Here is a 144,179-nt window from a genome sequence, read left to right as displayed (position 1 = left end):
AGTCGGCATTGTGCTTTTTGTATTTAATTCCGATGCAATTTCTGTCTTTCATCGTCAATAAGAAGGTCCAAGGGATACAGTAAACCTGAAGTGAAGCATCGTAATCTAAAAATGGTCTCACAGGAAAAGTTCAAATCATAGTCAGTAAGAAGAAACAATCTCGTTGTACATAAGTCGGCATTTGTGCCTTTTGAATTTAATTCGGATGCAATTACTGTGTTTCATCGTCAAAAAGAAGGTCCAAGGGATACAGTAAACCTGAAGTGAAGCTTCGGAAACTAGAACTGGTCTCACAGGAAAGTTTCAAATCATAGAATGTAAGAAGAGTCAGTCCTCTTGTACTTAAGTCGGCATTGTGCCTTTTGTATTTAATTCCGATGCCATTTCTGTGTTTTGTCGTGAATAAGAATGTCCAAGGGATACAGTAAAAATGAAGTAAAGCATCGGAATGTAAAACTGGTCTCACAGGAAAGATTCAAAGCATAGACAGTAAGAAGACTCAGTCTTCTTGTACTTAAGTCGGCATTGTGCCTTTTGTATTTAATTCCGATGCAATTCCTGTGTTTCATCGTCAATAAGAAGGTCCAAGGGATACAGTAAACCTGAAATGAAGCATCGGAATCTAAAACTGGTCTCACAGGAAAGGTTCAAAACATAGACAGTAAGAAGAGTCAGTCTTCATGTACTGAAGTCGGCATTCTGCCTTTTGTATTTAATTCCGATGCAAAATCTGTGTTTCATCGTCAATAAGAAGGTCCAAGGGATACAGTAAACCTGAAAGGAAACCTAGGAATCTGAGGCTGGTCTAACAGGAAAGGTTAAAATAATTGACAGTAAGAAGAGTCAGTCTCCTTGTACTTAAGTCGGCATTGTGGCTTTTGTATTTAATTCCGATGTAATGTTTGTGTTTCACGTCAATAAGAAGGTCCAAGGGATACAGTAAACCTGAAGTAAAGCATCGGAATCTAAAACTGATCTCACAGGAAAGGTTCAAAACATAGACAGTAATTGGAGTCAGTCTTCTTGTTTTTGAGTCAGCATTGTGCATTTTGTATTTAATACCGACGCAATTTCTGTGTTTCATCGTCAATAAGAAGGTCCAACGGATACAGTAAACCTGAAGTGAAGCATCGGAATCTAAAACTGGTCTCACTTAAAGATTCAAAACATAGACAGTAAGAAGAGTCAGTCTTCTTGTACTTAAGTCGGCTTTTTGACTCTTGTATTTAATTCCGATGCAATTTCTGTGTTTCATCGTCAATAAGAAGGTCCAAGGGATACAGTAAACCTGAACTGAAGCATCGGAATCTAAAACTGGTGTCACAGGAAAGGTTCAAATCATGGAATGTAAGAAGAGTCAGTCCTCTTGTACTTAAGTCGGCATTGTGCCATTTGTATTTAATTCAGATGCACTCTCTGTGTTTTATCGTCAACAAGATGGTCCAAGGCATACAGTAAACCTGAAGTAAAGCATCGGAATTTAAAACTGTTCACACAGGAAAGGTTCATAACATAGACAGTAAGGAGAGTCGGTCTTCTTGTCTTGAAGTCGGCATTGTGCCTTTTGTATTTAATTTCGATGCAAATTCTGTGTTTCATCGTCACTACGAAGGTCCAACGGGTACAGTAAACCTGAAGTGAAGCACCGGAATCAAAACAGGTCTCACTGGAAAGGTTCATAACATAGACAGTAAGAAGAGTCAGTCTTCTGGTTTTTAAGTCGGCATTTTGACTTTTGTATTTAATTCCGATGCTATTTCTGTGTTTCATCGTCAGTAAGAGGGTCGGAGGGATACAGTAACCCTGAAGTGAAGCATCGGAAATTAAAACTGGTCTCACAGGCGAGGTTAAAAACATAGACAGTAAGGAGTGTCAGTCTTTTTGTACTTAAGTCGGCATTGTGCTTTTTGTATTTAATTCCGATGCAATTTCTGTATTTCATCGTCAATAAGAAGGTCCAAGGGATACAGTAAACCTGAAGTAAAGCATCTGAATCTAAAACTGGTCTCATGGGAAAGGTTCAAACCATAGACATTAAGAAGAGTCAGTCGTCTTGTTTTTATGTGGGCATTGTGCCTTTTGTATTTAATTCCGATGCCATTTCTGTGTTTCATCGTCAATAAGAAGGTCCAAGGGACACAGTAAACCTGAAATGAAACATCAGAATGTAAAACTGGTCTCACAGGAAAGGTTCAAAACATAGACAGTAAGAAGAGTCAGTCATCTTGTACTTAAGTCGGCATTGTGCCTTTTGTATTTAACTCCGACGCTATATCTGTGTTTCATCGTCAATAAGAAGGTCCAAGGGATACAGTATACCTGAAATGAAGCATAAGAATCTAAAACTGGTCTCACAGGAAAGGTTCAAATCATAGACAGTAAGAAGATTTAGTCATCTTGTACTTAAGTCGGCATTGTGCTTTTTGTATTTAGTTCCGATGCAATTTGTGTGGTGTCACCGCCAGACACCACACTTGCTAGGTGGTAGCTTAAATCGGCCGCGGTCCTTTTAGTACATGTCGGACCCGCGTGTCGCCACTGTGTGATCGCAGACCTAGCGCCACCACAAGGCAGGTCTCGATATACGATAGAGCACTCGCCCCAGTTGTACGACGACATTGCTAGCGACAATACGGACGAGGCCTTCCTCTCATTTGCCGAGAGACAGTTAGAATAGCCTTCTGCTAAGTCCATGGCTACGACCTAGCAAGCCGCCAATTGTAACAGTGCATGTATCTTACGAGTCGCATTAGTATAGTCGAGAGAGATGTATCACCAGGAGTGAATAAAGTTAAGTATATTCCAGCTACGTACTTTTCTTGCTACCATTCAATAGTCATCCTGTTCCAGACTTCACACCCGTCTGCGATAGATAGCGTGCCTATCGGCCCCCTCAAAATAACACTGTGTCGGCACTTCTGTCGACACATCAATTTGTGTGTTTCATCGTCAACATGAAGGTCCAAGGGATACAGTAAATCTGAAGTGAAGCATCGGAAGCTAAAACTGGTCTCACAGGAGAGGTGTAACTTATTGACAGTAAGAAGAGTTTGTCTTCTTGTACTTAAGTCGGCATTGTGCTTTTTGTATCTAATTCCGATGCAATTTCTGTCTTTCATCGTCAATAAGAAGGTCCAAGGGATACAGTAAACCTGAAGTGAAGCATCGTAATCTAAAAATGGTCTCACAGGAAAAGTTCAAATCATAGTCAGTAAGAAGAAACAATCTCGTTGTACATAAGTCGGCATTTGTGCCTTTTGAATTTAATTCGGATGCAATTACTGTGTTTCATCGTCAAAAAGAAGGTCCAAGGGATACAGTAAACCTGAAGTGAAGCTTCGGAAACTAGAACTGGTCTCACAGGAAAGGTTCAAATCATAGAATGTAAGAAGAGTCAGTCCTCTTGTACTTAAGTCGGCATTGTGCCTTTTGTATTTAATTCCGATGCCATTTCTGTGTTTTGTCGTGAATAAGAATGTCCAAGGGATACGGTAAAAATGAAGTAAAGCATCGGAATGTAAAACTGGTCTCACAGGAAAGATTCAAAGCATAGACAGTAAGAAGACTCAGTCTTCTTGTACTTAAGTCGGCATTGTGCCTTTTGTATTTAATTCCGATGCAATTCCTGTGTTTCATCGTCAATAAGAAGGTCCAAGGGATACAGTAAACCTGAAATGAAGCATCGGAATCTAAAACTGGTCTCACAGGAAAGGTTCAAAACATAGACAGTAAGAAGAGTCAGTCTTCATGTACTGAAGTCGGCATTCTGCCTTTTGTATTTAATTCCGATGCAAAATCTGTGTTTCATCGTCAATAAGAAGGTCCAAGGGATACAGTAAACCTGAACTGAAGCATCGGAATCTAAAACTGGTGTCACAGGAAAGGTTCAAATCATGGAATGTAAGAAGAGTCAGTCCTCTTGTACTTAAGTCGGCATTGTGCCATTTGAATTTAATTCCGATGCACTCTCTGTGTTTTATCGTCAATATGATGGTCCAAGGCATACAGTAAACCTGAAGTAAAGCATCGGAATTTAAAACTGTTCACACAGGAAAGGTTCATAACATAGACAGTAAGGAGAGTCGGTCTTCTTGTCTTTAAGTCGGCATTGTGCCTTTTGTATTTAATTTCGATGCAAATTCTGTGTTTCATCGTCAATAAGAAGGTCCAACGGATACAGTAAACCTGAAGTGAAGCATCGGAATCTAAAACTGGTCTCACAGTAAAGGTTCAAAACATAGACGGTAAGAAGAGTCAGTCTTCTTGTACTTAAGTCGGCATTGTGCCTTTTTTTTAATTCCGATGCAATTTCTACGTTTCATCGTCAATACGAAAGTCCAAGGGATACAGTAAACCTTAAATGAAGCATAGGAATCTAAAACAGGTCTCATAGGGAAGGTTCAAAACATAGACTGTAAGATGAGTCAGACATCATGTACTTAATTCGGCATGGTGCCTTTTGTATTTAGTTCCGATCGAAATTCTGTGTTTCATCGTCAATTTGAAGCTCCAAGGGATACAGTATACCTGAAGTGAAGCATCGGATTCTAAAATTGGTCTCAGAGGAACGGTTCAAAGTATAGACCGTAAGAAGAGTCAGTCCTCTTGTACTTAAGTAGGCATTGTGCGTTTTGTAATTAATTCCGATGCAATTTCTGTGTTTCATCGTCAATAAGAAGGTCCAACGGATACAGTAAACCTGAAGTGAAGCATAGGAATCTGAAACTGGTCTCACAGGAAAGGTTCAAATCATAGACAGTAAGAAGAGCCAGTCTTCTTGTACTTATGTCGGCATTGTGCCCTTTGTATATATATCCGATGCAATTTCTGTGTTTCATCGTCAATAAGAAGGTCCAAGGGATACAGTAAACCTGAAGTAAAGCATCGGAATCTAAAACTGATCTCACAGGAATGGTTCAAAACATAGACAGTAAGTGGAGTCAGTCTTCTTGTTTTTGAGTCAGCATTGTGCATTTTGTATTTAATACCGACGCAATTTCTGTGTTTCATCGTCAATAAGAAGGTCCAAGGGATACAGTAAACCTGAAGTGAGGCATCAGAATCTAAACTGGTCTCACAAGAAATGTTCAAAATATAGACAGTAAGAAGAGTCAGTCTTCTTGTAATTAAGTCGGCATTGTGCCTTTTGTATTTAATTCCGATGCAATTTCTGTGTTTCACCGTCAATAAGAAGGTCTAAGGCATACATTAAACCTGAAATGAAACATCGGAATCTAAAACTGGTCTCACAGGAAAGGTTCAAACATAGACCGTAAGAAGAGTCAGTCTTCTTGTACTTATGTCGGCATTGTGCCTTTTTTATATAACTACGATGCAATTTCTGAGTTTCATCGTCAATGTGCAGGTCCAAGGGACATAGCAAACATGAAGTGAAGCATCGGAATCTAAACTGGTCTCACAGGAAGGGTAAAAAACATAGACAGTAAGGAGAGTCAGTCTTCTTGTACTTAAGTCGGCATTGTTTGTATTGTATTTAATTCCGATGCAATTTCTGTGTTTCATCGTCAATAAGAAGGTCCAAGGCATACACTAAATCTGAAGTGAAGCATCGGAATCAAAACTGGTCTCACAGGAAAGGTTCAAATCATGGAATGTAAGAAGAGTCAGTCCTCTTGTACTTAAGTCGGCATTGTGCCTTTTGTATTTAATTCCGATGCAATTTCTGTGTTTCATCGTCAATAAGAAGGTACAAGGGACACAGTAAACCTGAAATGAAACATCGTAATGTAAAACTGGTCTCACAGGAAAGGTTCAAAACATAGACAGTAAGAAGAGTCAGTCATCTTGTACTTAAGTCGGCATTGTGCCTTTTGTATTTAACTCCGACGCTATATCTGTGTTTCATCGTCAATAAGAAGGTCCAAGGGATACAGTATACCTGAAATGAAGCATAAGAATCTAAAACTGGTCTCACAGGAAAGGTTCAAATCATAGACAGTAAGAAGATTTAGTCATCTTGTACTTAAGTCGGCATTGTGCTTTTTGTATTTAGTTCCGATGCAATTTGTGTGGTGTCACCGCCAGACACCACACTTGCTAGGTGGTAGCTTAAATCGGCCGCGGTCCTTTTAGTACATGTCGGACCCGCGTGTCGCCACTGTGTGATCGCAGACCTAGCGCCACCACAAGGCAGGTCTCGATATACGATAGAGCACTCGCCCCAGTTGTACGACGACATTGCTAGCGACAATACGGACGAGGCCTTCCTCTCATTTGCCGAGAGACAGTTAGAATAGCCTTCTGCTAAGTCCATGGCTACGACCTAGCAAGCCGCCAATTGTAACAGTGCATGTATCTTACGAGTCGCATTAGTATAGTCGAGAGAGATGTATCACCAGGAGTGAATAAAGTTAAGTATATTCCAGCTACGTACTTTTCTTGCTACCATTCAATAGTCATCCTGTTCCAGACTTCACGCCCGTCTGCGATAGATAGCGTGCCTATCGGCCCCCTCAAAATAACACTGTGTCGGCACTTCTGTCGACACATCAATTTGTGTGTTTCATCGTCAACATGAAGGTCCAAGGGATACAGTAAATCTGAAGTGAAGCATCGGAAGCTAAAACTGGTCTCACAGGAGAGGTTCAACTTATTGACAGTAAGAAGAGTTTGTCTTCTTGTACTTGAGTCGGCATTGTGCTTTTTGTATTTAATTCCGATGCAATTTCTGTCTTTCATCGTCAATAAGAAGGTCCAAGGGATACAGTAAACCTGAAGTGAAGCATCGTAATCTAAAAATGGTCTCACAGGAAAAGTTCAAATCATAGTCAGTAAGAAGAAACAATCTCGTTGTACATAAGTCGGCATTTGTGCCTTTTGAATTTAATTCGGATGCAATTACTGTGTTTCATCGTCAAAAAGAAGGTCCAAGGGATACAGTAAACCTGAAGTGAAGCTTCGGAAACTAGAACTGGTCTCACAGGAAAGTTTCAAATCATAGAATGTAAGAAGAGTCAGTCCTCTTGTACTTAAGTCGGCATTGTGCCTTTTGCATTTAATTCCGATGCCATTTCTGTGTTTTGTCGTGAATAAGAATGTCCAAGGGATACAGTAAAAATGAAGTAAAGCATCGGAATGTAAAACTGGTCTCACAGGAAAGATTCAAAGCATAGACAGTAAGAAGACTCAGTCTTCTTGTACTTAAGTCGGCATTGTGCCTTTTGTATTTAATTCCGATGCAATTCCTGTGTTTCATCGTCAATAAGAAGGTCCAAGGGATACAGTAAACCTGAAATGAAGCATCGGAATCTAAAACTGGTCTCACAGGAAAGGTTCAAAACATAGACAGTAAGAAGAGTCAGTCTTCATGTACTGAAGTCGGCATTCTGCCTTTTGTATTTAATTCCGATGCAAAATCTGTGTTTCATCGTCAATAAGAAGGTCCAAGGGATACAGTAAACCTGAAAGGAAACCTAGGAATCTGAGGCTGGTCTAACAGGAAAGGTTAAAATAATTGACAGTAAGAAGAGTCAGTCTCCTTGTACTTAAGTCGGCATTGTGGCTTTTGTATTTAATTCCGATGTAATGTTTGTGTTTCACGTCAATAAGAAGGTCCAAGGGATACAGTAAACCTGAAGTAAAGCATCGGAATCTAAAACTGATCTCACAGGAAAGGTTCAAAACATAGACAGTAATTGGAGTCAGTCTTCTTGTTTTTGAGTCAGCATTGTGCATTTTGTATTTAATACCGACGCAATTTCTGTGTTTCATCGTCAATAAGAAGGTCCAACGGATACAGTAAACCTGAAGTGAAGCATCGGAATCTAAAACTGGTCTCACTTAAAGATTCAAAACATAGACAGTAAGAAGAGTCAGTCTTCTTGTACTTAAGTCGGCTTTTTGACTCTTGTATTTAATTCCGATGCAATTTCTGTGTTTCATCGTCAATAAGAAGGTCCAAGGGATACAGTAAACCTGAACTGAAGCATCGGAATCTAAAACTGGTGTCACAGGAAAGGTTCAAATCATGGAATGTAAGAAGAGTCAGTCCTCTTGTACTTAAGTCGGCATTGTGCCATTTGTATTTAATTCAGATGCACTCTCTGTGTTTTATCGTCAACAAGATGGTCCAAGGCATACAGTAAACCTGAAGTAAAGCATCGGAATTTAAAACTGTTCACACAGGAAAGGTTCATAACATAGACAGTAAGGAGAGTCGGTCTTCTTGTCTTGAAGTCGGCATTGTGCCTTTTGTATTTAATTTCGATGCAAATTCTGTGTTTCATCGTCACTACGAAGGTCCAACGGGTACAGTAAACCTGAAGTGAAGCACCGGAATCAAAACAGGTCTCACTGGAAAGGTTCATAACATAGACAGTAAGAAGAGTCAGTCTTCTGGTTTTTAAGTCGGCATTTTGACTTTTGTATTTAATTCCGATGCTATTTCTGTGTTTCATCGTCAGTAAGAGGGTCGGAGGGATACAGTAACCCTGACGTGAAGCATCGGAAACTAAAACGGGTCTCACAGTAAAGATTCAAAACATAGACGGTAAGAAGAGTCAGTCTTCTTGTACTTAAGTCGGCATTGTGCCTTTTGTATTTAATTCCGATGCACTTTCTGTGTTTCATCGTCAATAAGAAGGTCCAAGGCATACAGTAAACCTGAAGTAAAGCGTCGGAATCTAAAACTGGTCGCACAGGAAAGGTTCAAAACAATGACAGTGAGAAGAGTCAGTGTTCTTGTCTTTAAGTCGGCATTGTGCCATTTGTATTTATTTCCGATGCAATTTCTGTGTTTCAACGCCAATTAGAAGGTGCAAGGGATACAGTAAACCTGAAGTGAACCATAGGAATCTAAAACCGGTCTCACAGGAAAGGATCAAAACATTGACAGTAAGAAGAGTCGGTATTAATGTCTTTAAGTCGGCATTTTGACTTTTGTATTCAATTCCGATCCAATTTCTGTGTTTCATCGTCAATAAGAAGGTCCAACGGATACAGTAAACCTGAAGTGAAGCATCGGAATCGAAAACTGGTCTCACAGTAAAGGTTCAAAACATAGACGGTAAGAAGAGTCAGGCTTCTTGTACTTAAGTCGGCATTGTGCCTTTTTTTTAATTCCGATGCAATTTCTATGTTTCATCGTCAATACGAAAGTCCAAGGGATACAGTAAACCTTAAATGAAGCATACGAATCTAAAACAGGTCTCATAGGGAAGGTTCAAAACATAGACAGTAAGATGAGTCAGACAACATGTACTTAATTCGGCATGGTGCCTTTTGTATTTAGTTCCGATCGAAATTCTGTGTTTCATCGTCAATTTGAAGCTCCAAGGGATACAGTATACCTGAAGTGAAGCATCGGATTCTAAAATTGGTCTCAGAGGAACGGTTCAAAGTATAGACCGTAAGAAGAGTCAGTCCTCTTGTACGTAAGTAGGCATTGTGCGTTTTGTAATTAATTCCGATGCAATTTCTGTGTTTCATCGTCAATAAGAAGGTCCAACGGATACAGTAAACCTGAAGTGAAGCATAGGAATCTGAAACTGGTCTCACAGGAAAGGTTCAAATCATAGACAGTAAGAAGAGCCAGTCTTCTTGTACTTATGTCGGCATTGTACCCTTTGTATATATTTCCGATGCAATTTCTGTGTATCATCGTCAATAAGAAGGTCCATGGGATACAGTAAACCTGAAGTAAAGCATCGGAATCTAAAACTGATCTCACAGGAAAGGTTCAAAACATAGACAGTAAGTGGAGTCAGTCTTCTTGTTTTTGAGTCAGCATTGTGCATTTTGTATTTAATACCGACGCAATTTCTGTGTTTCATCGTCAATAAGAAGGTCCAAGGGATACAGTAAACCTGAAGTGAGGCCTCAAAATCTAAACTGGTCTCACAAGAAATGTTCAAAATATAGACAGTTGGAAGAGTAAGTCTTCTTGTAATTAAGTCGGCATTGTGCCTTTTGTATTTAATTCCGATGCAATTTCTGTGATTCACCGTCAATAAGAAGGTCTAAGGCATACATTAAACCTGAAATGAAACATCGGAATCTAAAACTGGTCTCACAGGAAAGGTTCAAACATAGACCGTAAGAAGAGTCAGTCTTCTTGTACTTATGTCGGCATTGTGCCTTTTTTATATAACTACGATGCAATTTCTGAGTTTCATCGTCAATGTGCAGGTCCAAGGGACACAGCAAACATGAAGTGAAGCATCGGAATCTAAACTGGTCTCACAGGAAGGGTAAAAAACATAGACAGTAAGGAGAGTCAGTCTTCTTGTACTTAAGTCGGCATTGTTTGTATTGTATTTAATTCCGATGCAATTTCTGTGTTTCATCGTCAATAAGATGGTCCAAGGGACACAGTAAACCTGAAATGAAACATCGGAATGTAAAACTGGTCTCACAGGAAAGGTTCAAAACATAGACAGTAAGAAGAGTCAGTCATCTTGTACTTAAGTCGGCATTGTGCCTTTTGTATTTAACTCCGACGCTATATCTGTGTTTCATCGTCAATAAGAAGGTCCAAGGGATACAGTATACCTGAAATGAAGCATAAGAATCTAAAACTGGTCTCACAGGAAAGGTTCAAATCATAGACAGTAAGAAGATTTAGTCATCTTGTACTTAAGTCGGCATTGTGCTTTTTGTATTTAGTTCCGATGCAATTTGTGTGGTGTCACCGCCAGACACCACACTTGCTAGGTGGTAGCTTAAATCGGCCGCGGTCCTTTTAGTACATGTCGGACCCGCGTGTCGCCACTGTGTGATCGCAGACCTAGCGCCACCACAAGGCAGGTCTCGATATACGATAGAGCACTCGCCCCAGTTGTACGACGACATTGCTAGCGACAATACGGACGAGGCCTTCCTCTCATTTGCCGAGAGACAGTTAGAATAGCCTTCTGCTAAGTCCATGGCTACGACCTAGCAAGCCGCCAATTGTAACAGTGCATGTATCTTACGAGTCGCATTAGTATAGTCGAGAGAGATGTATCACCAGGAGTGAATAAAGTTAAGTATATTCCAGCTACGTACTTTTCTTGCTACCATTCAATAGTCATCCTGTTCCAGACTTCACGCCCGTCTGCGATAGATAGCGTGCCTATCGGCCCCCTCAAAATAACACTGTGTCGGCACTTCTGTCGACACATCAATTTGTGTGTTTCATCGTCAACATGAAGGTCCAAGGGATACAGTAAATCTGAAGTGAAGCATCGGAAGCTAAAACTGGTCTCACAGGAGAGGTTCAACTTCTTGACAGTAAGAAGAGTTTGTCTTCTTGTACTTAAGTCGGCATTGTGCTTTTTGTATTTAATTCCGATACAATTTCTGTCTTTCATCGTCAATAAGAAGGTCCAAGGGATACAGTAAACCTGAAGTGAAGCATCGTAATCTAAAAATGGTCTCACAGGAAAAGTTCAAATCATAGTCAGTAAGAAGAAACAATCTCGTTGTACATAAGTCGGCATTTGTGCCTTTTGAATTTAATTCGGATGCAATTACTGTGTTTCATCGTCAAAAAGAAGGTCCAAGGGATACAGTAAACCTGAAAGGAAACCTAGGAATCTGAGGCTGGTCTCACAGGAAAGGTTAAAATAATTGACAGTAAGAAGAGTCAGTCTCCTTGTACTTAAGTCGGCATTGTGGCTTTTGTATTTAATTCCGATGTAATGTTTGTGTTTCACGTCAATAAGAAGGTCCAAGGGATACAGTAAACTTGACGTGAAGCACCGGAATCGAAACTGGTCTCACAGGAAATCTTCAAAACATAGACAGTAAGAGGAGTCAGTCTTCTTGTACTTAAGTCGGAATTGTGCATTTTGTATTTAATTCCGATGCAAAATCTGTGTTTCATCGTCAATAAGAAGGTCCAACGGATACAGTAAACCTGAAGTGAAGCATCGGAATCTAAAACTGGTCTCACTTAAAGATTCAAAACATAGACAGTAAGAAGAGTCAGTCTTCTTGTACTTAAGTCGGCTTTTTGATTCTTGTATTTAATTCCGATGCAATTTCTGTGTTTCATCGTCAATAAGAAGGTCCAAGGGATACAGTAAACCTGAACTGAACCATCGGAATCTAAAACTGGTGTCACAGGAAAGGTTCAAATCATGGAATGTAAGAAGAGTCAGTCCTCTTGTACTTAAGTCGGCATTGTGCCATTTGTATTTAATTCAGATGCACTCTCTGTGTTTTATCGTCAACAAGATGGTCCAAGGCATACAGTAAACCTGAAGTAAAGCATCGGAATTTAAAACTGTTCACACAGGAAAGGTTCATAACATAGACAGTAAGGAGAGTCGGTCTTCTTGTCTTGAAGTCGGCATTGTGCCTTTTGTATTTAATTTCGATGCAAATTTTGTGTTTCATCGTCACTACGAAGGTCCAACGGGTACAGTAAACCTGAAGTGAAGCACCGGAATCAAAACAGGTCTCACTGGAAAGGTTCATAACATAGACAGTAAGAAGAGTCAGTCTTCTGGTTTTTAAGTCGGCATTTTGACTTTTGTATTTAATTCCGATGCTATTTCTGTGTTTCATCGTCAGTAAGAGGGTCGGAGGGATACAGTAACCCTGACGTGAAACTAAAACGGGTCTCACAGTAAAGATTCAAAACATAGACGGTAAGAAGAGTCACTCTTCTTGTACTAAAGTCGGCATTGTGCCTTTTGTATTTAATTCCGATGCACTTTCTGTGTTTCATCGTCAATAAGAAGGTCCAAAGCATACAGTAAACCTGAAGTAAAGCGTCGGAATCTAAAACTGGTCGCACAGGAAAGGTTCAAAGCAATGACAGTGAGAAGAGTCAGTGTTCTTGTCTTTAAGTCGGCATTGTGCCATTTGTATTTATTTCCGATGCAATTTCTGTGTTTCATCGCCAATTAGAAGGTGCAAGGGATACAGTAAACCTGAAGTGAACCATAGGAATCTAAAACCGGTCTCACAGGAAAGGATCAAAACATAGACAGTAAGAAGAGTCGGTATTAATGTCTTTAAGTCGGCATTTTGACTTTTGTATTTAATTCCGATGCAATTTCTGTGTTTCATCGTCAATAAGAAGGTCCAACGGATACAGTAAACCTGAAGTGAAGCATCGGAATCTAAAACTGGTCTCACAGTAAAGGTTCAAAACATAGACGGTAAGAAGAGTCAGGCTTCTTGTACTTAAGTCGGCATTGTGCCTTTTTTTTTAATTCCGATGCAATTTCTATGTTTCATCGTCAATACGAAAGTCCAAGGGATACAGTAAACCTTAAATGAAGCATAGGAATCTAAAACAGGTCTCATAGGGAAGGTTCAAAACATAGACAGTAAGATGAGTCAGACATCATGTACTTAATTCGGCATGGTGCCTTTTGTATTTAGTTCCGATCGAAATTCTGTGTTTCATCGTCAATTTGAAGCTCCGAGGGATACAGTATACCTGAAGTGAAGCATCGGATTCTAAAATTGGTCTCAGAGGAACGGTTCAAAGTATAGACCGTAAGAAGAGTCAGTCCTCTTGTACTTAAGTAGGCATTGTGCGTTTTGTAATTAATTCCGATGCAATTTCTGTGTTTCATCGTCAATAAGAAGGTCCAACGGATACAGTAAACCTGAAGTGAAGCATAGGAATCTGAAACGGGTCTCACAGGAAAGGTTCAAATCATAGACAGTAAGAAGAGCCAGTCTTCTTGTACTTATGTCGGCATTGTGCCCTTTGTATATATTTCCGATGCAATTTCTGTGTATCATCGTCAATAAGAAGGTCCAAGGGATACAGTAAACCTGAAGTAAAGCATCGGAATCTAAAACTGATCTCACAGGAAAGGTTCAAAACATAGACAGTAATTGGAGTCAGTCTTCTTGTTTTTGAGTCAGCATTGTGCATTTTGTATTTAATACCGACGCAATTTCTGTGTTTCATCGTCAATAAGAAGGTAAAAGGGATACAGTAAACCTGAAGTGAAGCATCGGAATCTAAAACTGGTCTCACTTAAAGATTCAAAACATAGACAGTAAGAAGAGTCAGTCTTCTTGTACTTAAGTCGGCTTTTTGACTCTTGTATTTAATTCCGATGCAATTTCTGTGTTTCATCGTCAATAAGAAGGTCCAAGGGATACAGTAAACCTGAACTGAAGCATCGGAATCGAAAACTGGTGTCACAGGAAAGGTTCAAATCATGGAATGTAAGAAGAGTCAGTCCTCTTGTACTTAAGTCGGCATTGTGCCATTTGTATTTAATTCAGATGCACTCTCTGTGTTTTATCGTCAACAAGATGGTCCAAGGCATACAGTAAACCTGAAGTAAAGCATCGGAATTTAAAACTGTTCACACAGGAAAGGTTCATAACATAGACAGTAAGGAGAGTCGGTCTTCTTGGCTTGAAGTCGGCATTGTGCCTTTTGTATTTAATTTCGATGCAAATTCTGTGTTTCATCGTCACTAAGAAGGTCCAACGGGTACAGTAAACCTGAAGTGAAGCACCGGAATCAAAACAGGTCTCACTGGAAAGGTTCATAACATAGACAGTAAGAAGAGTCAGTCTTCTGGTTTTTAAGTCGGCATTTTGACTTTTGTATTTAATTCCGATGCTATTTCTGTGTTTCATCGTCAGTAAGAGGGTCGGAGGGATACAGTAACCCTGACGTGAAGCATCGGAAACTAAAACGGGTCTCACAGTAAAGATTCAAAACATAGACGGTAAGAAGAGTCAGTCTTCTTGTACATAAGTCGGCATTGTGCCTTTTGTATTTAATTCCGATGCACTTTCTGTGTTTCATCGTCAATAAGAAGGTCCAAGGCATACAGTAAACCTGAAGTAAAGCGTCGGAATCTAAAACTGGTCGCACAGGAAAGGTTCAAAACAATGACAGTGAGAAGAGTCAGTGTTCTTGTCTTTAAGTCGGCATTGTGCCATTTGTATTTATTTCCGATGCAATTTCTGTGTTTCATCGCCAATTAGAAGGTGCAAGGGATACAGTAAACATGAAGTGAATCAAAGGAATCTAAAACCGGTCTCACAGGAAAGGATCAAAACATAGACAGTAAGAAGAGTCGGTATTAATGTCTTTAAGTCGGCATTTTGACTTTTGTATTCAATTCCGATGCAATTTCTGTGTTTCATCGTCAATAAGAAGGTCCAACGGATACAGTAAACCTGAAGTGAAGCATCGGAATCTAAAACTGGTCTCACAGTAAAGGTTCAAAACATAGACGGTAAGAAGAGTCAGGCTTCTTGTACTTAAGTCGGCATTGTGCCTTTTTTTTAATTCCGATGCAATTTCTATGTTTCATCGTCAATACGAAAGTCCAAGGGATACAGTAAACCTAAAATGAAGCATAGGAATCTAAAACAGGTCTCATAGGGAAGGTTCAAAACATAGACAGTAAGATGAGTCAGACATCATGTACTTAATTCGGCATGGTGCCTTTTGTATTTAGTTCCGATCGAAATTCTGTGTTTCATCGTCAATTTGAAGCTCCAAAGGATACAGTATACCTGAAGTGAAGCATCGGATTCTAAAATTGGTCTCAGAGGAACGGTTCAAAGTATAGACCGTAAGAAGAGTCAGTCCTCTTGTACTTAAGTAGGCATTGTGCGTTTTGTAATTAATTCCGATGCAATTTCTGTGTTTCATCGTCAATAAGAAGGTCCAACGGATACAGTAAACCTGAAGTGAAGCATTGGAATCTGAAACTGGTCTCACAGGAAAGGTTCAAATCATAGACAGTAAGAAGAGCCAGTCTTCTTGTACTTATGTCGGCATTGTGCCCTTTGTATATATTTCCGATGCAATTTTTGTGTATCATCGTCAATAAGAAGGTCCAAGGGATACAGTAAACCTGAAGTAAAGCATCGGAATCTAAAACTGATCTCACAGGAAAGGTTCAAAACATAGACAGTAAGTGGAGTCAGTCTTCTTGTTTTTGAGTCAGCATTGTGCATTTTGTATTTAATACCGACGCAATTTCTGTGTTTCATCGTCAATAAGAAGGTCCAAGGGATACAGTAAACCTGAAGTGAGGCATCAGAATCTAAACTGGTCTCACAAGAAATGTTCAAAATATAGACAGTAAGAAGAGTAAGTCTTCTTGTAATTAAGTCGGCATTGTGCCTTTTGTATTTAATTCCGATGCAATTCCTGTGTTTCACCGTCAATAAGAAGGTCTAAGGCATACATTAAACCTGAAATGAAACATCGGAATCTAAAACTGGTCTCACAGGAAAGGTTCAAACATAGACCGTAAGAAGAGTCAGTCTTCTTGTACTTATGTCGGCATTGTGCCTTTTTTATATAACTACGATGCAATTTCTGAGTTTCATCGTCAATGTGCAGGTCCAAGGGACACAGCAAACATGAAGTGAAGCATCGGAATCTAAACTGGTCTCACAGGAAGGGTAAAAAACATAGACAGTAAGGAGAGTCAGTCTTCTTGTACTTAAGTCGGCATTGTTTGTATTGTATTTAATTCCGATGCAATTTCTGTGTTTCGTCGTCAATAAGAAGGTCCAAGGGACACAGTAAACCTGAAATGGAACATCGGAATGTAAAACTGGTCTCACAGGAAAGGTTCAAATCATAGACAGTAAGAAGAGTCAGTCATCTTGTACTTAAGTCGGCATTGTGCCTTTTGTATTTAATTCCGATTCAATTTTGTGTTTCATCGTCAATAAGCAGATCCAAGGGATACAGTAAACCTGAAGTAAAGCATCGGAATCTAAAACTGGTCTCACAGGAAACGTTCAAAACATAGACAGTAAGAAGAGTCAGTCTTTATGTACTTAAGTCGGCATTGTGCCTTTTGTATTTAATTCCGATGCAATTTCTGTATTTCATCGTCAATAAGAAGGTCCAAGGGACACAGTAAACCTGAAGTAAAGCATCTGAATCTAAAACTGGTCTCATGGAAAAGGTTCAAACCATAGACATTAAGAAGAGTCAGTCGTCTTGTTTTTATGTGGGCATTGTGCCTTTTGTATTTAATTCCGATGCCATTTCTGTGTTTCATCGTCAATAAGAATGTCCAAGGGACACAGTAAACCTGAAGTGAAGCATCGTAATCTAAAAATGGTCTCACAGGAAAAGTTCAAATCATAGTCAGTAAGAAGAAACAATCTCGTTGTACATAAGTCGGCATTTGTACCTTTTGAATTTAATTCGGATGCAATTACTGTGTTTCATCGTCAAAAAGAAGGTCCAAGGGATACAGTAAACCTGAAGTGAAGCTTCGGAAACTAGAACTGGTCTCACAGGAAAGGTTCAAATCATAGAATGTAAGAAGAGTCAGTCCTCTTGTACTTAAGTCGGCATTGTGCCTTTTGTATTTAATTCCGATGCCATTTCTGTGTTTTGTCGTGAATAAGAATGTCAAAGGGATACAGTAAAAATGAAGTAAAGCATCGGAATGTAAAACTGGTCTCACAGGAAAGATTCAAAGCATAGACAGTAAGAAGACTCAGTCTTCTTGTACTTAAGTCGGCATTGTGCCTTTTGTATTTAATTCCGATGCAATTCCTGTGTTTCATCGTCAATAAGAAGGTCCAAGGGATACAGTAAACCTGAAATGAAGCATCGGAATCTAAAACTGGTCTCACAGGAAAGGTTCAAAACATAGACAGTAAGAAGAGTCAGTCTTCATGTACTGAAGTCGGCATTCTGCCATTTGTATTTAATTCCGATGCAAAATCTGTGTTTCATCGTCAATAAGAAGGTCCAAGGGATACAGTAAACCTGAAAGGAAACCTAGGAATCTGAGGCTGGTCTCACAGGAAAGGTTAAAATAATTGACAGTAAGAAGAGTCAGTCTCCTTGTACTTAAGTCGGCATTGTGGCTTTTGTATTTAATTCCGATGTAATGTTCGTGTTTCACGTCAATAAGAAGATCCAAGGGAAACAGTAAACTTGACGTGAAGCACCGGAATCGAAACTGGTCTCACAGGAAATCTTCAAAACATAGACAGTACGGAGAGTCGGTCTTCTTGTCTTTAAGTCGGCATTGTGCCTTTTGTATTTAATTGCGATGCAAATTCTGTGTTTCATCGTCAATAAGTAAGTCTGTGGGATTCAGTAAACCTGAAGTGAAGCATCGGAATCAAAAATGGTTTCACAGGAAAGTTCAAATCACAGACAGTAAGAACAGTCAGTATTCTTGTTTTTATGTTTTCATTGTGCCTTTTGTATTTCATTCCGACGCAATTTCTGTGTTTCATCGTCACTACGAAGGTCCAAGGGGTACAGTAAACCTGAAGTGAAGCACCGGAATCAAATCTGGTCTCACTGGAAAGGTTCATAACATAGACAGTAAGAAGAGTCAGTCTTCTGGTTTTTAAGTCGGCATTTTGACTTTTGTATTTAATTCCGATGCTATTTCTGTGTTTCGTCGTCAGTAAGAGGGTCGGAGGGATACAGTAACCCTGACGTGAAGCATCGGAAACTAAAACGGGTCTCACAGTAAAGATTCAAAACATAGACGGTAAGAAGAGTCAGTCTTCTTGTACTTAAGTCGGCATTGTGCCTTTTGTATTTAATTCCGATGCACTTTCTGTGTTTCATCGTCAATAAGAAGGTCCAAGGCATACAGTAAACCAGAAGTAAGGCGTCGGAATCTAAAACTGGTCAAACAGGAAAGGTTCAAAACAATGACAGTGAGAAGAGTCAGTGTTCTTGTCTTTAAGTCGGCATTGTGCCATTTGTATTTATTTCCGATGCAATTTCTGTGTTTCATCGCCAATTAGAAGGTGCAAGGGATACAGTAAACCTGAAGTGAACCATAGGAATCTAAAACCGGTCTCACAGGAAAGGATCAAAACATAGACAGTAAGAAAAGTCGGTATTAATGTCTTTAAGTCGGCATTTTGACTTTTGTATTTAATTCCGATGCAATTTCTGTGTTTCATCGTCAATAACAAGGTCCAACGGATACAGTAAACCTGAAGTGAAGCATCGGAATCTAAAACTGGTCTCACAGTAAAGGTTCAAAACATAGGCGGTAAGAAGAGTCAGTCTTCTTTTACTTAGGTCGGTATTGTGCCTTTTTTTTAATTCCGATGCAATTTCTATGTTTCATCGTCAATACGAAAGTCCAAGGGATACAGTAAACCTTAAATGTAGCATAGCAATCTAAAACAGGTCTCATAGGGAAGGTTCAAAACATAGACAGTAAGATGAGTCAGACATCATGTACTTAATTCGGCATGGTGCCTTTTGTATTTAGTTCCGATCGAAATTCTGTGTTTCATCGTCAATTTGAAGCTCCAAGGGATACAGTATACCTGAAGTGAAGCATCGGATTCTAAAATTGGTCTCAAAGGAACGGTTCAAAGTATAGACCGTAAGAAGACTCAGTTCTCTTGTACTTAATTAGGCATTGTGCGTTTTGTAATTAATTCCGATGCAATTTCTGTGTTTCATCGTCAGTAAGAAGGTCCAACGGATACAGTAAACCTGAAGTGAAGCATAGGAATCTGAAACTGGTCTCACAGGAAAGGTTCAAATCATAGACAGTAAGAAGAGCCAGTCTTCTTGTACTTATGTCGGCATTGTGCCCTTTGTATATATTTCCGATGCAATTTCTGTGTTTCATCGTCAATAAGAACGTCCAAGGGATACAGTAAACCTGAAGTAAAGCATCGGAATCTAAAACTGATCTCACAGGAAAGGTTCAAAACATAGACAGTAAGTGGAGTCAGTCTTCTTGTTTTTGAGTCAGCATTGTGCATTTTGTATTTAATACCGACGCAATTTCTGTGTTTCATCGTCAATAAGAAGGTCCAAGGGATACAGTAAACCTGAAGTGAGGCATCAGAATCTAAACTGGTCTCACAAGAAATGTTCAAAATATAGACAGTAAGAAGAGTCAGTTTTCTTGTAATTAAGTCGGCATTGTGCCTTTTGTACTTAATTCCGATGCAATTTCTGTGTTTCACCGTCAATAAGAAGGTCTAAGGCATACATTAAATCTGAAATGAAACATCGGAATCTAAAACTGGTCTCACAGGAAAGGTTCAAACATAGACCGTAAGAAGAGTCAGGCTTCTTGTACTTATGTCGGCATTGTGCCTTTTTTATATAACTACGATGCAATTTCTGAGTTTCATCGTCAATGTGCAGGTCCAAGGGACACAGCAAACATGAAGTGAAGCATCGGAATCTAAACTGGTCTCACAGGAAGGGTAAAAAACATAGACAGTAAGGAGAGTCAGTCATCTTGTACTTAAGTCGGCATTGTTTGTATTGTATTTAATTCCGATGCAATTTCTGTGTTTCATCGTCAATAAGAAGGTCCAAGGCATACACTAAATCTGAAGTGAAGCATCGGAATCAAAACTGGTCTCACAGGAAAGGTTCAAATCATGGAATGTAAGAAGAGTCAGTCCTCTTGTACTTAAGTAGGCATTGTGCCTTTTGTATTTAATTCCGATGCAATTTCTGTGTTTCATCGTCAATAAGAAGGTACAAGGGATACAGTAAACCTGAAATGAAGCATAGGATTCTAAAACTGGCCTCACAGGAAAGGTTTCCATCATAGACAGTAAGAAGACTCAGTCTTCTTGTATTTAGGTCGGCAATGTGCCTTTTGTATTTAATTCCGATGCAATATATGTGTTTCATCGTCAATAAGGAGGTCCAAGGGATACAGTAAACCTGAAGTGAAGCATCGGAATCTAAAACTGGTATCACAGGAAAGGTTCAAAACATAGAGAGTAAGAAGAGTCAGTCTTCATGTTTTTAAGTGGGCATTGTGCCCATTGTATTTACTTCCGACGCAATTTCTGTGATTGATCGTCAATAAGAAAGTCCGAGGGATACAGTAAACCTGAAGTGAAGCATCGGAATCAAAACTGGTCTCACAGGAATGGTTCAAAACATAGACAGTAAGAGGAGTCGGTCCTATTGTACTTATGTCGGCATTGTGCCTTTTCTATTTAATTCCGATGCAATTTCTGTGTTTCATCGTCAATACGAAGGTAAAAGGGATACAGTAAACCTGAAGTAAAGCATTGGAATATAAAACTGGTCTCACGGGTGAGGTGCAAAATATAGACGGTAAGAGGAGTCGGTCTTCTTGTTTTTATGTCGTCACTGTGCCTTTTGTATTTAATTCCGAAGTAATTTCTGTGTCTCATCGTCAATAAGAGAGTCTGAGGGATACAGTAAAACTGAAGTGAAGCATCGGAATCAAACCTGGTCTCACAGGAAGGGTTCAAAACATAGACAGTAAGAAGAGTCAGTCTTCTTGTACTTAAGTCGGCATTGTGCATATTGTATTTAATTCCTATGCAATTTCTGTGTTTCATCGTCAATAAGAAGGTCCAAAGGATACAGTAAATCTGAAGTGAAGCATCGGATCAAAACTGGTCTCACAGGAAAGGTTTAAAACATAGACAGTAAGAGGAGTCAGACTTCTTGTACTCAAGTCGGCATTGTGCCTCTTGTATTTAATACCGATGCAATTTCTGTGTATCATCGTCAATAAGAAGGTACAAGGGATACAGTAAACCTGCAATGAAGCATAGGAATCTACAACTGGTCTCACAAAAAAGGTTCAAAACATAGACTGTAAGAAGAGTCAGTCTTCTTGTACTTAAGTCGGCATTGTGCGTTTTGTATTTATGTCCGATGCTATTTCTGTGTATCATCGTCAATAAGCAGGCCTAAGCGATACAGTAAACGTGAAGTGAAGCATCGGAATCTAAAACTGGTCTCACACGAAAGGTTCAAAGCATAGACAGTAAGAAGAGTCAGTCTTCTTGTTTTTAAGTCGGCATTGTGCCTTTTGTATTTAATTCCGATGCAATTTCTGTGTTTCATCGTCAATAAGAAATTCCTGGGCATACGGTAAACCTGAAGTAAAGCATCGGAATCGGAAACTGGTCTAACAGGAAAGGTTCCAAGCATAGACAGTAAGAAGAGTCAGTCCTCTTGTACTTAAGTGGCTTTGTGCCTTTTGTATTTAATTCCGATGCAGTTTATGTGTTTCATCGTCAATAAGCAGGTCCAAGGGATACAGTAAACTTGAAGTGAAGCATCGGAACCTAAAACTGGTCTAACAGGAAAGGTTCAAAACATAGACAGTAAGAAGAGTCAGTCTTCTTGTCTTTAAGTGGGCATTGTGCCAGTTGTATTTAATTCCGACGCAATTTCTGTGTTTCATCGTCAATAAGAAAGTCCAAGAGATCCAGTAAACCTGCAGTGAAGCATCGGAATCTAAACTGGTCTCACAGGAATGGTTCAAAACAGAGACAGTAAGTGGAGTTAGTCATCTTGTACTTAAGTCGGCATTGTGCCTTTTGTATTTAATTCCGATGCAATTTCTGTGTTTCATCGTCATTAAGAAGGTCCTAGGCATACAGTAAACCTGAAGTAAAGCATCGGAACCTAAAACTGGTCTAACAGGAAAGGTTCCAAGCATAGACAGTAAGAAGAGTCAGTCTTCTTGTACTTAAGTCGGCATTGTGCCTTTTGTATTTAATTCTGATGCAATTTCTGTGTATCGTCGTCAATAAGCAGGTCCAAGGGATACAGTGAACCTGAAGTGAAGCATCGGAATCTAAAACTGGTCTCACAGGAAAGATTTAAATCATGGTATGTAAGAAGAGTCAGTACTCTTGTACTTAAGTCGGCATTGTGCCTTTTGTAATTAATTCCGATGCAATTTCTGTGTTCCATCGTCTATAAGAAGGTCCAAGGGATACAGCAAAACCTGAAATGAAACATCGGATTCTAAAACTGGTCTCACAGGAAGGGTTTAAATCATAGACAGTAAGAAGAGTCAGTCCTCTTGTACTTAGGTCGCAATGTGCATTTGTATTTAATTCCGATGATATTTCTGTGTTTCATCGTCAATAAGAAGGTCCAAGGGATACAGTAAACCTGAAATGAAACATCCGATTCTAAAACTGGTCACACAGGAAAGGTTTAAAACATACACAGTAAGAAGAGTCAGTGTTCTTGTACTTAAGTCGGCATTCTGCCATTTGTATTTATTTCCGATGCAATTTCTGTGTTTCATCGTCAATAAGAAGGTACAAGGGATACAGTAAACCTGAAATGAAACATCTGATTCTAAAACTGGTCACACAGGAAAGGTTTAAAACATACACAGTAAGAAGAGTCAGTGTTCTTGTACTTAAGTCGCCATTCTGCCTTTTGTATTTAATTCCGATGCAATTTCTGTGTTTCATCGTCAATAAGAAGGTACAAGGGATACAGTTAACCTGAAATGAAGCATAGGATTCTGAAACTGGTCTCACAGGAAAGGTTTAAATTATAGACAGTAAGAAGACTTAGTCTTCTTGTACATAAGTCGGCATTGTGCCTTTTGTATGTAATTCCGATGCAATTTCTGTGTTTCATCGACAATATGAAGGTCCAAGGGATACAGTAAACCAAAGTGAAGCATCAGAATCTAAAACAGGTCTCACAGGAAAGGATCAAAATAAAGACAGTAGGATCGGTCAGTCTTCTTGTACTTAAGTTGCCATTTTTGCTTTTGTATTTAATTCCGATGCAATTTCTGTGTTTCATCGTCAATAAGAAGGGCCAAGGGATACAGTAAACCTTAAGTGAGGCATCGGAAACTAAAACTGGTCTCACAGGAAACTTCAAGTCATGGAACGTAAGAAGAGCCAGTCCTCTTGTACTTCAGTCGGCATTGTGCATTTTGTATTTAAATCCGATGCAATTTCTGTTTTTCATCGTCAATAAGAATGTCCAAGGGATACAGTAAATCTGAACTAAAGCATCGGAATCTAAAACTGATCACACAGGAAAGATTCAAACATAGACAGTAAGAGGAGTCAGTCTTCATGTTTTTAAGTCGACATTGTGCCTTTTGTATTTAATACCGACGCAATATCTGTGTTTCATCGTCAATATGAAGATCCAAGGGATACAGTAAACCTGAAGTGAAGCATCGGAATCAAAACTGGTCTCACAGGAAGGGTTCAAAACAAAGACAGTAAAGTGAGTCAGTCTTCTTGTACTTAGGTCGGCATTGTGCATATTGTGTTTAATTCCGGTGCAATTTCTGTGTTTCATCATCAATAAGAAGGTCCAAGGGATACAGTAAACCTGAAGTGAAGAATCGGAATCAAAACTGGTCTCACAGGAAAGGTTCAAATCATGGAATGTAAGAAGAGTCAGTCCCCTTGTACTTAAGTCGGCATTGTGCCTTTTGTATTTAATTCCGATGCAATTTCTGTATTTCATCGTCAATAAGAAGGTACAAGGGATACAGTAAACCTGAAATGAAGCATAGGATTCTAAAACTGGTCTCACAGGATAGGTTTACATCATAGACAGTAAGAAGACTCAGTCTTCTTGTATTTAGGTCGGCAATGTGCCTTTTGTATTTAATTCCGATGCAATTTCTGTGTTTCATCGTCAATAAGAAGGTCCAAGGGATACAGTAAACCTGAAGTAAAGCATCGGCATCTAAAACTGGTCTCACGGGCGAGGATCGAAACATAGACAGTAAGAAGAGTCGGTCTTCTTGTTTTTAAGTGGGCACTGTGCCTTTTGTATTTAATTCCGATGCAATTTCTGTGTTTCACCGTCAATAAGAAAGTCTGATGGATACAGTAAACCTGAAGTGAAGCATCGGAATCAAAACTGGTCTCACAGGAAGGGTTCAAAACAAAGACAGTAAACTGAGTCAGTCTTCTTGTACTTAAGGCGGCATTGTGCATATTGTGTTTAATTCCGATGCAATTTCTGTGTTTCACCATCAATAAGAAAGTCTGATGGATACAGTAAACCTGAAGTGAAGCATCGGAATCAAAACTGGTCTCACAGGAAGGGTTCAAAACAAAGACAGTAAACTGAGTCAGTGTTCTTGTACTTAAGTCGGCATTGTGCATATTGTGTTTAATTCCGATGCAATTTCTGTGTTTCATCGTCAATAAGAAGGTCCAAGGGATACAGTAAACCTGAAGTGAAGAATCGGAATAGAAACTGGTCTCACAGGAAAGGTTCAAAACGTAGACAGTAAGAGGAATCTGTCTTCTTGTACTTAAGTCGGCATTGTGCCTCTTGTATTTATTTCCGATCCAATTTCTGTGTTTCATTGCCAACAGGAAGGTACAAGGGATACAGTAAACCTGAAATGAAGCATAGGAATCTAAAACTGGTCACACAGGAAAGGTTCAAAACATAGACAGTAAAAAGAGTCAGTCTTCTTGTACTTAAGTCGGCATTGTGCCTTTTGTATTTTATTCCGATGATGTTTCTGTGTTTCATTGACAATATAAAGGTCCAAGGGATACAGTAAACCAAAGTGACGCATCGGAATCTAAAACTGATCTTACAGGAAAGGTTCAAAATATAGACAGTAAGATGAGTCACTCTTCCTGTACTTAAGACGGCATTTTGATTTTTGTATGTAATTCCGTTGCAATTTCCGTGTTTCATCGACAATAAGAAGGTCCAAGGGATACAGTAAACCTGAAGTGAAGCATCGGAATCTAAAACTGGTCTCACAGTAAAGATTCAAATATAGACGATAAGAAGAGTCAGTCTTCTTGTACTCAAGTCGGCATTGTTCCTTTTGTATTTAATTCCAATGCAACTTCTGTGATTCATCGTCAGTCAGAAGGTCCAAGGGATACAGTAAACCTGAAGTGAAGCATCGGAAACTAAAACTGGTCTCACAGGAAGGTTCATATCATAGAATGTAAGAAGAGGCAGTCCTCTTGTACTTAAATCGGCATTGTGCCTTATGTATTTAAATCCGATGCAATTTCTTGTTTCATCGTCAATAAGATGGTCCATGGGATACAGTAAACCTGAACTAAAGCATCGGAATCTAAAAATGATCACACAGGAAAGGTTCAAAACATAGACAGTAAGAGGAGTCAGTCTTCATGTTTTTAAGTCCACATTGTGCGTTTTGTATTTAATACCGACGCAATTTCTGTGTTTCATCGTCAATAAAAATGTCCAAGGGATACAGTAAACCTGAAGTTAAGCATCGGTATCTAAACTGGTCTCACAGGAATGGTTCAAAACATAGACAGTAAGAAGAACAGTCTTCTTGTTCTTAAGTCGGAATTGTGCCTTTTGTATTTAATTCCGATGCAATTTCTGTGTTTCATCGTCAATATGAAGATCCAAGGGATGCAGTAAACCTGAAGTGAAGCATCGGAATCAAAACTGGTCTCACAGGAAAGGTTCAAATCGTAGAAAGTATGAAGAGTCAGTCCTCTTGTACTTAAGTCGGCATTGTGCCTTTTGTATTTATTTCCGATGCAGTTTCTGTGTTTCACCGTCAATAAGAAAGTCTGAGGCATACAGTAAACCTGAAGTGAAGCATCGGACCCTAAAACTGGTCACACTGGAAAGGTTAAAAACATAGACGGTAAGAGGAGTCAGTCTTCATATTTTTAAGTCGGCATTGTGCCTTTTGTATTTAATACCGATGCAATTTCTGTGTTTCATCGTCAAGAAGAAGGTCCAATTGATACAGTAAACTTGAACTAAAGCATCGGAATCTAAAACTGGTCTCACGGAAGAGGTTCAAAACATAGACAGTAAGAGGAGTCAGTCTTCATGTTTTTAAGTCGACATTGTGCCTTTTGTATTTAATACCGACGCAATTTCTGTGTTTCATCGTCAATAAAAAGGTCCAAGGGATACAGTAAGCCTGACGTTAAGCATCGGTATCTAAACTGGTCTCACAGGAAAGGTTCAAAACATACACAGTAAGAAGAGTCAGTCTTCATGTTTTTAAGTCGACATTGTGCCTTTTGTATTTAATTCCGATGCAATTTCTGTGTTTCATCGTCTATATGAAGTTCCCAGGGATGCCGTAAACCTGAAGTGAAGCATCGGAATCAAAACTGGCCTCACAGGAAAGGTTCAAATCGTAGAAAGTATGAAGAGTCAGTCCTCTTGTACTTAAGTCGGCATTGTGCCTTTTGTATATAATTCCGATGCAGTTTCTGTGTTTCACCGTCAATAAGAAGGTCTGAGGGATACAGTAAACCTGAAGTGAAGCATCGGAATCTAAAACTGGTCACACTGGAAAGGTTCAAAGCATAGAGAGTAGGAAGAGTCAGTTTTCTTGTATTTAAGTGGGCATTGTGCCTTTTGTATTTAATTCCGACGCAATTTCTGTGTTTCATCCTCAACAAGAAAGGCCAATTGATACAGTAAACCTAAGTGAAGCATCGGAATCAAAACTGGTCCCACAGGAATGGTTCATAACATACATAGTAACACGAGTCAGTCTTCTTGTACTTAAGTCGGCATTGTGCCTTTTGTATGTAATTCCGATGCAATTTCTGTGTTTCATCGTCAATATGAGGGTCCAAGGGATACAGTAAACCAAAGTGAAGCATCGGAACCTAAAACTGGTCTCACGGGAGAGGTTCAAAATATAGACAGTAAGATGAGTCAGTCTTCTTGTACTTAAGTTGGCATTTTGATTTTTGTATTTAATTCCGTTGCAATTTCTGTGTTTCCTCGTTAATAAGAAGGTCCAAGGGATACAGTAAACCTGAAGTGAAGCATCTGAATCTAAAACTGGTTTCACAGTAAAGATTCAAAACATAGACAGTAAGAAGAGTCAGTCTTCTTGCACTTAAGTCGGAATTGTACCTTTTGTATTTAATTCCAATGCAACTTCTGTGGTTCATCGTCAGTCAGGAGGTCCATGGGATACAGTAAACCTGAAGCGATGCATCGTAATTTAAATCAGGTCTCGCAGGAAAGGTTCAAAACATAAACAGTAAGAAGAGTCAGTCTTCTTTTACTTAAGTCGGCATTGTGCCTTTTGTATTTAATTCCGATGCAATTTCTGTGTTTCATCGTCAATAAGAAGGTCCAAGGGATACAGTAAACCTCAACTAAGCATTGGAATCTAAAACTGATCACACAGTAAAGGTTCAAAACATAGACAGTAAGAGGAGTCAGTCTTCATGTTTTTAAGTCGGCATTGTGCCTTTTGTATTTAATACCGATGCTATTTCTGTGTTTCATCGTCAAGAAGAAGGTCCAATTGATACAGTAAACTTGAACTAAAGCATCGGAATCTAAAACTGGTCTCACGGGAGAGGGTCAAAACATAGACAGTAAGAAGAGTCGGTCTTCTTGTTTTTGAGTCGGCACTGTGCCTTTTGTATTTAATTCCGATGCAATTTATGTGTTTCATCGTCAATAAGAAGGTCCAAGGGATACAGTAAACCTGAAGTGAAGCATCGGAATAAAAACTGGTCTCACAGGAAAGGTCAAAACATAGACAGTAAGAGGAGTCAGTCTTCTTGTACTAAACTCGGCATTGTGCCTCTTGCATTATTTCCGATGCAATTTCTGTGTTTCATCGTCAATAAGAAGGTACAAGGGATACAGTAAACCTGAAATGAAGCATAGGAATAAAAACTGGTCTCACAGGAAAGGTCAAAACATAGACAATAAGAGGAGTCAGTCTTCTTGTACTAAACTCGGCATTGTGCCTCTTGTATTTAATTCCGATGCAATTTCTGTGTTTCATCGCCAATAAGAAGGTACAAGGGATACAATAAACCTGAAATGAAGCATAGGAATCTAAAACTGGTCTCACAGGAAAGTTTCAAATCATAGACAGTAAGAAGACTCAGTATTCTTGTACATAAGTCGGCATTGTGATTTTTGTATTTAATGCCGATGCAATTTCTTTGTTTCATCGTCAATAAAAAGGTCCAAGGGATACAGTAAACCTGAAGTGAAGCATCGGAATCTAAAACTTGTCTCACAGGAAAGGTTCAAATGATAGATTGTAAGAAGAGTCAGTCCTCTTGTACTTAAGTCGGCATTGTGCCTTTTGTATTTACTTCCGATACAGTTTCTGTGCTTCATCGTCAATATGAAGATCTAAGGGATACAGTAAACCTGAAGTGAAGCATCGAAATCAAAACTGGTCTCACAGGAAAGGTTCAAATCGTAGAATGTAAGAAGAGTCAGTCTTCTGGTACTTAAGTCGGCATTGTGCCTTTTGTATTTAAGTTCGATGCAATTTCTGTGTTTCATCGTCAATAAGAAGGTCCAAGGGATACAGTAAACCTGACGTGAAGCATCGGAATCTAAAACTGGTCTCACAGGAAGGGTTCAAATCATAGATTGTAAGAAGAATCAGTCCTCTTGTACTTAAGTCGGCGTTGTACCTTTTGTAGTTAATTCCGATGCAATTTCTGTGATTCATCGTCAATATGAAGATCCAAGGGATACAGTAAACCTGAAGTGAAACATCGGAATCAAAACTGGTCTCACAGGAAAGGTTCAAATCGTAAAACGTAAGAAGAGTCTCTTGTACTTAAGTCGGCATTGTGCCTTTTCTATTTTTTTCCGATGCAATTTCTGTGTTTCATCGTCAATAAGAAGTTCCAAGGGATACATTAACCCTGAAGTGAAGCATCGGAAACTAAAACTGGTCTCACAGGAAAGTTTCAATTCATAGAATGTAAGAAGAGTCAGTCTTATTGTACTTAAGTCGGCATTGTGCCTTTTGTATTTAAGTCCGATGCAATTTCTATGTTCCATCGTCAATAAGATGGTCCAAGGGATACAGTAAACGTGAAGTAAAGCATCGGCATCTAAAACTGGTCTCACAGGATAGGTTCAAAACATAGACAGTAAGAAGAGTCAGTCTTCTTGTTTTTAAGTATGCATTGTGGCTTTGTATTTAATTCCGACGCAATTTCTGTGTTTCATCGTCAATAAGTAAGTCCAAGGGAAACAGCAAACCTGAAGTGAAGCATCGGAATCAAAACTGGTCTCACAGAAATGGTTCAAAACATAGACAGTAAGAGGAGTTAGTTTTCTTGTACTTAAGTCGGCATTGTTCCTTTTGTATTTAATTCCAATGCAACTTCTGTGGTTCATCGTCAATAAGATGGTCCAACTGATACAGTAAACCTGAAGTGAAGCATCGGAATCTAAAACTGGTCTCACAGGAAAGGTTCAAATCATAGAATATAAGAAGAGTCAGTCCTCTTGTACTTAAGTCGGCGTTGGGCCTTTTGTATTTAATTCCGATGCAATTTCTGTGTTTGATCGTCATTAAGAAGTTCCAAGGTTCAAATGGTTCAAATGGCTCTGAGCACTATGGGAATCAACTGCTGAGGTCATTAGTCCCCTAGAACATAGAACTAGTTAAACCTAACTAACCTAAGGACATCACAAACAACCATGCCTAAGGCTGGATTCGAACCTGCGACCGTAGCGGTCTAGCGGTTCCAGACTGCAGCGCCTATAACCGCACGGCCACTTCGGCTGGCCAAGGTCCAAGGGATACAGTAAACCGGAAGTGAAGCATCGGTATCAAACCTGGTCTCACAGCAAAGGTTCAAAACATAGACAGTAAGGGGAGTCAGTCTTCTTGTACTTAAGTCGGCATTGTGCCTTTCGTATTTAATTCCGATGCGATTTCTGTAATTTCATCGTCAATAAGATGGTCCAAGGGATACAGTAAACCTGAAGTGAAGCATCGGAATCTAAAACTGGTCTCACAGTAAAGATTCAAAACATAGACAGTAAGAAGAGTCAATCTTCTTGTACTTAAGGCGGCATTGTGCTTTTGTTTTTAATTCCAATGCAATTTCTGTGTTTCGTCGTCAATAAGAAGGTCCAAGGGATACAGTAAACCTGAAGTGAAGCATCGGAAACTAAAACTGGTCTCACAGGAATGGTTCAAAACATAGACAGTAAGAAGAGTCAGTCTTCTTGTACTTAAGTCGGCATTGTGCCTTTTGTATTTAATTCCGATGCAATTTATGTGTTTCATCATCAATAAAATGGTCCAACTGATACAGTAAACCTGAAGTGAAGCATCGGAATCTAAAACTGGTCTCACAGGAAAGGTTCAAATCATAGAATATAAGAAGAGTCAGTCCTCTTGTACTTAAGTCGGCGTTGGGCCTTTTGTATTTAAATCCGATGCAATTTCTGTGATTCATCGTCAATATGCAGATCCAAGGGATACAGTAAACCTGAAGTGAAACATCGGAATCAAAAATCGTCTCACTGGAAAGATTCAAATCGTAGAACGTAAGAAGAGTCTCTTGTACTTAAGTCAGCATTGTGCCTTTTGTATTTAACTCCGATGCAATTTCTGTGTTTCATCGTCAATAAGAAGGTACCAGGGATACAGTAAACCTGAAATGAAGCATAGGAATCTAAAACTGGTCTCACAGGTAAGTTCAAATCATAGACAGTAAGGAGACTCAGTCTTCTTGTACTTAAGTCGGCATTGTGCCTTTTGTATTTAGTTCCGATGCAATTTCTGTGTTTCATCGTCAATATGAAGGTCCAAGGGATACAGTAAACCAAAGTGAAGCATCAGAATATAAAACGGTTCTCACAGGAAAGGTTCAAAATAAAGACAGTAAGATGAGCCAGCCTTCTTGTACTTAAGTCGCCATTTTGATTTTTCTATTTAATTCCGATGCATCTGTGATGAAATGAAGCATAGGAATCTAAAACTGGTCTCACAGGAAAGGTTCAAATGATAGATTGTAAGAAGAGTCAGTCCTCTTGTACTTAAGTCGGCATTGTGCCTTTTGTATTTACTTCCGATACAGTTTCTGTGCTTCATCGTCAATATGAAGATCTAAGGGATACAGTAAACCTGAAGTGAAGCATCGAAATCAAAACTGGTCTCACAGGAAAGGTTCAAATCGTAGAATGTAAGAAGAGTCAGTCTTCTGGTACTTAAGTCGGCATTGTGCCTTTTGTATTTAACTTCGATGCAATTTCTGTGTTTCATCGTCAATAAGAAGGTCCAAGGGATACAGTAAACCTGAAGTAAAGCATCGGAATCAATAACTGGTCTCACAGGAGAGGTTCAAAACATAGTCAGTAAGAAGAGTCGGTCTTCTTGTTTTTATGTCGGCATTGTGCATTTTGTATTTAATTCCGACGCAATATCTGTGTTTCATCGTCAACAAGAAGGTCCAAGGGATACAGTAAACCTGAAGTAAAGCATCGGCATCTAAAACTGGTCTCATAGGAAAGGTTCAAATCATAGACAGTGAGAAGAGTCAGTCTACTTGTTTCTAAGTGGGCATTATGAAATTTGTATTTAATTCCGACGCAATTTCTGTGTTTCATCGTCAATAAGAAGGTCCAAGGGATACATTAACCCTGAAGTGAAGCATCGGAATCTAAAACTGGTCCCACAGTAAAGGTTCAATTCATAGAATGTAAGAAGAGTCAGTCCTCTTGTACTTAAGTCGGCATTGTGCCTTTTGTATTTAGTTCCGATGCAATTTCTATGTTCCATCGTCAATAAGAAGGTCCAAGGGATACAGTAAATTTGAAGTAAAGCATCGGCATCTAAAACTGGTCTCACAGGATAGGTTCAAAACATAGACAGTAAGAAGAGTCAGTCTTGTTGTCTTTAAGTGGACATTATGGCATTTGTATTTAATTCCGACGCATTTTCTGTGATTCATCGTCAATAAGAAAGTCCAAGGGAAACAGTAAATCTGAAGTGAAGCAACGGAATCAAAACTGGTCTCACAGGAATGGTTCAAAACATAGACAGTAAGAGGAGTTAGTTTTCTTGTACTTAAGTCGGCATTGGTCCTTTTGTATTTAATTCCAATGCAACTTCTGTGGTTCTTCGTCAGTCAGAAGGTCCAAGGGGCACAGTAAACCTGACGTGAAGCATCGGAATCTAAAACTGGTCTCACGGGAAGGGTTCAAATCATAGATTGTAAGAAGAGTCAGTCCTCTTGTACTTAAGTCGGCGTTGTACCTTTTGTAGTTAATTCCGATGCAATTTCTGTGATTCATCGTCAATATGAAGATCCAAGGGATACAGTAAACCTGAAGTGAAACATCGGAATCAAAACTTGTCTCACAGGAAAGGTTCAAATCGTAAAACGTAAGAAGAGTCTCTTGTACTTAAGTCGGCATTGTGCCTTTTATATTTTTTTCCGATGCAATTTCTGTGTTTCATCGTGAATAAGAAGTTCCAAGGGATACATTAACCCTGAAGTGAAGCATCGGAAACTAAAACTGGTCTCACAGGTAAGTTTCAATTCATAGAATGTAAGAAGAGTCAGTCTTATTGTACTTAAGTCGGCATTGTGCCTTTTGTATTTAAGTCCGATGCAATTTCTATGTTCCATCGTCAATAAGATGGTCCAAGGGATACAGTAAACGTGAAGTAAAGCATCGGCATCTAAAACTGGTCTCACAGGATAGGTTCAAAACATAGACAGTAAGAAGAGTCAGTCTTCTTGTTTTTAAGTATGCATTGTGGCTTTGTATTTAATTCCGACGCAATTTCTGTGTTTCATCGTCAATAAGTAAGTCCAAGGGAAACAGTAAACCTGAAGTGAAGCATCGGAATCAAAACTGGTCTCTCAGAAATGGTTCAAAACATAGACAGTAAGAGGAGTTAGTTTTCTTGTACTTAAGTCGGCATTGTTCCTTTTGTATTTAATTCCAATGCAACTTCTGTGGTTCATCGTCAATAAGATGGTCCAACTGATACAGTAAACCTGAAGTGAAGCATCGGAATCTAAAACTGGTCTCACAGGAAAGGTTCAAATCATAGAATATAAGAAGAGTCAGTCCTCTTGTACTTAAGTCGGCGTTGGGCCTTTTGTATTTAATTCCGATGCAATTTCTGTGTTTGATCGTCATTAAGAAGTTCCAAGGTTCAAATGGTTCAAATGGCACTGTGCACTATGGGACTCAACTGCTGAGGTCATTAGTCCCCTAGAACATAGAACTAGTTAAACCTAACTAACCTAAGGACATCACAAACAACCATGCCTAAGGCTAAATTCGAACCTGCGACCGTAGCGGTCTAGCGGTTCCAGACTGCAGCGCCTATAACCGCACGGCCACTTCGGCTGGCCAAGGTCCAAGGGATACAGTAAACCGGAAGTGAAGCATCGGTATCAAACCTGGTCTCACAGCAAAGGTTCAAAACATAGACAGTAAGAGGAGTCAGTCTTCTTGTACTTAAGTCGGCATTGTGCCTTTCGTATTTAATTCCGATGCGATTTCTGTGTTTCATCGTCAATAAGATGGTCCAAGGGATACAGTAAACCTGAAGTGAAGCATCGGAATCTAAAACTGGTCTCACAGTAAACATTCAAAACATTGACAGTAAGAAGAGTCAATCTTCTTGTACTTAAGGCGGCATTGTGCTTTTGTTTTTAATTCCAATGCAATTTCTGTGTTTCATCGTCAATAAGAAGGTCCAAGGGATACAGTAAACCTGAAGTGAAGCATCGGAAACTAAAACTGGTCTCACAGGAATGGTTCAAAACATAGGCAGTAAGAAGAGTCAGTCTTCTTGTACTTAAGTCGGCATTGCGCCTTTTGTATTTAATTCCGATGCAATTTCTGTGTTTCATCATCAATAAAATGGTCCAACTGATACAGTAAACCTCAAGTGAAGCATCTGAATCTAAAACTGGTCTCACAGTAAAGGTTCAAAAGCATAGACATCATGAAGAGTCAGTCTTCTTGTTCTTAAGTCGGCACTGTGCCTTTTTTATTTAATACCAATTCAATTTCTGTGTTTCATCGTCAATAAGAATGTTCAAGGGATACAGTAAACCTGAAGTGAAGCACCATAATCTTAAACACGTCTCACAGGAAAGGTTCAAATCATAGACAGTAAGAATAGTTAGTCTTCTTGACTTAAATCGGCATTGTTCATTTTGTATTTAATGCCGATGCAATTTCTGTGTTTCTTCGTCAATAAGAAGGTCCAAGGGATACAGTAAAACTGAAGTGAAGCCTCGGAATCTAAAACTGGTCTCACAGGAAACTTTCAAAACATAGACAATAAGAACAGTCGGTCTACTTGTTTTTAAGTCGGCATTGTGCCTTTTGTATTTACTTCCGATGTAATTTCTGTGTATCATCGTCAACAAGAAAGTCTGAGGGATACAGTAAACCTGAAGTGAAGCATCGGAATCAAAACTGGTCTCACAGGAAAGGTTCAAATCATAGTCAGTAAGAAGAGACAGCCTTCTTGTACTTAAGTCGGCATTCTACCTTTTGTATTTAGTTCCTATGCAATTTCTGTGTTTCATCGTCAATAAGAAAGTCCAAGGGATACAGTAAACCTGTAGTGAAGCATCGGAATCAAAACTGGTCTCACAGCAAAGGTTCAAATCATAGACAAAAAGAAGAGTCAGTCTTCTTGTACTTAAATCGGCATTGTGCCTGTTGTATTTAATTCCAATTCAATTTCTGCGTTTCTTCGTCAATAAGAAGGTCCAAGGGATACAGTAAACCTGAAGTGATGCATCGGAATCTAAAACTGGTCTCACAGGAAAGGTTCAAATCATAGAATGTAAGAAGAGTCAGTCCTCTGGTTCTTAAGTCGGCATTGTGCCTTTTGTATTTAATTCCGATGCAATTTCTGTGTTTCATCGTCAATAAGAAGATCCAAGGGATACATTAAACCTGAAGTAAAGCATCGGAATGTAAAACTGGTCTCACAGGAAAGGTTCAAATCATAGGCAGTGAGAAGAGTCAGTCTTCTTCATTTTAAGTCGGCATTTTGCCTTTTGTATTTAATTCCGATGTAATATCGGTGGCTCATCGTCAATAAGAAGGTCCAAGAGATACAGTAAACTTGTTGTGAAGCATTGTAATCAAAACTGGTCCCACAGGAAAGGTTCAAAACATAGAGAGTAAGGCGAGTCAGTCGTCTTGTTTTTAGGTCGGCACTGTGACTTTTATATTAATTTCCAATAAAATTTCTGTGTTTCATCGTCAATAAGAAGTTCCAAGGGATACAGTAAACCTGAAATGAAGCATAGGAATCTAAAATTGGTCTCACAGGAAAGGTTCAAAATATGGACAGTAAGAAGAGTCAGTCTTCTTGTACCTATGTCGGCATTGTGCGTCTTGTATTTAATTCCGATGCAATATCTGTGTATCATCGTCAATAAGCAGGTCCAAGGGATACAGTGAGCCTGAATTGAAGCATCGGAATCTAAAACTGATCTCACACGAATGGTTCAATTCATGGAATGTAAGAAGAGTCAGTCCTCTTGTACTTAAGTCGGCATTGTGATTTTTGTATTCAATCCCGATGCAATTTCTGTTTCTCTTGGTCAATGTGAAGGTCGAAGGAATACAGTAAACCCTCACTGGTGCATCGGAATCTAATACTGGTCTCCCAGGAGCAGCTCAATGGACAAACTCTTAGAAGTTTAACTCTTCTTGTCCTTAAGTCGGCATTGTGCCTTTTGCATTCAATCCCAATGCGGTTTCTGTGTTTCATGGTCATTGCAAAGATCCAAGGGATACATTAAACCTGCCTGGTGGATCAGAATCTAATATTGGTCTCCCAGGAGCCGCACAAAGCACAAATTCTTAGAAGATTCTTTCTTCTAGTACTAAAGTCAGCATTGTGCCTTTGGTATTCAATCCCGATGCAGTTTTTGAATTTAATGGTAATTGTGAAGGTCCAAGAGATACAGGAAACCTGCACTGGTGTATTGGAATCTAATACTGGACTCCCAGTAGCCGCTGTAAGCACAAATTCTTCGAAGATTCACTCTTCTTGTACTTAAGGCGGCATTGTGCCTTTTGTATTCAATCCCGATGCAATTTCTGTGTCTCATGGTCAATGTGAGTGTCCAAGGGATTTACTAAACCTGTACTGGTGCATCGGAATCTAATACTGGTCTCCCAGGAGCCGGTCAAAGCACAAGCTCTTAGAAGATTCACTCTTCTTGTACTTAAGTTGGCATTGTCCCTTTTGTATTCAATCCCGATGGAATTTCTGTGTTTCATGGTCAATGTGAAGGTCCAAGGGATACAGTAAAACTGCACTGGTGCATCGGAATCTAATACTGGTTTCACAGGAGCCGCCCAAAGCAGAAACTCTTAGATGATTCTTTCTTCTTGTACTTAAGTCGGCATTGTGCCTTTTGTATTCAATCACAATGCAATTTCTGTGTTTCATGGTCAATGTGAAAGTCCATGGGATACAGTAAACCTGCACTGGTGCATCGATATCTAATACTGGTCTCCCAGGTGCCGCTGAAATCAGAAACTCTTAGAAGATTCGTTCTTCTTGTACTTAATTTATTTATTTATTTATTTATTTATTTATTTAACCTGGCAAGATTAGGGCCATCAGGCCCTCTCTTACATCTAACCAGGCATCCTACTTATATTACATTCATATGTTTAAGTAGGCATGTTAAACTACATTTCTCCAAAAAGTGGAATAAACAATTAGAAAGGTACACCTGGAAAAATATATACATATAGAGTTTATATTCGTAGATCATAGGTACTGTTATAATTAGACATTATTGAAGAGACAAATTTTAGATAGGAGTGCTGGCAGCAGGGAGTATGAGGGACACTCATTGTGAACGGAGGAGAAGAATACACATGATGAAACATAATTAAGGAAATATAAAGGAAAAGAAGATTGCCTGGCTAATAGAGATAGATGAATGGGAAGGCATCTCAGGAGCAAGATGGGAGAAGCTAGCTTTGCTATTTGACAGATGAGAGGATTGGCCTGGTACATTAATTTTGTGGAGAACTTTATGAGGATGATAGTACGAAATGCTTCAACTTCTTCTTAAAAGCAGCAGGAGATTGAATTTTGCGCAAGGTAAGGGGCAGTTTGTTCCGGATGCTGACAGCGGCAACTGAGAAGGAGTTTGCAAAAGTTTTTGTTTTGTGAGAGGGCACAGTTAGGATACCAAATAAGAGTGACCTCGTGTTTCGATTATGATGGCACGACAGGTTTTTAATCTCTGAAGCAAGGTACTGGGGTGCTTGCGCGACGAAGAGTTTGTGAAGTAGACATAGAGTGTGGTAGTCACGCAATTTGTCCGGCCGCAGCCACTTTAGCTCGGAGTATGAAGCACTAACATGATCATATCGGCGAATGTTGCAGGTGTAATGCACACAGGCATTCATGGTTATCTCTAGCCGTATTTTCTTTTCACTACCCGTGCCTTGTTGAATCACATCACAATAGTGGAGGTTCGGTAGAAAGAGTGCTTGCACGAGCTGGCGTTTCAAGTCCAGTGGAAATATGTTCTGAAACTTTTTGAGAGCATAGAGACAAGCAGACGTCTTTCGGCACACTGCGACTGTATTCTCCGCCCAGTTGAGATGCTCATCCAAAGTTACACCCAATTTTTCACTGTTTTCTGATATGGTATTGGAGTACCATCGAGCAGAATAGAAGGTAGCCATTCGCGGAGATCTGAACTTATTAATTTCTGATGGGCTATTAAGATTACTTGCGTCTTCTTTGCATTTAGTTTAAGCCCCAGGCTTTTCGCCCATGTCACTACCGAAGACAGATCATCATTCATCTGAGCGTTTGCAGTGTTTACGTTTTCAGGTCTGACGCTTAGGTAGAGCTGGAGGTCGTCGGAATAGAAATGATATTTACAGGACAGAACCGACGAAATATAGTTGACATATAAAGAAAACAAAAGTGGTCCTAAGACTGATCCTTGTGGCAGTCCCGAGGAAAGATGTTTCCAGGAAGATTTTTCATTTACGCAGACAACACATTGCTGTCTGTCTTTTAAGTAGCTTTCAAACCATCTCACTGCACTAACAGAGAAATTAAGCTGTTGCATTTTTTTGAGCAATATGTCAAAGTTACCAGTGTCAAAAGCTTTGCTGAAGTCCAGTAGCGTCAATATTGCTGCCTTTAGATTGTCAATGGCACATTTCAGGTCATCTAATACTTTAATTAGAGCAGTGTTTGTGCTGTGATGTTTACGGAAACCAGATTGAAATTTGTGATACAGGCTGAATTCGTGCAAGTGTTCAGTGATTTGGTCATGAACAATATATTCGAGTGCTTTGGAAACAGCAGGCAGTATGCTAATTGGTTGGTGCCTTTTGTATCCAATCCCGATGCAATTTCTGTGTTTCATGGTCAATGTAAAGGTCCATGGGATACAGCAAACTTGCACTGCTGCATCGGACTCTAATACTGGTGTCCCAGGAGCCGCTCAAATTACAAACTCATAAAATTCACTCTTCTTGTACTTAAGTCGGCATTGTGCCTTTTGTATTCAACCGCGGTGCAATTTCTGTGTTTCATGGTCACTATGAAGGTCAAAGGGATACAGTAAACCTGAACTGGTGCATCGGAATCTAATACTGGTCTCCCAGGAGCCGCTCAAAGCAGAAACTTTTAGAAGTTTCACTCTTCTTGTACTTAAGTCGGCACTGTGCCTTTTACATTCAATCCCGATGCATTTTCTGTGTTTCATGGTCAATATGAAAGTCCAAGCGATACAGTAAATCTGCACTGGTGCATTGGAATCTAATACTGGTCACCCAGGAGCCGCTCAAAACACAAATTCTTACAACATTCACTCTTGTTGTACTTAAGTCGGCATTGTGCATTTTGTATTCAATCCCGATGCATTTTCAGTGCTTCATGGTCAATGTGAAGGTCCAAGGTATACAGTAACCTGCACTGGTGCATCGGAATCTAATACTTGACCCACAGGGGCCGCTCAAAGCACAAACTCTTAGAAGATTAACTCTAATTGCAGTTATGTAGGCATTGTGCCTTTGGTATTCAATCGCGATGCAATTTCTGTGTTTCATGCACAATGTGAAGGTCTGAGGGATACAGTAACCCTGCACTGGTGCATCGGAATATAATACTGGTCTCCCAGGAGCCGCTATAAGCACAACCTCTTAGGAGATTCACTCCTCTTGTACTTCAGTCGGCATTCTGTCTTTTGTATTCTATCCCGATGAAATTTCTGTGTTTCATGGTCAATGTTAAGGTCCAAGGGATACAGTAAAACTGCACTGGTGCATCGGAATCCAATACTGGTCACCCAGGAGCCGCTCAAAGCTCAAATTCTTAGATGATTCACTATTCATGTACTTATGTCGGCATAGTGCAATTTGTTTTCAATCGCGAAGCAATTTGTGTGTTTCATGGTCAATGTGAAGGTCCAAGGGATACATTAAAGCTGGAATAGTGCATCAGAATCTAATACTGGTCTCCCAGGAGCTTCACAAAGCGGGCACTCTTAGAAGATTCACTCTTCTTGTACATAAGTCGGCATTGTGCCTTTTGTATTCAATCCCGATGCAATTTCTGTAGTTCATGGTCAATGTGAAAGTCGAAGGTATACAGTAAACCTGCACTGAAGCATCGGAATCTAATACTGGTCTCCCAGGAGTCGCTCAAAGCTCAAACTCTTAGAAGATTCACTCTTCTTGTACTTAAGTCGGCATTGTGCAATTTGTATTCAATCCCGATGTAATTTCTGTGTCTCATGCTCAATGTGAAGGTCCAAAGGGATACAGTAAAGCTGGAATAGTGAATCGGAATCAAATACTCTTCCCCTAGGAGACGCTCAAAGCACAAACTCTTAGAAGATTCGCTCTTCTTGTACTTAAGTCGGCATTGTGCCATTTGTATTCAATCCCGATGCATTATCTGCACTTCATGGACAATGTGAAGGTCCAAGGTATACAGTATACCTGTACTGCTGCATCGGACTCTAATACTTTACATATCAGGAGTCACTAAAAGCACAAAATCTTAGAAGATTCACTCTTCTTGTACATAAGTCGGCGTTGTGCGTTTTGTTTTGATTCCCGATGCAATTTCTGTGTTCCATGGTCTATGTGAAGGTCCAACGGATACAGTAAAGCTGGAATAGTGAATCGGAATCAAATACTCTTTCCCTAGGAGACGCTCAAATCACAAACTCTTAGAAGATTCGCTCTTCTTGTACTTAAGTCGGCATTGTGTCTTTTGTATTCAATCACGGTGTAATTTCTGTGTTTCATGGTCAATGTGAAAGTCTGAGGGATACAGTAACCCTGCACTGGTGCATCGGAATCTAATACTGGTCTCCCAGGAGCCGCTATAAGCACAACCTCTTAGGAGATTCACTCCTCTTGTACTTCAGTCGGCATTCTGTCTTTTGTATTCTATCCCGATGAAATTTCTGTGTTTCATGGTCAATGTTAAGGTCCAAGGGATACAGTAAAACTGCACTGGTGCATCGGAATCCAATGCTGGTCACCCAGGAGCCGCTCAAAGCTCAAACTCTTAGAAGATTCACTCTTCTTGTACTTAAGTCGGCATTGTGCAATTTGTATTCAATCCCGACGTAATTTCTGTGTCTCATGCTCAATGTGAAGGTCCAAGGGATACAGTAAAGCTGGAATAGTGAATCGGAATCAAATACTCTTCCCCTAGGAGACGCTCAAAGCACAAACTCTTAGAAGATTCGCTCTTCTTGTACTTAAGTCGGCATTGTGCCATTTGTATTCAATCCCGATGCATTATCTGCACTTCATGGACAATGTGAAGGTCCAAGGTATACAGTATACCTGTACTGCTGCATCGGACTCTAATTCTTTACCCATCAGGAGTCACTAAAAGCACAAAATCTTAGAAGATTCACTCTTCTTGTACATAAGTCGGCGTTGTGCGTTTTGTTTTGATTCCCGATGCAATTTCTGTGTTCCATGGTCTATGTGAAGGTCCAACGGATACAGTAAAGCTGGAATAGTGAATCGGAATCAAATACTCTTTCCCTAGGAGACGCTCAAATCACAAACTCTTAGAAGATTCGCTCTTCTTGTACTTAAGTCGGCGTTGTGTCTTTTGTATTCAATCACGGTGCAATTTCTGTGTTTCATGGTCAATGTGAAAGTCCAAGGGATACAGTAAGCCTGCATTGGTGCATTGGAATCTAATACTGGTCTCCCAGCAGCCGTACATGGCAGAAAGTCTTTGAAGATTCACTCGTCTTGTACTTAAATCATTGAGCCTCTTGTATTCAATCCCGATGCATTTTCTGTGCATCATGGTCAATGTGAGGGTCCAAGGGATCCAGTAACCCTGCACTGGTGTATGGGAATCTAAAACTGGTCTCCCAGGAGCCACTCAAAACACATACACTTGGAAGACTCACACTTCTTGTACTTAAGTCGGCATTGTGCTTTATCTATTCAATCCCAATGCAATTTCTGTGTTTCATGGTAAACGCGAAAGTAGAAGGGATACAGTAAACCAGCACTGGTGCATCGGAATCTAATACTGGTCACCAAGGAGGCGCTCAAAGCACAAACTCTTTGAAGATTCACTATTCTTGTATTTAAGTCGGCTTTGTGACTTTGTATTCGATCCCGATGCATTTTCAGTGTTTCATGGTCAATGTTAGGGTCCAAGGGATTCACTAAACCTGCACTGGTGCATCGGAATCTAATACTGGACCCCAGGAGCCGCTCAAAGCACAAACTCTTAGAAGATTCACTCTCCTTGTACATAAGTCGGCATTGTGCCTTTTGTTTTCAATCCCGACGCAATTTCTGTGTTCCATGTTAAATTTGAAGGTCCAAGGGATTCAATAAACCTGCACTGGTGCATCGGAATCTAATACTGGTCTCCCAGCAGCCGCTCAAAGCACAAACTCTTAGAAGATTCACTCTTCTTGTACTTAAGTCGGCATTGAGCCTTTTGTATTCAATCCTGATGCAATTTCGGTGCATCATGGGCAATGTGAAGGTCCAAGGGATTCAGTAAACCTGCACTGATGCATGGGAATCAAATACAGGTCTCCCAGAAGTGTCTCAAAGAAGAAACACTTGGAAGATTCACACTACTTGGACTTAAGTCGGCATTGTGCCTTATGTATTCAATCCCGATACAATTTCTGTGTTTCATGGTCAACGCGAAAGTCGAATGGATACAGTAAACCAGCACTGGTGCATCGAAATCTAATACTGGTCTGCCAGGAGCCGCTCAAAGCAGAAACTTTTAGAAGTTTCAATCTTCTTGTACTTAAATCGGCTTTGTGCCTTTTGTTTTCAATCCCAATGCATTTTCTGTGTTTCATGGGCACTGTGAAGGTCCAAGGGATACAGTAAATCTGCACTGGTGCATTGGAATCTAATACTGGTCTCCAAGGAGCCGCTCAAAGCACAAACTCTTAGAAGATTCACACTTCTTGTACTTAAGTCGGCATTGTGCATATTGTATTCAATCCCGATTCAATTTCTGTGTTTCATGGTCAATGTGAATGTCCAACGAATGCTTTAAACCAGCACTTGTGCTTCGGAATTTCGATCGGGTCTCCCAGTAGCAGCTCAAACCACAGACTCTGAGAAGATTCACTCTTCTTGTACTTAAGTCGGCATTGTGCCTTTTGTATTCAATCCCGATGCATTTTCAGTGCTTCATGGTTAATGTGAAGTTCCAAGGTATACAGTAACATGCACTGGTGAATTGGAATCTAATACTTGCCCCCAGGGGCCGCTCAAAGCACAAACACTTAGAGGATTAACTACAATTGTAGATAAGTCCTCATTGTGCCATTGGTATTCAATCACGATGCAATTTCTGTGTTTCATGCCCAATGTGAAGGTCCAAGACATTCAGTAATCCTGCACTGGTGCATCGGAATCTAATACTGGTCTACCAGGACAAACTCAAAGCACAAACTCTTAGACAATTCACTCTTCATGTACTTAAGTCGGCATTGTGCCTTTTGTATTCAATCCTGATACATTTTCTGTGTTTCATGGTCAATGTGAAGGTCCAAGGTGTACTGTATAGCTGCACAGGTGCATCGGAATCTAATACTTTACCCATCAGGAATCGCTCAAAGCACAAATTCTTAGAAGATTCACTCATCTTGTACACAAGGCGGCATAGAGCCTATTGTATTCAATCCCGATGAAATTTCTGTGTTTCATGGTCAATGTGAAAGTCAAAGGGATACAGTAAACCTGCACTGGTGCATCGGAATTTAATACTGGTCTCCCAGGAGTCGCTTAAAGTAGAAACTCTTTCAAGATTCACTCTTCTTGTACATAAGTCGGCATTGTGCATTTTGTATTCAATCCCGATGTAGTTTCTGTGTCTCATGGTCAATGTGAAGGTCAAAGAGTTACAGTAACCTGCACTAGTGCATCGGAATCTTATACCTGACCCCCATGGTCCGCTCAAAGCACAAACTCTTAGAAGATTATCTCTAATTGTACTAAAGTCGGCATTGTGCCTTTGGTATTCAATCGCGATGCAGTTTCTGTGTTTCATGCACAATGTGAAGGTCCGAGGGATACAGTAAACCTGCATTGGGGCATCGGAATCAAAAACTGGTCTCCCAGGAGCCGCTCAAACCACAAACTCTTAGAAGATTCAATCTTCTTGTACTTACGTCGGCATTGTGCCTTTTGAATTTAATTGCGATGCAATCTCTGTGTTTCATGGTCAATAGGAAGGTCCAACGTATATCGTAAACCTGAACTGGTGCATCGGAATCTAATACTGGTCTCCCAGGAGTTGCTAAAAGCGCAAAATCTTAGAAGATTCACTCTTCTTGTAGTTATGTTGGCATTGTGCCTTTTGTATTCAATCCCGATGCAATTTCTGTGCTTCATGGTCAATGTGAATGTCCAAGGGTTATTGTAAACCTGCACTGGTGCATCAGAATCTAATACTGGTGCCCCAGGAGCCGCTCAAACCACAAACTCTTAGAAGATTCACTCCTCTTGAACTTAAGTCGGCATTGTGCCTTTGTATGCAATCCCGATTAAATTTCTGTGTTTCATGGTCATTGTGAAGGTCCAAAGGATACAGAAAACCTACACTGGGGCATCGGAATGTAATACTGGTCTCCCAGGAGCCGCACAAAGCAGACACTCTTAGAAGCTTCACACTTCTTGTACTTGAGTCGGCATTGTGCCTTTTGTTTTGAATCCCGATGTAATTTATGTGTCTCAAGGTCAATGTCAAGGTCCCAGGGATTCAGTAAACCTGCACTGGTGCATCGGAATCTAATACTGGTCTCCCAGGAGCCGCTGAAATCACAAACTCTTAGAAGATTCACTCTTATTGTAATTAATGCGGCATTGTGTCTTTTGTATTCAATTGCGGTGCAATTTCTGTGTTTCATGGTCATTGTGAAAGTCCAAGGGATACAGTAAGCCTGCATTGGTGCATCGGAATCTAATACTGGTCTCCCAGTAGCTGAACATGGCAGAAACTCTTAGAAGATTCACTATTCTTGTACTTAAGTCGGCATTGAGCCTTCTGTATTCAATCCCGATGCATCTTCTGTGCATCATGGTCAATGTGAAGGTCCAAGGGATTCAGTAACCCTGCAACGGTGCATTGGAATCTAATACTGGTCTCCAAGGAGCCGCTCAAAGCACAAATTCTTAGAAGATTCACTCTTCATGTACATAAGTCGGAATGGGCCTTTTGTATTCAATCCTGATGCATTTTCCGTGTTTCATGATCAATGTGAATGTTTAAGCGCTACAGTAAATCAGCACTGGTGCAATGGAATCTAATACTCGTCTCCCAGGAGGCGCTCAAAGCACAACCTCTTAGAAGATTCACTATTCTTGTAGTTAAGTCGGCATTGTGCCTTTTGTATTCAATCCTGATCCAATTTCTGTGTTCCTCGGTCAATGTGAAGGTCCAAGGGATACAGTAAACCTGTACTGGTGCATCTAAATCTAATACTGGTCTCCCAGGAGCCGCTCAAAGCACAAACACTTAGAAGATTCACTCTTCTTGTACTTAAGTCGGCATTGTGCCTATTGTATTCAATCCCGATTCAATTCCTGTGTTTCATGGTCAATGAGAATGTCCAAGGAATGCTGCAAACCTGCACTTGTGCAACGGAATTTAATTCTGGTCTCCCTGGAGCAGCTCAAAACACAAACCCTTACAAGATTCACTCTTCTTGTACTTAAGTGGGCATTGTGCATTTTGTATTCAATCCCGATGCATTTTCAGTGTCTTATGGTCAATGCGAAGGTCCAAGGTATACAGTAACCTGCACTGGTGCATCGGAATCTAATACTTGACCCCCAGGGTCCGCTCAAAGCACAAACTCTTAGAAGATTAACTCTAATTGTACTAAAGTCGGCATTGTGCCTTTGGTATTCAATCGCGATGCAATTTCTGTGTTTCATGCACAATGTGAAGGTCCGAGGGATACGCTAAACCTGCATTGGTGCATCGGAATCAATAACTGGTCTCCCAGGAGCCGCTCAAACCACAAACTCTTAGAAGATTCACTCTTCTTGTACTTAAGTCGGCATTGTGCCTTCTGTATTTCATCGCGATGCAATTTCAGTGTTTCATGGTCAATAGGAAGCTCCAAAGTATACAGTAAACCTGAACTGGTGCTTCGGAATCTTATACTGGTCTCGCAGGAGTTGCCCATAGCACAAATTGTTAGAAGATTCACTCTTCTTGTACTTAGGTCGGCATTAAGGATTTGGTATTCAATCCCCATGCGATTTCTGTTTTTCATGGTCAATGTGACAGTCGAAGGGATACAGTAAATCTGCACTGGTGCATCGGAAACTAATACTGGTCTCCCAGGAGCAGCTCAAAACACAAGCTCTTAGCAGATTCACTCTTCTTGTACTTGAGTCGGCATTGTGCCTTTTGTATTCAATCCCGATGCATTTTCTGTGTTTCATGGTCAATTTGAAGGTCCAAGGTATACTGTAAACCTGCACTGGTGCACTGCAATCTAACACTGGTCTCCCAGGAGTCGCTTAAAGCAGAAACTCTTAGAAGATTCACTCTTCTTGTACTTAAGTCGGCATTGTGCATTTTGTATTGAATCCCGATGCATTTTCAGTGTCTCATGGTCAATGAGAAGGTCCAAGGAATGCTGCAAACCTGCACTTGTGCATCGGAATTTAATTCTTGTCTCCCAGGAGCAGCTCAAAACACAAGCTCTTAGAAGATTCACTCTTCTTGTACCTAAGTCTGCATTGTGCCTTTTGTATTCAATCCCGATGTCTTTCTGTGTTTCATGGTCAATGTGAAGGTCCAAGGTATACCGTAAACCTGCACTGGCGCATTGGAATCTGACACTGGTCTCCCAAAAGTCGCCTAAAGCAGAAACTCTTAGAAGATTCACTTTTCTTGTACTTAAGTCTGCATTGTGATTTTTGTATTCAATCCCGATGTAGTTTCCGTCTCTCATGGTCAATGTGAAGGTCTAAGGGATTCATTAAACCTGCACTGGTGCATCGGAATCTAATACTGGTCTCCCAGGAGCCGCTCAAATCACAAACTCTTAGAAGATTCACTCTTCTTGTACTTAATACGGCATTGTGTCTTTTGTATCAAATCGCGGTGCAATTTCTGTGTTTTATGGTCAATATGAAGGTCCAAGGGATACTGTAAAGCTAGAATAGTGCATCGGATTCTAATACTGGTCTCCAGGGAGCCGCTCAAAGCACAAAGTCGTAAAAGATTCACTCTTCTTGTACTTAAGTCGGCATTGTGCCTTTAGTATTCAATCCCAATGCAATTTCTGTGCTTCATTGTCAATGTGAGAGTCGGAGGGATACAGCAAACCTGCAGTGGTGCATTGGAATATAATACTGGTCTCCCAGGGAGCGCTCAAACCACAAACTATTAGAAGATTCACTCTTCTTTTACTTAAGTCGGCATTGTGCCTTTTGTATTTAATCGAGATGCAATTTCTGTGTTTCATGGTCAATAGGAAGGTCCAAAGTATACAGTAAACCTGAACTGGTGCATCCGAATCTAATACTGGTCTCCCAGGAGCCGCACAAAGCAGACACTCTTAGAAGCTTCACTCTTCTTGTACTTGAGTCGGCATTGTGCCTTTTGTATTCAATCCCGATGTAATTTACGTCTCTCAAGGTCAATGTGAAGGTCCAAGGGATAAAGTAAACCAGCACTGATGCATCGGAAACTAATACTGGTCTCCCAGGAGCCGCACAAACCACAAACTCTTAAACCATTCTTTCTTCTTGCACTTAAGTCGGCATTTTGCATTTTGAATTCAATCTCGATGCAATTTCTGTGATTCATGATCAATGTGAAGTTCCAAGGGATACAGTAAACCTCAATTGGTGCATTGAAATCTAATACTGGTCACCCAGGAGCCTTTCAAAGCACATACACTTGGAAGATTCACACTTCTTGTACTTAAGTCGGCATTGTGCCTTATGTATTCAATCCCGATGCAATTTCTGTGTTTCATGGTAAACGCGAAAGTCGAAGGGACACAGTAAACCAGCACTGGTGCATAGGAATCTACTACTGTTCACCAAGGAGCCGTTCAAAGCACAAACTATTAGAAGATTCACCATTCTTGTACTTAAGTCAGCATTGTGACTTTTGTATTCAATACCGATGCATTTTCAGTGTTTCATGGTCAATGTTAGGGTCCAAGGGATTCACTAAACCTGCACTGGTACATCGGAATCTAATACAGGACTCCAGGAGATTCTCAAAGCACAAACTCTTAGAAGATTCACTCTCCTTGTACTTAATTCGGCATTGTGCCTTTTGTTCTCAATCCCGAAGCAATTTCTGTGTTTCATGTTCGATTTGAAGGTCCAAGGGATTCAATAAACCTGCACTGCTCCATCGGAATCTAATACTGGTCTCCCAGCAGCCGCTCAAAGCACAAGCTCTTAGATGATTCACTCTTCTTGTATTTAAGTCGGCATTCTGCCTTTTGTATTCAATACCGATGCACTATCTGTGTCTCATGCTTAATTTGAAAGTCCAAGGGATTTAGTTAACCAGCACTGGTGCATCAGAATCTAATACTGGTCTCCCACAAGCCGCTCAAAGCAGAAACTCTTTGAAGCTTCACTCTTCTTGTACTAAAGTCGGCATTTTGCATTTTGTATTCAACCCCGATGCAATTTCTGTGCCTCATGGTCAATGCGAAGGTCCAAGGGATACAGTAAACCTGCATTGGTGCATCAGAATCTAATACTGGTCTCCCAGGAGCCGCTCATGCACAATCTCTTAGAAGTTTCACTCTTCTTGCACTTTAGCCGGTATTGTGCCTTTTGTATTCAATCGCGATGCCATTTGCTCAAATTCATGATCAATGTGAGTGTTCAAGGGATACAGTTAGCCTGAACTGGTGCATCGGAATCTAATACTGGTCTACCAGTTGACGCTCAAAGCTCAAACTCTTAGATGATTCACTCTTCTTGTACTTAAGTCGGCATTGTGCCTTTTGTATTCAATCCCGATGCAATTTCTGTGTCTCATGGTCAATGTGAAGGTCCAAGGGATACAGTAAACCTGCATTGGTGCATCGGAATCTAATACTGGTCTCCAAGGAGCCGCTCATACACAAAATCTTAGAAGAATCACTCTTCTTGTACTTAAGTCGGCATTGTGTGTTTTGTATTCAATCCCGATGTAATTTCTATGTCTCATGATCAATGTGAAAGTCCAAGGGAATCGATAAACCTGCACTGGTGCTTCGGAATCTAATACTGGTCCCCCAGGAGCCGCTCAAATCACAAACTCTTAGAAGATTCACTCTTCTAGTACTTAAGTCGTCATTGTTCCATTTGAATTCAATCCCGATGCAATTTCTGTGTTTCATGGTCAATGTGAAAGTCGAAGGGATACAGTAAACCTGCATTGATGCATTGGAATCTAATTCTGGTCTTCCAGGAGCCGCTCAAAACTCAAATTCTTAGATGATTCACTCTTCTTGTACTTAAGAGGCATTAAGCCGTTTGTATTCAATCCCGATCCAATTTCTGTGTTACATGGTCAATGTGACAGTCCAAGGGATAGAGTAAACCTGCATTGGTGCAGCGGAATCTAATACTGGTCTCCCAGGAGACGCTCTAAGCACAACCTCTTAGGAGATTTACTCCTCTTGTACTTAAGTCGGCATTCGGTGTTTTGTATTCAATTATGATGCAATTTCTGTGTTTCATGGTCAATGTTAAGGTCCAAGGGACACAGTAAAACTGCACTGGTGCATCGGGATCCAATACTGGTCTCCCAGTAGTCGCTCAAAACTCATATTCTTAGATGATTCACTCTTCTTGTACTTATGTCGGCATTAAGCCTTTTGTATTCAATCCCGATGCAATTTCTGTGTTTCATGGTCAATGTGAAGGTCCAAGGTATACAGTATACCTGCACTGTGGCATCGGAATCGAATACTTTACCCATTAGGAGTCGCTCAAACACAAACTCTTAGAAGATTCACTCATCATGTACATAAGGCGGCATAGAGCCTATCGTATTCAATGCAGATGAAATTTCTGTGTTTCGTGGTTAATGTGAAAGTCGAAAGGATACAGTAAACCTGAGCTGGTGCATCGGAATCTAATACTGGTCCCCCAGGAGCCGCTCAAATCACAAACTCTTAGAAGATTCATTCATCTTGTACTTAATTCGGCATTGTGTCTTTTGTATTCAATTGCGGTGCAATTTCTGCGTTTCATGGTCAATATGAAGGTCAAAGGGATACAGTAAACCTGAACTGGTGCATCGGAATGTAATACTGGTCTCCCAGGATACGCTCAAAGCAGAAACGCATGGAAGATACACTCTTCCTGTACTTAAGTCGGCATTGTTCCATTTCAATTCAATCCCGCTGCATTTTCTGTGTATCATGGTCAATGTGAAAGTCGAAGGGATACAGTAAACCTGCATTGATGCATTGGAATCTAATACTGGTCTCCCAGGAGCCGCTCAAAACTCAAATTCTTAGATGATTTACTCTTCTTGTACTTAGGTCGGCATTAAGCCGTTTGTATTCAATCCCGATCCAATTTCTGTGTTACATGGTCAATGTGACAGACCAAGGGATAGAGTAAACCTGCATTGGTGCAGCGGAATCTAATACTGGTCTCCCAGGAGACGCTCTAAGCACAACCACTTAGGAGATTCACTCCTCATGTACTTAAGTCGGCATTGGGTGTTTTGTATTCAATCCCGATGCAATTTCTGTGCATCCTGGCCATGTGAAGGTCCAAAGGATTCAGTAAACCTGCACTGGTGCATGGGAATCTAATACACGTATTACAGGAGCCACTCAAAGCACAAACATTTGGAAGATTCACTCCTCTTGTACTTAAGTCGGCATTGTGCCTTTTGTATTCAATCCTGATGCAATATCTGTGTTTCATGCACATTGTGAAGGTCCAAGACATTCAGTAAACCTGCACTGGTGCATCGGAATCTAATACTGGTCTCCCAGGAGCCGTTCAAAGTTCAAAATCTCAGAAGATTCAGTCTTCTTGTACCTAAGTCGGCATTGTGCCTTTTGTATTCAATCCCGATCCAATTTCTGTGTGTCACGGTCAATGAGAAGGTCCAAGGGATACAGGAAACCTGCACTGCTGCATCGGAATCTAATACTGGTCTCCCAGGAGCCGCTCAAAGAACAAACTCTCAGAAGATTCACTCATCTTGTACTTAAATCGGCATTGTGCCTTTTGTATTCATTCCCGATGCAATTTCTGTGTTTCATGATCAATGTGAGGGTCCAAAGGATTCAGTAAACCTGCACTGGTGAATCGGAGTCTATTACTGGTCTCCCAGGAGACGCTCAAACTACAAACTCATAGACGTTTCACTGTTTCTGTACTTAAGTCGTAAATGTGCCATTAGTATTCAATCCCAATGCAATTTCTGTGTTACACGGTCACTGTGAAAGTCCAAGGGATACAGTAATCCTGCACTGGTGCATTGGAATATAATACTGGTCTGCCACGAGCAGCTCAAAACACAAACTCTTAGAAGTTTCACTCTTCTTGTACTTAAGTCGTCATAGTGCCTATTCTATTCAATCCCGATCCAATTTTTGTGTTTCATGGTCAAAGTGAAGGTACAAGGCATACAGTGAACCTGCACTGGTGCAACGGAATCTAATACTTTACCCCCAGGAGTCGCTCAAAGCACAAACTCTTAGAAGATTCACTCTTCTTGTACATATGTCGGATTAGAGCCAATTGTATTCAATCACGATGGAATTCGGAGTTGCATGGTCAATGTGAACGTCCAAGGGATTCTGCAGACCTGCACTGGTGCATCGCAATCTAATACTGGTCTTCCATAATCTGTACAAAGCAGAAACTCTTAGAAGATTCACTCTTCTTGTACTTATGCCGGCATTGTGCCTTTTGTATTCAATCCTGATGCATTTCTGTGTCTCATGGTCAATGTGAAGGTCCAAGGGATTCAGCAAACCTGCACTGGTGAAACGGAATCTAATACTGGTCTCCCAGGAACCGCTCAAAGCACAAACTCTTAGAAGATTCACTCTTCTTGTATTTAAGTCGGCATTCTGCCTTTTGTATTCAGCCCCGATGCAATTTATGTGTTCCATGTCAATCTGAAAGTCCAATGGATACAGTAAACCTGCACTTGTGTATCTGAATCTAACACTGGTCTCCCAGGAGCCACTCAAAGCACAAAATCTTAGAAGATTCACTCTTCTTGTACTTAAGTCGTCATAGTGCCTATTCTATTCAATCCCGATCCAATTTCTGTGTTTCATGGTCAATGTGAAGGTACAAGGGATACAGTAAACCTGCACTGGTTCGTCGGAATCTAATACTGGTCTCCCAGGAGCCGCTCAAAGCACAAATTCTTAGAAGATTCACTCGTCCTGTACTTAAGTTGGCATTGTGCCTTTTGTATTCAATCCCGATGCAATTTCTATGTATCATGGTCAATGTGAAGGTCCAACGGATTCAGTAAACCTACACTGGTGCATCGGATTCTAATCCTGGTCTCCCAGGAGCCGCTCAAAACACAAACTCTTAGAAGATTCACTCTTCTTGTACTTAAGTTGGCATTGTGTTATTTGTATTCAATCCCCACGCAGTTTGTGTGTTTCATGGTCAATGTTACGGTCCAAGGGATACAGTAAACCTGCACTGGTGCATCGGAATCTATTACTGGTCTCCCAGGAGCCGCTCAAATCACAAAGTCTTAGAAGATTCACTCTTCTTGTACTTAAGTCGGCATTGTGCCATTTTTATTCAATCACGATGCAATTTCTGTGTTTCACGGTCAATATGAAAGTCCAAGGGATACAGTAAACCTGCACTGGTGCATCGGAATCTAATACTGGTCTACCAGTTGACGCCCACATCACAAACTCTTAGATGATTCACTCTTCTTGTACTTAACTTGGCATTGTGTGTTTTGTATTCAATCCCGATGCAATCTCTTTTTTTCACGGTCAATGTCCTGCAAAGTAGTGTTCCACGGCCTGCACAATCTAGGGAACATACTTGTCCGCCACTAATCCTGTGAGTGACCCAGGTGCAAGACCTGTCCCACAAATCCACCCACCACCTCCTACAGCAGTCCAGTCGCAGGCATCTCCCACCATATAAAAGGCACGATCATGTGCAAAAGCAACCTGTTAAAAATCAGCTATGCTGCAATTACCATACAATTTTCCATGTAGGGATGACAAGTAACCAACTGTTCACTCGCAGTAATGTCTAGCACCAAACTGTGGAAACCACAGACTTGACATTGCAGTTGCCAAGAGACTGTACACCACTTCAACAACTGCTTCACTAGACATACCATTTGGATATTCCCTTCCAGTGCAAGTTTCTCTGAACTACACAGGTGGAAATTGTCTCTCCAGCACATCTAGTGCCATCCACCTGACCTAAACCTCTGCTAATTTGTTTCCCACTGTATCACTTTACCTTTTCCCTTCTCTCTTCTGTACCCACCAATCTTTTCCCATTCAGACCATGTACTGTCTTCTCCAATCACTCTGCCCCCCACCCCTAGCAGCTACTGCGGGTGTGTACATTTGGCTGTCTGTGTGGTTTCCAAACTAAACCATGTGCATTTTAGATATGTTAGATCCATATACTTTACCTGAAACTAATTCTCTGAGGTACTGAGACTACTGCTTCCTGGCTCAGGGTTTCTATTTTCAGCTAACACAGTAGTATTGTCTACAAACAAAAGTGTATGGGACAGGATATTTACCAGTGAATCATTCACACTGGACACCAAAAAGACTGTTGTGGGGCATGTAGACAACCCCTGAGATGGTGCACCAAGGCTTTGTGACTGCAGGAGCAGACAGCAAAAACTCTACACAAAAGATGGTCCAGCACGTCTCAGAGCTTACAGTCAAAAATTATCAGGCAAGGTGTCCATATTATGCAAATTAACGTAGGATTAACAAGTGACAAATGCAGTTACCAAAGCAAATTAAATGATGAGCATGCCATCAGTATTATAGCTCTAAAGGAAATGCATTTAGGTGATAATTCAGCAGCTACATGCAAGATTACGCAATATAAAGCAATATCAATACTTCTCTCAATTGTTAGGTGCATCCACAATAAGTGAAAAAAGAAACAGCTCTTGGATTATGCTGGCTTAACCTGTCAGAAAATTAGTGATGTAGAAGTAATTAGGATAAAACTCAAAGGCCTGGTTATTACATCAGTCCACAAATCACCTAACGGAAAGTGTCTGACACTAGTCTTACACACAGCAACTAGACAGCACGTATATGTTTAAGATTTTAATTCCAAAACACAACCTGAAGATACATAAATAGAGACAAAAATAGAGAACCATTGTTCGAATGGATCAACACACAAGAAATTATCTAAGTTTGATGCCAAGGAATTTAAAAAGTTTTGGGCAGGCAGATGGAAACTGATACAAAACCTGACCCATCCATCTTTTCCACTGATGAGAACAAATTACCACTGAATCACTCAATAGTAGTACCTAAACATTTTTCAAGGAGTGTACATTGGCTCACAAAAGTTATCATTGGTGCTGAAATATCAGTTACAAAATACATTGATAAACCCTCATGGAAATTTGAAAAAGCTAACTCGATACAATACACCCAGGAAGTGGAGAGCAACCCACACTGGACACCTCAAAAGTCAGAACATTGGGAATTATTGTAGATGCAGCTAAATGGAATATCTGAAGGGAAGTAACAAAATAATGTGTACTAGGATGGGACAAACCTGCCCAAGTCCTCTACAAAGGATACCAAGTGTCTAAATAATGTTTTGATAACATTTTGTATTTAAAAATATGTGTGTGTATAAATTTTTCATGTTGATGTATATTTGACAATTTAAGAAATGGTCATGCTTAGGAACAATGTAAGAAATAGGTGTTATGTAAAAACCAGTGTGCTTTTGTTTGAAACGAAAATGGCTGTGGCGCACGGAAGAGGTGCGAAAGGAGAATTGGCGTGCTACCTTGAGCAAGTTCGGGAAGTAAGTCACACAGTCTGAAGGCAGCAGTGATTGAGGTAACTCCTTTGTGGAGCAGAAGCTTTGCCTGCAAATTTTCATAAAAATGCCTCGGTTGAAGACTGCAAACAGCTTACAGCATAGCTGCGAGTTGTTGAGCTACTGTATGTAAAACTGAATGAAGCCAAGAAGAGAAATTGAGCCCATACAGCAAGAAACTTGCAGGCCGTAGTGTGGGTAGTGTAGCCATCATAACTGTTCACCACACTCAAGCCTACAGCCACCAGATAAGATTTTTTTCTATTTTTACCTTTGTACAGCATGAACCATTAATTTAAACTGTGTTTTAATAATCATTCTTGAACTTTACGGAAACTGGCTCACCCTGTTATTTCATCCTAATCATACATCTGTATAGGGTTCCTTCCTGGTGTTTGATTAATCCGAGTGTCCTGTTTTACAGACTTATGAAGTGCCAAGTTAATATAAAGAGGCACCATTTAAATTGCTTTAGTGTAAATAATAAAAATGTTTTCTTAACTATTGCAAAGTGTTATGGTTTGCTTACATAAAATTCAATCAGAGTGAAGCCAAGTTACTAGAACCTGTTAGATGGCTACACAGAATTATTTCAAACAATAATAGCTTTTGAAAGTAAATTCCACCAAGAAAGAGGTTTTCTTTAAGTGAAATGTTCAGTTAAAAAGTGTGTGCTTTAGTGTCTAAGTATTTAAGTTTCTTGATTATGGAAAGTGCTTTTCTAAAGGTAGTCCCCCCCACCCCGGCTAATTTTTTTTACCTTCCTTGAAGTTATCTACTGGGCTTTTTCTTTTTTAAAAACATAATGTATAAAGATGTAGCCCAAAATTGTTTAAGTGGGGTAATTTATTTGAAGAGCCAAACTAAACAGTAGCAAGAAAGTAGGCAAAATTCACATTTCTGCTTCTCCAATACTTCACTATTTCATTGCCAGGATAGGTTGGTGACCATTAAGTACATGTTTTAAACCACTAAATGAACTTGGAAATGAGTTTTCCTAGCTTCAGTATATTATTATTCATACTGTGTTCCTATCTAGCCACTGGGTAAGATCTTAGGAAAAGAAGTGAATAGTCCAATTTACTTATCCATTAGACGCAACACACGGTAAATCCTGTAAGAAGGATAACTCTATTGATTATCTTTTCCTGTAAACAGGACTATCCTTCGATAGTGTATTTTATTTTAAAACTAAACTAAATTTTAGTAAGAGGGTTATACGTGGCAACATAGAGACAGGGTTTCTGTTATTTACGTAAAAGCATACTAATATCATAATGGTAGTGTTATAAGGTCCTATTAATGTGTGGTCATGACATTTGTTAAATGTCTCACCACATTCCTATTGAAACTATTTACTCTTCTTGTAAATAACACCTATGACAATTTTATACAAATGTCCACTAAGACTTTGCTCGTCAACTTTCATTTAGGTAACAGCGATCTTTTAGATGTATTTAAATCAGTACTGTTAAGAAATACTGACTAGCTTTATTTTCAAGAATCTCAAGTTTAAGTTATACATACTGTTATCCTCCAATAAGAATCATTGGCCCATTCTTCATCTTTGACAGGTTCATCATGCCTGCAATGCAAAACATTATCTTTTGTATTAACAGATGAAATCCAACTTTTTAAATTTAATAAATGCTTATACAAACATAAAGTTTCTTCAAAAAATGTATTTATGACAACTTCCTGTCACAGATAATTTTCACTGAATGTTGCAACCCAGTTATAATGCTGATGAGAAGCAAATGTTGTTCTTTTCCCTCTCTTCCTTCACCATCTCCTGTTTTGTTCACCTTGACATATTTCTACCAAACAGACTACCCCAATGGATCCACTGCTTATATTTAACACACAGTAAATTCAGTGCAAATATTTCCTTAACACAGGATGTGCATTGACGAGCTTGAATTAATCAGAAAAATATAAACAGATACTAACCGTTCCACAGCTCTTACAAAATACTTGCATTAAGTAATCATCAAAGCTACTTTTTGTACAGCAAGAGGACTAAAAGTCAAAATGGTGCTACATGCTACAGGCAGTGCAATACAATTTATTTTACTCATTGCTACAGCAATAAATGTACTTATAAAAATATTCAGACTTAGACTATAATCAAATACAGAGAGAGAAAATATTCTAACTAAAGAGATATAGCAGCCATAGGCAGAAACAAATAAAAAAACTGATACTAATCTTAGCTTTGAGGACCAAAAGTTTCTTCATCTGGAAAACACAAAAAGAGAAATGAGACTGTTCAAGAATTAAGGATGAAAATTCAGGATCTTGAGTCAAGGAAGATGGACATGATGAAATTCAGTTGCGAAAGAGCAGCAGATGATGTAATTTTAAATGCTGAGAAATAAGATCTCTTCAAGAGGAGCCACCAAAAGGCCAAATAAGTGAAGAACAAGCTGAAAATACCGGTAAATGGGCTAAAATGGCGGCAAATAGATAAAGGAAACAGAAAGAAAGTGCTGAAGAACAGGCAACCAAACAACAACAACAACAACAACAACAATAATAACAGCACATTGTAGCAATATATAATAGCAGTCCCACAACATCTGGAGGAAGATTTTCCACTGACAGAGCAATAAATTCATGAAGCCATCAAATCTTCCAAAACTTCAAAGCAACAAATGAAGACTCCACTACAGCAAAATTATTGAAATAGTCAGAACACACAAATGATCTACAACTGCTGTTTGAGAACATTTGGAAAGCTGAAGAGATTATGGAAAGCATTAATCCACAGCTATGAAAAAAAAGGGGACACTCAAAATGTCAACAATGGCAGAGATGCCTCACTTCTGCCAGTGGTATACAAAATATTATCAAAAATTCTCTGGACAGAGTTGTAGAAACTTTAGACAAATAACTGGGAGAATCTCGAGGAGCTCTAGAAAGGGAAGACCCTGCACAGAGCAGATGTTTATTAGAAAATCGATAATCCTCCACAGACTGCTAATCACCAAACCTATAATAGTATCATGTATTGGTTTCAAGAAAACTTTTGATTTGGTAGGCAGAGAAATTATAGGTAAAATCATCAAAGAATTTTGTATTAAAGCAAACATAATCCTCAAAACACTAGCAAATAGGATGACTGAAGCTAAATTTATGGGAGAAGTATCTCAACCATTTGAAATAAAAACTGGTGTTAGACAAGGGGACAGTTTATCACCTTTACTGTAACACTGCACTCTAGAAAAAATAGAAAGTATCTGGAATTTGGAGAAAAAAAAATTACAAAATTGAACCAATAATTTTAGGACGAATAACAAATGGAATTAAGGTAAACTGCCTGGCTTCTGCAGATGATTCTGATATACTTTCAAAAAATCTGACAGACAGTTATTGAAAGAAATCTTTTGGAAGAAATAGCAAAGAGAGCTGGTCCCAAAATTTCAGCCGAAAAAACAACATTGATGACAATTTCAAACAATGCATCAACATTCTTAGAAAAACAAAAATGTAAAATAGCATTAGTAAGTAAATTTAAATATATTGGACAAACTGTACAACAAAATGGACTAGAAGAATTAACAGTAGATGCAAGAGTCAGCAAACTGGAGAGAGCAAATCGTTTTACAAAGGATATTTACAACAAGAAATGTACAACTAAAAAAACAAAACTAAAACACTATCCCACAGTGGTATGACCAGGATGTTTATATGGATGAGGATGCCTAATGATGAACTATAAGCTGGACAGAACAGAGGTTCCTCAAAGGAGCATTATTAGAAAATAATGGTTGCAATACAAGCTACAGATGGCTGGAAAATGAGAAGTAATGAGGAGATCTACAAAAATTTTGAGAAAATATCAGAAGTAATGGCTAAAAGAAGATTATTCTTTTTTTAGAGACCTCTACTGAATGAGTAGTACTGGAAGAAGGACTCAATGATAGCATGGATTACAGAAATAAGAAAGAAACAACATCAAACAATCAGAAATAATAGAAAGAAACCTTTTTACAGATAAAATACTGAATTTAAAAGGATCATCACGTCTCCAAGATCAAAATTAATTTCATCCCTCTCAATAAGACCGTAAAAACCGGAAATAAAATTCATAAATATGATATTGCGAAGATCAAAATCAATCAAAACATATTGGAACAATGCCACCAGTAACTGACAGTTGAATCCCATAAATGGGCAGACATTGCCTCCATGATCCAACAAGCAGCTAATACTACAATCCTGACAGCTAAAAAGAGGAATCATACATGGTGGAATGAGGTTTGTGGTGAGGTGGTGGCCCAAACAGCAAGTGCATGGAAAAAGTGGAATTCTACCAGGAGTCCTGATGATTTTGATGTATTCCATGAAGTTCGAAAATATGCAGCCAGAACTCTATGAAGGTCTAAGCAATTGCATGAGAAACAGCAGTTAGAATAGATCGATCAGCGTTTCCAGATAAACAATGTCAGAGACTTCTATCAGACGTTCAAATCGAACTTGAAAGGATACCAAGCCCCTAGTTTTTGTTTTAGAGACGAAAATGGAAAGCTCAGTGTTGTGTACATAGTTCCACATATTCAGCGCGTACACAAATTTCCCACTAGAGTGCGCCCCGCCAAGCAAAACAGCGCAGGCGCAGCGCTCGTCCACCTCCGCACTATGAGATGGCGCTGCCATAGAGACAGACCAAATTCTGCTTCCGCCGATCCGCGTATTAATATGTAACGCAGCCAATGAGATTGCTGCTAACATAGAACATTTTCTCCTCGCGCATCACACTCGCGCAGTGATACATGAACGTGCGAGGTATTATAACGAGTGTAGAGACCTTCGATCAGTCAGTCTGCATTTGTCTGCACCAGTCTGTATGAGTCTGCATTAGTCTGTACCAGTCTGCATTAGTCTGTACCAGTCCGTCGAGTTCTACAATTGTCTGTACCAGTCCATAGTCAAGATTCAGTCTGCGCCTAATAAGATTACCATATTCCTGTACATTACCATGAAGATAAATGTATAGACACTTTCATCAAGTACCCGAGATATATGTGAGAATAAGATTAATGTATCAATACCAAAGGAACTTCAGATTGTCAACTGTAAATAGCATCCAGAACCAAGTTAAGTAATTTTTATATTTGTTATTATTTTAGTAAATGTGTGTGAAAATTAATCAAATTCTGTTTAAAGTTGGTCACCGTCAATCTGCTACTCTAAGCATGCAAGTGGCATTTCTATCATCTGACCGAATGGCAGAAGATAAACACACCATGATAAGACCACGAGACATATTGCTGACACTCGCTTACTTCGTTAGAGCAACAAGTCAAATAATCTGATGGTGTGTGTACTGAAGGTCTTACAGTATGCACACCACACTCGGCCTGACCAACAAAGAAAACTGCAAGATCATGTCTCGTTACTTTGAAAACCTACTTAATTGTGATGAACCGAAAGAAAGATTCCCTGCATGTGCCCCAATCCACAAACTACCCCTAATCTCCATCTAGTAAAGAGGAGACCAAAGAGATCATCAACAACTTTAAGAATAATAAGGCAGCTGGAGAGGATTCAATAGTGGTGGAACTACTGAAGCTGAAACTCTAGATATACTAGTCCAACTTTTTGAGGAGATCTGGAGAGCTGGGATGATACCAACTGAATGGCAGTCAGCTTTAATCCATCGTCTACACAAAAAAGGTAATAAATAGAATGTCAATAACTATAGGGGTACCTCATTAGTATCTGTTCCATATAAGATTCTCTCCAAAGTGATACAGAATAGAATAGAAGGTCATTGTAACCAACTGATTGGGGACTATCAAGCTGGTTTCCGAAAGGGCGATTCTTGCGCAGAACAGATCTTTAGCCTGAAGAACATCATCAGGTCCAAAAAACTGGAAGAAATAACTATGTGGTCATGTTTGTTGATTTTCAAAAAGTATATGACTCCATCGACTGACAGGCATTAATGAATATTTTGGAAAAGTTTGGGATGGATAATACCTCAAGAAAGCTGATCAAATAAACTCTTACTAACACAGCGTCAAAAATTAAATTTATGGGTGAGGTATCTAAACCCTTTACAATCAGAACGGACATAAGACGAGGAGATGGACTATCCCTCTCCTTTTCAATTGTGTCTTGGAAAAGGTCACTCGAGAGTGGAGAAAGTTATTAGCCCAAGAAGAAACAAATGAAGAGTGGTTCAGACTTGGTCCTAAGAACAAAGGGGTGTGCATTGACTGCTTAGATTTTGTGGCTGACCTGGCCATTTTTGCTAACAACATAGAGTCAGCAGTCAACAAGATAAATAGGCTGTCAGAAATTGCTGAAAAAAGTTAGACTCCAGATCTCTATTCAAAAGACAAAATATATGACGAACATCTGTAACGGACCTGAATGGATGATAACCAACCTGGGAAAAAATCGGATGAGTTAAGAATTTCAGGTATCTCGGTGAAGTCATCCACCAGGAAAATGGATTAAAAGAAGAAGCAATTGCCAGGATGAGGAAGTTAGACCAAGCATACCAACTGACAAAGATTACTTATAACAAAAAGTCTATGAGTATGTGGGCCAAGTTCCAACATTATAATACAGTTGTAAAACCTGAGGGCTTATAAGCATCCAAAACTTTGACCACGAATAGACAAGGTCAAGCTGAGCGGCTGGAAAAGCGTGAGTGTAGGATATTAAGGAAAATCCTAAGGTAATAGATGGGTCGATGGACAATGGCGAATGAGAGCAAATGAGGAATCGTGCAGCAAGACAGAACCTATCACAGCATCCATTACAAAGAAATGATTGTTATTTTATGGTCATCTCATGAAAATGGACGGTGATCGACTATCAAAAAGAGTACAGAGTTTCATCCTATCTAAGAAAACGAGGCCGAGATGGTTCAAAGAATGTGAAAAAGATCTTAAGCAGATTGGTATCTCAGAGAGAAATTCCTGAAAGGAACAAATTTAGAAGATTGGTGACCAACTACCAAGGTTTTAACATGGCATCAACATCCGAAAGACAGTGAGGACTCTTATCTGAAGGGCATAAAAAGGTACTTCTTGGAGGGGCTCAGAAGATACTGGCAGGAAGTCAAAGCTGGAGCAAGAACAAGACCTGGACACTACAGTGAAGTCGGTTGTTACCACGCAGTCCATAAAGACTCACCTCGATAAAAAAAATAAATAAATAAAAATAAAAGGCTTTCGATGCAGAAGAAATAGGGGATTGAGAACAACACGAATAGAATAAAGGGGGAAAAACATGAGGAGGAGATGGATGAGTACTGGAAAAACAGGAGACGACAAGGGAAGAAGAAGAAGTGAAGTTATTACATGATGAGAGATGGTGATTGCATTTGATTTGATTCAGTTTTCGTTACATATACTGAAAAAATGAGATGATTCTCAAGGGTGTGGAACATGTCAGAATGTATAACACAAAACATTTTAATATAATGAATACTACCCTGATCATTTGTCACGAGATTGTCAAAATAGGTGAATACAATACAGTAAACTGGAGAAGCTAATATTTACAGAATTAATACGCTGTCAGAATGAAATATTGTTGTTGTTGTTGTTGTTGTGGTCTTCAGTCCTGAGACTGGTTTGATGCAGCTCTCCATGCTACTCTATCCTGTGCAAGCTTTTTCATCTCCCAGTACCTACTGCAACCTACATCCTTCTGAATCTGCTTAGTGTATTCATCTCTTGGTCTCCCTCTACGATTTTTACCCTCCACGCTGCCGTCCAATACTAAATTGGTGATCCCTTGATGCCTCAGAACATGTCCTACCAACCGATCCCTTCTTCTGGTCAAGTTGTGCCACAAACTTCTCTTCTCCCCAATCCTATTCAATACTTCCTCATTAGTTATGTGATCTACCCATCTAATCTTCAGCATTCTTCTGTAGCACCACATTTCGAAAGCTTCTATTCTCTTCTTGTCCAAACTATTTATCGTCCATGTTTCACTTCCATACATGGCTACACTCCATACGAATACTTTCAGAAATGACTTCCTGACACTTAAATCTATACTGGATGTTAACAAATTTCTCTTCTTCAGAAACGCTTTCCTTGCCATTGCCAGCCTACATTTTATATCCTCTCTGCTTCGACCATCATCAGTTATTTTGCTCCCCAAATAGCAAAATTCCTTTACTACTTTAAGTGCCTCATTTCCTAATCTAATTCCCTCAGCATCACCCGACTTAATTAGACTACATTCCATTATCCTTGTTTTGCTTTTGTTGATGTTCATCTTATATCCTCCTTTCAAGACACTGTCCATTCCATTCAACTGCTCTTCCAAGTCCTTTGCTGTCTCTGACAGAATTACAATGTCATCGGCGAACCTCAAAGTTTTTATTTCTTCTCCATGAATTTTAATACCTACCCCAAATTTTTCTTTTGTTTCCTTTACTGCTTGCTCAATATACAGATTGAACAACATCGGGGAGAGGCTACAACCCTGTCTTACTCCCTTCCCAACCACTGCTTCCCTTTCATGTCCCTTGACTCTTATAACTGCCATCTGGTTTCTGTACAAATTGTAAATAGCCTTTCGCTCCCTGTATTTTACCGCTGACACCTTTAGAATTTGAAAGAGAGTATTCCAGTCAACATTGTCAAAAGCTTTCTCTAAGTCTACAAATGCTAGAAACATAGGTTTGCCTTTCCTTAATCTTTCTTCTAAGATAAGTCGTAAGGTCAGTATTGCCTCACGTGTTCCAGTGTTTCTACGGAATCCAAACTGATCTTCCCCGAGGTTGGCTTCTACTAGTTTTTCCATTCGTCTGTAAAGAATTCATGTTAGTATTTTGCAGCTGTGACTTATTAAGCTGATAGTTCGGTAATTTTCACATCTGTCAACACCTGCTTTCTTTGGGATTGGAATTATTATATTCTTCTTGAAGTCTGAGGGTATTTCGCCTGTTTCATACATCTTGCTCACCAGATGGTAGAGTTTTGTCAGGACTGGCTCTCCCACGGCCGTCAGTAGTTCCAATGGAATATTGTCTACTCCGGGGGCCTTGTTTCGACTCAGGTCTTTCAGTGCTCTGTCAAACTCTTCACGCAGTATCATATCTCCCATTTCATCTTCATCTACATCCTCTTCCATTTCCATAATATTGTCCTCAAGTACATCACCCTTGTATAGACCCTCTATATACTCCTTCCACCTTTCTGCTTTCCCTTCTTTGCTTAGAACTGGGTTTCCATCTGAGGTCTTGATATTCATACAAGTCGTTCTCTTATCTCCAAAGGTCTCTTTAATTTTCCTGTAGGCGGTATCTATCTTACCCCTAGTGAGATAGGCCTCTACATCTTTACATTTGTCCTCTAGCCATCCCTGCTTAGCCATTTTGCACTTCCTGTCGATCTCATTTTTGAGACGTTTGTATTCCTTTTTGCCTGTTTCACTTACTGCATTTTTATATTTTCTCCTTTCATCAATTAAATTCAATATTTCTTCTGTTACCCAAGGATTTCTACTAGCTCTCGTCTTTTTACCTACTTGATCCTCTGCTGCCTTCACTACTTCATCCCTCAAAGCTACCCATTCTTCTTCTACTGTATTTATTTCCCCCATTCCTGTCAATTGCTCCCTTATGCTCTCCCTGAATCTCTGTACAACCTCTGGTTCTTTTAGTTTATCCAGGTCCCATCTCCTTAAATTCCCACCTTTTTGCAGTTTCTTCAGTTTTAATCTACAGGCCATAACCAATAGATTGTGGTCAGAGTCCACATCTGCCCCTGGAAATGTCTTACAATTTAAAACCTGGTTCCTAAATCTCTGTCTTACCATTATATAATCTATCTGATACCTTTTAGTATCGCCAGGGTTCTTCCATGTATACAACCTTCTTTCATGGTTCTTAAACCAAGTGTTAGTTATGATTATGTTGTGCTCTGTGCAAAATTCGACCAGGCGGCTTCCTCTTTCATTTCTGTCCCCCAGTCCATATTCACCTACTATGTTTCCTTCTCTCCCTTTTCCTACACTCGAATTCCAGTCACCCATGACTATTAAATTTTTGTCTCCCTTCACAATCTGAATAATTTCTTTTATTTCATCATACATTTCTTCAGTTTCTTCGTCATCTGCAGAGCTAGTTGGCATATAAACTTGTACTACTGTAGTAGGCGTGGGCTTCGTATCTATCTTGGCCACAATAATGCGTTCACTATGCTGTTTGTAGTAGCTTACCCGCATTCCTATTATCCTATTCATTATTAAACCTACTCCTGCATTACCCCTATTTGATTTTGTGTTTAGAACCCTGTAGTCACCTGACCAGAAGTCTTGTTCCTCCTGCCACCGAACTTCACTAATTCCCACTATATCTAACTTCAACCTATCCATTTCCCTTTTTAAATTTTCTAACCTACCTGCCCGATTAAGGGATCTGATATTCCACGCTCCGATCCGTAGAACACCAGTTTTCTTTCTCCTGATAACGACATCCTCTTGCGTAGTCCCCGCCCGGAGATCCGAATGGGGGACTATTTTACCTCCGGAATATTTTACCCAAGAGGACGCCATCATCATGTAATCATACAGTAAAGCTGCATGCCCTCGGGAAAAATTACGGCTGTAGTTTCCCCTTGCTTTCAGCCGTTCGCAGTACCAGCACAGCAAGGCCGTTTTGGTTATTGTTACAAGGCCAGATCAGTCAATCATCCAGACTGTTGCCCTTGCAACTACTGAAAAGGCTGCTGCCCCTCTTCAGGAACCACACGTTTGTCTGGCCTCTCAACAGATACCCCTCCATTGTGGTTGCACCTACGGTACGGCTATCTGTATCGCTGAGGCACGCAAGCCTCCCCACCAACGGCAAGGTCCATGGTTCATGGGGGGGGGGAAACATTGTTATGCACTATTAATAAATTTATGTTATGCACTATTAATAAATTTAGCATACACAAAATACCTAATATTGACTGTTGCAACCAAGTACTGTCAAAACTTAAATCTAACATATTTTTACTTACGCTGGCCTAACAGTCTCTGTTAGGATATTCATCTGTAGAGTAGAAGGCATTGCCTATCAAAAAGTCATTCAAACTCTGTTTAAACTGTGCTTTATCTGAAACCAAGTTTTTAATGGTTGCTGGTAATTTATTGAAAATGTGTGTTCCTGAATATTGGGCCCCCTTTTGGACCAACATAAGTGATTTTAGGTCTTTATGTAGATTGTTCTTATTCCTAGTATTGATAATATGTATTGAGCTATTTGTTGGAAATATAGATATATAACTTGCATCAAATTTCATTATGGAGTAAGTATACTGAGAAGCAATGGTTGGAATTCAAAGTTCCTCGAATAGGTTCTGCACGATGTTCTTCAAAGACTGGTCCCAGATACTCCATTGCACCATTCACCAAACCTGATAACCCCGAGCCGTCAGTAACAAAAATTAAGTCTTGCTTAAGAGATTTACAGCACTACATGCACTTGTTACCAAAGTCTCATTTACTTTTAGAGCTATCGGTTCCACTTCCTTTTTGGCCCCACTTCTCTCTGTCTTCACTATATCCCATACAGTTCTTATTTTGTTGCCCGATACAATTATCTTTTTCTCTTAATAAAGCTACTTCGATTTCTGGATTACTTGATTCAATATTTTGCAGTATTCTTTGCAATGCATTACAATTCTAATATCAGAAATGTTCCTAGATAGTAGATACAGTCTCCTTTTTGCCCCACATGATATCTTTATTCCTTGTGTAATCCATGGTTTATCTTTTGACTTCTGTGTGATCTGAGTTACCTTTAGGGGAAAACAATTTTCAAAAGAGGAGGTAACTTTATTAATAAATGCTTTGTATTTTCCATTTGAGTCAGGTAAACATCTCTCCAGTTCATGTCTTTGAGCAATTTCCTGAATTCCTCAATTTCTGGCTTATTTATTATCCTCCTGTACTCAGATTTAATATTTTTTTATCCTGACAAGTTTCAACATTTAACACAAGATGCTGCACGTCGTGATCAGATAGTCCATTTACTATTGGTTTTGTGATATGACTTTTTTCCCCTAGATTTGTTCATAAAGATATTATCAATAGCAGTCTCAGAGCATTTACATATCCTAGCTGCAAAGTTCACAGTAGGAACTAAATTGAATGATAGTGTTAAAAACACCAGCAACCACTATTTCCTCTTCTTTTTTTTTACACAAGCTATTCCTTTCGCTTTGTGAAATGAAGCACTGCCTAGTTCCAAAACACAGGACTACTATGACAAGGTGAAATGTTCTCAGAGTGCTACATGTATGATAGTAAATGTAATCCGCACTATAGTTGTTTTCTGAGTAGTTATGCTGTGTGTGTTTCTTTCAATCAGATGAAATGGAATAAAATCATCAATTTATTTATTTTGGCTCTTTATCACCAAGATACATTCAATGTTGGTTGAGGTTTATCTTTTGAATTCACTCCAGTGTAGATTGTCAAAATTTTATCAGTTGTCAAAGTACTTGTAACACAGTTTCCGAATTTACTGCCATCCAGGAAAGTCTCCCACTCAAATTATTCTCAGAGACTGAGAGCTGGCTGAAACCCAGAGTAGAAAGCTCTCACATATTTAGTGATTAATGGAATATATATCGGAAAGGCAGGTTAGACACTGTAGGAGAGGGAGTGTCCATTGTCTCTATTGAGGTCAAAGCTGATTGTGACAGTGAAGTTACCTGGTTGCCTATAACAAGTCTATGTGAAATCACGTTAATTAATGGATGTTTTAATCATCCACCCGGTTCTGCTATGACAGTTTTGGAGCCATTCAAAGAAAGTCTACAGACAGTAGCACGTAAATACCTAGATCATGCAATGCTAGTTGGAGGTTAATTTAGCCTACTGAGTATAGATGGTAGCCTATGGCTTTATTTCAGGGGGTGCAGTCAATCTTGTGAAGCACTTTTGAATGTGGTTTTCGAAAATTGTCTTGAGCACCTAGTTTGGCATGCCACATGCAATGGAAATATCTTAGACCTTGTAGTTACAAACAGCCCAGATATCATCAATGACTTCAGCATAGAGATGGGGATTAATAATCATGATAACATCATAACAACTAAGATTACAAAAATTAATAAATCAGTCAAGAAGGCTAGGAAAATGTTCATGCCAGAAAGAGCAGATAAGCAGATGTTAGCATCTCACTTAGACAGAACTGACATCACTTAGTTCCATTAAGATGGACATAGAGAGATTATGGTCAAAGCTTAAGCAGATCGTGAATTGCACTCTCAACAAGTCTGTACCAAGTAAACGAATTATGGATGCAAAAGAGCCACTGTGGTTTAACAATGAAATTCAGAAAATACTGAGGAAGGAAGAGCTACTGCACTCTTAGTTCAAAAGAGAATGCCAAATGCCAACAAGGAAAGGTTACTACCACTGTCATACCTCAGCAAAAGATCTGGCTGAGAAGCAGGGGAAATTATTGTCCTATGTAAAATCACTAAGTGAGTCAAAGTTTTCCATCAAGTCACTTGACCAGTCTGGTGTGGCAGTAGGAGATAAATGTTTTAAATTTTGCATTCAAGAAATCATTCATGCAAGAGAATCATATAAACATACCGTCATTTGACAATAGCACAAAGACACCTAACAACAATCACCACAAGAGGCCAGCGCTAGCACAAGTTGTTCACATGATATTCGTTGGACTGTTGCCTGTAAACACATGCCATGTCAGTGCTCTTGGAAGAGAGCTGTGGCAGTGACATGGCTCTGTTGTTGTTCCTGTGTAGTGATCTGCAATGACGGGACGGTACAGGGGGGGGGGGGGTGGGTCGAGATTCAAGCAGTAATTAAGAACTTCATAAAGAAAGGTATGAAAGCGAAGGACATTCATGCCGATTTCCAGAATACACCAGGGGACTCTGCTCCTTTGTCTTCAACTGTTGCCAAGTGGATAAATGAATTTAAATTTGGTCAGGAGAGCTTAGATGATGATCATCCATGAATAGGTCAGCCAAGATGTGTCACTACTCTAGAAATCATTGCAAAAGTGCGCATAATGATCAAGGAGGATCACCAATTTAGAGGGCATGAAATTTCTCACGCTTGCCAGATGTATCTGAAAGGTATTCACAAGATGGGTGCCGCAACTCTTGACGCTGGGTCAAAAACGCATGAGAATGGACATATCACAACAATGTTTGGCCTGTTTTAGGAGAAACAAGCAAGATCTTTTGTGCTGGTTTGTGACCACGAAGAAACTTTGTTTTACTACTATACCCCAGAGACAAAGCAACAATCAAAGCAGTGGAAACATGCTGAATCTCCGCCGCCAAACTCCTTCAGCGGGGAAGGACTTGGCGTCAGTGTTCTGGGATGCGCCACCAAATTCCTTCAGCGGGGAAGATCATGGCATCAGTGTTCTGGGATGAGAAGGGGATTCTGTTTGTACATTGTCTCCCCACTGGGCAAACAATTACTGGAGAATACTATGCTAACCTTCTGGACAAATTATAACAAAAGGTATGCGAAAAAGGCCAGGTTTAATAAGGAAGAAAGTCATCTAGCATCAAGCCAATGCACGCTCACACGCGTGTGCCATCGCCATGGTAAAATTACACAAACTAAGGTATGAATTGTTGCCACACGTGCCTCTTCCCTAAACTGAAAATTTTTCTTTGTGGATGAAGATTCACTTAAATGAAGAATTGGTAGCCTGAGTTGACAACTATTTTGTAGGCCTGGAGGAAAATCATTGTCGAGATGGGATCAAGGTATTGGAACACTGTTGGACCAAGTGAATTAATCTACAAGCAGGGTACATTGAAAAACAAAAAAGTTTCAGTGACATAAGTACTTTTTTTCTATTCTGTTTCAAGAACTTTTCAAACCACCCTCGTAAGCATCCCTGACACCTGAAATAATTAAAAACAAATAAGTCGCCAGTTGCAGATGGAATCTCAATTTGGTTTTACAAAGAGTGCTATATGGCACTGGACCCTTACTTAGCTTGTATTTATTGTGAATCTCTCACCCAGCAGAAAGACCTAAGCAACTGGGGAAAAAAATACAGAGGCGTCTCCTGTAAATACGAAGGGCGAAAGAACAGACCTACGAAATTACAGACCAATCCGTAACATCAGTTTGCTGCAGAATTCTTGTACATATTCTGGGTTTGAATCTAATCAGTTTCATAGTGACCAATAAGTTTATGTCCACAAATCAGTACAAAGCATCACTCATGGGCAACTCAGCATGCTCTTTTGTCATACGACGTCTGTTCAAAAAATTCCAGAACTTTGTCCACAAAATTTTCTGTGCTTATCTTTTAGTTACTATGGATTGTCTCCTTCGAAATACTCTCTTCCACAATTGATACACTGCTCCCAATATCATTTCCACTTCCAGGAGCAGTCATGACACACCTCTTGCTGGGTCGCATAAAGTGCTGTCTGCGAATTTTCTTTTATCTCATCTACCATTGCAAAACTTCATCCTTTTCAACTTTGGAAATAAAAAGAAGTCTGCAGGGGTCATACTATTCTCACATGGAACATCTCATTCTCTTTTGTGAGATCCAAAAAGTTTTTTTGGTTTTGACTCATGAGCCGTGGAATGAACTTGGCGGCAACACAATGCATTCCAAGATGCTGTGTCATTTCATAACATGATCCAATTGAAATGTTACATTCTTCTACAATCTCTCGGACAGCGAATCTTCGACTGGCACACACAATTTCGTTGACGTTCCTGACACAAGCGTCATCAGGGGACATCTAAGAGCGTCCTGAACAAGGATCATTTTTGACTTTTGTAAAGCCATTTTTAAAACGTGTGAATAATACGTAACACCGAGTATGGCTTAAGCACTCATCGCTATAGGCTCCCTGCATCATTTGGTGTGTCTCTGTAAAGGTTTTCTTGAGTTTCACGCAAAATTTAATGCAGATGCATTGCTCCTCTAACTTTGCCATCAAAAATTCACAAACCCAGATTCCATATTTCTTGATTTCCGAGAAGCATTTGACATAGTGCCTCACTGCAGACTTTTAACAAAGGTACAAGCACATGGAATAGGTTCCCAGACATGTGAGTGGCTCAAAGACTTCTGAAGTAATAGAACCCACTACATTATCCCGACGGTAAGTGTCCATCAGTGACTAGGGTATCATTAGGATCGTTCCAGGGATGTGTGCTAGGAGCGCTATTACTCATACTTTCTATGTGCATAACTGATCTGATGGACAAAGTGGACAGTAATCTATGGTTGTTTGCTGATGATGATGTGGTGTATGGAAGGTGTCATTGTTGAGTGATTTAGGAGGATAAAAGATGACTTGGACAAAGTTCCCAGTTGGTGCAATAAATGACAGCTAACCCTAAATGTAGAAAAGTATAAGTTACTGCAAATGAGTTGGAAAAACAAATCCATAATGCCAGAATCCTGCATTAGTAGTGTCATGAATGAAGAAGTCATATTGTTTCAATATCTGGACATAACTTTGCAATGTGATATGAAATGGAACAAACTTGTGAGGGTCATGGTAGGGAAGGTGAATAATCATCTTTCGTTTGTTGGGTGGATTTTACTAGTGTGGCTCAGCTGTGATGGACATCACATATAGGGTGCTAGTGTGATCTCTTCTTGAGTACAGTTTGAGTGTCTGGGATCCGCAAGGGGTCAAATTAAAGCAGACATTGAGGTATTTCAGAGGCAGGATACTAGATTTGTTAACAGTAGGTTGAAACAACAACATACAAGTATTATGGAGATGTTTCTGGAACTCAAATGGGAATCCCTGGAGGGATTTTGAGGAACACTGTGCTGACTGCAGAACAATTCTGCTTGCACCAACATACATTACGCATAGGGACCACGAAGATAAGAGATGACAAATTAGGACTCATAGAGAGGCATATAGACATTCACTTTTTCCCCACTCGATTGGCAGATGGAACGGGAAAGGAACTGACTACAGTCGAATTAAAATTACTTGATAGTTGGCACTTCAAACGCCAATAAGAGTTGTCAGCGTCACACTTGAACTGTCTGCTGTTGCCAAACTCCACCAAAATTGGCCAGTCACTTCCAATTCCTGGTACAGCATTCTTTCTTGATGTATTTGTATCCCGAATTATGAGCCCGACACTTTTATTATGTATTTCATGACACATGATAACTACACCAAAAACAACACACATTAACAATGCTAATGAAAGACACATATTTTATTCATAGCACTAACCAAACACTACTGAATAAATCAGCACAAGGTGTAATTCAGTATCATACTTACAGTTATCATATTCACAGAGATCATCTTACATTAGATAAGCTTTTCACTACACTGCGTGAAACTGAAATTTTTAAGGTTGCAATTCATAGTTGGAACTGGGTCACTACATTCACATATATAAATACTTCATGCAGTGCTGTGGCATAGCACAATGGTTGGCAGATTAATCTAATGTGTAGCATGTCGTAGGTTTGAATCTCATCAATGTAGCAAAATTTTTAATTCTAAATCTAACCAAATGAGTGTGATTATTATTTTCACTCAATTAATTGGTTTAAATGTATTTTTTTATTTTTAATACTTCGCTGCATCATTTTTCATCATTGTTTTGACTGTTCTATTTGGTCTTATTTTTCATCTTGTCATTATTTCTTCATTTGGAATCTGTCTCAGTCATCTATAATCCACGACTAAGGGCCCACATGGACTGTTCACTGGTTTCAAACATGGCAGCATGTGCAGCTAGTTTAAGGATAGTTACAGGTAACAAATGACACGGAGAAATTTCAATTTGCTTTCAGCCCTGAAATTGAGTTTTTGTTGTCTTGAGTTTACCCTTAAGGGTTAGCTTTAATCGCCATGAACAAAGCGATAATGATATTAGTACTGCTGCAGACTGTTGACCACAATTTTCTCAGCTGGGTTAGGACACAAGTTTACAGTCAGGGATACAAAACGCGTTGTCTGCCCCAGTTCAGTCACTGGTCACTTTAAATCAATAGTCAACAGAGTATCCAACATTTCTGACATACCTTGCACCAGCCACTAGAAAAATTGCTCTGTGTTAAACATTTAACATAATTTGTGAAGTGAGCTGCTTGTTTGTTGTCACCTGTAACCAAACGGTAGCTGGTAGCCAATGTGGCAAGATTGTTGCAGCAAGTGATTGATGTCAACTATCAAGTAATTTTATTCAGACTATTGTAGTGAGACAGGGTACCTTCAGCCATGCACCATATGGTGGCTAGTGGAGTATGTATGTAGATGTGGAATCAGTCTTTCCTTCTCATCCCATCTGGAAAGTCTCCCCTGATCTGCAGTTCTGGGTAACTTTCTCAAAATCTAACCTTTTTCCTAGACCTATCCTTCACCCCTCTTCCTTCCACTTCAACCCTTCTGCCTGAAGAATGAGCTACTGGCTCTGAAAGCTCGCCTAATTATAATCTTCTTTTATGTGTGTGTTCTGCCGCCACTTAGCGAGTAGATTGTTTATCTATCCAATTCAATTATCATGTAATCAAAAGCTGCATTTAACATGCCAAGTCTCTTTTACCAATCATTTTTAATATGTCCTACAGAATGTGCTGTCTATCCTGTCCTTTTTTGAGATTACTGTTTTGCTGTACTTTTCTACAGACATCATCTTACTTATTAGGAGTCAGTTCATTCATGTTGTTGTTGTTGTGGTCTTCAGTCCTGAGACTGGTTTGATGCAGCTCTCCATGCTACTCTATCCTGTGCGAGCTTCTTCATCTCCCAGTACCTCCTGCAACCTACATCCTTCTGAATCTGCTTAGTGTATTCATCTCTTGGTCTCCCTCTACGATTTTTACCCTCCACGCTGCCTTCCAATGCTAAATTTGTGATGCCTTGATGCCTCAAAATGTGTCCTACCAACCGATCTCTTCTTCTAGTCTAGTTGTAGAGCTGCATGTCCTCGGGAAAAATTATGGCTGTAGTTTCCCCTTGCTTTCAGCTGTTCGCAGTACCAGCACAGCAAGGCCATTTTGGTTAATGTTACAAAGCCAGATCAGTCAATCATCCAGACTGTTGCCCCTGCAACTACTGAAAAGGCTGCTGCCCCTCTTCAGGAACCACATGTTTGTCTGGCCTCTCAACGGATACCCCTCCATTGTGGTTGCACCTACGGTACGGCCATCTGTATCGCTGAGGCACGCAAGCCTCCCCACCAACGGTAAGGTCCATGGTTCATGAGGGGAGTTCCTTCATAGTCAACAGTTAAGGAATGGGTGGCTGAATTCATATGTGGCATATGTCTGTAAGATGACTCATGAACAATTTCCTAGAATTACAATCAAATATGAAAATGCTGAGAAAGAACACAGTGTGATATTGCAAGATCAGTAATTAAAAAGATGTGCAAAACAGTTGATGCCGTGGCTGTACCAGAAAGTGAGTGGCATATCTGTTGAAGCCTCACTACAACCTAATGTGAAAAACAATTTGGGACAATCTGACACACAACTGATTCTATGCACCAATCTGTTCCCGTGGATGAGAGATGACCGAAATGAAACAGCAGTTGCACAAAAATAGCCAAGGTGACTTCATCGGAGAGAAAGAGTGGTCATTGTTTTCTAGGATGCAAAAGGGATTTGTATTTTAGATTAGCTTGCAAGACTGAAACAATACCTCACAAATACTATGCAAGTATTCTGACTCAACTGGATGAAAAAATATGGAGCCAAGACCCAGGGGGAAAAAAAAAAGTTTATCGTCAGTGAAATGCATATGGTCACAAAGGCACTTTCACAATAGAAAAACTGGGAGTTTCAAGTGTGAAGTCTTCAAATATCTATTCCATTCTCCAATTTTTTCACATTCTGACTTTAGCTTCTTCTTCTTTTCTTTTTGTATGAATGATTCACTTAAGACTATATGCGTCACAGCTCAAAACCATTTTGTGAGTCAACAACTGGATATGTTTTCACTGCTCTGTCTCTTGTAACTCCGTTGGACATGGAGGTAGCAAATGAGGATATAGGATGTCCATGACATACTGCTGTGCTGTCAGAGTGACCTGAAGTCATATCCGATGCTGCCCCACACGCCCTCTTCCTATGTCGTTGTCATACTGACTGACAACTGCAATCGCGGGTCTTGCAGAATGTGACTCACTGCTGATCACATGACAGGTGCAGGTGTGAAAGGGTTACAATGTGCTCGGTGTACATTACAGCGATTCTCCCATGGGCTCGTCAGACACGGTCAACTGGAAGCTTGCTGACAAGCACGCTGCCCTTACGTTCCCAAGCAGTCCAACATGGGGCCACTACCACATCTGAATGTCTCACAAATCTGCATATTGCATAATTCAATCAGCCTGGCAAATGGAGACACACAATTGGGCCCCTTCAAATTTTGTTACGTGCTGATAATGCTGACTCACAGAAGTACAGGGCATCTGTGTCCTTCACAGGGATCACTCAACATCTTACACTCTTCACATCTCTTATAGCTCCTACCATTCATGGTAACAATCCGAGACACAAACAAAGCTAATGCAATCTGGTGGCCTTTGTATCCATTTCAGAGAGTTGCGACTCTCATAATTTACCACTGGTATGCACACTCGTGAAACTACGTTGCTTCAGGGAGCTTCCCTTTTTTTTCTTCAAGCAGTTTAGTTCTTTGAATCCATTTTTCTTGTAGCTCAGAATAATTATTTTATTGTGTAGCAAACTTAGAGACTAGCATTCTGCTCTGAGCTGTCGGAGTTGGCGGTCATGTGTGTGTGAGGTGTGCTTGCTTGTGTGAATGAATGGTGTGTATTTCTATTTCTTTTTCTGATGAAGGTTGTGGCCAAAAGCTTATGTGTAAGTGTCTTAACTGCGCCTGTCTGCATTTTAACGTGCCATCTTTATGGTAATTAGCACTCTATCTTTTCCTACACTGCTGATATTCCAACCTGGAGTTTCCATTGTTTTAACTTACGGTCTACTGTTTTATTTTGCAGTGCACTTCTACAAGTGTAATACACAAATGTTGCCTTAGGAAAGAGTCACAATAACATCCATGTCTACCGTTTGCTATTTTTTACTAAATAGCAAGTCACACTCGAAATTTAACTTAGCCAATGAAATAAGTTTGAAGATTTATTGTGTGTAAAAGACACTATGGCCCACTGTGTGGGAAATGTGGGAAGTTCTGTGCAGAGACGGAGTTATCCACAGACGTGGTAAGTCTGGGGAGCTATACGGGTGTTAAAACATCGCCACCTGCTGGGATGAGGGGCCACTTACTCTGTGGTGGCGCTGTGCCAGCAACGAGCTCGAACCATTGATTAGCACCACACATGACAATGACCAACCAGCTGCTTCTCTGTGCAGAGATATAAAATTTATCGATTTTGGACGTCGGGTGACAATCTGTCACATGGAGAACAATGTTTACTCTGGCAATTTTAACGCTAATCTAGTGTTCTACAACATATTAATGTGAAATGTTGTCTATGATGTTGAAGCGTGTAAGTTAAACTGATATCTGAGAATTTGTTGTTTTTGTGGCACTATCTGGAAAATGACCTCTCTTGCAGCTCCAAGCATAAATGTCAAGTGAAGAAGAATAATTAGCACAGCACACTGGAACCGAGTAGGGATCCGGTTTACTGCTCGGCCACTAAATTAGCATATTGTGAGTACACCAGAATAGACGCTGTACACACTTGCATATACTACATACACAAGTACAAGCATCGATCAAGCTACTGTGAAACTGCACTCTGTGTGACTCATCACTACATCAGAATACTGTAAATGTAGTGATTCCAATTTCTTAAGGTCTCTTCCTGTTTGTTTTCATCAGTTGGATCTTATTTTTCAAGTATGTGGGAATCCAATGAGCTGCCTGTTTGGACACATTCTTTCTGTATGTCCCACAAGTTGGATTCTTTGGAGACACATTGTAACAAGAGTTTTTAGGAATTTGATGGAGATTTCACGCTGGGTTCTGTGTGATGTGTTCCATCTTTTATTCTTGGGCCTAAGATTTTTACTACAATTTTACATTCTTCTAATTCAGTTTGCTGTTTTCATGTCTTGTGTTGGACAAAGAGTCTCTCTCATGCATAAAGAAATTCTAATTTGATCACTGTTGTACAATGTTAGATTTTAAAGTTCCAGGAAAAATACTTTTAGTTAACTGAGAGACAGTTTGTATTTTCTGAAATCTGGATTCTATGGCCTTCTTTTCATTATGATGTTCAGTGGTCTTTTTCACCTAATTATTTAAACTCTTTAACACCAAATACTATTTTGTTGCCTATATAAGTTCAACTAGTGCCATTTTGGTATCAGCCAAGAATTTTTTCTCCAGGTGAAATTAGTAGTCCAATTTTCCTAGCTTGCTCCCTTAATATTTCAAATTGCTTTAGCACATCAGTAATGTTTTTGTCAATTAGTATTATGTCATCGGTATAGGTTACACAATATAATTCTATCTTTAAGTTTACGTTCTAGTCAGTGTAATAGTGCACCTGCTCTTCTCCATTATCTTACAATTTTCTTAGGGGCATAGTTGAATAGCAATGTGATATGCCATCCTATTTTCATATTCTTATGTCTGTCTTAAATTACACTGCTTGAAAAAAAGTGAGACACTCAGAAGGTGGGGAGAAAACAAATTGAAACATAGCGAATTTAGAGGATATGTGATGTTATTTCAGTGATAACAAAACAGAGTCAAATTTACACAGAACTTATCAGTTTGAGCCCACTTATCAATACAGCAATGCACCCTGTCTGGCCTGGACAGTGCGGGAGGATGTCGTAAAGCTGCTGCATACCCTCCTGAGAAAGGTGATCCACAACTGTTGTAACTGGATATTGCAATCATGGATACAGGCAGTGGGACGGAGTTGACGTCCATGTTGGTCCCATAATGTTCTATCGGGGACAGATATGGGGATTTTGCTGGCCACAGGAGTATATCAACATCACACAGACAATTTAAAGAGACACATACTACATGTGGACAAGCACTGGCCTGTTGAAAAATAGCACCACAATACTATTACACACTGCTGTACCATCAGAGTTCCCTCGGCCATTACAAGCCGTGACTTGAAGTCATACCCAATGGCTCCCCACACCATGGGACTCCTTTGTGACCCCCCCCCCCCCCCCCCCAAAAATGTGGAAGAATGGGACCTCTCCCAATCTCCCCGGGTCACTGTCAAACTTCTCCACGATAGTCATTTGGAGCAGTGCAGGACTGGGACTCATTAGTGAACATAATGTGACACCATTCATTAGCAGTCCATACTTCTCGATCATGGCACCACTTCGCATGCAGTCATTTGCTTGAGTGTTAATGGCAGCCTATGCGCAGGATGGCAATGCCATAGTCTGGCTGCTCCTAGCTGTATGACACAGCATGTTGCAAGGAGTCTATTACAGTGAACTCCTGTTTATCCGAAATGATCAGGACGGTGGCCGGTTCCGATAACGAAAATTTCAGATAAATCAAAGTCCCCCTGTTTTCACATGTGAACACTCCAAATTGTGTCAATATTGCGAAATACGATCGTAAAACGTGCGTAGGGTATGTAAAACGTTTCTGATACGGTTGCAAATAACCCTGTACTTTTTTACTGAAAAAATTGTGTTGACATGTTAAAAAGGCACCAAACTATGATTGAAAACTCAAAGTTTTTAAATGCTGTATAACAAAGCTCGTTTATTTTGCATTCTTACAGAAAAAAATCTCCCTTATTTGGCAGCAGGAAAAAACAGGAGTTTTAATTTTATTACCTGCTCTTTTGAATAAAAAATAAACTACTGAACAAAATTGTGAAACAAATCTAGAGATTACTCAAAGGAACGAAAAGTCTGTCTAGAGAAACTTTCAAGAAAATTAAAAAAAAGAAACCTTTTAAGTTATCGACATAGAAGTTCTAGGATGCTTCATTAGAGTTTATTTTTTGGTAACGAAGTCACGAATGTCTTTTTTTTTTTTTTGTTTTTTTGCTTGAGAAACTATTGCTGCAACAATACATCTCCAACATTGAAATCAAACTATTTCAGGATAAATCGTCTCCTCCTGTTGGCTGATGTACTCCAGGGCAGTTTGGATCACTTCGTAACAGAATGTGTGAGGAATATTTTTCTCTGATTCATCATCAGAAACATAGTCTTCTAACGCTTTATGATCGGTCACAATTTGGACGATTTCATCCTCAGTCACATGAAAAAATGCCATTTTCCATCCACTCTTCAATGTCTTCGAAGTGTGTGTCTTTACAACCAGCTTCTCCAGTAAATTCACCAAAATTATGTCAGCTTGAGTTTCGGTGTTGCCTCCTCCTTCCCACCACTTAGGTTGCCTTACGATCTAAGAGTTTTTTCCAAGACCTAACAAGAGGAACTGGAGGAATTAGATTCCAAGCTTCAGCAATCAATGAATGACACTTAAAACATCGATTTTTTTAAGAGCTTCCACAAAATCATCTGCAGCATCAATCACACCTATTAAGTATTCCAGCATCTTGCGTCTGTAATGTTTTTCTATCGCCTCAAGAATACCTTGGTCCATCGGTTGACATAGAGATGTGACATTTTGTGGGAGAAATACAACTTTGATATCCCCATCTTGCAGATCACCTGGGTGATAAGGAGCATTATCCACAAGAAGTAGCGCTTTTCAAGGAAGTCCTTTTCCTTCCATGTAATTTACTACAGCTGGAACAAACTCTGCCTGGAACCACTCTCTGAAGATGGCACTGTTCATACATGCCTTAAGACTGATTCGTGTACCTCAGTGGTAAAGCTGGTTGGTTGGTGTCTAAATGCTCTTGGTGTTTTGGATTTGCCAATTAAAGTAAGACACAGTTTATGATTGCCAGTGGCATTACTGCAAGTGAGGACAGTAAATCTTTCTTTGATTTTTTTGTATCCGGAAGCCATTTCTTCTTCTTTAGAGGCAAGGGTTTTCGTTGGCAGCATTTTGTAATTCAACTCAGTCTCATCACATTTGTAAAGTTGATTGCCAGTATAACCTCCTTTGTCAATGATTGTGTGCAGTTTCTTCTTAAAATCAGCGTAGCAGCTTCATCCCCAGATAATGATTTGGCACTGATGGCAATTTCATGAATGCCATGCCGCTTCTTGAAACAATCCTGCCGGCCATTACTTCCGAGGAATTCTTGCTTCTTTCCTTCAATCAGCTCATCAGCTCATTTTGACAAAGTAGAGGACATGAAACTGACACATCTTTGGCTCTTATTTATTCGTGCCACAAAAATAATGCCTCTTCTAACTGAGGATGTGCACCTTTTCTCATTGTTTTTCAAGATTTCACTGCGCTGCCCAATGCTTGGATGGAACAAAATTTTTCAATTCCTGATCGATTTGTCTTCCGATCAGTAATTGTACTCCTACTCTGCAGCAACTTTTGTGGGTGGCTCACCAGCATCAATTATCTGCAAAGTGTGAAGCTCTTTTTCCAACAAGATCACATTCGTTTTATGTTTTGTGCCCGTAGTCACGTTCAGTGTTCTTTTTACAGACACTCGACTGAGTCCTTTATGGTTTTTGGCCCCTTTTATCTCTGGACACTTTAAGGCACATAGTGGGAGCACAAAACCTCAAATCAGAAACACACAGATGCAAAACTTGACAACACTCGAGATGCACTAGACAAACTTTTGATTTTTGAAACCAGGCTGTGGCAGCCATCAAATGAAAGCATTCGATACATCTATGCCATTTCCTCTGTTCTACCCAAGCCCACATGGCAACACAACAGGGTGTTGTACGTTCACTGTTAAACACTCAGCTTTGGTGTACCGACAACAAGTGGAAAGTGTTAGGCGGCGCACTCTAATTGTCGGTTTCGACAGGGCTACGTTGCGCTGCATAGAACAATACTGTATGTACTGTACTTCCAAGGAGTTCCAATAGATGGCAGTGGCATACGAATAAGAAACACACTAGAGCTTCAACCAACACACGCACGAATTGATGATACTTGGACTTTTGACACGCACCAGTGCACTGATTAGCAGTAGATTGCCAAAAAACACTAGCAAATGCTTGGCTCCAGGTGCATGCAAATTGAAACTTGTCAAGCGTCAATCTAGCTAGCCAAAAGTGTAGCTGCACGAGAGTTTACTGTACTTGTTCTCAGATGGCAGTCACAGACATGAACAGATTACAATGTACTCAGTACACTACACAGTGATGCTCCCTTGTAGCGGTCTGATGTAGTCAACTGGAAGATTGATGATGAGTATGCCCTTACTTTCCAACATCAGGCCACTGTCAGATCCAAATACTCCAAAAATACAGATGTTGCAAGGTTTAACCAGGCGACCAAATGGACATCCACAATGAGGTTTCTTTCAAACTCTCATCAGATAATGCTGTCTCACACCAATATGCAGCACCTTCATATCCTCCAGAGTGATGATTCAACATCTGACGCTATTCACATCCCTTATATACCACACGATGCTTGCTAAACAGCAATAAAAACAAAGAACACTAATGAATAATGAAGGAAAAGACAGACTGTTACTTACCATAAAGAAGATACCTTAGGCTGCAGATGGGCAGAATTAAAAGACACTTACACAAAGCTTTCAGCCACAGCCTTCATCAGTAAGTAGTAATCTGTCTTTTCCAACATTGTTGATATTCCTACTGGAGTTTCCATTGTTTCAAGGACACTGATGCTTTTCTGTGAGTGTTTGCTTTATGATGTTTTCTGCATTTTAGCTATTTTTAAAAAAAAGAAAAAAAAAGAAAGAAAGAAAAAAAAAAGATTTGTTGCTGGAAAACTTCTGAAGTCCAATAAAGGAGTTACAACAGCCATATATGGTTATCTGGTGGACCTTGCAGAACCAAATTCTAGGGCTGAAATGTACTGTTGACCAATGGGCATTAATCAGAATGAATACTAAATAAAAAATTAAATCCAATTTTACACAAAAAACTCAGGTTCTATCACTGTTGTTTTTCGTTCTGTTTTGCTCTTATGTTTGCTATGACTTGTTAAGCAGAAATTTTCTTTCTATCTATAGAGTTACATTTGCTGTAATGTATCTTACCTGCATGTTGTTTCTTCTTTCTTCTCACTGCTGCCCCAATCATGGCAAGCAAGTCATCCTCACTGCATTTGCTTCGTATTGCATCTCTGAAACAACAGTTAAAACACCCGTTAAACAGTACCAGGCCAACACCACACAGTGAAATGTTGGTACACTAAAAAGGAAGAAAAACTTTGCAGAAATCTTCAACAGTAATCTTGTAGTCTGCAGTAGGCAACAGCAGGATAACAAACCCACTGGACAAAAATGGGAAAGTCATGATAGAAGTTACTTTTATTTTTATAAATAAACAGGTATCTTACACAAATGCTCAAGAGTATACATAGGATCTCAGGCTGAAGAGGTGGAGCAGAAACTGACATTAGTTTTGTTGAAGAGGGAGTAGTGGAACACAGCACAATTTCTTGCAAAATGAAGCCAAATTTATTGATAAACTGTTAATTAATTGCGAAGCTCACTAATGTGACCATTTTACAACAGGTACTTACTGCTTGGAGTATATGTGACTTTTCAGGCTTGCCTGATAGATCTGTTGCAAAAACACTTTGGGTTCCCCACCAGATAACATTATGCAAGTCCCTCCCTCAATATTTCAGTGACACAACGTTTTGGCATCTTCAGGTGATGGTGATTTCCACCATCACTGCTGCAAGATGGAACTGGCAATTTCCACATGACAGCTTTGAAATTTATCATGTGGATGACTATGACCATCATATTTAGAATTCAGAGGATTTCATAGAATACCTGAAAATGCTTAAACTAGAACTTTCAGATCTTTTAGTTAGCTCAAATGTTATATCATTACTTACAAAAGTGCCCTGCAGCCCTCATTAGAGGTTATTAGCAGCAAGTTTGAGAAAGAAATTGTGGTGCTGTTTAAAAATGTGCATACCTCATCCTATTTCTTATGTAACACCAACTACTTTAATCAAGTGGACAGTGTTCCCATGGGAGATCCTCTATTTCCCTTAGTAAATATCCAACATTCCTCCTTCTGGCAGAATGCTGAAGAGACATTTGTGGTGTGGCCCACATAATACAGACACTACCTATGTTCCTGCAGCATTTGCACTCGGTCCATCTAAATATTCAGTTCACTGTGGAAGTACAAAAAGATAGCAGCTTACCATTCCTGGATGTCACAGTTAGAAGAAAAGCTGACAGAACACTGGGGCTTAGTCTCTACTGCAAACTGATACACGCAGAGTTATATTTGCGGTCCAAAAGTTGCCGTCACCCTGCACAATGTGGTGGTGTCTTACACTCCCTGGCACATAGAGCACACGTGATCTCAGATACCGACAGTCTGCCTGGTGAACTGTAACACCTAAGAACAGTGTTCCAGCAGAATGTTTATTCTTGTAAACAGATTTGCAATGTGTTCTGAGCAAAGCAAGTTCAGTGTAGGGATGTAAATGAAGTTACTTAGACAAGCACTGCAAATGGCTTTCCTACCATATTTCAGCGGCATGTTTTCAAAAATAGAAAGAATCACTAAGAGAAACAGAATCAAGTGTGTTTTTTGTCTACCAGCAAAACTAAGGAATTGTTTGTCTTCAGTTAAAGACAATCTTGACCTTAGAAAACACAGATCATATATAAGATCTGATGCCATTATGGGAAATCTTATATAGGGCAGACACCTCACATTGTGCAAGAACACTGTGTTCAACAGCGCTGACAAAAATGCCACCCAGTAAATTAGTGGTAGCAGAGCACTGCCTGAATACAGGGTACCACATGTTTCCCAAGAGGACTGAAATTTTATTCTCAGGATCATCACTCTAGGATTGTGTTTTTAAGAATGAGGCATGTATCCATACGGTGGGCAATCTTACCAACAGGAATATGGAATTTTGACTAAGCACTGCCCAGAATCCAGCACTGACTGCCATGAAATTAAAACAGTAGAAACCAGATCCTCCGATGTATGACCTGATGCAGCACCTTGCAGAGAGTTACTTCAGCGTTTAACCACACGAGTGTCCAGAAGTGCAGTCATTGCCCACAACACATAAGCAGAAGGCTACTATGAATGGCATTTCCATCCAACTGGGAGTGCCTTCGTACTCCTGCTTCTAGCCTGACAAATTTCAATTCTGCTGTGCAAATATCACCAGTCACATCTTGCAGCAGTGATGACAGGACCCACCACTACCTGAAGATGACGAACAGTTGTGTTGGTGAAATATTGTGAGGCTTGCACAAAGTTATTCAGTGGAAAATCTGAGAAGATTCGTATACATTATTTTTCTGTGACGCAGGTAATGTGCAGCCAAATGTGATAATTTTCTGCATTTGCCTTTTTGTACATTTCAAAATACCCCAAAAATTGGCGAGAAACACTGAACATATGACATAACCAGATGACATACCCCACAGCATGTGCAGCAGTCGGGGTTGAGTGTAAAGGAATGATTGAGCAGTGCAATACTTTCATTTGAGCAAACAGAGCAAATTTCGAAAACATTTTGTAAATATGATCTGTTGTAAATGTAGATGTTACAAAATTATTGTCCCTGCTGTAATCAAGCAAAAGCAGTTCTGATTTTGTGTTTTTTGCTTCTGTCCTCTTTTTGTTTACAGACATTAGTTAGTAAAGAAAACATAGGTCATTTAATGGCAATGATGCTATTCTGAAGTTTATACTCATCTACTTTTTATGCAATACGGTAGGTTTTGATTTGTACTGTACTTTGCAAGAAATCAAGGAAACTGCAAGATCGGTAAATAAAATAATAAACTTCAATATAAATACATAATTGTTAAACACAATGAAAAAATACTGCCTGCCAGATGCAAGACTCAAATCCTGAACGCCATCACTAAAGTCGCACATGTGTGTCCGTAGCCACAATGATATGAATACTTGACTTGGGTTGGGATGATCAAGTGTGACAGACTGAGAGGCTCTACCACTGCAAGCATGACAAGGTACATCATCTGGTGACATTTATCATTCACTTTTGACACATTTCCCAACATTTGTATCATATCCAACATTTGTGATCCCATGTGTCTTGTATTAAATTACTTGTCTCAGGGTCATCTACAGTGCTTTGGAGGTTTCTAAATGTTAATACGCATCACCCTGTCTGTCTGTGTGTGTGTGTGTGTGTGTGTGTGTGTGTGTGTGTGTGTGTGTGTGTGTGTGTGTGTGTGTGTGTGTTTATATATATGAAACAAATACTAACAAAGAGATAGAGGGCCTGACCAGTACTTACCTCAGCTCAGTACAGCCGATTCATACACAAAACAGAACAGAAAATTGACGTATCCTAGCTTTCGGAACTTCGTTCCTTCATCAGGGAGGAGAGAGGGGAAAAAAGGGGAAGAAGGGAAAGTGGATTCAGGTTTTGCATCGGGGTCGGTTACAGGGGTAGGAACCGCTGGGTAGAGAAGGTGGTCTGGGAATATTGTAGGGTTTGACAAGGATGATACGGAGGTTAGGGGGTTGGCAAAAGGCAACTCTGGGTGGTGTGGGGAGAATATTGTCAAGGGATGATCTCATTTCAGGGCTTGACTTGAGAAAGTCATATCCCTGGCGGAGTAATTAGTTGATGTATTCGAGGCCAGGATAATATTGGGTGACAAGGGGGATGCTTCTGTGTGGTCTGGGGGTAGTACCATTGTTGTTGGGTGGGGAGGAATGTATTGCTTGGGAGATCTGTTTGTGGACAAGGTCTGCAGGATAGTTGTGGGAGAGGAAAGCACTGATATATAATATAATACAGGGAAACATTCCAAATGGGAAAAATATATCTAAAAACAAAGATGATGTAACTTACCAAACGAAAGCATTGGTATGTTGATAGACACACAAACAAACACACACACAAAATTCAAGCTTTCGCAACCCACAGTTGCTTCATCAGCAAAGAGGGAAGGAGAGGGAAAGACGAAAGGATGTGGGTTTTAAGGGAGAGGGTAAGGAGTCATTCCAATCCTGGGAGTGGAAAGACTTACCTTAGGGGGGAAAAAGGACAGGTATACACTCGCACACACACACACATATATCCATCCGCACATATACAGACACAAGCAGGGTATATGTGTGGATGGATATGTGTGTGTGTGTGTGTGTGTGTGTGTGTGTGTGTGTGTGGCATACTGATCTGATCTGAACTATGCAGCCTTAAAATGGAAGTTTTTTGATCACTCCTTATTTTGCTCCCTGCCACCTTGGCAATATGTACCGCAAATCATCAGACAGACGACCTTCCTGCATGCTTCATGTTGTGTCTAGACAAGACAGCCTAGACACAATGAGAGGAAGCCGAAAGGCATGCTCTAAGTTAAAAAAGGAGGGCGTGAGGTCTGAAACAGGATACGTAATGAATGCTATAAAGAAAAGTACGTAGCTTCTGGAATACTTAACTTTAATCCATCCTTTTGGTACATCTGGAGATTGTGGTGATACAAGTGAGACTCTTTATATACATGCAATGTTACTAATGGCGCCTTGCTAGGTCGTAGCCATTGACTTAGCTGAAGGCTATTCTAACTATCGGCTCAGCTAATGAGCAATGCTTCGTCCATGTAGTCGCTAGCAAAGTCGTCCGTACAACTGGGGTGAGTGCTAGTCCGTATCTCGAGACCTGCCTTGTGGTGGCGCTCGGTCTGCAATCACACAGTGGCGACACGCGGGTCCGACATGTACTAATGGACCCTGGCCAATTTAAAGCTACCACCTAGCAAGTGTGGTGTCTGGTGGTGACACCACATTCCTCCCCTGCAAATCGGCGAATGGTCGTGTTATAAGGCTTCCGCCCGCTGTGGGGAGAACCCCATGTTGACGTATGCGATGAGGTGGGGAGCCTAACAACAGGCGAGGCTGTGCCACCCGCACACGGCCATTCGGTCCAAGGGGAGCTAGGAAACACCTGAAAACCTAGTCCAGGGTGCACGTCAACATGCGGTGTATGTGCCCGTAAAGAGACAGGAGGGGCCGAAGGGTCGACCTCCATTGCGTCGGGGTACCCGACGCGTGAAGACGCCATGTGGTCCGGAGCGGGCAAGAGTTCCATGGCGGAGGACAGCTGGTCACGGGAAGCGATCGGCGGCGTGTGACCCAGGGAGGCGCTTGGTGGCTGCAGCGAAGCGTCCACTGCGGGCAGCACCAGCTGGACAGGCGGCGGCGGCGGAGGCGGCAGCGGTGCGTCGCCATGGGGCAAAATGGAAGGCATCGTTGGTAACACCTGGGGATGAGCGCGAGCCAGTAGATGGGTCCCCAGGGTGCTGACCGGATGGCACCGTCGCTGAAAGCAGACGGGGAGCGGCAGAACCCGTGCGACGACAGAGGCGCAGCTGATTGAGATGCCGACGCACCTCACCAGAGGCCCCCAAAACCAAATACATCACGCGGCCGAGGCAGCGAAGAATGTGCACTGCGAGCCAACGCCGTGAACCTCGATAGTTGCGATAAAATACAACGTCGCCTGGAGCAAAAGCAGAAGTCTGCCGCTGCACAGGAACCTGATGCGGCGGGTGCAGCAAAGACATCAAGGTTCGATGAGGACGACTGTGGAGCAACTCAGCTGGCGAGCGACCATCTCGGGGCTGAGAGCGATACAAAGACAAAATGAGCAACAACGCGTCCTCCCGAGAATGCGACTCTTTCAACTTCAACATCTGTGACTTGAAAGTCCGGACCAATCGTTGAGCGACACCGTTTGACTGAGGCGAAAACGGCGCAGATGTCAGATGTTGAATACCATTGGCCTGGCAGAATGACTGAAATTCTGCGGACATGAATTGTGGGCCATTGTCGGAAACAATAGTCTGCGGAAGACCTTCAATGCAAAAGATGCAGACAACGCTTGGATGGTGGCAGTTGATGTCGTGGAAGACATCCGGACAACAAAAGGAAAATTACTGAAGGCATCTACCAGAACAAACCACCGAGCATACCAGAATGGACCAGCAAAATCGATGTGCAAGCGTTGCCAAGGGGAAGTGGCTTTTGGCCATGCAGAGACTTTCCGCGGCAGTGCGGATTGTTCTTTGGCACACGCCATGCAAGAAGAACACATATTCGTAATCGCAGCATTGATTCCAAACCAAGTACAGTGCTGACGAGGAAGTTGTTTCGTTTGCACTATACCCCAATGTCCTTGGTGAAGTAGCCGTAAAACAGAGGACTGTAACGAACGTGGGACCACGATTCTGGACTGATCATTATCAGAACGCAACAACAAAACACCGCATCGAACAAAAAGTCTCTCCTTGTGAGCAAAAAATCAGCAAACCAACGGATCCTCGATCCGAGACTTTGACAAAGGCCATTGCGTAGCAACAAAATGCAAAACGGTAGCAAGGACCGGGTCAGCAGCTGTGGCTGTAGCTACACGACGAAAATCAATCGGAAACGAGTCGACCACGTCATCGGTTTCCGAATCAATGAACATGCAAGCAAGTTCAGAAGAATCGAATGCTCTATCCTCAGCAACAGGCAAACGGGACAACGCATCGGCGTTTCCGTGCTTAGCAGTGGACCGATACAAGATATCGTAGCGGTACTGCGAGAGGAAAATAGACCAGCAAATGAATTTCTGCGCTGTACGCGGAGGTACAGGCTTGTTCGGATGAAAAAGCGACATCAAAGGTTTGTGGTCTGTGATGATGGTAAAGTGACGACCATACAAGAAATCATGGAACTTAGTAACACCAAACACGAGAGCCAAAGCTTCTTTCTCTATCTGTGAATAATTTCTTTGCGCAGACGAGAGCAATTTGGATGCAAAGGCAATAGGGCGATCATGCGACCCATCTTTGTGCGCAAGCACAGCACCGATCCCGAAATCCGATGCATCTACCATCAACAAAAGGGGTTTCTGGGGATTGAATGGCGTAAGGCAAGTATTAGAAAGCAACGCCGATTTCAACTGGCGAAAGGCGCGTTCGCATTCCGTCGTCCAGACGAACGGAACACCCTTACGGCGTAAGCTATGAATCGTAGCTGAAATGGAAGAGGCATTGCGCAGAAAGCGATGATAATAGTTAATTTTACCTAACACACTCTGTAGCTGCTTCAAATTCTGCGGCGAAGGCAAGTCTTGTATGGCACGGAGGTGCTCTGGACTCGGATGTATGCCTTGGGCATTGATGACATGTCCCAGGTATGGTAAGTCACGAGCAAAAAACACACATTTGTCCTTCCGCAAGCGAAGACCATTTTGTCGCAATACCTGAAATAATGTTCGTAGGTGTGCTAAATGCTCGTCTGCTGTCTTTCCGGAGATCACAATATCGTCCAGATAGTTCGCAGCAGTTGGGACTGATGCACAAACAGTTTGTAAATATTGCTGAAACAATGCAGGGGCGGATGCACACCCGAATGGCAGTCTTTTGAATCGGTACAAACCAAGATGCGTGTTAACCACCAAGACGCGCTGGGATTCTTCGTCCACTGGTATTTGGAAGTACGCATCTGTGACGTCCAACTTTGAAAAATATTTACCCGGGCACAGTTTGTCAAAAAGATCTTCCAGGCGGGGTAATGGAAAAGTTGCAAACACTAGTTGTGGATTCACAGTGGCCTTGAAGTCCACACAAAGTCTCAGTTTTCCGGAAGGTTTGGGCAAAATTACTAATGGTGAGGCCCAGAGAGAAGCCTGCACACGTTCAATTACACCCTGTGATTCTAAATCGTGTAATGTTCTTGCAACCTCATCACGCAATGCGTGAGGAACATTGCACGCTCTGAAAAATTTCGGTTGCCCGTTGACTTTCAGTTCCAAATGTGCTTCATAGTTTTTAGCGCAACCTAAGCCCGGCGCAAAAACGTCTGCAAATTCTTCACACAGACGAGAAACACTGTCTGAAGGCACAGTCTGATTCACTGATAGGACCTGATTTACTATAGACATGTTAAACAACTGAAATAAATCGAAACCAAACAAGTTCACTGCAGTAGAAGAAAGAAGAACGTAAAATGAGACAAGTTTTGTTTGTCCCTTGTATGTTGCAAGAAGGCTGCACTGTCCTAACACAGGGGATATTCTGACCTGAATAACTATTTAACTTAACATTTGCGGCACGCAACGGAGGTTTGCCCAGTTGTTTGTACGTGTCGTGATTGAGCAACGAAACTGCAGCTCCGGTATTGAGCTGGAATGGTATGACCATTCCATTAAAATCCAAATCTACAAAAAGTTTATTGTCCTGCTGACGACAAGAGCAACTGTCTCGTGCAATTTGAACTGATACAGGTACAGCATCACTTGCTAATTGACGTGATTTCCGGCGACGTCGACGCACACTTTGTGTGGGACGAACACTGTCACTGTTTGAGAAAGTGGCACTGGACGGGGTGGAATTCACTACATGAATGTCCATGGGCGAAGGTCCACGAGCCTGAGTGTCCTTGGTTCGATTCCGGCGCGAAGCAAAAGGCCTGGAATGGTTGTGATTGTCTGATCTGAGCTTTTTCTGGCAAACACTTTGAACATGTCCTTTCTTATTACAGAAAAAGCAAATAGCTTGGCGTGACGAGCAATTTTCACGCGAATGTCTAGTAGCACACCGCGGGCATGATTTTACTGCAGTTGTATGCTGTCGCGGCACACCTGGTTTAGAGCGTAGTGGCAGCTGCGTGGACGTGCGCGAGGGCAGTTTACCGGGCCGTGCAGCGCGCCCGGCGGGCTGGTTAATGTTACACACGGCTGGCGAAGTTGCAAATGATTCCTGAGCAAAGTGAAGTGTGTCTTGTCTATCTAATGTGTCTATCACTTGCTGAAGGGAGGGATTAACTAGTTTCAAAATCTGTTCCCATATACGAACATCAGAAACGTTTTGTGCAATTGCATCACGGATCATTGTATCTGAATAAGGGAGTCCACATTCACACTCAAAAGCACAATCCCTTGTAAGGCCTTGCAATGTTGCAACCCACTCCCTATTAGTTTGACCGGCCGTACGTTTTGTACGAAAGAACGTATACCTTTTTGCAACTACATTAACTGTTTCCTTGAAATAGGCATCTAAAGCAGACAAAAGTTCTTCGTAGGACAGAGTTGCTACGTCGCATTGGGGAAATAATTTCACTATCACACGGTACGTTTGCACCCCTACACATGCCAATAAATGAGGCTGCCGCTCGTTACCTTGAATTCTGTAGGCGGCGAGATGAAATCCAACCTGGCGTGACCACTCCGTCCATGTTTCCTTAGCTGGGTCAAACGGCCTAAAAGGCGGTGCAACTGTGAGTTGTGGCTGTGGTAGTAGTAGAGCGGTGGCTGCCGCATCGTTGTGCAGTTCACGTTGACCCTGGACGAGCCGTCCAAGGGCATCCAATAACGCCTGCGTCTGCTGATTCTGCAAGTGATAAAATTCGGACAGTACATCTGGCGAAGCCATGACACAAGTAAATGTAAGCAATTTGAAAGAACAAGACCCTTTCCGTTGACTTGTCGCCAAAAATTGTTGTGTCTAGACAAGACAGCCTAGACACAATGAGAGGAAGCCGAAAGGCACGCGCTAAGTTAAAAAAGGAGGGCGTGAGGTCTGAAACAGGATACGTAATGATTGCTTGTGTGTTGTGCCTGGTGCAACTTTGTTTTCTTTATGGTAAATAGTGATCTATCTTTCCCTGCACACACACAGAGAAAAAAAACTGCCAAGTCCAGCAGCTAGGGGCAAGCTGCTGGAGTTGGTAGTCATATGTGTGTGACATGTGCTTGCCTGTGTGTATGAATGCGTGTGTTTCTCTGTATCTCTTTTGCTGATGAAGGCTGTGGCCGAAAGCTTTGTGTAAGTGCCTTTTTAATTGTGCCTGTCTACAATGTAACATGTCTCCTTTACAGTAAGCAGCAATCTATGTTTTCCTATATTTTTCATTTACACAGATGTAATTAACAAATCAGAGTCTATTTATTCCAGAGAAGTGACAGTTTGTTCATGACAGTTCAGCACAAATCTGATTTTTTATATACAGCAAGGCTACCTATAAATTATTCTGTGTGCCAGTATTCATGCTGACTATAGGGATTCACACTGATCATGTGTAATTTGACACCTGGTCCTGTAAAGTTACTTCTGCTCAACGTGAAAAATTCTCCAATTCACATTTTGTAATTAACCTTAACATATCAAATAATGCACCCTTCGATATAACTGCTTATTGTCCACTTCCCATCACTCTATTCCCAATGTCAACCCAGCTGACCTCTACTTCTAATCCAAAAACCATGGTTGACTCAATGTTTGCTATTGCAAGCTATTGCTATTGCAACACAAAAGTGCCAGAGGCACCAGTAATGATATACAATTAAAAATACTAGAAAGTAAGGCACACCGGTTAGTACATGCTAAGACAAACACTACAAGTGTCTAAGACACTGCGCTCTCACACAACAAGTACGAGGTCTGAATACATTCCAGTTATGATACACTAAACTGTTTCATTCACAGTGGCTATATACATACTCTCTCCCCAATAAACAGAATAGTTATAACTCAATTGTTCACAAGTGTATATTATGACTCTTGCCACAGCCACGCAGTCAGTATGCCACAGGCGTGCCATAGAAAGCGATCAGGTTCAATTCCTTGTAGAGCCGGGAAATTCTGCTCGGTGGACGGACTGGAATAGAGTACACTCTGCTTGTAGTTCCAGCTGAGGAGATACTCAAGTGAGAAGTAGTGTCTTCAACTTCTGGAAGTTGATAACAGCCTGGAGAGTTGTATACTGACCCCCTAACTCTCCATAGATTTATAGTAGAGGACATCTCTCGAAGAGCATTGCGTGGTCTTCTGGGCCCAATGCAGAGTTCGTTTATCTATGTATATTGTATATCACCACTTGTACACACTCATCAGCACAGTATCATATTGTCTCTTCACGTGGCAAATTTTTGTTCCCTTGTTTCCAGACTATCATTACTTGTACCACACATATTCCACACGGTTTATGCTCACTCCTTCAATGATACTTCCTATCCTCCTCTAGTGTGCGAGTTGTCCCTGCTTTCCTGCGTGTTTCTTGGTTTAAACACCCTTGTTTCAAAAGAGAGTGACAGCTTAGATACAGTCTTGTCAACATTTTGTAATTTTATTTAGCAATTATTGTTTGAGCCTTATAGGCGAATGTCACAAGATATTGTCAACCACTGGATTCACTAGATTGGAATGGGGTTCATGGTAACTTATCAATTCATTTTTTAAGTTGCTGTTATCTTTTTCATCCTATCTTGGACTAGCTTTTCCATACTCCCACTCTATTTTACGTAGCCAAACAGTTATCTGCCCTTGCAAACTTGCTCCTTTACTACCAAGTTAACTAATACTGGGCAGCCTAACAGAAGTTCCAATATCCAGTCTTTCACCACAATTCACCTACACACACTTTTCACTCATTGATTTTCTTTTTTCAATGTCATAAATATTTTGCTTTCACAGACTGCTGTGCTTTGAACATAAAATTGTAGGAACATCTGCCTCACATGTCACTTTTTTTTTTTTTTTTTTTTTTTTTATTAAAGAATATGTTCCTTGCTTATTCCTATTTGCTTCTGATACATTTCCATTCTCACTTTTATTTTCTTTTGATCCATTTCTTTTTTCTTTGATAGACAAGTCAAACAACAATGGCAATATGTTGCAGCCCCCTGTGTTTCACCCTACTTACTACGAACTTACTTTTCTTAGCTTCCAATTTTATTAGTCATTTGGTTTTTAAGATACTTAAATTAATTGTTTGACCCTGTATTTTTATATCTTATTTTACCTTCGGTTGATAAAGGATTTCTGGTATGCTCACAAAGAGAGAGCTGATTTTCCCACCCCTCACCCCCCTTACTTTGTCCGGAAACAAACTTATCGCCAAGTATCTTGCAGTTTTTTTCCTATTATTAATCTCTTAGTCTAGTCATCAATTTAAAAGTGTCAGTTGTTGGTCCCATTGTCTAATAATTTGTACATTTATACACATGAAGTTCCAATTTTTATTTGGAACATATAGACTCTGATAATCATGAATCACAGTTCAAATGGCTCTGGGCACTATGGGACTTAACATTTGAGCCAAGGCAGGATTCAAACCTGCGACCGTAGCAGTCGCGCAGTTCTGGACTGAAGCGCCTAGAACCGCTCGGCAACGGTGGCTGGCGAATCATAGTTACCATCACACGGACAGAAATACTGTATTAACTTTAATACAACATAGGGACATAGCTAAAAATGTCTTTACATAATTTCCAGTTCTGACTACTTTCCTTTAATTTAATCTAACAAATAGGTTAGTGTAACATGATGTTGACAGAGGCAAATTATATATACTCACAAATTATTTAGCTAGAGGTATCTGGTTTGTATGTCTGGGAGGGAGGAGGGTGCAAGCTGAAAACTTCAAGAAAAGATTACTCATTTCATACCTGCTGGATTTAACTGCAGTTTATCTCTTCCATATACCAACCACATACCTAATGTGCATGGCAAACAGTTTGGAAGTATTATTCTATACTCAGCATTTGGAACTATCAGTTCCTTCATGAGAGAGGAAAGAGGGATAAGTTTCTGAAGGTCTGAAAGGTCACTCGGACTCCACAACTAATGTGAGGACAAGAGGAACAAATGTGTCTATAAGAAGTTTTGGAATTTCACCTCCTGAAGGTAAAATACTGATCAGTCTGTCAGTCTTCTAGTAATTTTATGGTTTCCTCGCATGAATTTTCACTTGGACATGATTATTCTATGTTTCATCACTCACCTGAGAGATATCTCTGAATTCCCAAAGAGACACACCTTCAAATTGCCATCAGCTGTTATCGGTAAACGGTTGCACGTGCCACAGAAGTGTTCACTCATTGAGGTAATAAATCCCACACGTCCCTTGAAGCCCGGGACATGGTATGCCTGCAAAAAGAAATTGTAAGAAAATAGGTACTGCTGTTGTGAAAATACTATAAATGTGTTGCTCACCAAGTGGAGGAAGGAGAAAATGTGCATTAAGGGGAGTTTGAACGCCCTATCCTGACAATGTTACATTTAGTGACTTAACTTCCCCGTACTTCAGGAACAACTGTAGCCATTGACAAGAAACTTTTACAGGACATTAAACTATATGTTCTGAGTCTTACAATAATTGCATTTCAGCCACTGCTTTTGGAAATACAATTTTTTAATTACACAGTTAAAATTTTGTGTACCTTTTTGTATGTTATTCTAAATAATTTTATTTATACATAACATTATGTTTTTCTTTTAGTTCAGAAGACTCAGGATACATATGTCATTACTCCCTGAAAATTTGAATTCGCTACTTGCCGTAGTTTCGGAGATTTAGGGAAAAATGCAAGAGAAAATGTAAATTTTCAGGAAGAGTTTTTAAAGTTTCAATAGACTGTAACTCAATATATGCTTAACATTTTATTTTTAGTCACTCAGAAGCACCCTGCACCATACTGTATATCATCCTCTTGATCTTTTTTAAGTTTTTTTTTTTTTCTTCTTTCTGGACTCCGTAGTGGCCAACTGTGCTGCATACTCTGCTTTACCAGTGCAAACCTTGTCCATCCCTTCAAATTCTCTGATGCAGTTTGCTCCAGAATTAATTCCCATATGTTGTAGCACTTTCACGCTACCAATGTTGCCATCATTAAAAGCAATAACAGCATGACTGACCCCCACTTTAGTGTCTTCATTACAAGAAAAAAATTTTTTGGTCTACATCTACATCTACATCCATACTCCTCAAGCCACCTGATGGTGTAGGCTACCTTGAGTACCTCTATTGGTTCTCCCTTCTATTCCAGTCTCGTATTGTTCGTGGAAAGAAGGATTGTCAGTATGCCTCTGTGCGGGCTCTAATCTCTCTCATTTTATCCTCATGGTCTCTTCGTGAGATATACGTAGGAGGGAGAAATATACTGCTTGACTCCTCAGTGAAGGTATGTTCTCGAAACTTCAACAAAAGCCCATACCGAGCTACTGAGCGTCTCTCCCACAGAGTCTTCCACTGGAGTTTATCTAACATCTCCGTAATGCTTTCATGATTACTAAATGATCCTATAACGAAGCATGCTGCTCTCTGTTGGATCTTCTCTATCTCTTCTATCAACCCTATCTGGTACAGATCCCACACTGCTGAGCAGTATTCAAACATTGGGGGAACAAGTGTACTGTAACCTAATTCCTTTGTTTTTGGATTGCATTTCCTTAGGATTCTTCCAATGAATCTCAGTCTGGCATCTGATTTACCGATGATCAACTTTATATGATCATTCCATTTTAAATCACTCCTAATGCATACTCCCAGATAATTTATGGAATTAACTGCTTCCAATTGCTGACCTGCTATATTGTAGCTAAATGATATGGGATCTTTCTTTCTATGTATTCGCAGCACATTACACTTGTCTACATTGAGATTCAATTGCCATTCCCTGCACCATGCATCAATTCGCTGCAGATCATCCTGCATTTCAGTGCAATTTTCCATTGTTGCAACCTCTCGATATACCACAGCATCATCCGCAAAAAGCCTCAGTGAACTTCTGATGTCATTCACAAGGTCATTTATGTGTATTGTGAATAGCAACGGTCCTACGACACTCCCCTGCAGCACACCTGAAATCACTCTTACTTCGGAAGACTTCTCTCCATTGAGAATGACAGGCTGCGTTCTGTTATCTAGCAACTCTTCAATCCAATCACATAATTGGTCTGATAGCCCATATGCTCTTACTTTGTTCATTAAATGATTGCGGGGAACTGTATCGAACACCTTGCGGATGTCAAGAAACACAGCATCTACCTGGGAACCCGTGTCTATGGCCCTCTGAGTCTCGTGGACGAATAGTGCGAGCTGGGTTTCACACGATCGTCTTTTTCGAAACCCATGCTGATTCCTACAGAGTAGATTTCTAGTTTACAGAAAAATCATAATACTCGAACATAATACATGTTCTAAAATTCTACAACTGATCGACATTAGAGATATAGGTCTATAGTTCTGCACATCTGTTCGACGTCCCTTCTTGAAAACGGGGATGACCTGTGCCCTTTTCCAATTCTTTGGAACGCTACGCTCTTGTAGAGACCTACGGTACACTGCTGCAAGAAGGGGGGTAAGTTCCTTCGCATACTCTGTGTAAAATTGAACTGGTATCCCATCAGGTCAGCGGCCTTCCCTCTTTTGAGTGATTTTAATTGTTTCTCTATCCCTCTGTCATCTATTTCAATATCTACCATTTTGTCATCTGTGCGACAATCTAGAGAAGGAACTACAGTGTAATCTTCCTCTGTGAAACAGCTTTGGAAAAAGACATTTAGTATTTCGGCCTTCAGTCCATCAGCCTCTGTTTCAGTACCTTTTTGGTCACAGAGTGTCTGGACATTTTGTTTTGATCCACCTACCGCTTTGACATAAGAGCAAAATTTCTTAGGATTTTCTGCCAAGTCAGTACATAGAACTTTACTTTCGAATTCATTTAACGCCTCTCGCATGGCCCTCCTCACATTACATTTCACTTCACGTAATTTTTGTTTGTCTGCAAGGTGTTGGCTACGTTTATGTTTGCTGTGAAGTTCCCTTTGCTTCCGCAGCAGTTTTCTAACTCGGTTGTTGTACCACGCTGGCTCTTTTCCATCTCTTACGATCTTGCTTGGCACATACTCATCTAACGCATATTGTACGATGGTTTTGAACTTTGTCCACTGATCCTCAACACTATCTGTACTTAAAACAAAACTTTTGTGTGAGGTGTTAGGTACTCTGATGTCTGATTTTTGTCACTTTTGCTAACCAGAAAAATCTTCGTACCTTTTTTTAATATTTCTATTTACGGCTGAAATCATCGCTGCAGTAACCGCTTTATGATCGCTGATTCCCTGTTCTGCGTTAATTGTTTCAAATAGTTCGGGTCTGTTTGTCACTAGAAGGTCTAATATGTTATCGCCACGAGTCAGTTCTCTGTTTAACTGCTCAAGGTAGTTTTCAGATAAAGCTCTTAAAAAATTTCACTGGATTCTTTGTCCCTGCCACCCATTATGAAAGTTTGAGTCTCCCAGTCTATATCCGGCAAATTAAAATCTCCACCCAGAACTATAACATGGTGGGCAAATCTACTCGAAATATTTTCCAAATTATCCTTCAGGTGCTCAGCCACAACAGCTGCTGAGCCAGGGGGCCTATAGAGACATCCAATTACCTTGTCTGAGCCTGCTTTAACCGTGACCTTCACCCAAATTATTTCACATTTCGGATCTCCATCAATTTCCTTCGATACTATTGCACTTCTTATCGCATTAAACATGCCTCCCCCTTCACTGTCCAGCCTGTCTCTGCGGTATACATTCCAATCTGAGTATAGAATTTCATTACTGTTTACATCTGGTTTCAGCCTACTTTCTGTCCCTAGTACTATGTGGGCATTGTGACCGTTTATTAATGAGAGCAGTTCTGGGACCTTTCTATAGACGCTCCTGCAGTTTACTATTAGCATACTAATATTGTTATTCCCTGCTGCATTTTGTCTACTCCTACCTTGCCGCATCTCAGGAGGTGTCTTGTCGGGCCTAGGGAGGGAGTTCTCTAACTTAAAAAACCCACATGTGCACTCCACACATACTCCGCTACCCTTGTAGCCGCTTCCTGCATGTAGTGCACGCGTGACCTATTCAGGGGGACCCTACATTTCTGCACCCGATAGCGGAGGTCGAGAAATTTGCACCCCAGATCTCCGCAGAATCGTCTGAGCACCTGGTTTAAGCCTTCCACTCGGCTCCAAACCAGAGGACCACTATCGGTTCTGGGAACGATACAACAAGTAGCTAGCTCAGATTCCACCCCGCGAGGCTTTCCGCCTACACCAACTCCGCTAACTGCCTGTACGAACTGAGGATGACCTCTGAACCCATACGGCAGGAGTCATTGGTGCCGACATGAGCAACAATTTGCAGTCGGGTGCACCCAGTGCTCTCTATCACTGCCAGCACGGCCTCCTCCACATCTCGGATGAGACCCCCGGCAAGCAGACAGAGTGAACACTGACCTTCTTCCCCGACCTTTCCGCTATTTCCCTAAGGGGCTCCATCACCCGCCTAACGTTGGAGCTCCCAATAACTAATATACCCCTCCCCCCATGTGCCTGCTCGGACCTTGCTGAAGGAGTGGCCACATGTCCACTCACAGGCAGAACGGGCGATGCCACACGGCCAGCCTCCACACTGACCCTCAGCCTCATGCGCCGCGAATGCCGCTGAACCCGCCACTCCCCTTGGGAAGAGGGTGGCCCAACCGTGCCCGGTAGCCGCAAAGATGTCGTGACAGCAGGGTCAGTGGGTGAAGCATGTAATGTAACACCTGGGGTGTACCATGCAGCGCACCAGACTCCCCACTGCCGCTACACTCTGAGGCAGCAGCCTGAAGATGGCTAACCGCGGCTTCAACACATTCAGCTGTTTGCGAACAGTGGCCAGCTCCTCCTGTGTCCGTACACAGCAGTCACACATCCTATCCATCATAAGAAATCAATTTACTGTAGAGAGTTAATCAACTTATAACTAGACTGCTAATTCACTAAAGGCGGCTGATAGTTGACTAAACTGTGGTTACTAGACACTTCCTGTAGAAAACAATGAAAATAGCACTACCTGTCTCTGGACTGTATTGAAAACAAACACTAGCACTACTGGCACTATGGCTGACTAAACGGACTCTCTCTGACTGTATTCAAAACAAACACGAAATCTATGGAACACTATTACTAGCACCTGACAATTAAAGCTTCCTAAAAGCAAAAACACACGGAAAAGGAAGTGACAAGTAAGAAAAATAGAGTTAATACTTCAATTAGCATAGCTCGCTGCACAGCAGACGTGATGCAGATGGCAGTTACAACGACACTGACACAATAAGATTATTGAACGACTCACTGGGATTTTGAGTCTGACAATGCAGACACTTCTTCAATAATTCAGGATTGCCAGGTCTCTGTAAACAGGTTTTATGATATCCACAACTGCTGCTGGGATAGAATGTTTATGGCTGTATGACCTGTTTGAGTACTGGGCATTGCGGTAATTGCACCATGAACCAGATCTAGGAGGGCAAAGATGGTGTACTGGTTTATCATCAGCTGACAGTCTCTGGAAGAAGGTAGCCCATACTGCCTGCTTCATTTTCAACAAATCCTCAGTATTATTTCTAATGGCAATCTCATAATACTGTTGTAGTTCATCAATCATGTTGTCTGTCAGCCTGCTTCTTATGGTCTTACCACCTGAAAGTTTCTTGTCTCTCAAACTTTGTTTCAACTTCCTCAATCTGGTATCCATCCTCTTCTGGACATGAGCAACACATTCCAGTTCTGTGATAAGCTTCTCACCATAAGGCTGAGTGGCTACTACACTGTTATATGCATTTGAGTCTGCATAACCTAAGAACTTAGTGTAACACACTCCCCTTTAGTTTACAGATCGATTATAAATTTCAACAGCTGCACAGGCCTCCGTACGACTAGTTGTCCTTCATAATTTCTGTCACAGATATGCCCTTCTTCATTCCCTGATTTATACTTATAACAATGTTTGGTTAAAATCTGGAAATCTATTAGCTTTCCAGTATCAACACTGGTCACTGTAGCAACAGAATTCTTAGAACTGCAGTTGCCCTTCTACCAAGTGCCCCAAAAGCTACTGATATGACAATCATACCATCGTTTATTTCAGCAGCTTCATTTGTAGCACCCTTAATTGACTCACATGCAGTGGATTTCACAGCAGCTCCAATAAATCCTGCATACTTGTCCATTTTACAAAGTGGGCGTGGCATATACATCACGACACACATTGTTTCTGCTGCAGTGTGTCCTTTGCCAATAGCTCTCAATCCATAAAACCACCTAACATTTATGTCAAAATAATTATCTTTACACTTATCAGAATTCCAAAATGAATGAGTGTATTTACAAATGGCAGAATTAATGGTAAGTTTCCTGGCTAGTCCATTTGATACCTCAATGTCTTCATGTAAACTAACTGGCCCTCCACATACATACAGCACACACATTCACATAACACCCCTGTTAGGATGTGTAAATGTATCAGAATATAACCTAACCTACCGTTTACATGAGTTTTGTTTTGAGATAACTGTGTTATCACTATGTATTATTTTAATCTTCGAAGCACTAATGGGTGTTTCGCTAGATACTCATGAGTTTGCCAGTATTTCATTGTCTGCAACTTCACACACCACATGCTGAACACAATGTTTCTCTTTATTCAAAAATTTATTACCATGAAACCCACATTTCTTAAAAACACTTCATTTTGGAGTCATACTTTTTGAGAGATTTACCAGTCTATTCATCACTTCTCCTCGGAAAAACGTTAGCACTTTGATATACAAAGCATGTTTATACTATGAAAAGATACGATACTATTTTTGACAGTGCTACCAATGCAAACACATAATTTAACCTTTATAACACAGCAATCCACAGCTTTCTACAGGGTAGTCCATTGATAGTGACCGGGCCAAATATCTCACGAAATAAGCATGAAATGAAAAAACTACAAAGAACGAAATTCGTCTAGCTTGAAGGGAGAAACCAGATGGCGCTATGGTTGGCCTGCTAAATGGCACTGCCATAGGTCAAACTCATATCAACTGCATTTTTTAAAAATAGGAGCCCCCATTTTTTATTACATATTCATGTAGTACGTAAAGAAATGTGAATGTTTTAGCTGGACCACTTTTTCACTTTGGGATAGATGAAGCTGTAATAGTCAAAAATGGTTCAAATGGCTCTGAGCACTATGGGACTTAACTTCTGAGGTCATCAGTCCCCTAGAACTTAAAACTACTTAAACCCAACTAACCTAAGGACATTACACACATCCATGCCCAAGGCAGGATTCGAACCTGCGACCGTAGCGGTCGTGCGTTTCCAGACTGTAGCGCCTAGCACCGCTCAGCCACTTCGGCCAGCTGCTGTAATAGTCACAAACATATAAGTATGTATATCACATAACTTTCCGCCAGTGCGGACGGTATTTGCTTCGTGATACATTACCCGTGTTAAAATGGACCGTTTACCAATTGCGGAAAAGGTCGGTATCGTGTTGATGTATGGCTATTGTGATCAAAATGCCCAAGGGGCGTGTGCTATGTATGCTGCTCGGTATCCTGGACAACATCATTGAAGTGTCGGGACCATTCGCCAGATAGTTACATTATTTAAGGAAACAGGAAGTGTCCAGTCACATGTGAAACATCAACCATGACCTGCAACAAATGATGATGCCCTAGTAGGTGTTTCAGCTGCTGGGGCAGCTAATCCACACATCAGTAGCAGACAAATTGCGCGAGAATTGGGAATCTCAAAAACGTCGGTGTTGAGAATGCTACATCAACATTGATTGCACCCGTACCATATTTCAATGCACCAGGAATTGCATGCCAATGACTTTGAATGTCATGAACAGTTCTGCCACTGGGCACAAGAGAAATTACGAGACGATGAAAGATTTTTTGCATGTGTTCTATTTAGCGATGAAGCATCATTCACCAACAGCGGTAACCTAAACCGCCATAATATGCACTATTGGACAACGGAAAATCTACGATGGCAGCGACAAGTGGAACAGCAGCGACCTTGGCAAGTTAATGTATGGTGTGGCATTAAGGGAGGAAGGTTAATTGGCCCCCATTTTATCCATGGCAATCTAAATGGTGCAATGTATGCTGATTTCCTGCGTAATGTTCTACCAATGTTACTACAAGATGTTTCACTGCATGACAGAATGGCGATGTACTTCCAACATGATGGATGTCCGGCACATAGTTTGCGTGCGGTTGAAGCAGTATTGAATAGCACATTTCATGACAGGTGGATTGGTCATCAAAGCACCATACCATGGCCCGCACGTTCACCGGAACTGACGTCCCAGGATTTCTTTCTGTGGGGAAAGTTGAAGGATATTTGCTATCGTGATCCACCGACAATGCCTGACAACATGCGTCAGTACATTATCAATGCATGTGCGAACATTACGGAAGGCAAACTACTCACTGTTGAGAGGAATGTCATTACACGTATTGCCAAAGGCATTGAGGTTGACAGACATCATTTTGAGCATTTATTGCATTAATGTGGTATTCACAGGTAATCACGCCGTAACAGCATGCGTTCTCAGAAATGATAAGTTCACAAAGGTACATGTATCACATTGGAACAACCGAAATAAAATGTTCAAATGTACCTAGGTTCTGTATTTTAATTTAAAAAACCTACCTGTTACCAACTGTTCATCTAAAATTATGAGACATATGTTTGTGACTATTACAGTGCCATCTATCACAAACTGAAAAAAGTGGTCCAACTAAAACATTCATATTTCTTTATGTATTACACGAATATGTAATAAAAAATGGGGTTCCTATTTTAAAAAACACAGTTGATATCAGTTTGAGCTATGGCAGTGCCTTATAGCAGGCCAACCATTGCGCCAGCTGGTTTCCCCCTTCGAGCTAGACAAATTTCGTTCTTTGTAGTTTTTTCGTTTGACACTTATTTCGTGAGATATTTGGCCCGGTCACGATCAATGGACTACCCTGTATATAAAAAATTACCGATTTTATTAGGTCTTGAAGTAATGCATGTAAAAATTTTAACATTTTCAACTGGTGTAGATTATATTTTAGAAAATAAAATAAAATACTTCTCACGCAAGTTTATAAGTAATATACATATCATTTTATTTGGAAAATGGCAAATTTTATAATCAGATAAAAACCCGAAAAAGTGAAAAAGAATGTTTTCCCCTTCTAACTTCCCTTAAAGTTATGGAAATGTGTAAGCTTTCGGAGCCAGTGGCTTCTTCTTCTGGCAGAAACAATAAGGGGAAGGAAAAGGGAAGAAAGAAAAGGATTGTCAAGGGTTAGGAAATGGGGAGAGTTGCAGAAAAGCTGCAGAGAAACCCAGGCCAGGACAGACTTACTGAATGGGATGAGAAATATGTAACTAAACCAGTCTATCTCTCATACCACCAGCAGATGTGAAGTATTCTTGTGATTGGTAGTAAGTCATAAACATTAAATTATTTTCAATGTATGTTCATACGTAATACTGCACGTACCTTTGAGGTATCATTGGGCCCATTGGGAAGAGGATCAAAATTAGGCCACTGCTTTCTAATTATTTGGAGCATTTCACAAAATGAGACCATCTTCCCATCATTCCATTTGTTGCCGCTGAAAGGCATGTACTCGATAAATCTTACATCAACATTTTTCTCTTTTGTTAACTCCACAAAACTGCACACTTCATCTTCATTAAAACCTCGCATTACAACACAATTTATCTGTGGAAGAAAGACACCATTAAAAACTTGGTATCAGATAAAGCATGGTTTAAACAGAGTTTGAAAGACTTTTTGATAGATAACTCATCCTACTCTATAGATGAATATCTTAACAGTGGCTGTTAGGCCAGCTTAAATAAGAATGTCTGTTAGATTTCAGTTCTGAGAGCACTTTGCCATAACAGTCAAGATTATGTACTTTTTGTTTGATAAATTTATTAATAGTGCATAACGATGTTTCAGTCTGACAGCGTATCAATTCTGAAAATATTAGCTGTTCCAGTTTGTATTGTATTCACCTAGTTTGACAATCTCCTGACAAATGATCAGGGTATTCAAATGTTTTATATTTTTTATGTTATACTTTCTGGCATGTTACTCACCCATGAGAATCGTCTCATGTTTTGGGTCTTGGAACAAAAGCTGAATCTAATCTAATCTAACCTACAAAATAATGGTTCTACAAGTCTGTAGTTATATTTGTATACCTCACTGATTCTGTTAAATTAATCTTTTTCTCTCTTTTTAGAGAATGTCTGAATTTATCTTAGCATGCCAAGCTGTTAACCTTCTTAACAATTTATGAAAATTAAACTACATACATCTCCAATCTTTTTCCCCACTCCAACGCACACATCTTTTGCTGAAGGTATTATTTTAACTATTACATGAAATTAAGAAGCTTTCTTGAAACTGTGCTGCCATTTGTGAAACAAAGTTGAAAGTGTTCTCAAGATAAAAGGTCTTCACAAAAGGAGCATTTAGTATCTGTGCAGGTGGTAATACTGACAGCCATCATATAAACAAGCCCAAATGGTAGAACATCCTGCTTTACACATACACGCAATGGCAGAAAAAAGGAAAAGAGCACACCTTTCATTCAAGCATTGAATATATAAACTGATGAGACAAAACACTATGACCTCCTGTTTGATAATGTGTTTGTCCACTGTTGGAACACAATACAGCAGTGATTTTGTGTGGGACAAGTTCAACAAATTTCAGGTATGTTCCCAGCATTATGTGAGGTATGTTCCCAGCATTATGCAGCACCGCATGTCTAAGCACAGGTCATGTAATTCCCATAAATTGGAGATCAGTGGTTTCTGGGTGCAGAACTGGTATCTGATAGCATTGCAGATGTATTCCATCAGATTCAGAAGGGGTGAATTTGATTCTGGCCTCGTGACACTGAAAGTCATATTGTTGAAACATGTCACCTTCATTAGGGACAGGGTGCGGACAGTGCACAATAATGTTCACACAGAACAAAGCTGTTATGGAGCCTTCAGTTACTACCACAGGACCCATAGAAGACCAGGTGAATGTCCTCCATAGCATAATATTGCTCCCACTGGCCTAAGTCTGTAGCAAAGTGCACCTTTCAAGCACCAATTCACTCTGTTGACAGTGTATGTGCACAAAACCGTCACGCAGGTGTAATGCGAAACTCGAATGATTCAACCAGATGACACATTTCTATTGATTCACTGCCCAATCTCAATGCTCCTGAGCCACAGAAATTGTAATTCAACTGTGTTGTCAACATGGGAACATACAGGGGTTGTCTGCAGCAGAGCCCTATGTTTAACAATGTGCAATGGATGGTGTGCTCTGAAATACTCGTGCTTCCACCAGCACTGTGTAGCTTCCTCAGCTGAATGTCATCTTTTTCAAAGGAACCATCCCAGAATTTGTCTTAAATCATTTAGGGAAATCAAGGAAAACCCAAATTTTGGTGGCCCGATGGGACTCGGGTCCGTTGTCCTCTCGAAGGCAAGTCCACTGTTTGACCACTGTGGTGGCATGACCTAGTCTTAATTAAGCCAGAAAATCTTGGGAAATGCTGACAGATTTAAGATATAACAATTTAAAGCAATCCTTTCATGAATTTCACTACAATTTTCTGCTCTTTTGAAAAACAATTTCTTTTGACTGTTTTGATGTTGTTTAGTATGTTTAAATAATGATGGCAGTCTCTATAAAAGGGCAGTTCGGCTTTTAAGTTTAGTTATACTGTTTTAAACTACATCCTTCATCTATTTGTCCACCCAGAAGTGCTATAGGATGTAACTTGAAGACTATGGTGAGGTGGTGGGGGACAGTCATGTGTTGAGGAGGAGGTGCTGCCAGAAATGAAGTGTGTGAGGTGACGTTATTGACACTGCATACAGGGAGAATAAAAATACTCTATTCCATATTCATTCACAATCTACGTCTGCCCCCATATGGTTTTACTTTTCTCCAATAAGAAAAAAGAAATTGTCAGTAACTGTCTCTATAAGGTCTTAAAAGGAAACAAACAATAGAAAATCTAGGCTGGAATAATGACCATATTATAAAAAAGATACATTGCTATTCACTGTACACAGGAAATGTTAGGTCACAGACAAGCACAACAAAAAGACTACTAAACACGTAAGCATTCGATCAGAAAGTCTTCTTCGTAAGTGGACAAAACACACACACACACACACACACACACACACATATGAATGTTGTTTCTCCCATGATGCGCAGTTGCTCCCAGTCTGGCCCTAGCAGCCAGAGACCGTGGTCATGTATGTGTGATCTGCATTTGCACGCATGTGTGTGTGTGTGTGTGTGTGTGTGTGTGTGTGTGTGTGTGTGTGTGTGTGTGTGTGTGTGGGAAGGGGGGGGGGGGGAGGTTTGCACCAAAAGCTTACGTGTTTAATGGGTGGTGTATTTTTTTTTTTTTTCCCCCTGCCTGCAACACAACATCTACACTATACAGTGAGTGCCAATCTATCGTTTTCATAATACTGTCGTTACCACCTTGCCAAGAGGCATATTGTGGAGTAATCCGAAGGGCTCTACTAATTTGTACAAGAGGAAGGAGAGCACAATCTCAATGTAAGTTTTTAGAAAACTGGTATGTGCATTACTTCTGCAAACCTTTCAGAAAGGACACAGTATGCACTTCATCCAGCAAGATGAGTAATAAACAATATTAGCAATACTGCATCAAACTTGTTCACTTTCATCTTTGGATTAAACATTCGATTTCAGAGAGTACAGAATTTGGCAGAATCAAATTTTGGGGATATGTGGAACTGGGACGACGGCATATTTTTTACCCATTCACAAACTAAGCACTGCTGATTGCTACTTTTATTGTGTCTGCTGCTGCAATGCATATATGAAACTGTAAGTGCAGCATCTATGATGGAATAAAATGTTATACAAATGAAACAAACAGGCACAGTGAAATAGAGTAGTATGGCTCATCATTTCGGTCTCACAGATTAGCAGGTGTTGACTTGAAAGATAATACTTAAGAAGTTGAATCCAAAGGAGAGGATGTACCGTATTTACTCAAATGTAAGCCGCATTTTTTCTGGTTTTTGTAATCCAAAAAACCGCCTGCGGCTTAGAATCGAGTGCAAAGCAAGTGGAAGTACTGAAAAATGTCGGTAGGTGCTGCCACAACTAACTTTTGCCGTCGAATATATGTAGCGCTACACAGGCATGCTTCGTAGGCACAAAGATAAATACTTGCGCCAAAACCTCTGCGTCAGTAAATAAATTAAAAAAAAACGGTGGAAGACGATTTTCATACATTATCCAACGAAGTAAATATAAATTCCGTATTGTTCATCTTCGAATGTAGCAGAACTTCAATGTATTACGAAAATCCGACTGGCAAGACTGTTTCGGATGTTTGTCAATATGGCCAACTCTACGTTCTGAATTTTTTCCTACCTGTGAGAAGAGATGGTTGCTTATAGGAACCTGATGAAATGTGAATCACATGCAGTATTCTCTTCATCATAAGAGTAATACGAATATAAACATGTTGCCACGTATTCTTTCGTGTTTGCTGCTATCTTATTTAAATCCTGTCTGCCTAATAAACTACGAAACTAGAGTGAGACAACAGCAAATGTGGAAGAATATACGTATCGTGTCATGTTTATATTCGTATTATTCTTATGCCTAATAGTGATACAGTCAGAACTGAAGCACGGCAACTGACTAGATTTTTAAATCTAAGATGACTCTAATTTCTGTGCAGAATTTGATGTACTAAAGAAGCGGCCGCAAAGATTTTCAAACGGAGATAAATTTTCGCCTAACTCTTGTTCAGAACATGTTCTATCATACGCAGTCTATTATTTGGTTCTTGTTGATCATTATCAAAGAAAGCAGCAGTGTAAGTAACAACAAATAGTCTCTTGCCATTGTTTCGCTAATGAGATGATTTCTCTCTCTTTTTTTTTTTTTTTTTTTAATTGTAGGCAGTGGTAGCGTGCATAAAAGCAAGCCATGCCGCGAGCAACGACAGGCCGCAAACACGCACTATCAGAATGCGACAAATAATGCATGACACAGTACAGTAATGTATTTTCAGCTTAGAGTGACATAAACGCCTATAACAAGGAAAACGGCACTTATCAGATCAAAGCAAAATAAGCAATGGATTCAAACCAGACGAAGCACGTGAAAAAGGAAGGGTACCAGTATAAATACGGACGGAGGGCCTGACGCATAGCAAAGGCTACCTGGTAAAGCTTAAGTGCTAAGCTTACGACTCGAACCAAACTACTGTAGCTGTATCGTCATTCATTCGACCTAAATTGTGTCTCATATTACAATGGACCGACTTTGTTTCGATTTGGAGGTGCAGCCTAAAACTTTTCTCTCCCCTTGAACTTCGAGTCTCAAATTTCAGGTGCGGCTTAGATTCGGGAATTTTTTTTTTTTCCTTCCTTTATTTCGAGTCTCATTTTTCAGGTTTGAGTGCAGCTTAGATTTGAGTAAATACGGTAGGTGGTATTTCACCTAATTCTGACTATGAAATAAAACAAAGTACGGCAGGGAGCTCTGACGAATCAAAGAGCAGCGATGAAGATTCTGATGAATAGTAAAGTATGAGTTAAGAAATAAGATGCTACTGAGATCGTAAATTTTTGTTGTGTTGATGAATCTGTTAACAAACATATTCAAAAATGCACTGAAACATTGGCACATGTAGTGTTGGGAGGTGATAAACTGTCATTACGGTTAGAGGAGCTATGTATTTCTTGCTGTTCTACTCCTACATGACACTGTATCTGAAGGTACAGAATGAATCTTCACTGGCTAGAGAAATGGGTAACACAATTTTACAAGTCTCTGCTGTCATGTAATCTCTTCAGGGAAATCATGACTGTACTACGATTCGGTTTGTGGTTGACAAGGTCAGAGTCATTAAGAAATGCAAGGCAGCTACCATGTCAGTCCTAGAAGAAAGAGACGTAGCAAACTGTCAAAGCATGTACATTCCCGGTCCATATGTTTGTGGTGATGTAATAACCAAGTAATACTGAAGTGTGATCCAAGTCGCACAAATATGGCTTTAATAATAACCTCCGAACAATATGCCTCTAAGGACTCAACAAGACACAGAACACTGATGTGCACATTACAAACTAGAATCACACAGAGAATCAGTCAGCACTGTTCCACACTAATATATGTGCGAGTCACCAGCAGATGGCATGGCAGCGACCGCGCCACACGCTTGGCTCCCAGAGACAGAATCCAGCAGCCAGCCTGCAATGATCAGTGGGTGACCAATTTAAAGACGCATGTACGGCAACACCACTCTCGGTGCACTCACACTGACATGTACTAGTAGCACGATACAGCAGTGATGAGCAGTAGTACCCCTCCTGTCTTGCGCGCCTTTTATCTGGCTCTACAATTTACTTTCCTAGACCCACACAAATGCCTGATCCTCCTAATTCAATTTGCTCTGCAGACTATTTAAAATTCACAAAGAAAAAGGAGCCAAAATTGCACTTTGTGTGCCAGTTACTTTCCAATACATTGCCACCAGCTGATCTTATTTAAGAATACTCAACTTTCGTAGCCATACTTACAGCACATCCTTTGCTTCCTGGCCTAAATCCAAGTTAACTACCAGCCCCCCTGCCCCGCCCCCCCACACACACACACGCCCCTGCCCCACCCCTCCCCCCCCCCTCTCCCCCTTCCCAATCAGCTAGTTGTGTGCTGTTATCTCACGTCACACCCTAGTCTATGAGTGCCCAGCTGTCTGTCGCCTGACCCCTCTACCTGCACCCCTAGCTAGCCCACAGATGGCTCCCCACTCTCCCACGAGCCACTAAATGCTGCCCTCCAAACCCCTCCCATCTCTCTCCATCCCTCACATTGCCTCAACCCACCCCATCCTACCCCACTCTAAAGCCCCACCTCACTCCAGAACACTCACCATGGGCCAGTAAAGAGCTGGCAGCTGAGCGACCACAACATAAGGAGACATGCATGTGCATGTGTGTGTGTGTGTGTGTGTGTGTGTGTGTGTGTGTGTGTGTGTGTGTGTGTGTGTACACGCGGGCGCATGTTTTCCCTACAGCTAGAAAAAGAAAGTGCATTCTGGAAGCTCGCCAAGCAACGTACCTTTTAGCTTGGAAGGTAGAAGACGAGGTACTGGTGGAAGTAAAGCTGTGAGTACGGGTCGTGAGTCATGCATGGATAGCTCAGATGGTAGAGCACTTGCCCACAAAAGGCAAAGGTCCCAAGTTTGACTCTTAGTCCGGCACACACTTTTAATCTGCCACGAAGTTTCATATCAGTGCACACTCCACTGCACAGTGAAAATCTCATTCTACAAACCTTTTGTTCGTGTGCCTATCAATGAGACAGTGCTTCTGCCTTTTGGTGAGCCATCTGCTTTATTCCTAAATAATTCGTAATTTTCAACAGAAACTTTCCGTACGTTATTATTGCATCCTACATTACAATATGCAATTTCCACAATATGTGGTCATCTGTGAATATAATGGGGGTAACAACTGTAGGAGACCAAAAACTGACTGCAGTAAGCAAGTTCAAGTTATTGTACGCTGTAGTAGTTACGCAGAGGTGAAGAGGGTCACACAGGATAGGCTAGCATGGGCAACTCCATGAAACCAATCTTCAGATGGAAGATCACAACAATAAAAACATTTGATTCAGCATACACCAGACTCCAAACAGCGTACACAACCTGTATGCTCAGAAACACAGAAAATCATATTGGTTCCATCAGCAGGAAACTTCAACCCGTAATTGTTATGGAACACTGCGGCGATTTTGTTCATTAATAAAACCCAAAACTGGGGAGTAATAAGAAAGTATTGTTGTAACTTCTTATCAACCTCATTACCAAAATACATATTAAGAAGACTGGTAAATTTTTATTTTAAAGGGGTCACTCCAAAGCGCCACGAAAGTATTTGAGCAATGTATAAAATTAGAGAATCAGTGCACAATATTGAAAGCCTATCTACATTATCTATATCTGCATGACTAGTCTGTAATTCACAATTGAATGCTGGCAGAGGGTTCAGAGAACCACCCTCAACCTATTTATCTACCATTCCACTCCCCTACAGCATTTGAGGAAAAACAAACACTTCAATATTTCCGTACAAGCTCTGATTTCTCTTATTTCATTACAATGATCATTTCTCCCTATGTAAGAGGGCTCTAACAAAATATTTTCACATTCGGAGGAGAAAGTTGATGATTGAAATTTTAAGAACCTGCTCCAGCAAAATGCTTTTGCTTTAATGACTGCCACCCCAATTCACATGTGATATCTGTGGCATGCACTTTCCTGTTTCCCAATAATACAAAATGAGCTGCCTTTCTTTGAACTTTTAAATGATGTCCTCTGTCAGTCCTATCTGGTAAGGATCCCACACCATGCAGAATACTCCAAAAGAGGACAGACAAGTATAGTTGTAGATAGTCTCTTTAGTAATCCTAATCTTCTAAATGTTTTACTATTAAATCACAGTCTTTTGTTTGCTTTGCCACCGCATTATCTATGCGAGCATTCCAATTTAAGTTATTTGTAAATGTAATTCCTAAGTATTCAGTAGACTTCACAGCCTTTAGATCTGTGTGAATTATCATGTAAACAAAATTTAGTAGATGCCTTTTACTACTCGTGCAGATGACATAAAAATTTTTATTATTTAAGGTCAGTTACCACTTTTTGCATCGTATGGATACGTAGCCTAAATCATTTTGCAGTTCATTTTGATCATCTGATCACTTTACAAGACAGTAAATGATTTGCGAGACTGTAAATGATAGCATCATCTAAGAGGACTGCTCAGATTCTCTCTTAAATTGTTAATGTAGATCGGCAACAGCAGGTGGTCTATAACACTTCCTTGAGGAATGTCAGATATCACTTCTGTTTACTTGACGATTTTCCATCAATAGCTATGAACTGTGACCTTTCTGACAGGAAACCACACATCCAGTTGTACAACTCAGACAATACTCCATAGGCACACAATATGATTAGAAAATGCTTGTGAGGAACTGTTTCAAAAAGTCTTCTGGAAATCTACAAATATGGAATCAATTTGAGATCCCCAGTCGACAGCACTTATTACTTTGTGTGACTAAAGAGCTAGCTGAGTTTTAAAAGGTCGATATTTCTGAATCTATCTTAGCTATTTATCAATGAATCATTACCTTTGAGATAATTCAAAATATTCAAACACAATATATGTTCCAAAATCCTAATGCAAATCAACATTAGTGATATGAGTCTGTTATTTAGTAGATTACTCCTCTTTTCTTTCTTGAGCATTGGTGTGACCTGAGCAACTTTTCAGTCTCTAGGTATGGATCTTTATCAAATGAGCGGCTATATATGATTTCTAATGGAGCTATTGTATCAGCATTCTCTGAAAGAAACATAAATGGTTTATGACACTGAGGAGAGCTACTACTAAGTTACTCACAGTTGCAGTTGTTCTTGATTTGAATACTGCAATATTTACTTTGTTGTCTTTGGTGAAGAAATTTCAGAAATCCGTGTTTAGTAACTCTGCTTTAGTAGCACTGTCATCAGTAACATTACCACAGCTATTGCGCAGTGAAGGTATTGGTTGTGTCTTGCCATTGGTGTACTATACATTCAACCAGAACCTCTTTGGATTTTCTTCCAGATTTCAAAACGAAGTTTCACTATGGGAATTATTAAACACATCTTCCACTGAAACCCACCCTAAGTTTCGAGCTTCAGTAAAACATCGCTAATCTTGGAGATTTTGCATTCTTTTAAATTTTGACATGCTTTTTTTCATTGCTTCTGCAGCTGAGTTTTGACATATTTTGTGCACCACCCTTTTAATTTATTTGGTATCCATTCAATTTATTTGGTATATATCTCTTAATTGATGTCGATACTATTTCTCTGAATTTAAACCATCTCTGGTCTACACTTACATAGTCAGACTTGAAGGAGTAGAGACTTAGTAGAGACCGTCACCTTGGAAGGCATCAAGTTAATTTTTATCTGCTTTCTCATTAAATGCCCTATTGTGTACGGCTGAAAATTAATAGAGATAAGGCAAACAGAATGTGCAAAGTAAGTGGAAATTACTCGTCTCTTCCCCGATTACAGTGCAATAGAAGATACTACAAGATGTTGACAGATTGCCCTATCTAGGTAGCTTTATATGTAATAATGAGGTCACAGATGCAGAAATCACCAGCAGAACTGTAAAATCAGTCCATATGGCAATTAGGTCTGTAATATGTCAACAAAGCTTTGCCTGTACTCCTTTATTGTTTATATTTGTGATACTTGGAAAATGTCAGTAAAATCAGCACACAGTCTCCATATTTTTCACCAACAATGCTAGAGATGAATTCTGAAGATGTTAACCCGACCAAGTTACAAACGATGTAGTGCTGAGAATACGAGGTCTACACAGCCTGCACAAAATTATTGTTGAAAGAAGACTGAAGATTGCAGGTTATGTTCTACACATGTAAGGTGGAAGAATCCCAAAATCAACACTGTTGTGGAAATCAATGGACTGATACAGATGTACAGGAAGACCTTTTAACACCTGGAACTTTTGCAATGAATCTTCAATGCATGGACACAAACTTGGAGGAAGGTGAGAACTTGGCAGCTGATCGAGTGAACTAGTGGAAACCAGTTCCTTGTATGGTACACAGCAAATCTGAGTAAGTTAGTAAGTAAGTAAGTAAGTAAAGTAAGTACAACTGGGGATTTTGCAAAACTGTTGGATGATCGATATTATTGTCTAGATTTGACACTGTTGGACTTCTACCTTTTCCTTGATGTGTATTCTTCAAATTGTGAGTTTTATGAGAAAGCTGATAGGTACTTACCAATCAACCTTCCCTCACACGAACTGACATTGTCTCTTTATAAATTCTACTGTGCTAACAATTATCTACTGAGAATCCTCGACTAGGTCTCCACAGCTCAAATGAGCCAGTTTCTTTTAAATTTCTGTCTTTGGCTATAATTGTCTTCCAAGTATGGTGACACAACATCCTGTCATGAAACTTTTGCCTTTACATTTGTTTACTTTTCTGGACACTGCCTTTTTCTGCACTGTGCACCAAATACACTATGTGAGTAACGCCCAAGCTCCAACAACCAATCGTGAACTGTAAACAGTTGTACACTCTACCAGGGCACATAACAAACAATTAACATTTGTTTTTTAGTGTTCTAAGCTGTGAGGTCATCAGCGGACAAATAATTTAGTACCTATTCCTAGGCAGCCGGAGTGGCCATGCGGTTCTAGGCGCTACAGTCTGGAACCGAGTGACCGCTACGTTCGCAGGTTCGAATCCTGCCTCGGGCATGGATGTGTGTGATGTCCTTAGGTTAGTTAGGTTTAATTAGTTCTAAGTTCTAGGCGACTGATGACCTCAGAAGTTAAGTTGCATAGTGCTCAGAGCCATTTGAACCTATTCCTGACGTGCAGTTGTTTGGAACAACGACTGACATGATCCAAAATATTACTTTCTTTTATTATAGCTTCACTTTTATTTTGTCTAATGGTTACTAATTTCAGTATCAAATTCCATCATCAAGCCACTATATGATCAGAAAGCATAGTGTATCATTAAAATATTGTTTAATAAACAGATTACCATTATATCATCATTCCTTAAAGTAATGTCCAAACTGGAAGGACAGATGATTAATTTTGAGTATATACAAAAGTCAGAGTACTGAACCGGATATGAAAGAAGGAAAACCAGAAGGGCAGTGAGAGACGGGTGCCTTCTATCACCTTACTTCCTTAATATGTTCATCAAGGAAGTAATAACAACAAAGAAAAGATGACAAGAATCAAAAGGTAATTTCTGGAATACTCCAAGGAAATGTGATAGGGCCATTACATTTACAATGTATATAAATGATCCAGTAGAAAGTGTCAGAGGCTCCTTAATATTGTTCACAGGTATTACACTTGTCCATAAGAAAGTGTCAACAACAGAAGACAGTATCAATTTGCACAATGACCTGCAAAGGATTGGTGAATGATGCAGGCTCTGGCAGTTGACCCTGCACATAAATAAATGTAACATATCACACACACACACACACACACACACACACACACACACACAGGAAAAGAAATCCAATACTGTACAACTACACTATTAATGACAAATTGCTGGAAACAGAATCTACCATAAAATATCTAGAAGTAACTATTCAGAGCAACCTTAAAGTGGAATGATCACACAAAACAGCAATAGAAAAGCAGATGCCAGACTAACATCCACAGGAAGAATCTTAAGTGAATGTAAATTACCCCTGTGTCCTTACCCAGTACGACTGACAGAAGAGAGAAAGAAGATCCAATGAAGTGCGGAGTGTTTTGTCACAGAATCATTTAGTCACTGTGAGATCATTACAGAGATGCTCAGCAACTCCAGTGGTAGATGCCATAAGAGAGCAGTTGTGCATCACGGAAAGATTTACTACCCATGTTTCGAGAGAGTAGTTTCCGAGAAGAGTCTGACAACATAATAGTTTCTCTCATATACAATTCACGAAATGATCACGAGAAGAAAATTTGAGAAGTTAGAGATAATACAGAAGCGTACTGACAGTCATTCTTCCCAAACACTGTTCACAAGTGGAACAAGGCAGAGGGGGTCAGTTGGTGGCATGAGACGTACCCCCTGTCACACACAGTTAGGTGGTTTTTGGAGCATGATGTCGATATGGAAATTTAATTGCATGCATATACACTGCAGATTGACGACATCACAATAGTAAATCAGAGTAGGAACTAAATAAAATATTTCAGGCCTTAAATCAAGAAATGGTAAAACTAAAGCTAAAAATGAATACAAAGAAGACAAAAGTTATGGCTACAGACAAGAAAGGAGGTGGAGGCAGGACTGACGCAAGAACAGGCAATGAGCAACTCAAGAAAGGAACTGAAATTCAGTATCTCAGTAGCATTTTGCAAGAAAACAATCAATATTTCAAGGCATTCAAGAAAAGAATAGCACAGGTGAAGAGTTGCTTCCAAAATAAGAAGAAGCTGCAACTGAATAAACATATCAGCTCCCACATTAAGAAAATATTTGTAAAGACCTTTGTGTGGAGTGTTCTGACACACAGATGCAAAATCTGTACATTAGAAAAGCCAAAGGAAGCTCACCTCAAACCTGCTGAAATGTGGTTCTGGAGGAGAAGTACAAGAACTAGCTGCATTGACAGAAAAATTAAAGGAAATAGGAGAGAAGAAGGAACCACTGAAAGTTATAGGCCAGAGCAAAGCAAAATACACTGGACACTTAACTGGAGATGATAATCTTTTAAAAAACATTTCTGAAGGCAAGATCATAGGTAAGAAAACAAGGGGATGGCTGAGAACATCCTACTTAAACAATATGATCAATGAATGGGATTTTCTTCACACATGGAGATGAAAACAACTGCTGAAGAGAGGAAGCTGTGGCTGCAGAGACAAGGTTTAACCTTTTGGAAGAGTAAGGACAAACTAATACAAAATATGATTCTGCATGGCAGCTACATATGGAATAAATGACAACTTCTTGTGTGCATTCATCAAGTCACTTACCCCAGTAGGTGTCTTATCTACTAAAAGTAAAGGTCACTGTTGTGCTTTCAATTGATGTGAACTGCACCCTGAAAATGGTATGTCTAGTTTGCAGTTGTACAGAAGCTTTTTATTTTGCAAAATGGTTCAAATGGCTCTAAGCACTATGGGACTTAACATCTGAGGTCATCAGCCCCCCAGACTTAGAACTACTTAAACCTAACTAACCTAAGGACATCCCTGCCTGAGGCAGGATTCGAACCTGCGACCGTAGCAGCAGCATGGTTCCGGACTGAAGTGCCTAGAACCGCTCGGCCACAGTGGTCAGCTTTTATTTTGCAAAGAAATTTTTGATAATAAGATGAACTGATGCTGGTACTCGCTACTGAAACCAGTAGTACTTAGACACAAAAAAAGTGTGACTACAGAATTAAGAATAATTTTTCCAAACAATTGAGTATTTTTTTCAAAACAACACCACAATAGAGGAAACTTATTTTAAACTAAAGACACAAAAGAAAAAAAGAGAAACTGTAAAGATCTTGAGTCTCATAAGACTCTCTTGGGAGGAAAATATAAGATATTTAATTGGTAAACTTGCAAGGCATACTTTTTTATGTTGTATAAACTACGAAACTGTTAGCATCTTCAGCTAAAATTTACTTCTTCTGTCTTAATATACCTTCCTTCACTTTCAGCTGCAGTGTGGAGACAGGGGTGAGGGTGGGAGCGGGAATGGAGTCGAGGGTGAGGGCGTACTGCTTTAAAATGGTGATTCTTGTATTGATATTCTTAACAACAGATTTATATCTCTTGCTTATGAAAGTCTGCATGCGATGACAGCTGCACTAGTAATACCTTCACAGGGTCGTATTCAAGTTGCAAGGCTAGATCTATGCCAGCCATGGCATGCTCCCAGCCTTTCCTCCTCGTGATCTGGTTGTAGCATTGGGACTGCAGGGTGTCTAAGCAGATGTTCAGACCATCAAGCCCTGCCCTCTGTAAGGCAACCAGCTGTCTTGTCAATATGAGGCCATCGGTTGTCATTAAGACACTTTCGCGATCTTTTATTTTTTTCAGGGCACCTGTGAAACAGCAAATTATTCTAAACAAACTGAAACAAATAATTTGTAACATTTCTGCTGCATATGAAACAAAACTCCAGTTGATAAATTGAAAATACAAATTCCTTAAAAGTTAACTGTACATTTGCCCTAATACAAAGAGATAAGAAGGGTTAATAAACTGAATTGAAGAATGCAAGTTAAGATAGCAATGAAAAAATAATTAGAGGCATAAGATCACCTACTGAAACAGAGAAATGGGAATCAATATGAACCATTACCACTACTGTCAACTGATTCCATGTCTCCATGCACACTGTATAAACCACTGTGGGTTTGTCCGACAAAGTACATTGTTGTACCACACATTATGGATTTTCCCCATTCAGTGCTCATGTGGAGTGTGGGAAGAATGATTCTTTAAATGGTTCTGTGCATGCTGTAATTAATCTTGCCTTCATGGTCCCTATAGGAGTGATACATATGCGGTTATTGTATAATCCCTAAATACCTCGCTTAATACATGTTCCTGAAATTTCATAAGTTGGGTTTTGTCATATATTTGGCGTCTATCTTCACTTGTCTGGCATTTCCAATTTTTAGTAGCTTCTTGATGCTCTCCCATGCATCAAATAAATCTATGATCAATCATGCTACACTATTTTGTATACATTCAATGTCTGCCATTAGCCTTATTTGTTATGGGTCATACTTAAGCAATATTCTAGAATGGGCCACACAAGTATTTTGTAAGCAATGTCCTCTATCGACTGATTGCATTTTCCAGTATCTTACCAACGAATTGAAGTCTGCATTCTGCTTTGCCTACAAGTGAGTCTATGTCACCATTTCATTTCATCCAGATATTTGTATGAGTTGACCAATTAAAACTGTGATTATTTGATAATGTAGTCATACAATACTGTCTTTTATTTGTTTTGTGATGTGCTCCAATTTACATTTGTGAAAACTTAAACTCAGTTGCCCATCTTTGGACCAATTTGAAATGTTATGATCTGACTCAAATTTGTACAGATCTTTTTCAGGCAATAATTCATTATAGACAACTCTATCATCCAGGAAAAGTATGAGGTTCCTTATAATATCATCTTCCAGAACATTAAGGTACAACATTAATGTAATGGTATAAATTACTATAACTGTATAAATAAGTTTATAAGTGTGTAAAATACATTGAACTATTTGTTACAACAAAACATTGTACTGGTATACTCAGCAAGATGTCAAATCAGCAGATAGCTATATTTTATGTTCAACATTTTGTGTACAGCATATATGCTGGAAAGGATTTATACCCAAATTAAATAAATCTGAAGAAATGGTAGTGTGTCTCTGGAAAAAAAATCCATAAAAACTCATACAGTCCAATTTGCTATTATGTCACTGTTACTGAAATATAATACAAAGTAACTGAATTCGATGAACATTCTCAGAGTGCAATATGCCTCAGAGTGAAATGCACAGTAATGTCAACATTATTTTTCAAGGCTATGTTTGTGAAAATGGATGACAGCATACCGCACATTTTGTTCTCAATCTGAGGAAGCATTATGCACTGTAAAACACTGTACTGCTGTTCTACATAAAAGCTGTCGCATTGCCAACATCTTTCCCCTGCTGGCTGTTCTACACTTCTCATCACTGATTCAACATGTTGTAAGGTATTTTATGCTGTACAACACCACAGTCCAATCTGGTAAGGATACATTAAAAATAATATATGAATTTCAGTATTGAAACTGGAACAGCAGAACAGCTCTCATCACACTGGATATCAAATCGAGGTTGGATTACAGCCATGGGTACATTAATTCATGCTACTCAACTGTATGTCATATGTCAGAGTTCATCAACTGTAGTGGTTGGCGACTGGTGGCTGGCGACTGGTGGCATACCCATCTCTTGGCATCCTGTGAACAGATGTTCTCCACAGGTGACAGATTTGAAGAAAATGCTGGATATGGCAACAGTGGAATACTCTCTGTATCGAGGTAGCTCAGTACAGCTCAGGTGATGTGTAGTCTTGCATTATCTTGTTAAAAGATAACATCACGGAGCCCTTGAAAATACGGCACAGCGATAGGCCTTAACAAAACACAAATGCAATGGCTGCTGTCCAAATTACTGGCTATGTGAACCAGAGGTTGTGACATGTATCCAGTTGCACCCCATACCATCACATCACATGCTGGACCCGCATGGGAATGACAGGTACAATCTGGCCAGGTCTGTTGGCATCAGAGCCTCCACACACAAGTACATCAATTGTGACGATGTTACAGAACCGAGACTCATCTGATACGATGACACAGTGCCATTCCTGTGTCTGGCAATGTTGTTAGTTGCACCGCTGTCAGTTCACCTCTCTCTAGAGCTGCATTAAGGGCTTGACAGTCTGTGCTGCTCCAGATGCCATCACATTGTCTGTGTGGATACTTGTCTCACTGTTTACAAGCCCACTTCCTGACTAAATGTACACAACTTCACTGCAGGATCACGTACGCATGAGCAAACACTTGTCTGCCCTCTCAGGTGCTAGTTGGGTGGCACTACTGAGGCCCTGCAAGGCATTTAGCATGGCCCTCCTGAACCTACCAATTCTATGTTCGCACAAAATGAGATTCTGAGCAATGCAAGCAGCAATATAGTGAAACAATAAACCAGAGTCTCAGCAGACCATGAGCCTGCCACTGCCAAATCTGGAATGCTGATAAACATTTCTCCTTCTTCCATTATGCTTAACACGGTCTTCGTGTAAACAATCAACACCGAAATAGAATTTCTGAATGAGAAACCTGCTCCATAAGCTTATCTTGCATACAGAATATGCATGGGAGTGCTGAAAAGTAATGCCTCTGAATTTTTTATTCTGTTCTCAATATCAGTCGAGGTATGACACGTCACACATATTACTTGGTCAGCTTTCCCACTTCACTGACTCGTGGCACACCCCCCTCCCACAAACAGATGGAGTCACAATAGGCAGCCCACTCTGACCAGAGATTGTGAATATATTTACGGTGCACTTCGAGGAAGAGGCCCTGATGTCATCCAAATGGAAATCCTTCTTCTTCTTCCTCTTCTTCTTCTTCTGTTATGTGGATAACACACTTGTCATCTGGCCTCATGGAAGAGACAAACTTCTTGACTTCTTTGTACATCTGAACTCCACATGCCACAAAATCAAATTCACTATGGAGACCAAAGAAGAAGGAAGACTACCATTCCTGCACATCATAGTCAGGAGAATAACGGACAGCACCCTGCGCCACAGCGTGTATCTGACTCTACAAAACACATAAACTCAGTTCTCCCTATGGCACTGTGAATAATTTCAATAACAAAAAGTGTGATGAACGTTGCAGCGTACATTTAATTTCCACTTAGGCTTTGCATTCAAGATCAGTCTTACCTGAGAGTGCAACATTACATCTTTGGTTAATTTAATTATATGTTCATTAGATTTTGGTTATAAGGCACGTTTTGCTGCCTAATGTTTCATCTCCAAATGCTGGAAACAATCCATGGAGGAAGAGGAGTATGTAAGACATTGGTGGACCAGGTTGGAAGAATCTGTGAATTTCAATACTCTGTAGAAGTGCTCAATCATTTGAAAATAACTTTCAGACCTTGTGGCTATTCTAACAGATGCACATAAGGCACTACATTCTAAAATATTTGCATCTTTCACTGAAAAACAAGCAACTAGAGGAAAAGTACTCTTGCCATTTGTAAAAACAGTCGCAGATCGCGACCTCCGAGTTCTATGAAGAGAAGGTATTGACGCAGTGCTTAAACCAAACTGAAGACCACAACAGCAGCCATACTCAAGTAAATTGCTATGCAGTAGTTTCAGTGAATTTGACAATGATGTGGCTGCTTTCATGGTGGCCCAGTCATGTTGTGGGGATAGGGAATGCCAGTGACAGGGATGGAATTGTAGGTGACAGATTGATTTTTTGCAAAGCCTTGTATCAATACCTCCTTAATTATTGAGCTGAAAAACTGTAAAAAACATTCATACAGTAAAATCACACAAAAAAATTTCCTATTTCTGCAGGTATTGTGCCTTCTGTTTCCTTTTCATTACAAAAACATATTGATTCAAATTTATAAAGTCACAACTATGTCGCTGTGATTTGTGTAACACACATTCTGGAACATGTTCCAGGAATGTCATGAAACAGACAGCTTTAAATACTTACTCTAGCTCATCTTTCAAGACTTGCATGCCAACAACAACACCATCTATCCAATCTGTTTTTATTTCTCTTTCATGTAAAGATTTCTCCACAAAGGATATCATCTGCCATGTAGGCAGTGCAAGAGGAAATTCCACACTCACATTTGGGTAATCAAGTAGAGTCTGTGCCTTGTCAGAACCAAGTACAATCAACCCAATTTCATCTTTCCCACTGGTAAATATCTGGAAACATATTAAATGCTAAAAATAAGTTTTGTTTATAACAAGTTGTATACCAATAAAAACATCACACACAGATACTCTTTATAAAATTATTTAATTGGATAGATAAAAAATCTACTCGCCAAGCAGTGGCAGAACACACACATAAAAGACTGTTGGGATAGGCAAGCGTTTGGAGCCAGTGACTCCTTCTTCAGGCTAAAGGGTTGCAGGGGAAGCAAGAAGGGTGAAGGAAAAGGACTGGAGAGGTCTAAGAAAAGGGGTAGATTTTGGGAAAGTTACCCAGAACCGTGGGTCATGGGTGACTTACCGTACAGGATGAGAAGGAAAGACTAATTGTTGGGGACTGCATCGGGCAAGATTCGGAAACCTGAGAGCTTAAAGGTGGAAGACAGGGTAATATGCAAGACAGAGATTACTACTAAAACTTACATGAGTTAATAAGAGTGAGAAGCTAAGCGTATTGTATACAACAGCTGCGGGAGGGGGTAGTGAAAATAGACGGGAAAGACAATGAAAGATGTAGAAAGCTAAAACGGAGTGAAGCAAAGAGTAATTACAGTGAAGAAAGGCTGAGACAGCAGAAATTAACGTAAATTAAAGCGAGGTGGGTGGTGAGAACCAAGGACACGTTGTAGTGCTAGTTCCCACCTGCGGAGTTCTGAGAAACTGGTGTCTGGCGGAAGAATCCAGGTGGCATGTGTGGTGAAACAAGTGTCGAGGTCACGTATGCCATGTTGTAGAGCATGCCCTGCAACAGGATATTGTGAGTTTCCAGTATATACACTATGCCTATGCCCATTTATCGTAACTAATAATTTGGTGGTAGTCATGCAGATGTAGAAAGCTGAACAGTGTTTACATAATAGCTGGTATATGACATGTGTCGTTTCTATTTTTCGCCTGATCCGCAGTTCTGGGTGACTTTCCCAAAATCTACACCTTTTCCTGGAACTCTCCAGGCCTTTTCCTTTACCCTTCTTTCTTCCCCTTCAATGCTTCTGTCTGGAGGAGCCACTGGCTCCGAAAGCTTGCCAATCATAACAGTCTTTTATGTGTATGTTCTGCTGCCACTTGGTGAGTAGATTTTTTATCTATTCAATTAAATAATTTTATAAATAATATATTGTTTTTGTTGTTATAGTCACTCTTTATAACCTACTTAAAATACATCACGTACCCTCCTCTCCACAATTCTTCGAACACATAGTTTTGCCTTTTGTAAAAAATCACTGCGTTTCTGTATAACATACTTGGAATCAAAGTGTCCAACATCTATTACAATCATAAACAGAAGAAAGAAAGTCATTGTATTTATTGGCAGTATTACGCAATCAAATATTTTGAAAGAGTTCCAGTGGTATAAATTTACAAAATCTTACAAATAAATATATACGTTTATTCTTTAAATCAATTCTTAGCAATAACATAATAGTATAAATTGCAGAATCAATATAGCCAATTTTAATGTAATGACTGCAATAAAAATACAAAATAACAGCGGTAAGTTATAACAAATGAGAGAGAGAGAGAGAGAGAGAGAGAGAGAGGCATTTAGACAATGTTTCATTACAGTGTGAAACTTATTAGAATTAAAATGAAGCCATAGTGAATTATTACATTCCAAAAATAATAATTATTGTGCTCTTTCACCCCAAAATACTACCTTCATTAGGTAATATATACTTTTAATTTCAGAAATTTTTACAACAGCTCTGGACTTCACTGCCTCGATGAATTTATTACATGTGTCAATGAATGAGGGTTGATAACACTGCTTTAGTCATTCAATTGTTCATCATGTGATATTCACAATGTTCTTAATAACTTCTTATGTAAAGTTCTATCATGAAAAAGATAATCTACGTAAGTTTTAAAAGTCGCGAATCTTTAAACAACAACTTGATAATGGGTATATCAGTATTTTGTATACATTCTAGCATTGCTAGATTTACTTTTAAATTTTAAAGTATATGAGCAGATTGGCAACTTTCCATCCAGAAAATTTGCTGTTGGCAAGACCTCACTATAAAGAAAAATGGTCTTTCCGGAGTCAAATGCTAAAGAATTCATAAATACCAGCAGTGTAAGTGATACAAACAGGTATTAAGCAACGGTCATAAATATCGTTCTGCTAGACGAGAAAAAAAGTAGGTAGATGAAAGAGTAAATTGGGTGCAAGGATTGAACATAAACTCACCCAAATTACAAAGGATCTTTCTTTTTCTTTAAAAAAAAAAAAAAAGAGTGTCACTGCTCAAGAATTGAGAACTGCCCCCACCCCCCTTTCTTTTACAGGCTTGCTTTCACTTCTCAGATGAGACCATGTCCCCCATATAAGAAGAAAATAGCCAATATGTAAAGAGAATTACAGTTGAAGAGTTTTCTAGAATGAGACTTTCACTCTGCAGCATAGCGTGCACTGATATGAAACTTCCTGGCAGATTAAAACTGTGTGCTGGACCAAGGCTCAAACTTGGTGATCGTAACCCCAGACCTGTGTTGCCGTTTTCGGAGGTAAATCTCGTATCTGGAAAGAGGAGATGACAGTTAGGGTACTATGGGCGAGCAGCTGCCATCAATTTTTGATGGTGCAGAACCCACAATAGTGGAACTGCTGCCTAGTCCAAAGGCACCTGTTACCGGTCTTACCCCACAATAGTGTATCGAATCCAGGCGTAATGTCGTAGCTGATAAAAAGTCATATGAGAGATTCCTGTAATCTAGGTGTGACTGCACCAATGCTGCATTCAGCCATACCAAACTAGAGTGGACCACACCGCGGTCGGTGTCGCTGAAGCATAGAAGAGCATTCAGGTGCGACCTACATGTCTGCTTTAGTTGACAAAGACGGGGAAGCCATGTCAACTAGGCATAAAAGACCGGTCCTAAAAAACACAATGGCAGAAATGCATAACGTAAGTCATGGCAGCCAAAAAATGGATGCTATGAGTGAAAGTGCAGGATTGTGCTTAGTGTATTGCTCCCTGCATTCTGCCTCCAGCAATAGCCGTCGCGGACGAACAAAAAAGATGGGGACACCATATGTCATGCAGCTGCCGCCAGATCATTGATAGCCACATAAAGGAGAGCGGCACTCAAAACAGAACCTTGTGCAAGCCCCTTCTAATGCAGACGGGGATGCTACAGGAGGCACCAACCTGTACCCAAAAAGTGTGGCATGGAAGAAAGTTCTGGATAAAAATCATGAGTGGACCATGGAGGCCCCACTCCTTTAAGGTGGCAAGGACGTTATGGCACCATGTGGTATCATAAGATATATATGCAGATCAATGAAAACTGCAACAAGGAACTGATGCTGAGCAAAAGCTGTTCAGATAGCACACTTCAAGTGGACTAAATTATCTTCAGTAGAGCGCCCTTGGCGAAAAGCACACTGGATCGAAGCCAAAAGACCCGGTGATTCAAGGACACAATACAGCCTTCGACTAACCATATGTTCAAGTAACTTGCAGGACACTGAGTAAACAATCTGGATGACAGCTGTCCGTTTGAAGAGGCAATTTATCTGATTTCAAAATTGGAATAACAGCATTTTCTCGCTACTGGGAAGAAAATTCTGCATTGCACCAGGGATGGTTAAAGAAAGGCCAGGTACACTGACGGAAAAATTTGCAACACCAAAAAATAATTAATGTAGAGTAATGAAATACCAGGAATATATTTGTTGAGACAACGTATGTAAAGTGATTAATGTTGCAGGATCAGGGATCAATGTAAGTGTGAGATAAGCCACAGCAAATGTAAAAGTAAATTCTGGTACGCTGTAGTACACGTGTCATGTGTCAGTTTGTGGAATGGAGTTCCATGCCTGTTGCACTTTGTTGGCCAATATAAGGACAGTTAATGATGTTTGTGGATGCGCTGAAGCTGTCATCAGATGATGTCCAATATGTGCTCGATTGGAGGTAGAGCTGGTTATCGAGCAAGCCAAGGCAATATGTTGACACACTATAGCATGTTGGCTTACAACAGCAGTATGTGAGCAAGTGTTATCCTGTAGGAAAACACCTCCAGGAATGCTGTTTGCGAATGGCAGCACAACAGGTCAAATAACCAGACGGACATACAAATTTGCAGTCAGCGTTCGTGGGATTCATACAGACAGTTTTGTCAGTGGAAAAGTGAAAGCCATTGTCGATGCTCCAGGAGTAAAGACAATCAAGGCATTGCTGAAGATGCCACTAAGTGAGACAGGTTCACAGAGAACTGCAATAGAAGGCAAAATCGTCAAAAAAAAGGGAGCCGGAGATGCCCAGTGGGAGACATGCCATTATAGGGTTAATGGCGATAGCAAAGAGAATGACACTCAGAATGGAAACCTGAGACACACCATTTTCCTGGATAAAGGTGTCCAACAAGGTAGACCCTTCATGCACCTCGAAAACTCGGTCTTTTAAAAATGTCTGAAGGAAACAGGGTAGGTGGTCACGGAAGCCCCACATGTGAAGAGTATGGAGGGTACTAGCTCTCTAGCAGGTGTCATAGGCCTTCTCCAAATCGAAAAACACGGCGACAGTCTGGGATTTCTGCAGAAAACCATTCATGACATGGGTGGGCAAAATAATGAGACGGTCAACTGCAGTATGCCGTGTTGAAAGCCACACTGTGCATTCATCAAAAATTGTGAGACTCGAGCCACCATATCATCCGGGCATGAATCATATGTCCCATCACCTTGCGAACACACTGGTAAGAGAGATGGAGTGGTAGCTAGAAGGAAGAGTGTGTGTGTGTGTGTGTGTGTGTGTGTGTGTGTGTGTGTGTGTGTGTGTGTGTGTGTGTGTGTCAGAGAGAGAGAGAGAGAGAGAGAGAGAGAGACAGAGAGAGAGAGAGCTAATTTCGGCAAGAGCTGGATTTCCATCAATAAACTGAGTTGAAGTCTGCTGTTGTGGTCTTCATCCAACTACTGCTTTGGTGCATCTCACCAGCCTTTGTAAGCCTCTTCATCTCTGCATAGTATTTCAACCTAAATCCACTTAGAATGGTGAACCACCATTCAGAGAATAACTTTTTAACAACACAGTTTGACTTCTGTAAAGGCTTCTATACTGAGAATCCAACATAATATCTCACAAATTCAATTCCAGTAGAATTAAATAGTGGAAATTATCCCGTCTGTCATCTTGCCAAAGCCTTTGACTGTTTAGATTAAATACACTCCTGGAAATGGAAAAAAGAACACATTGACACCGGTGTGTCACACCCACCATACTTGCTCCGGACACTGCGAGAGGGCTGTACAAGCAATGATCACACGCACGGCACAGCGGACACACCAGGAACCGCGGTGTTGGCCGTCGAATGCCGCTAGCTGCGCAGCATTTGTGCACCGCCGCCGTCAGTGTCAGCCAGTTTGCCGTGGCATACGGAGCTCCATCGCAGTCTTTAACACTGGTAGCATGCCGCGACAGCATGGACGTGAACCGTATGTGCAGTTGACGGACTTTGAGCGAGGGCATATAGTGGGCATGCGGGAGGCCGGGTGGACGTACCGCCGAATTGCTCAACACGTGGGGCGTGAGGTCTCCACAGTACATCGATGTTGTCGCCAGTGGTAGGCGGAAGGTGCACGTGCCCGTCGACCTGGGACCGGACCGCAGCGATGCACAGATGCACGCCAAGACCGTAGGATCCTACGCAGTGCCGTAGGGGACTGCACCGCCACTTCCCAGCAAATTAGGGACACTGTTGCTCCTGGGGTATCGGCGAGGACCATTCGCAACCGTCTCCATGAAGCTGGGCTATGGTCCCACACACCGTTAGGCCGTCTTCCGCTCACGCCCCAACATCGTGCAGCCCGCCTCCAGTGGTGTCGCGACAGGCGTGAATGGAGGGACGAATGGAGACGTGTCGTCTTCAGCGATGAGAGTCGCTTCTGCCTTGGTGCCAATGATGGTCGTATGCGTGTTTGGCGCCGTGCAGATGAGCGCCACAATCAGGACTGCATACGACCGAGGGACGCAGGGCCAACACCCAGCATCATGGTGTGGGGAGCGATATCCTACACTGGCCGTACACCACTGGTGATCATCGAGGGGACACTGAATAGTGCACGGTACATCCAAACCGCCATCGAACCCATCGTTCTACCATTCCTAGACCGGCAAGGGAACTTGCTGTTCCAACAGGACAATGCACGTCCGCATGTATCCCGTGCCACCCAACATGCTCTAGAAGGTGTAAGTCAACTACCCTGGCCAGCAAGATCTCCGGATCTGTCCCCCATTGAGCATGTTTGGGACTGGATGAAGCGTCGTCTCACGCGGTCTGCACGTCCAGCACGAACGCTGATCCAACTGAGGCGCCAGGTGGAAATGGCATGGCAAGCCGTTCCACAGGACTACATCCAGCATCTCTACGATCGTCTCCATGGGAGAATAGCAGCCTGCATTGCTGCGAAAGGTGGATATACACTGTACTAGTGCCGACATTGTGCATGCTCTGTTGCCTGTGTCTATGTGTCTGTGGTTCTGTCAGTGTGATCATGTGATGTATCTGACCCCAGGAATGTGTCAATAAAGTTTCCCCTTCCTGGGTCAATGAATTCATGGTGTTCTTATTTCAATTTCCAGGAGTGTAATTTTGTGAGGGGAAGCTAAAATAGTATGGCATTAAAAGTCTTCCCCTTGCATGGATTGAGTTGTACTTTAACTACAGAAAATGGAAGGTCACATTAACAAATGATAAGACAGGAATAAGATTAAACTCAAAAAGGGAGAACATAAAATATGGTGTGGCACACAGTGTTTGCTGCCAATTCCACAAAAATGATTTACTTGGGGCACTGGAGGGCTTTGGAAAAACTCTAATGTTTTGCACTGTCACAAACTTATTGATGCAAGATCAAAACTCATCCATACCAGAAACATCCAGGAGAATAACAGAACAGGCTTGTACTGATCCACAGGTACCAGCTTAATGCCTAAAAACTTGTATTGTGCAGTTCTAAAGAAATAAAAGCGACTTACAGATATGAATATCAAAAGTAGGGATAAATGGGCAATTAGGCTCCCGTGTTCTAAGTTCCTGGGTATGCAGATACCACTCACGTGTGAGACCAACATGTGGGTCAGTTAACCGAGGAGCTAGTTCCGCCCATTTTGTGCTTAGAAATCTCTTACTGTATGAAACTGGACAAAGGATTGCTAACACACTTTCACTCAGTTTACTCATATGGCATAATCTTCTGAGGTACTTCAGCTAAGCAGAAAAAAATATTTATTCTACATCTTGAAAAAGCTTCTTCAGGGACCCATGGATTCTCACACTTACATGCCTGTAGAAGTTATATTCCCTAATGGTATTTGTGATTAATAACAAGAGTTAGTTTAAGATGAACTCAGCAATTCAGAACTGCAATACTAGAAGCAAAAATAATTTCCATATATAAAAACCTGAAATCAGGGTTGCCGCAAGTTTCTCCAAGTGAAATTCCCTGATATTTCTCTGATTCCACAGACACATTTTAGAATTTTTCCCCGACAAATTTTGAGGTCTCAAGGGGAGGTAAGGACATAAGTTGACAAAAGAATGTAAGAGCTTTGTATTTCTCCCCCATTTTGTTTTAGGGCGCAAAAACAACTAGGGTCATATGTGTCCATGCCAAAACTGTGAAACACAAAGATAAAGAGGGGAGTTAAAAATGATTACATGTCAACGTTTAATGACAGAAGAGAGGACAGCTATAAACAGGGACGTGGAGAAAGGTCTACGAACTATGCAATAGGGAAATTGAGGCCCAGAAATAAAAATTAAATGGCCTTCACCATATTGCTACAACTGATAAAAAGTAAAACACGGTCGACAGCCCACGCATTGTTCACTAAAACGGCCAATAACTCAGGTGGCAAACCCAAATGGGAATGTAAACGGTAAAAAAAAAGGGCATTCCCTCAGGAAACGGCAGACAGTTAAAAGTTGGGTGCAATGTGCACAAAGTAGTGGGGGAGCACCACTTAACAAATGGTGATGGCTAAAAAGGCAGTGCCCAATATGCAACCTAGTTAAAATGACCTCCTCGCCGCAGGAGGACTGAGAGGAGGTTGTCCAAGACACTGGGAGAGGCTTAATAACCAAGAGCTTATTCCTATGAATGGAGGACCAGTGGCGATGCCAAAGTGACACCACCTCCTGACAGAAAGCTACAAGAGATCATCAGAGGGAATGCAAGAATTATTGGGCTGAAGTACGAGGAATGCAGCTTTGGCAGCAGTGTCACCAACCTCTTGGACCGATATGACCTGGAACCCACATAAACATCACAGTGGCTCCATAAAAAGTGAGCAAATGGAAGCTTTCCTGGAACCGGTGCATTAAGGGATGGACAGTCTACAGTGCGCAGAGGCTTTGAAGGGTGCTGAGAGAGTCTGAGCAGTGACACAGTTGAAAAGAGTATGTCACCAGATGTACTCCATGATCTGATACAGGGTGAAGAGCTCTGCTGTAAATACTGAGCAATGTGCCAGAAGTCAGTACCAAAAAATGTTGGTTGACGTTGAAGGCACACCCGACCCCACGGTCAGTCAAAGAGCCATCAGTGTACACAAAGATACTATTGCAAAATTCCATGCATAGGTCGTGAAACTGAAGGCAATAGACCTAGCCTGGTGCAGTGTCTTTAGAAAGTGAATGAAGGTCAAGGTGAAGATGGACTGCCGCACAAAGCCAAGATGGTGAAGGGTTCACACCCATCGAAAAAGCTGCAGGGAGCATGAAGTGGGAGGACCAAGATAGTTTTGTATAAAGCAGGAGCCTCAGGAATTTTGTAGTTTCAATGAATGGAAGAGCAACAGGCCCAAGATGTAGAAATGGTGGGAGAAACCAGCTGTGCTGCCAGAAATTCATACAAATGTTTTTGTCAGTAGAAAAACGAAAGCCACTGTCGATGCTCCGTGAGTAAAGATGATCGAGACATTGCTGAAGACACCACTCAATGAGACAGGTTCATGGAGAGCAGCAGTAGATAGCAAAATTATCAACAAAAAGAGAGCCGGAGATGCCCAGCAGGAGACAGGCCATTGTAGTGTTAATGGCGACAGCAAAGACGACGACACTCAGGACAGAACCATGAGGTACACCATTTTCCTTGATAAAGGTGTCCGAGGAGGCAGACCCCATACGTACTTCGAAAACTCGTCTTTTAAAAGTTCCTCAAGGAGATGGGGCAGTTGGTCCCATGTGTAGAGAGTACAAACAATACTAGTCCTCCAACAAATGTCGTAGGCTTTCTCCAAATTGAAAAACACAGCCAGTCTGGGATTTCCACAGAAAACCATTCATGACATGGGTAAACAAATTGGGTGATAGCCAGAAGGAAGTTGTTTGTCCTTACCGGGCTTAGGTGTGGGTATGACAGTTGCTTCACGACAGTGGCTGGAAAACATGCCCTCTACCCAGGTCCGGTTGTACGTATTAAGCAAAAAGTGCTTGCCCACAAGAGAAAGGTGCTGCAACATTTGAAAGTTAACAGTGTCTGGTCCAGGGCGGAGGATTGAGATGAAGTGAGAGCGTGATCTAGCTTCCTCGTAGTAAAGGCAGCACAGTAACACTCACGATTCTGAGAAGAGAAGGGTATTGCCCGAGTCTTCTCTGCTCATTTCCAATAGAGGTAGGCAGGACGATAGTGGGAGGAGCTCAAAATTTCTGCAAAATGGCGACCCAAGGTGTTGGAGATAGCAATAGGGTACACGATGATATTGTCTGCTACTGTCAGGCCGAAAATTGGGGAATGGATCTTGTTTCCAGAGAACCGTCGGAGGTTGGTGCACACGATGGTAGAAGGGGGGTGAAACTGTTAAAAGAACTAGTGAATGAAGTTCAGCTACCTTTTTGGTTATCCCGAAGAATGCGAATTGCATCGCTGCAGGCTTCAGTCCACCAAAGGACTGGGACACAGCATGGTAAAGAGGAAGTGTGAGGAATGGAATGTTCTGCGACGGTAAGGATAATGTTTGTAAGAAATTCCACCTGGTCACGACAACTGCGGAAATCGTGTTCGTTGAAGGTCGCCAGGGAGGAGTAAAGTCTCCAGTCAGCCTTAGTGTGCTGCCATTTCGATGTGCACGGAGGTGGGGTAGGAGTCAGCAAATGGATAGCACACAGGAAATGGTCGCTCGAGTAGGTGTCAGAAAGAACGGACCGTTCAAGATGATGTGCAGGACGGGCAGTGAAGAAGGAAAGGTCCAAATGGGAATAGGTGTGTGACGAGTCTGAAAGCAACATGGGTGCTTCTGTGTTAAAGAAGAAAAGGTTAAGTTGATTAAGAATGGCAGCAAAGAGGGCACCTCTCGGATAGGTTCTGGAAGAGCCCCAAATGGGATGGTGTGCATTAAAGTCCCCAAGCAGCAGAAATCGGCGAGGAAGCTGTCCAATAAGCTGGAGGAAATCGAACCTGGTGACATCGAATGACGGTGGGATGTAAATGGTAGAAAGGGAAAAGCTCAAGTGAGGAAGGAAAAGACAAACTGCAACAGCTTGATGACTGGTAGTCAGGGAGATGGATGGGTTGACTATGAATGTCATCCCATATGAGCAGCATGACTTCCCCATGAGACAGAATGCCAACCTCGAACAGAAGGTCAAAACAGACCAGGAAGAAATGCGAAAGCTCAAAGCAGTCGTGAGGATGCAATTTTGTTTCCTGAAGGCAGAGTACAAGTAGAAGCTGCGATTCTAAAAGCAGTTATAAATCCTCTTTGTTGGATCAAAGGCTGCAAAAGTTGCATTGGAGGACAGTCACGATGAGGACAATACAAAGGGGTGTCACCTTGGCAGCTGCCGAGTGCCAGTCTGCAAAAACTCGCTGCTACAGGGCACAGAGGCAAGAGGATCCTGCTCCATGAGGGCCTACAGAAGTGTCAGCTTTCTTCTGCTGTCAACAAGAGGAATCCAGGGCATGTTGTCAGTAGTTCAACAATGTCTAGATGATCAATACTGCAGTTCGATTGCATCTGCATTATTACTTTGTGCCAAGAAGGGCTCTCTGCAAGGGTAGTGTCCAGGCATCGTGGAGTGAACCGTGGCAATGTTGTTCGGACATGGAGGAGATACAGAGAGATAGGAACTGTCGGTGACATACCTCGCTCAGGCCACCCGAGGGCTACTACTGCAGGGGGTGACTGCTACCAACGGCAGACTTCAACTCAGTTTATTGATGGAAATCCAGCTCTTGCCAAAATAAGCTCTCTCTCTCTCTCTCTCTCTCTCTCTCTCTCTGACACACACACACACACACAAACACACACACACACACACACACACGCTTACACACACACTTACACACACACACACACACACACACACACACACACACACACACACACACTCTTCCTTCTAGCTACCACTCCATCTCTCTTACCAGTGTGTTCGCAAGGTGATGGGACATATGATTCATGCCCGGATGATATGGTGGCTCGAGTCTCACAATTTTTGATGAATGCACGGTGTGGCTTTCAACACGGCATACTGCAGTTGACCATCTCATTATTTTGCCCACCCATGTCATGAATGGTTTTCTGCAGAAATCCCAGACTGTCGCCGTGTTTTTCGATTTGGAGAAGGCCTATGACACCTGCTAGAGAGCTAGTACCCTCCATACTCTTCACATGTGGGGCTTCCGTGGCCACCTACCCTGTTTCCTTCAGACATTTTTAAAAGACCGAGTTTTCGAGGTGCATGAAGGGTCTGCCTTGTCGGACACCTTTATCCAGGAAAATGGTGTGTCTCAGGGTTCCATTCTGAGTGTCATTCTCTTTGCTATCACCATAAACCCTATAATGGCCTGTCTCCCACTGGGCATCTCCAGCTCCCTTTTTTTTGACGATTTTGCCTTCTATTGCAGTTCTCTATGAACCTGTCTCACTTAGTGGTATCTTCAGCAATGTCTTTATTGTCTTTACTCCTGGAGCATCGACAATGGCTTTCACTTTTCCACTGACAAAACTGTCTGTATGAATCCCACGAACGCTGACTGCAAATTTGTATGTCCGTCTGGTTATTTGACCTGTTGTGCCGCCATTCACAAACAGCATTCCTGGAGGTGTTTTCCTACAGGATAACACTTGCTCACATACTGCTGTTGTAAGCCAACTTGCTATAGTGTGTCAACATATTGCCTTGGCTTGCTTGATAACCAGCTCTACCTCCAATCGAGCACATATTGGACATTATCTGATGACAGCTTCAACCCATCCACAAACATCATTAACTGTCCTTTTATTGGCCAACCAAGTGCAACAGGCATGGAACTCCATCCCATAAACTGACACATGACACGTGTACATCAGCGTACCAGCATTTACTTTTACATTTGCTGTGGCTTATCTCACACTTACATTGTTTTCTGATCCTGCAACATTAATCACTTTACATACGTTGTCTCAACAAATATATTCCTGGTATTTCATTACTCTACATTAATTATTTTTTGGTGTTGCAAATTTTTCCGTCAGTGTACCTGGCCTTTCTTTAACCATCCCTGGTGCAATGCAGAATTCTCTTCCCAGTAGCGAGAAAATGCCATTATTCCAATTTTGAAATCTGGTAAATTGCTTCTTCAAACGGACAGCTGTCGTCCAGACTGTTTACTCAGTGTCCTGCAAGTTACTTGAACATATGGTTAGTCGAAGGCTGTATTGTGTCCTTGAATGCCCGGATCTTTTGGCTTCGATCCAGGGTGCTTTTCGCCAAGGGCGCTCTACTGAAGATAATTTAGTCCACTTGAAGTGTGCTATCTGAACAGCTTTTGCTCAGCATCAGTTCCTTGTTGCAGTTTTCATTGATCTGCGTATATATCCTATGATACCACAAGGTGCCATAACGTCCTTGCCACCTTAAAGGAGTGGGGCCTCCATGGCCCACTCCTGATTTTTATCCAGAACTTTCTTCCATGTCTCACTTTTTGGGTACAGGTTGGTGCCTCCTGTAGCATCCCCGTCTGCAGGAGAAGGGGCTTGCACAAGGTTCTGTTTTGAGTGTCGCTCTCCTTTTTGTGGCTAGCAATGATCTGGCGGCAGCTGCATGACATATGGTGTCCCCATCTTTTCTGTTCGTCCGCGACGGCTATTGCTGGAGGCAGAATGCAGGGAGCAATACACCAAGCACAATCCTGGGCTTTCACTCATAGCATCCATTTTTTGGCTGCCATGACTTACGTTATGCATTTCTGTCATTGTGTTTTTTAGGACCGGTCTTTGATGCTTAGTTGACATGGCTTCCCCGTCTTTGTCAACTAAAGCAGACATGTAGGTCGCACCTGAATGCTCTTCTATGCCTCAGCGACACCGACTGCGGTGTGGTCCACTCTAGTTTGGTATGGCTGTACGCAGCATTGGTGCAGTCACACCTAGATTACAGGAATCTCTCATATGACTTTTTATCAGCTACGACATTACGCCTGGATTCGATACACTATTGCGGGGTAAGACTGGTAACAGGTGCCTTTGGACTAGGCAGCAGTTCCACTATTGTGGGTTCTGCACCATCAAAAATTGATGGCAGCTGCTCGCCCATAGTACCCTAACTGTCATCTCCTCTTTCCAGATACGAGATTTACCTCCGAAAACGGCAACACAGGTCTGGGGTTACGATCACCAAGTTTGAGCCTTGGTCCAGCACACAGTTTTAATCTGCCAGGAAGTTTCATATCAGTGCACGCTATGCTGCAGAGTGAAAGTCTCATTCTAGAAAACTCTTTAAGTGTAATTCTCTTTACATATTGGCTATTTTCTTCACATATGGGGGACATGGTCTCATCTGAAAAGTGAAAGCAAGCCAGTAAAAGAAAGGGGGGGGGGGGAGTTCTCAATTCTTGAGCAGTGACCCTCTTGTGTTTTTTTTTTTTTTTTTTTTTTTTTGTTAACCTTTACAATTTGGGTGAGTTTATGTTCAATTCTTGCACCCAATTTACTCTTTCATCTACCTACTTTTTTTCTCGTCTAGCAGAACGATATTTATGACCGTTTCTTAATACCTGTTTGTATCACTTACAATGCTGGTATTTATGAATTCTTTAGCATTTGACTCCGGAAAGACCATTTTTCTTTGTAGTGAGGTCTTGCCAACAGCAAATTTTCTGGATGGAAAGTTGCCAATCTGCTCATACACTTTAAAATTTAAAAGTAAATCTAGCAATGCTAGAATGTATACAAAATACTGATATACCCATTATCAAGTTGTTGTTTAAAGATTCGCGACTTTTAAAACTTACGTAGATTATTTTTTCATGATAGAACTTTACATAAGAAGTTATTAAGAACATTGTGAATATCACATGATGAACAATTGAATGACTAAAGCAGTGTTATCAACCCTCATTCATTGACACATGTAATAAATTCATCGAGGCAGTGAAGTCCAGAGCTGTTGTAAAAATTTCTGAAATTAAAAGTATATATTACCTAATGAAGGTAGTATTTTGGGGTGAAAGAGCACAATAATTATTATTTTTGGAATGTAATAATTCACTATGGCTTCATTTTAATTCTAATAAGTTTCACACTGTAATGAAACATTGTCTAAATGCCTCTCTCTCTCTCTCTCTCTCTCTCTCTCTCTCTCTCATTTGTTATAACTTACCGCTGTTATTTTGTATTTGTATTGCAGTCATTACATTAAAATCGGCTATATTGATTCTGCAATTTATACTATTATGTTATTGCTAAGAATTGATTTAAAGAATAAACGTATATATTTATTTGTAAGATTTTGTAAATTTATACCACTGGAACTCTTTCAAAATATTTGATTGCGTAATACTGCCAATAAATACAATGACTTTCTTTCTTCTGTTTATGATTGTAATAGATGTTGGACACTTTGATTCCAAGTATGTTATACAGAAACGCAGTGATTTTTTACAAAAGGCAAAACTATGTGTTCGAAGAATTGTGGAGAGGAGGGTACATGATGTATTTTAAGTAGGTTATAAAGAGTAACTATAACAACAAAAGCAATAAATTATTGATAAAATTATTTAATTGAATAGATAAAAAATCTACTCATCAAGTGGCAGCAGAACATACACATAAAAGACTGTTGTTATTGGCAAGCTTTCGGAGCCAGTGGCTCCTCCAGACAGAAGCATTGAAGGGGAAGAAAGAAGGGTAAAGGAAAAGGCCTGGAGAGTTCCAGGAAAAGGTGTAGATTTTGGGAAAGTCACCCAGAACTGCGGATCAGGCGAAAAATAGAAACGACACATGTCATATACCAGCTATTATGTAAACACTGTTCAGCTTTCTACATCTGCATGACTACCACCAAATTATCAGTTACGATAAATGGGCATAGGCATAGTGTATATACTGGAAACTCACAATATCCTGTTGCAGAGCATGCTCTACAACATAGCATACGTGACCCCGACACTTGTTTCACCACACATGCCACCTGGATTCTTCCGCCAGACACCAGTTTCTCAGAACTCCGCAGGTGGGAACTAGCACTACGTGTCCTTGGTTCTCACCACCCACCTTGCCTTAATTTACGTTAATTTCTCCTGTCTCAGCTTTTCTTCACTGTAATTACTCTTTGCTTCACTCCATTTTAGCTTTCTACATCTTTCATTGTCTTTCCTGTCTATTTTCACTGCCCCCACCAACAGCTGTTGCATACAATACACTTAGCTTCTCACTCTTATTAACTCATGTAAGTTTTAGTAGTAATCTCTGTCTTGCATATTACCCTGTCTTCCACCTTTAAGCTCTCAGGTTTCCGAATCTTGCCCGATGCAGTCCCCAACAATTAGTCTTTCCTTCTCATCCTGTACGGTAAGTCATCCATGTCCCACGGTTCTGGGTAACTTTCCCAAAATCTACCCCTTTTCTTAGACCTCTCCAAGTCCTTTTCCTTCACCCTTCTTGCTTCCCCTGCAACCCTTCAGCCTGAAGAAGGAGTCACTAGCTCCAAACGCTTGCCTATCACAACAGTCTTTTATGTGTGTGCTCTGCCACTGCTTGGTGAGTAGATTTTTTATCTATCCAATTAAATAATTTTATAAAGAGTATCTGTGTGTGATGTTTTTATTGGTATACAACTTGTTATAAACAAAACGTATTTCTACCCCACAATATGACTGGGCCACCATGAAAGCAGCCACATCATTGTCAAATTCACTGAAACTACTGCATAGCAGTTTACTTGGGTATGGCTGCTGTTTTGGTCTTCAGTTTGGTTTAAGCACTGCGTCAATACCTTCTCTTCATAGCACTCGGAGGTCGCGATCTGCAACTGTTTTTACAAATGGCAAGAGAACTTTACCTCTAGTTGCTTGCTTTTCAGTGAAAGATGCAAATATTTTAGAATGTAGTGCCTTATGTATATCTGTTAGAATAGCCACAAACTGTTTGTTGTAGCAATTTTTATGCATCTGGTACAGTGTACTATCACAAGATACCAGGTACATCTACAGATGGTAATATATATTCCAAAAAGCTTTGTAAAACCACTAAGTGATTGGCAAGTATGCTTCCCAAGATTCACAATTGAGTAATACCGTATTTACTCGAATCTAAGCTGCACTTTTTTCCGGTTTTTGTAATCCAAAACACCGCCTGCGGCTTAGAATCAAGTGCAAAGTAAGCGGCAGTTCTGAAAAATGTTGGTAGGTGCTGCCACAACTAACTTCTGCCATTGAATATATGTAGCACTACACAGGCATGCTTTGCAGGCACAAAGATAAATACTGGCGCCAAAACCTCTGCGTCAGTAAACAAATGAAAAGAAAACAGGGGTGGGGGGTGGAAGATGAGCTTTTTTCTCTGCCCCAAGTTTCGACCACTGCATTTTCATACTTTATCCAACGAAGTAAATACAAATTCCGTATTCTTCATCTCCGAATGTTGCAGCCTTTCAATGTACTACGAAAATCCACCTGGAAGAGTGTTTGGGATGTTTGTCAATATGGCCAAGTCTGCGTGAAGAATTTTTGTCCTACCTGTGACAAGAGATGGTAGTTAATAGCAACTTTTATGAATTGTGAATCACATGCAGTATTCTCTTCACCATAAGAATAATACGAATGTAAACATTTTGCCATGTATTCCTACGTGTTTCCTGATATCTGATTTAAATCCTGTCTTCCTAATAAATTACGAAACTAGAGTGAGACAGCAGCAAACACGGAAGAATATATATATCATGTCATGTTTATATTCGTATTATTCCTATGCTGAATAGTGATACAGTCAGAAATGAAGCACAGCAACTGACTAGATTTTCAAACCTAAGATGGCTCTAATTTCTGTGCAGAATGTAATGCACTAAAGAGGCGTCTGCAAAAATTTTCAAACGGAGAAAATTTTTCGCTAAACTTTTGTTTGGAACATCTATCATATGCAGTCTATTATATGGTTCTTGTTGATCATTATCAAAGAAAGCGGCAGTGTAAGTAACAACAAATAGTGGTCTCTTGCCATTGTTTCGCTGATGAGACGATTCCTCTCTCTTTTTTTTTTAAAATTGTAAGCGGTGGTAGCGTGTGCAAAAGCAAGCCATCCCATGAGCGGCGACAGGCCGTAAACACGCATAATCAGAATGTGACAAACAATGCATGGCACAGTACGATAATGCATTTTGAGCTTAGAGTGACGGAAACACCTATAACAAAGAGAACGGCACTTATCAGATCAAAGAAAAGTAAGCAATCAATTCCAACCAGACGAAGCATATGAGAAAGGCTCTCTAGTATAAATACGGATGGAGAGCCTGACGCATAGCAATGACTACGTGTTAAAGCTTAACTGCTAAGTTTACCACATGCACCAAACTACTGTAGCTGTATCGTCATTCATTCGACCTAAATTGTCTCATATTACAATGGACCAACTTTGTTTCGGTTTGGAGATGTGGTCTAAAACGTTTCTCCCCCTTGAATTTCGAGTCACAAATTTCAAGTGCGGCTTAGATTCAAGAAAATTTTTTTTTTCCTTGATTTCGAGTCTCATTTATCAGGTGCGGCTTAGATTTGAGTGCAGCTTAGATTCGGGTAAATACAGTAAGTGTACTTCCCAAACCATTTTGAGAAACTATTTTGATGGAAAGCATATTTTCCAAGAGCGATTAAAACACTGCTATTTGGTGGGCTGTATACTTCTCACAGCCCTAAAAGCTATATTTCATAACAAAAAGGAAGTAAACTGGTGCAGCGGACTATCACTGGATGCCAGGAGCATGCAGAAGTGGTTCAATGTATTCCCATAAATGCAGTAAAGAAACACAGCTATTGCTAAGTATATCTCTTATGACCAGTAAAAGCCTTAAGTGCCTCTTTGCAGCAGGTCGACAGACTGTACAGCCCACGTGAGTCACACTGTCCCATTAACGAATGGAGACGCAGTGCACTCTGCTAAAGTAAATGAGAGTGCAGGTTTGCTTTCACCTACATTACACAGTCAGTTGTACTTAGTGATTTCTGGTAGACAAAAGAATATTGAGAAAGGAGAAATGAAGGAAGATAAGTGTTTAATGTCCCATAAACATTGAGGTCTTTAGTGTCTGAGCACAAACTCTGATTGTTTCAAGGATGGGAAGGCTATTTATTGTGCCCTTTCAGAGAAACCATCTCGGCATTTGCCTGTACTGATTTAGAGAAAGCTCAGGAATCCCAAGTCTGGGTGGACTAGATGGAGCTGTAGAGAGCAAAAACTGTAGAGGAAAACAGAGATTGGAATACATCCAGCAGATAATTGAGGCTGTAGGTTGAAAGGGCTACTCTGAGATGAACAGGTTGCCACAGGAGAGTAATGTATGGACTTTAACTGTTAGTCGCCCTGAATGTGAGTCCAGTGAGCTCACCACTGTGCCACCTCGCTCGATATATTGTGAGAGAAGTTCCTGATTTAACCATTTCACAGTATGTGGGAAGTGTACTTACCATCAACTGTATTTCTTTACTGTATTCCTGAGAACACATCATACGAGCTCTGTATGCACGTGGCACCTGATGTTAGTTTGCTGCACCAGCTGAACTTTCTGTCTGTTATGAAATGTAGCTTTTAATTGTCATTAAATGTCACTTGTTCCTTTCAGAAGCAGTTGCAACTATATGTGCCACCAAATAATGTTGTTTTGAAGGCCACTGGGAAGTATGCTTACTACCAAAGTAATTTTTCCATGATACAAGGGGAATATACTTACCACAAAATTAATTTCTTTTTTTGGACTGCAGAAAGGATACTTACCACCAACTGACCATACTTACCACTAATTTAGTTGTTTTACTATGCTCTTGGGAAAATGTTTTACCTCCTCTGGATGTGGTTCACTTTTTGTGATAATATGCTAAACAACTGGTGTCTGTTTGTCATGACATCAGTGCTGTTGTCACTTGTTACAACAGAACACATTGTTTCATTCTGCAACATATGCTATTGTGACTTGTCTCAGCTCGTTTCTTTATGTAGTGTTAAATGATGTTTCTAGGATTGTAAAATAGATAGTCAAATAAAAACAGAAAATTCCTTTTTTTCACATCTAGTAGTAACTCATAACAGCTTACTAAAGACAGTAGCTTTTTGCTCCTAAACCACAAAAATAAAATAATCAAAAATTAAATGTAGTTGACACTTCTAAAATGATACCAAAACAATTAACTTTACAGGGCTGCTACAAAAAATGTGCCCACAAATGGGTTAAAAACAAAGTATGCAAGCTGTGGGGGCAGTGTGAAACTTTTTTAAGCACTGTATTTGAAAAATATTATTCATTTTGTTCCACTTCTAGAACGTTAGGTTTTGTGGATTTTTGCCTGTACATTAATGGGTGTGGATGCGTTCAGTGGAGGCAAGTGTGTCGTGTATGATTTTTCTCAGTAAATATGTCCTACTGACGTTGCAGTATATCTCCAATGTTCTGGATGCATCAAATGAAGTTTAAAAGACAGCTAACTGCTACTGCTGGTATGCCTCTTCATGTAAATGTCAGAGTTACTATTATTATTCAATACAGAAAGGAAGATTACCAGCTTAGCAATTTGCTGAAAATGAGTTCATTAAAGGGAGTATTACAATTAACATCCTGTTAACGACAAATTAATTAGAGATGCGAAGCAGCCCCAGATTGGGGAAGGAAATTGGACGGATAGCTGACTCCATAAAAATTAATACATTTCATACTGTGCTCGAGCACAGGCAATAAAAAACAGTGAGCAAACATGATGTGTGTACTTGTTGCCTCAGGGTCTCCTGCGAAACTGAGGTGCTTGAGTAAGCTACATCACACTGCTTTGTTGTGTGCTTGTTGTCAAGCCAGTTTATGAAGTCCACATCCCTCTTCATTTTTATATAACTTTGTTTTGAATGCACTGTACAAGAACACTGAATACCTTGAAAATTATCGAGTTCAGCCATTCATTCACATGTAATATTCCAACAGCTCCAACACCGATGAGAGCCTTCAGGGGCATAAAACGAGTAAGTGAGAAGTGCCACTGAACTACTAACAACCATTTTCATCTACTACTAATCTGCTCACATTAATCATTATTCAAGGGGATCAGTTCTACATCATTTTATTTTTATAAATATACAGAGAAGCAACTACTTAAAAAAAGCCAATGCTCTGCTACTTAAACTGCTCTGCCACTATTTTGATTTAATACTTCATGCTAAATGGGCATTTAATTTTACACAGGACACTGTCATCTAAACTTATTCTGATAAATTCATATACTTCCTTCCTGTGCAATGCCCTTTATGCTGTCAACGCCACGTTGGGACCGGTACAGTAGTTTCTGTTCCGTGGAGAACCAACCGTACCTGCACATAGGCTATTATTATGATGGAATCACCACTTCAAAAGGCATTCCAAAGCTGCTGCCAGCTTCCCTCTGTGGAGTAAACCATCTACCATTCCTGTCTGCTCCTAGAGAATATGTTGCATTGCTAAATATGGTCTTCTGTTAGAAAGTGTTTGTGCGTTGTGTATCTGAGGTGGGACAGGTAGGTAAATTCACATATCCAGGTAAATTATTGGTGGACTGGCTAATAAAACATTTTTTGCTTTAATTTTGAATATTTGGGGATTTCCAGATTGCTCCTAATGTTGGCTGGCAGATGTTAAAAGGGTGCTGCACCTGAATATAAAACAGTTTTCTTAATCCTAAGCTTCAATGCATATTCTCTATGGAAATTATTTATATTGTGATTGTTATGGTTGCAAGCTTTGCAATTAATGCTAAATTCTCTCTTGTCCATTTGAGCAGCTCAGAGGTTAGCATATCTTGCTGCTATGTGGAGGACCCAGGTCCAATTCGTGGTAATGCCTTTTTTTTGAAGGGCGAAGCTACTCCACACCCACACTGACATAGTGACCATCACCAAAGTTCTACCATCACCTCCGTTTGCTTCGTTACAATTGAGAAGTGCACAGGATGTGGTGTCATGATGTTGTCCGTAGGATTACCCACTAATACAGGCACTTTG

The 144,179-nt window shown here is 40.5% G+C and overlaps 1 protein-coding gene across 1 annotated transcript; it reads right to left on the bottom strand.

Moving 5' to 3' along the window:
* Window positions 1-56,514: 56,514 nt before the first annotated feature.
* LOC124554865 (molybdenum cofactor biosynthesis protein 1-like) lies at window positions 56,515-124,048 on the bottom strand. The gene is made up of 7 exons (XM_047128536.1): window positions 123,920-124,048; window positions 122,519-122,739; window positions 118,087-118,342; window positions 104,114-104,338; window positions 94,737-94,882; window positions 82,028-82,113; window positions 56,515-56,570 (listed from the first exon to the last, which is right to left on the bottom strand). Exons 1-7 carry the CDS (start codon window positions 124,046-124,048, stop codon window positions 56,515-56,517), a joined length of 1,119 nt encoding a protein of 372 aa, XP_046984492.1.
* Window positions 124,049-144,179: the final 20,131 nt, after the last annotated feature.

This window comes from Schistocerca americana, chromosome X, assembly GCF_021461395.2.
Source record: "Schistocerca americana isolate TAMUIC-IGC-003095 chromosome X, iqSchAmer2.1, whole genome shotgun sequence".
NCBI classification, from domain to species: domain Eukaryota; kingdom Metazoa; phylum Arthropoda; class Insecta; order Orthoptera; family Acrididae; genus Schistocerca; species Schistocerca americana.
The sequence above is the reverse complement of the archived record's forward strand: the minus strand, read 5'-3'. Positions and strand labels throughout refer to the sequence as shown.

What these genes read in the sequence shown, in the direction of transcription:
- LOC124554865 (XM_047128536.1), bottom strand. Translation starts at nt 124,048, where the DNA reads ATGACTTTCTTTCTTCTGTTTATGATTGTAATAGATGTTGGACACTTT. An exon ending in GAAGAATTGTGGAGAGGAGG is followed by an intron (nt 122,740 to 123,919) that starts GTACGTGATGTA and finishes ATATGTTTCCAG; the next exon opens with ATATTTACCAGTGGGAAAGA. An exon ending in GGCCCAATGATACCTCAAAG is followed by an intron (nt 94,883 to 104,113) that starts GTACGTGCAGTA and finishes TTCTTTTTGCAG; the next exon opens with GCATACCATGTCCCGGGCTT.